Source organism: Homarus americanus, unplaced genomic scaffold, assembly GCF_018991925.1.
Source record: "Homarus americanus isolate GMGI-L3 unplaced genomic scaffold, GMGI_Hamer_2.0 scaffold39889, whole genome shotgun sequence".
Lineage (NCBI taxonomy): Eukaryota > Metazoa > Arthropoda > Malacostraca > Decapoda > Nephropidae > Homarus > Homarus americanus.
In genome coordinates this window covers 195001-305000 of record NW_024721858.1, presented here as the reverse complement: position 1 = coordinate 305000, position 110000 = coordinate 195001, and the positions used below count along the sequence as shown (strand labels likewise).

General features: G+C 46.7%; 1 long non-coding RNA gene across 1 annotated transcript; it reads left to right on the top strand.

The window, feature by feature from the left end:
• Window positions 1-14795: 14795 nt before the first annotated feature.
• On the top strand, window positions 14796-84249 carry LOC121861876. Its single transcript, XR_006088104.1, has 3 exons — window positions 14796-14848; window positions 69966-70010; window positions 84229-84249. It is a non-coding gene; the product is annotated as an uncharacterized LOC121861876 (long non-coding RNA).
• The last annotated feature ends 25751 nt before the right edge of the window (window positions 84250-110000 follow it).

Genomic DNA, 110000 nt, shown 5'->3' with positions numbered 1-110000 from the left:
ACGAGGAAAACAAAAGATCTCAGCTGATGCATCACTTGTGTGTGTGTGTGTGTGTGTGTGTGTGGGTCGCCTTAATTGTCACTCAACGTACAGGCTAAAACAATGTGACTATATCTATCTATCTATCTATCTATCTATCTGGTTACTTATGCTTCAGATTTGATTTCCTATTTATTTGTGCTTTATTTTGTTTGTTAGTTGTTATTGTTGTTGTTATTAGCAGTAGTAGTTGAAATAGTTGTAGTAAGTTCTCTCTCTCTCTCTCTCTCTCTCTCTCTCTCTCTCTCTCTCTCTCTCTCTCTCTCTCTCTCTCTCTCTCTCTGTGTCGACCAATTAGCAGGTGTATGCCCCACCGCCTGTGTGGGGGAGGGTAAGAAGGTTTACTATATACTGTATCCCCGTCACTACCTCCTCCTCCTCCTCCTCCTCTTCTTCCTCCTCCTCCTCTTCTTCCTCCTCCTCCTCCTCCCTCCTCCTCCTCCTCAGTCTAGCTCGTACGTTCACCTCTTCATCTCGTCCGTGGTCATGTTCTTCTCTGTACAGTTCGTGATACTGTCCTGCCCTAGCCGTCCGTGACACCTCCTCCTCTCCTCCTTCCTCCTCACCTCCTCCTCCTCCCTCCCCCTCCTCCTCCTCCTCCTCCTCCCCTGTTCCTCCTACTCCTCCCCCTCCCTCATCTCCCTCCCCTCTTCATCCCCCATCCTCCTCCCTCCTCCTCCTCCTCTGTGCTCCTAGTTTTTCCTGTTCATTTCCATCTTCTATTTATCATACTCGCTCCTCATTTTCCCTTCGTCTTATTTCTCATTTCTTCTTCTTCTTCTTCTTCTTCTTCTTCTTCTTCTTCTTCTTCTTCTTCTTCTTCTTCTTCTCCCCCCTTCTTCCCCTTTTCCTCTTATTATTCGTTCCCATCCTCTCCCATTCCCCATCTTCCACCTCTCCCTCTCCCCCCCTATTCCCCTCTTACCCCCCTCCTCGTCTTCCTCTCCTCCCCTTCTTCCTGCTCCGCTCCCCTTCTCCCCCACCCCTCTCCCCCCACCCCACCCCCTCCCCCACCCTCCCTTTACTCTCTCAACCGTACTGGGACCGTCCGTGAACCAGGAAGTGCGTGTTGCAGAGTGTGTCCTGGTCTTCTTAGTGTGGTAGTGTGGTGGGGGTGCGTGGTGGTGTGGTGTGGTTGTGGTTGTGGTGTGGTAGTGGTATGGTAGTGTGGTTGTGGTGTGGGTTGTGGTGTGGTAGTGGTATGGTAGTGGTGTGGTGTGGTGTGGTGTGGTGTGGTATGGGTAGTGTGGTTGTGGTGTGGTTGTGGTGTGGTAGTGGTATGGTAGTGTGGTTGTGGTATGGTAGTGTGGTTGTGGTATGGTAGTGTGGTGAGGGTGCGGTAGTGTGGTTGTGTGGTAGTGGTATGGTAGTGTGGTTGTGGTGTGGTAGTGGTATGGTAGTGTGGTTGTGGTGTGGTAGAAGGGATGAATTCTGCTTCTGTTGCTGACCTCTGTTACTCCCTGTTGCTGATAGTGTTTATGTTATTGATTACTGTTATTCCTGTTGCTTTGTTTTCTTGTCAACTGTTGCTGTGTTTTTATTTTGTTTTTGTTCACACACACACACACACACACACACACACACACACAGACTAGTACGGTTTTATGAAGTTCTATTTGCTAGGAGTTACGTTTTTAGTGGTTTAACTCCGGGTTTGGTTAAGTTCCGTTCACAAGGTTGGGTTAGGTTATGTTAGTGTATGTTAGATTAGGTTAAGTTTCCACAGTAACTAGTAATCTTAACAACAACAACAACGAAAGTAACAACATTTACAAGCACAACAACAACATTAGCACACAAAACAACAACAACAACAACAACAACATCCGTAATATCATGTACAACAACAAGTACATCATTAGTAACAAGTACATTAGTTACAACAAATACAAGTACAACATTAATGCAATATATACAACATACAGTGTAGACGATCATAATAATTCCCGCTACACCTGTTGAGGTAATTACACTACACCTGTTTATACACCTGCACACCACAGGGAGGGAGACACAGGTGTACAAGTGTGTTAGTGTGTGTGACAGTGTGTGTGTGTGTGTGTGTGTGTGTGTGAGAAAAATTCCTCTACACAGCTAGTCTTATAAATTTTAAATGGATCGACCTTGAACGAAACTTTCTGGTATTTGTCATCATCATCATCATCTTCATCATCATCGTCATCGTCATCATCATCATCATCATCATCATTCATCATATAGTCAGAGATGATCAAACATATATATATATATATGCTTTCCGGGGTCACAGAGTCAAAGGTCAAGGTCAGTTTACCTTCCCCTCCCCCCCAACAAAAACTGGCCAGGAGAGAGGGAGGGGGGAGGTGAGGGGCGGGGGAGTAGCGTGAGGTAGTCTTCGAATTTCGCCATTATAATTTTAGAGAGACTTGATATCCCATTTTACAAACACCTATAACATACACACATACACGCACACTTACATACATACATACATACATACATACATACACCTGAGCATCTATCACCAAACATACCTGTACACATACACCTGGTGACTTGAATACACAATGAGGGAGTGGGCAAGGGGAGGGGACATTCACATACGCTACACCGTGTTGTTCAGGCGGGCAATGCAAGAAGATCGAGGCCGTTTTCTCTCGTGTGGGCAGCAGCGTCTGGTAACTGCGATCAATACGTCTAGACACCTGCCTATGCTTTTAATAATCACTAGGCATTTGTCATGATCAATGTCCTGGCTATGGTGGCCTCCTATGAGGTCTTTATCACGTGAGGAAGGGGATATATATAGGCGTATAAACACAAGAGGAAAGGGTAATGGAAGCGTGGTGGTGGTGAGGCGGATGTGAACGGTCGGGTGTGAGGGTTATGCCAGGATGAACAGCGACGGCAGGGGTAGACATACGGTCGATGTGATTGAGTGATTCGTGTTTGTTTACATTGGTGACAGTGGGGGAGTTTATGTGTGTGTGTGTGTGTGGAAGGGAGTCCCCCCTTCTCTCTCTCTCTCTCTCTCTCTCTCTCTCTCTCTCTCTCTCTCTCAGAAAAAATATACAAATCACTTTTTTTTTATAAGGCAACAGACCCAACCTGACCTTGTATCTTGGCCTTAACCGACCCAGTTATGTTTCCCTTACGACTCCCAGACTGCATATTGACCCATTACGAGTCTCACAAGACCTTAAGAGTTATTTATTTATCTATTCCCCCGTATGGAGAGATGTGATTACTTAGGTAGTTAGTTAATTGATTACTTCGATAGGTAGTTAGTTAATTAGTGCTTGAGTGAGTGAGTTAGTTAGCTCGTACATTCCTTCGTTGATTAGTTAATTAGGGACAAATACTGAATTTCAACAGAGACTCATAAGAAGAAAAACACAAATGCCCTTATCAGTTAGCAGTAGATGGTATTATCAAAGATGTATACAACAGTGTCAAAGTAAAGGTATTACTCAGGGTACTAGACGCTTTATGTACCGTACACAGCTCCCCTAACATCTTCCAGGGTACAGTGATATATTGTAGCTGTAGTTCACCTTCATATAAGCCAGAGAATACAGTACTCACAATTACAAAAGTTGGGTGAGATATACCAGGAGCAATGATATATGTGATAAAACCCGTCCCCTCCTCACCCCACCTCACCTTACCTCACCTCACCTCACCTCACCCCACCCCACCCCACCCCAGACTTGATAGGTTTGGGGCTCTTCTCATCATTTACTTCATTCTATCATTAGCATCTAACATCTTAATCTACCATCTGTGCCATCTTAATCTACCCTCTGTACCATCTTAATCTACCCTCTGTACCATCTTAATCTACCCTCTGTACCATCTTAATCTACCCTCTGTACCATCTTAATCTACCCTCTGTACCATCTTAATCTACCATCTGTGCCATCTTAATCTACCCTCTGTACCATCTTAATCTACCCTCTGTACCATCTTAATCTACCCTCTGTACCATCTTAATCTACCCTCTGTACCATCTTAATCTACCCTCTGTACCATCTTAATCTACCCTCTGTACCATCTTAATTACTATGAACAATTTATCACGTATATACAAATTACCGCATGTGGGTTCCGTCTTTCTATCCGTCCATAATACACCATTGTCCACGCGATAACTTGACCAAATATATTCCTAACTTAACCAAACTTATACACAACCATAATAAACTTAAGCTCTTGGTTAAGTTCGCGTTTCATTTGTTTTTTGTTTATATTTGACGAAGTTACGGCTGTTTGAATGATGGAAATTGTTAATGTTTAAGCTAGAATGTTTACAGATATGAATTGTGAGATACTGATGGTTTTAACACTGGGACTTTTAAATGTTATGTAATTTTGTTAGGTATTTTAAGATAGAATGTTAAATTTGTCATGTTTTAACGTAGCAGTGTTAATATAGGAAGGTGTTTTAGCTTAGGAATTTAAAAGTTGTTTGGTATTTTTTTATAGAGATGTTAAATTATCATGTTTTAACCTAGCAATGTTAATATAGTCAGGTGTTTTAACTTAAAATGTTTAATAAAACCAGGAGTTTTGACTTAGTATTATTAATAAAGCCATGTGTTTTAACTTAGAAATGTAAAAGTTGTCAGGTATTTTTTGAGAGGGATGTTAAATTAGTCATATATTAACCTAGCAATGTTAAAAGAGTTAGGTGATTTAACCTACATGTGTTAATTTAGTCAGGTATATTAACTTTGGGGATGTTAATGGGTTTTTTTATATTAACTTAGAAATGTTAGTTTATTCATGTATCATAACCTGAGAATGTTAACTAGGGTTGGTGTTAACTTAGACATGTTAAAATTATAATGCATTTAACTTATACATGTTAATATAGTATCGTGTTACGTGTAAAGAATATTACCCATCTCTGGATTTAACAAGAGGATGTTAAATTACCCAAGAAATTACAAGATAGCAAGTGTTAATCTAATCAAGGAAGTTAACTTAATCAGAAGAGGTTAATCACAACACGGATCTTAACTCCACCAGATTAATTATATCAGCGATAATTAACATAATTAACACTTTTAACCCGTGAGACTAATTAACTCTTAAGAAACTCTCCCTTTAACCGCTTATTAACACATATCACTTAGACATGTCACTTAACCGAGGCCTCTCCCACTTAGATGGAACACATACTGGCATCACTTTATACTCATCGTGGTGGGGGGGGAGGGGGTTGGGGGGAGGGTGGGTGGGGGGGTTACTTAAGTGAAGCCCCTCTAAGGAACTTGTACTTAAACGTTGTGTATTGTAAATGTAGGTCGGATGTTACTGACTTACTGATCAGGTCTGTCTGTCTGTCTGTCTGTCTCTCTAATCTAGGTAGCGGGCGCCTGAAGGGAGTGACAGGTAAGGCCTTCACACACACACACACGTAATTAAGATAGGCAGGTAGACTAAGGCAGGTACAAGGAACAGAAGGTTGGGGTAGGTAGAATGTGTGTGTGTGTGTGTATGTGTGTGTGTGTGTGTGTGTGTGTGTGTGTGGGTGGGTGTGTGTGTGCGTAAGTGAGGTAGGAGAGAGGACCGCCCCTGAGTTAAAGTACTCAGTTTAGAAAGAGGATAAGATTATTGGATAAAGTTCTGAACCATGGATAAAAAAATGAATGAATGAAATTGAAGGAGAATTGATATTGATGTTTATTTATCCAGAACATCATGAGGATTAGGATTAGTGATTAGAATCCTGAGAGTAATCCTAATCTTGACTTTAATTGGCTAATCCTCATAGTGTGATTTGTAAGTTGACTCCCTAAAGGTTTAAGTTGGTTCCCTAAAAATTTTAAGTTTGTTTCTTGAAAATAAGTTGCCCTCCTAAATATTGAAGTTAGCTCTATAAAACTTGAAGTTGACCTCTTAAAATTAAAGTTGGCTCTGTAAAACTTGAGTTGGCTCCATAAAAATATAAGTTGGCTCCTTAAAAAATTGGAAGTTGACCTCCTTAAAAATACGAGTTGACCCTTCCTAAAAATTTTAAGTGGGACCCCTAAAGGCTTACGAGTTTCTGGGCCATTGAAAGCTGGGGAAAAAAATCTTGAAAATTGGGCCTTTGTACCCCTGTGTCCTCCTCCTCCTCCTCCTCCTCCTTCTTCTTCTTCTTCTTCTTCTTCTTCTTCTTCTTCTTCTTCTTCTTCGGTTTTTCCTCCTCTACTCTTTCTCTTCTTCCTCCTCCTCCTTCACCACCACCACCACGACCACCTCCACTACCACCTCCATCACCACCTTCCCCTCCACCACCACTACCTCCTTCTCTTCCTCTACCCATTCCTCCATCACCACCACAACCACCACCCACCTACACGCCCTCTTCCTCCTCCTTTTCCTCCTCCTCCTCCTCCTTCAGGTTAAAGAACTAGCCAGGGTGTGAAGACCTGACGAAGGTAAATTCTCCATCTGAAGGCCACAGGATAAGGTTTAATTCAGAGGTGAGGATGGTGCGGGGTGATATCGATTGGCCTCGTCCACTATCTGGCCACCCTCTGACGCCACGCTGGCCAGTTCCTGTGTGGGGTCATGATTATTGTGGCCTTGGTTAAGTGGCCCGTTCCGTCAATCTCTGGGTTAAGTGGCCAGTACCACTTAGTCTGGGTTAAATGGCTAGTTATTTGAATCTGGACTAAGTGGCAAGACTCATAAACGTCTCTGAGTTAGTGGCAAGACTCATAAACAACTCTGAGTTAGTGGCAAGACTCATAAACATCTCTGGGTTAGTGGCAAGACTCATAAACATCTCTGGGTTAGTGGCAAGACTCATAAACGTCTCTGAGTTAGTGGCAAGACTCATAAACGTCTCTGGGTTAGTGGCAAGACTCATAAACATCTCTGGGTTAGTGGCAAGACTCATAAACATCTCTGAGTTAGTGGCAAGACTCATAAAAATCTCTGGGTTGGTGGCAAGACTCATAAACATCTCTGGGTTAGTGGCAAGACTCATAAACGTCTCTCTTGAGTTGGTGGCAAGACTCATAAACATCTCTGAGTTAGTGGCAAGACTCATAAACATCTCTGGGTTAGTGGCAAGAGCTCATAAACATCTCTGGGTTGAGTGGCAAGACTCATAACCGTCTCTGAGTTAGTGGCAGACTCATAAGCATCTCTGGGTTAGTGCAGACTCATAAACATCTCTGGGTTGTGGCAAGACTCATAAACGTCTCTGAGTTTAGAGGCAAGACTCATAAACATCTGGGTTAGTGGCAAGACTCATAAACATCTCTGGGTTGGGCAAGACTCATAAACAACTCTGAGTTAGTGGCAAGACTCATAAACGTCTCTGAGTTAGAGGCAAGACTCATAAACATCTCTGGGTTAGTGGCAAGACTCATAAACATCTCTGGGTTAGTGGCAAGACTCATAAACAACTCTGAGTTAGTGGCAAGACTCATAAACGTCTCTGAGTTAGTGGCAAGACTCATAAACATCTCTGGGTTAGTGGCAAGACTCATAAACATCTCTGAGTTAGTGGCAAGACTCATAAACATCTCTGAGTTAGTGGCAAGACTCATAAACGTCTATGAGTTAGTGGCAAGACTCATAAACATCTCTGGGTTAGTGACAAGACTCATAAACGTCTCTGAGTTAGTGGCAAGACTCAAAAACATCTCTGGGTTAGTGGCAAGACTCATAAACGTCTCTGGGTTAAGTGGCAAACAGTAACCGCCACGAGACTTACCACTTACTTAGAGACGTTCAGCGATTGGCCACTTACTGGAATGTCTTATAGAGATTTGCCACTTAGTCTCAGTGCCAGTGCCGGCAGAGAGAGGGGACGGTCATTCGCTTGGCGTTACTTCCACTGTCGTTGTTGGTGTTATGAGAAATTGTACTGTAATTGATTTTTTTTTTGAGGTGAAGTTATTATTAATTTTATTATTATTATTGTTATTATTATTATTATTATTATTGTTATTATTATTATTTTTGTTATTATTGTTGTTATTATTATTATTATTATTATTATTATTATTATTATTATTATTATTATTATTATTATTATTATTGTTACTATTACTGCTATTATTATTATTATAAATACAATATCTACTAACGAGTCTAAATTTAACATAAACATTCATCTTTATAATTAACACAAAAACTAACATAATTAGATAATATAATAAAACAATTTTACCAGGACTGAACGAGGTTGTTAAGCAGTTGGGTCGTTTGAATTTATCTTAAGAGATGTTTTGAAGTACAAGTCGAAAACTAGTTAAATACGGTTATTGTTATTTGAGGAGATAGTTTATATATTTTGTTACTAGCATGATAAGGAGATTACTAGAGTATTATAATTAAGTACTCTGTTACTAGCACATAAAGAGATGACTTGAGTACGATATTGAAGTAGAGTTTGACCACTAGAGTACTATATTGAAGAAGAGTTTGACCGCTAGAGTACTATATTGAAGTAGAGTTTGACCACTAGAGTACTTATTTAGTTACACTGATCGATAGAGTACTATATTTAACTAGACTGACCACTAGAGTATTATATATAACTAGATTCTGACCACTAGAGTACTATATTTAACTAGACTCTGACAACAAGAGTACTATATTTAACTAGACTCTGACAACAAGAGTACTATGTTCAACTGGACTCTAGCCACTAGAGTACTTTAGGTAAATTAGTTGACTTAATTTATAAACTACGGTAGAAATAAGATGACTAATGTTGTTGAACGTGGTTGTGGTGTGGTGTGGTCGTGGTTGTGGTGTGGTTGTGGTGTGGTCGTGGTTGTGGTGTGGTCGTGGTTGTGGTGTGGTCGTGGTTGTGGTGTGGTCGTGGTTTGAGTATTAGTCGTGGTTGTGGTGTGTGGTCATTGGTTGTTGTGTGGTCGTGGATTTGGCAATTAGGTCGTGGTTGTGGTGTGGTCATTAGTTTGTGGGTGTGGTCGTGGTTGTGGTGTGGTCGTGTTTGTGAATTGTGGTCGTGGTTGTGGGTATTGGTCGTGTTGGTTTGTGTGGTGTGGTCGTGGTTGTGGTGGTCGTGGTTGTAGTGTGGTCGTGGTTGTGATGGTCGTGGTGGGTAGTCGTGGTTGTGGTGTGGTCGTGGTTGTGGTGTAGTCGTGGTTGTGGTGTGGTCGTGGTTGTGGTGTGGTCATTGGTCGTGGTTGTAGTGTGGTCGTGGTTGTGATGTGGTCGTGGTTGTGGTGGTCGTGGTTGGTCGTGGTTGTGGTGTGGTCGTGGTTGTGGTGGTCGTGGTTGTGGTGTGTGGTCGTGGTTGTTGTGTGGTCGTGGTTGTAGTGTGGTCGTGGTTGTGATGTGGTCATTAGTTTGTGGTGGTCGTGGTTGTGATGTGAATTAAACAGTTTGTGGTGTGGTCGTGGATTTGTGGTGTGTGGTCGTGGTTGTGGTGTGGTCGTGGTTGTGTGGTGTGGTCGTGGTTGTGGTGTGGTCGTGGTTGTGGTGTGGTGTGGTTGTGGTGTGTTGTGGTTGTGAATTGTGGTCGTGGTTTATTGGATGTGGTCGTGGTTGTGGTGTGGTCGTGGTTGTGGTGTGGTCGTGGTTGTGGTGTGGTCGTGGTCGTGGTTATGCGGGTAACATTGCTCTCTTCCTTGTGGTTGAATGTTGTTTAATTTCTCTTTATTATTGTTTTAAGTCATTGGTTTTGTTTACGTCTTGCATACATACATACATACATACATACATACATACATACATACATACATACAGCAGGTATACACCCCTCCATCACTCCCCGTTAAGTTAAGTAAAGGATGTTGGTGTAATTAATTATTATAAGTAATTAAGTGTTAAGTATCGACACGAATAATACTTGAAATATAAGTTGTGAATTTTATTAAGTAGTCATGCATTAAGTAGCCGCCGTAGGTACGTTATAAGTAGATGAAGTGATTATAAGTTACCAGGAGTGTTAAGTAGTGCCCGTAGGTAAATTATAAGTGGATGAAGTGACTTTAATTAATTATTCTGTAATAATTAATGTTAAGTAGTGTTAAGTATCAATATTAACACTTAAATGAATATAAGTAATGTAAGTAACGAACTTTAGTGATACTTTACACTTAACCAGGTCGTCCTCCCATGATTAATGCGTTTGGGTACGGTATGTATTTCTGACACACGGTGAATAATGATAAAAATTACCACAGAAAAGTTGTCATGGGTATAAAGCTCTGTTGTTTGTGTGTGTGTGTGTGTGTGTGTGTGTGTGTGTGTGTATGTATGTGTGTATGTGCTTAGGAAATAGCATACTGTGTTTATTATTCGTGGTTTTGTTGTATTATTCGTGGTTTTGTTGTATTATTCATGGTTTTGTTGTATTATTCGTGGTTTTGTTGTATTATTCGTGGTTTTGTTGTATTATTCGTGGTTTTGTTGTATTATTCGTGGTTTTGTTGTATTATTCGTGGTTTTGTTGTATTATTCGTGGTTTTGTTGTATTATTCGTGGTTTTGTTGTATTATTCGTGGTATTGTTGTATTATTCGTGGTTTTGTTGTATTATTCGTGGTTTTGTTGTATTATTCGTGGTTTTGTTGTATTATTCGTGGTTTTGTTGTATTATTCGTGGTTTTGTTGTATTATTCGTGGTTTTGTTGTATTATTCGTGGTTTTGTTGTATTATTCGTGGTTTTGTTTTATTATTCGTGGTTTTGTTGTATTATTCGTGGTTTTGTTTTATTATTCGTGGTTTTGTTGTATTATTCGTGGTTTTGTTGTATTATTCGTGGTTTTGACAACGTAAGTAACAGCATCTGCAGGAAACACAGCAACAGTGATGTAAGGAACAGCAGCAGCCTCAACAGTAACAAGAACAGCAGCTAAAGGTCCTTCTCCAACAGTAACAAGAACAGCAACTAAAGGTCCTCCTCCAACAGTAACAAGAACAACAACTAAAGATCCTTCTCCAACAGTAACAAGAGCAACAACTAAAGGTCCTTCTCCAACAGTAACAAGAACAACAACTAAAGGTCCTCCTCCAACAGTAACAAGAACAACAACTAAAGGTCCTCCTCCAACAGTAACAAGAACAACAACTAAAAAGATTAAACATAACAGTTACAAGAACAGCAACAAAAGGTCCTTCTACTCCAACAGTAACAGAACAACAACTAAAGGTCCTCCTCAGCTTGTGCCAGACAACTTGACTAAGATCCTTCTCAACAGTAACCAAGAACAACAGCTGAGGTCCTTCTCAACAGTAACAGGAGCAACCTTCAAAGGTCCTCCTCCAACAGTAACAAGAACAACAGCCCCAAAAGGTCCTCCTCAACAATGGCACAGGTAACAACTAAAGGTCCTCCTCCAACAGTAATAAGGAGACAACAACTAGGTCACTCCTCAACAGTAACAAGAACAGCAGCTAAAGGTCCTTCTCCAACAGTAACAAGAACAGCAACTAAAGGTCCTCCTCCAACAGTAACAAGAACAACAACTAAAGATCCTTCTCCAACAGTAACAAGAGCAACAACTAAAGGTCCTTCTCCAACAGTAACAAGAACAACAACTAAAGGTCCTCCTCCAACAGTAACAAGAACAACAACTAAAGGTCCTCCTCCAACAGTAACAAGAACAGCAACTAAAGGTCCTCCTCCAACAGTAACAAGAACCACAACTAAAGGTCCTCCTCCAACAGTAGGCGTCACAGCAGCCATAAGAAGTAACAGCATTTGAAGCAGGATTAGTCACAGCGGCAGCAGAAGAAGCAGAAGCAACAGCAGTACAACCAACAGCCTTGCACACGCAGCAAGAGCAGGCGGTACAGCAGCAGCAGAAGCAGTAGGCGTCACAGCAGCAGCAGCAGGAGCAGTAGGCGTCACAGCAGCAGCAGCAGGAGCAGTAGGCGTCACAGCAGCAGCAGGAGCAGTAGGCGTCACAGCAGCAGCAGGAGCAGTAGGCGTCACAGCAGGGCGTAGACGTCGCAGCAGGGCAAGACATTGGGCGTCACAGCAGCAGCAGGAGCAGTAGGCGTCACAGCAGCAGCAGGAGCAGTAGGCGTCACAGCAGCAGCAGGAGCAGTAGGCGTCACAGCAGGAGCAGGAGCAGTAGGCGTCACAGCAGCAGCAGGAGCAGTAGGCGTCACAGCAGCAGCAGAGGCGGAGGAGTGTGGAGGCGCAAGAGGTGGTCAGCTTGAACCCTCCCTCCCATGCAGGGACCCGGGGGGGCGCTACTCTTCCCTTCCCCTTCCCCCTGCCCTCTCTCTCTCTCTCCCTTCCCTCCCTCTCCCTTAACCTTCCCTCCCTCTCCCTTACCATTCCCTCCCTCTCCCTTACCCTTCCCTCCACACCATCCTTCACGGGGCCACACCAGACCACCCCTCACCACTCCTACCACATCAGCCTTCATCCTGGAAACACATCCCACCCCCTCTCCTTCCACCACTGGGGTCACTCATCCCCATCACATCACCCATCGTGGTGTGCAGAACTCTCTCCCCACCCCCTTCCCTACCCACCCCTTCTATCACACTTCTGGGGCACCAGGATTTCATGTGAAACATACAGGTACCAGAACTTCACCTTGCCCATAGCCTGCCCCGATCTCCCACCCCTCTGCCCTGCCCCCGCCCCGCCCCGCCTGTTTACCACCCCATACCGCCCCTTGCCCTTAGACCAGAAACCGCCTGAAGTGACCGCCAAAGAATTGAGAATTTTATCCACTGCTGAAACTACCACTAAGGAACAACCACCCATAAATGTTGAGAGATTGTGGTTGTTATGTAGGTAGTGGTTGTTGATAGATGGTGGTGGTCATGTAGATAGTGGTTGACGATGGGTAATAGTAGTGGTCGTGGTCGTGTAGATAGTTGTTGGAGAAGGATGGTGGTAGTGGTTATGTAGATAGTTGGTGTTGTTGAGGGATGCTGATGATGGTCATGTAGATAGTGGTTGACAATGAGTAGTAGTAGTAGTAGTAGTAGTAGTAGTAGTAGTAGTAGTAGTAGTAGTATGGCGAGATCTTCCAACACAGGACTTCAAACACATCTAACGAAGCCCGCGTGGACGTCACTGCTCGAGGATTCTGGACGCGGGGACAGCAAGCTTTCTTCGACATCAGGATTTTTGATCCCATGGCCGCATGTCACCGTAACCTAGCTCTCGATGCTGCACATAGGAGGAACGAGAACGACAAGAGAAGGGCATATGGGGAGAGAATTCAAAATGTTGATCAAGGCAGCTTCACTCCTCTAGTGTTCACAACCTCTGGTGGGATGGGCCCAAGTGCAAGATGTTTCTACGCCAGACTCGCGGAGATGATCTCCGAACAGAAGCAGCAGCCCAGAAGTTATGTTACAGCCTGGATGAGATGTCGACTGTCTTTCTCTCTCCTTCGGTCGGCTTTGCTGCAGATATTGACTATGAGGCTACAGTCACTGAATGCCGCATAGATCTGCGGCTCAACTAATTTAACACAGATAGGATAGCTTCTTATGTATTAGGATATTTAATATTAAGGTAAATAAATGGTGGCGAAGGTGTGGCTATTGGGGGAGGCTGGAGGCCACGTTTGCTTGGAAAAAAAAGTAGTAGTAGTAGTGGTAGTAGTCATACGGATTGTTGTTATTAACCAGACACTTTCACTTTACCCCAAAAAATCCTGACCTCAAAAATAACCCAAATTTCGCGAAATCTCTGAACGCTAAAAGGTCAACTGAAGGTCAAAGGTCAAATTCTGGTACGGAACATAATTCGTATATATCTTTTACGGGTTTAGACATCAATGTGTAATGAATTAATTAGTGGACGACCACCCAATTGAGGTCATCTCTCGTTGTGGTAAGGTCAAGGTCATCTGTTTGAAGGTCAGGTGGTGATTGGGTATGACTGAGTGAGTCTCTCTCTCTCTCTCTCTCTCCTCTCCTTCTACCGTGTCCTCAAATTGTCTCTTCCAGGATACCATCACTGCCATTACCATCACTTATTACCATCATTACCATCACCACCCATTACTGTTATTACCATCACTACCACCACTCACCACCATCACCGCTCACCACTACAACCATCACCACCACCACTAACCACTACCACACTCACCATCACCACTACCACCATCACCATCACCACCACCACCATCACCACTACCACCATCACCACTACCACCATCACCCATCATTCATCAAAGCCTAAATAAACATACCACTTATATAATTACCGTTCCTATATATAGATTGAGTTATATACTAAGAACTCTCTACAAAACTTAATTCATATATAATAGATACGTAATTAAATTGTGATTCTTATAATTAGGGTCTAGTGATTTTATAGTTGATATAATGAGATGTTTTTAAATTATATAAAGAATGGGATGATAAATATTGATTGGTGTTGTTATTTTTAGTGGTGAGTGGTGGTGAGTGGTGAGTGGTAGGTTGTGGTGGTGGTGAGTGTTGTGGTATGTGATGGTAGAGTGGTGATGGTGGTGAGTGGTGGTGGTGAGTGGTGGTGATGGTGGTGGTGGAGTGGTGGGTGGTTGGGGTGGGTGAGGAGGTGTGGTGAGTGGTGGTGGTGGTGGTTGTGGTGAGTGGTGGCGGAGTGGTGGTGAGTGGTGGGTGAGTGGTGGTGGTGGTGGTGGTGGTGGTGGTTGTGGGTGAGTGGTGGCGGTGAGTGGTGGCGGTGAGTGGTGGTGGTGAGTGGTGAGTGGAGTGATGGTAATAATAATAGTAGTCGTAATAATAGTAATAATAACAACAATAATAATAATAATAACAAAATATCATGAATGAAGCGAAAATAACAAGTTTCCTTCCTTCTTTCTTTCAGCACCATGAAAAACAAATGGGGACTTCAATCACACCTGCCCAGGGAATTAAGGTCGTTCTCTTTACCTGTAATTAAAACACAACAGGTGTGCCATAACAACAATAATACAACCGGTGTATTATAACAACATCAATTTACCTGTCTGTAAACATTGTGTGACGTCATGAAGGTATTGTAAACATTGTGTGACGTCATGAAGGTGTTGTAAACATTGTGTGACGTCATGAAGGTGTTGTAAACATTGTGTGACGTCATGAAGGTGTTGTAAACATTGTGTGACGTCATGAAGGTGTTTAGCATGGGTGTTAATATGTGTTAATATCCTCCCCCTTCTCCTCCCCCCTCTCCCCTCTCCTCCACTCCTTCTCCCCCCTCCCTCCACCTACCTTCCCCTTCTCTCTATTTCACCTTCCACCCTCTCCTTTCCCTCCTTCCCCCCTCTTCCCTCTCCCCCTCCCTTCCCTCACCCCACCCCTACCTACCTCCTCCCTCCTCCTCCTCCTCCTCCTCCTCCTCCTCCTCCCTCCTCCTGCTTCACCCTCCTCCCCCCCCACCTACCTCCTCCTGCTTCCACCCTCCTCCCCCCACCTCTCCTCCCCCCCTCTCTAATAACATAATCCCATATCAGCTAAAAAAAACAGGGTTAATAAGACCATTTTTTCTATAATTATAATTGTAAATTGAGCCACTACCTGTTGCTGTGTAAACATGTGTGTGTGTGTAAATATTGGGTTTCATTTACAGGTTTTTTTTTACAATATGGGGTGTAAATGTGCTGTGTTTGTTTGTTTTGTTTGTTTGGTATGGAGGTAATTTTTGTGTGTGTGTGTGTGTGTGTGTGTGTGTGTCAGGTTCTTTCTGTTTATCTGTGTGTGTCTGTCTGTCTGTCTGTCTGTCTGTCTGTTAATAAGACGAGAGGCTCCAGATTGACTACCGTATCAGGGGAGTCATTGAGGCCTGTACGTGCGTATGTGTCCTTAGGTACGTGGGTATGTGTCCTTAGGTATATAGTTATGTATCCATGTGTCCTTATCACCAAGATACATACACATTGAACAATCACGAATAGATGGCTGAGTGGAAAGCCCTAACCGCCTGCCTTAAGAATCAATGGTTCGAACCCAGGGAACACCACAGTCCACCCAGCTGTTAATAGGTACCTGACTTGACAGTTTGGGACGCGATGGCTGTTGAGTGCAGTGCCTCTCCGCCCGCCTCCTTGTGTACTGACATAGAGAGAGACAGATGGAGAGATGATAGACAGACAGAGTGAAAGAGAGTGGGGAGAGAGTGTGAGAGGAAGAGAGGGAAGAGTGTGATAGAGACAAGAATATAAGAGGAAAAGTGTTAGAATGCGAGTGTGTGTGAGAGAGTGAGAGAGTGTGTGAGTGTGTGTGTGAGAGTGTGTGAGTGTGTGAGGTGAGTGTGTGAGAGTGAGAGTGTGTGAGTGTGTGTGTGAGAGTGAGGTGTGTGTGAGTGTGTGTGAGTGAGAGCAACAACTCGGGAGGTGTGAGAGGAAGGAAGGTGGTGTATCCTGGTGAGCGTTTGAGGCGGAAAGTTATGATGTGGTGCTTGGCAAGGGAGAGGGACAGTGAGAGGGAGAGGGACACTGAGAGAGGGAGGAGGACAGTGAGATGGGAGAGGGGAGAGAGGACAGTTAGAGGGAGGAGGGAGAGGGACAGTGAGAGGGAGGGACAGTGAGAGGGAGGAGGGAGAGAGGGACAGTGAGAGGGAGGAGGGGAGAGAGGGACAGTAGAGAGGGAGGAGGGAGAGAGGGACAGTGAGGAGGGAGGGAGGGAGAGGGACAGTGAGGGAGGGAGGGAGAGGGACAGTGAGGGGGAGGAGGGTGGGAGGGAGAGGGACAGTGAGGGAGGAGGGAGAGGAGGGGTGGAAGAAGGACAGTGAGAGGGGTGGCAGTGATAGAGTTGGGAGGGAAGGAGAGGAGATATGGTAGGGAAGAAACAAGGAAGAGAGGGAAGGAGGGCTTAGAGAGGGAGACAAGGAGGGAGCTTAGAGAGGGAGACAAGGAGGGAGCTTAGAGAGGGAGACAAGGAGGGGCAGAGGGAGAGAAGGCCCTCTTGAGGTATGACTTCCCTCACGCTGTGGCTCCTCCTGGAGACTGTAGTGTCCCAGGCTATCGACTTCTCCACCAGACCACCACAGCCGCCCTCCCTCCCTTACCCCTCCTTCTCTCCCTCACCCCTCCTCCTCCCCCCCCCCTCCTACTATCCCTTACCTACCTGCTCTCTTCCTCCCTCTGTTGTCCTCCTCCTCCTCTGTTGTCCTCCTCCCTCCCTCCTCCTCCTCCTCCTCCTCCCTCCCGCCTTATCAGTACCTTCTATCATATTTATTTTTCGTGTTTTTCATTGCTGTTCCTTATTCTGTTTCTTGACGGGTGTCCTGCTGTTTCTTGACAGGGTGTCCTGCTGTTTCTTGACGGGTGTCCTGCTGTTTCTTCACGGGTGTCCTGCTGTTTCTTGACAGGTGTCCTGCTGTTTCTTGACAGGTGTCCTGCTGTTTCTTGACGGGTGTCCTGCTGTTCTTGACGGGTGTCCTGCTGTTTCTTGACGGGTGTCCTGCTGTTTCCTGACGGGTGTCCTGCTGTTTCTTGACGGGTGTCCTGCTGTTTCTTGACGGGTGTCCTGCTGTTTCCTGACGGGTGTCCTGCTGTTTCTTGACGGGTGTCCTGCTGTTTCTTGACGGGTGTCTTGCTGTTTCTTGACGGATGTCATGCTGTTTCCTGACGGGTGTCCTGCTGTTCCTGACAGGTTCCTGCTGTTTCCTGCTGTTCCTTGACGGGTGTCCTGCTGTTTCCTGCTGTTCCTGACGGGTTCCTGATGTTTCCTGCTGTTCCTGACCGGTTCCTGCTGTTCCTGACGGGTGTCCTGCTGTTTCTTTGAGATGTCATGCTGTTTCCTGACGGGTGTCCTGCTGTTCCTGACGGGTTCCTGCTGTTTCCTGCTGTTCCTTGACGGGTGTCCTGCTGTTTCCTGCTGTTCCTGACGGGTTCCTGATGTTTCCTGCTGTTCCTGACGGGTTCCTGCTGTTTCCTGACGGGTGTCCTGCTGTTCCTGCTGTTCCTGACGGGTGTCCTACTGTTCCTGACGGGTGTCCTGCTGTTTCCTGACGGGTGTCCTGCTTGCCTGCTAATTGTTATACCTTCTCTTGTGTTTCGTTTAAGTCTCCGAGGGGCAACAGGAGGCCATCTTGTTCTCCACCCTGTGTTGTTCTTCTTCTTCTTCTTCATTCTCCTTGTACTCTTCTTCTTCTTCTTCTTCTTCTTCTTCTTCTTCTTCTTCTTCTTCTTCTTCTTCTTCTTCTTCTTCTTCTTCTTCTTCTTCTTCTTCTTCTTCTTCTTCTTCTTCTTCTTCTTCCTTCTTCTTCTTCCTTCCTTCTTCCTTCCTTCTTCTTCTTCTTCTTCTTCTTCTTCTTCTTCTTCTTCTTCTTCTTCTTCTTCTTCTTCTTCTTCTTCTTCTTCTTCTTCTTCTTCTTCTTCTTCTTCTTCTTCTTCTTCTTCTTCTTCTTCTTCTTCTTCTTCTTCTTCTTCTTCTTCTTCTTCTTCCTTCTTCTTCTTCTTCTTCTTCTTCTTCTTCTTCTTCTTCTTCTTCTTCTTCTTCTTCTTCTTCTTCTTCTTCTTCTTCTTCTTCTTCTTCTTCTTCTTCTTCTTCTTCTTCTTCTTCTTCTTCTTCTTCTTCTTCTTCTTCTTCTTCTTCTTCTTCTTCTTCTTCTTCTTCTTCTTCTTCTTCTTCTTCTTCTTCTTCTTCTTCTTCTTCTTCTTCTTCTTCTTCTTCTTCTTCTTCCTTCTTCTTCTTCTTCTTCTTCTTCCTTCTTCTTCTTCTTCTTCTTCTTCTTCTTCTTCTTCTTCTTCTTCTTCTTCTTCTTCTTCTTCTTCTTCTTCTTCTTCTTCTTCTTCTTCCTTCTTCTTCTTCTTCTTCTTCTTCTTCTTCCTTCTTCTTCTTCTTCTTCTTCTTCTTCTTCTTCTTCTTCTTCTTCTTCTTCTTCTTCTTTCTTCTTCTTCTTCCTTCTTCTTCTTCTTCTTCTTCTTCTTCTTCTTCTTCTTCTTCTTCTTCTTCTTCTTCTTCTTCTTCTTCTTCTTCCTTCTCCTTCTCCTTCTTCTTCTTCTTCTTCTTCTTCTTCTTCTTCTCTCCTCCTCCTCCTCTTCTTCTTCCTCTTCCTCTTCCTCTTCTTCTTCTTCCTCTTCTTCTTCTTCTTCTTCTTCTTCTTCTTCTTCTTCTTCTTCTTCTTCTTGTCTGCTCAAGTTAACTAAAATAATGTCCCTTTATGCACCAGGCTCCTACCTTTCCATACCTGACATCAGCGTCTTGCTCTTGTCCCAGAATGATGTCACAAACAACCAGATGTCTGTAGACTCCCTGTAGTTCCTTGTGAGATGAAGTCACTTAACACCAAGGGCTAGAATCCTGATATCACACTTGATTCCTGACATCACTTCCCTTGACTCCTTACATCACTTCCCTTGACTCCTGACATCACTCCCCTTGATTCCTTACATCACCCTTGACTCCTGACATCACCTCCCTTGACTCCTGACATCCTCCCTTGACTCCTGACATCACACTTGACTCCTGGCATCACCCTTTGGCTCCTGACATCACCTTTGACATCGCTCTGAAAATTATGTCACAGGGATCAATTTATTTTCGGTTCTATGAGTTACTGGGATATTATTTTAAAAATTCATATTTGACCCACATAGGGCGGGGGGCTAGTTTATTGTGGTAGTAGTGGTGGTTGTGGTAGTAGTTGTGGTAGTAGTAGTGGTGCTGGTGGTGGTGGTAGTAGTAGTAGTGAAAAGTAGTAGTGGTGGTGGTGGTGGTGGTTGTAGTGGCAGTAGTGGTTGTGGTAGTAGTTGTGGTAGTAGTAGTGGTAGTAGTAGTGGTCGTAGTAGTGATAGTGGTTGTGGTAGTAGTATTGGTAGTCGTATTGTTGACAGATGGCCACGAGGGTTCATTATCGACCAATCGCTACGCCAACCCAATCCCTGTCTGCTGGTGGTAGTTTGGTGTTTCTAGTAGTTGTGGTAGTTGTGGTTCTTGTTTTGAATGCTAGTAGTAATAGTGGTTATTTAGCAGGTTATTTTTGTCTTGCTTATTACTCTCTCTCTCTCTCTCTCTCTCTCTCTCTCTCTCTCTCTCTCTCTCTCTCTCTCTCTCTCTCTCTCTCTCTCTCTCTCTCTCTCACACACCTCTCTCTCTCTCTCTCTCTCCATCTATTTAATACACACACACACACACACACCATCAACACACACACACACACACACACACACACACACACACACACACCATCAACACACACACACACACACCACCCATCACACACACACACACACACACATCAACAGGTCAGACTCGGTGGACGGGAAGAGATAGCCAAGCACCCTGCCTCCTTCACCGCCTTCTGCAGGGCAATTAATCAGTCTGTTTGAGGTGGCGGCAAGACAGTCTGTATATGTGTTTTGTCCAGTAGTTTTGTCCAGTTGATGTGTCCAGTTTAGTGGGCGTAGGACAGGTAAAGAATATATTCTGTCCAATTTTGTGATTTTTCCGTCTTATATCTGTCCCTCACTGTCTATCCTATCTCCTGTTTATCTGTCTATTGGCTAAATTTGTCCTCCTACCCCCCCTCACCTTCCCTCACCTTCCTCCCTCACCTCCACCCCACCCCTGCCAGGTATAGATCACACCCCCTCACCCCATCCCTCATTCCCCCTCACCCTACCAGGTATATAACACCCCCACCCCACCCCACCTTCACCCCTCACCCTACCAGGTATATAACACCCCCCCCCCACCCTCACCTACCAACTATACACCCCACCCCACCCCACCCCACCCCTCACCCCTACCAGCTATATAACACCCCCACCCCACCCCACCTTCACCCCCTCACCCTACCAGGTATATAACACCCCCACCCACCCCACCTTCACCCTCCCTACCAGGTATATAACACCCCCACCCCACCCTCACCCCTACCATTCACCCCACTTCCCACCCCTCACCCCTACCAGCTATATAACACCCCACCCTCACCCTTCACCCCTCACTCCCCTACCAGGTATATAACTCCCCACCCCACCCCACCTTCCTCACCCTTACCAGCTATACCCCCACCCAACCCTCACCCTTCCTTCACCCCTACCAGGTATATAACCCCCCACCCCACCCTCACCCTTCACCTTCACCCCTACAGATAGTCTCTTACCCCACCCACCCACCTTCACCCTTCTGCTACCAGCTATATAACACCCCCACCCACCCCTTCACCCCCTCACCCCTACCAGCTATATAACACCCCCACCCCACCCACCTTCACCCCTTCACCTACCAGCTATATAACACCCCACCCCACCTTCACCCTCACCCCTACCAGGTATATAACACCCCACCCCACCTTCACCCCTCACCCCTACCAGCTATATAACCCTCACCCCACCCCACCTTCACCCCTCACCCCTACCAGCTATATAACCCCCACCCCACCCTCACCCTTCACCCCTTCACCCTACCAGGTATATAACACCCCCACCCCACCTTCACCCTTCACCGCTACCAGCTATATAACACCCCACCCCCACCTTCACCCCTCACCCTACCAGCTATATAACACCCCCACCCACCCCACCTTCACCCTTCACCCCTACCAGCTATATAACACCCCACCCACCTTCACCCCTCCCCCTACGGTATATAACACCCCACCCACCCCACCTTCACCCCTCACCCCTACCAGCTATATCCCCACCCCACCCACCTTCACCCCCTCACCCCTACCAGGTATACAACGAACAAACCCCAAATTACCCTCACAAAATACCACAACAAACTCACAGCTAAACTAAAATACCTAAACTCATTAAGAAATACGATTAAGAATATAATTACAACAACAAAAGGTATTTAATTACGTAACAAAAACACCGATTAATGAGACTCCCTTACCTGTTCACTATCAAACCACAGGTAGATGAGTAAAACAATAGTTGGTTCATTAATAGTGTCTTTTGTTTAGCTGTTATTCTTAACATGGGAGATATTGTGTTATTATAAATTAAATCTATTTATTTTCTGCTTTTTTTGAGGGGGGGGGGAGGTGTTAATTTGGGGGGTGACGTGAATACCTGGGTTAATTAGGAAGTACAGGTGAGGTGGTGTTATGGATGGTGGGGGTGTTTCTGGTTAGTTTGGTTAGGTTTGGATGGGTTTGGTTAGGTCAGGTCAGGTCACATAATGTGCTTGTGTACATTTTCTCTTGGGTTGTAGCAGTAATGTTAGTTGTCTTGTAATGTCAGCCAGTTAAGTCGGCCAGTCAGTCAGTCATACAAATTAGTCGGCCATATAAGTCAGTTAGTCAGTCATACAAGTTAGTCAGACAAGTTAGTCAGTCGTATAAGTCAGTCAGTCTTCACGGCCAGGTGTGGACCCTGGTCGGCGTCTCACAGAATCAATATGTAAATTCCACCTTCTCGACACCTTACTGTGTGTGTGTGTGTGTGTGTGTGTGTGTGTGTGTGTGTGTGTGTGTGTGTGTGTGTGTGTGTGTGTTCTAGCTAGTTTTCTGCCTTGGTGTTTTTGGGTGATGGGGTTGAGTGGTGTTGATGAGGGTGGTGGTGTTTGGTGAGGGGGTGAGTGGTGTTAGGTGAGTGGTGTTGAATGAGGCGGTGGTGGTGTTTGGTGAGGTGAGAGTGGTGGGGGAATGAAGGAGGGAGTAAAAAGTAGTTGATGAGGAGTGTAAGGGTGAAGGATGGTGAAGATGGGGAGTGAGATGAGAGGGAATGGATTAATTAGGACCACATACTTTCTCCCTGTCTATCTATCTGTCTGTCTATCTATCTGTCTGTCTGTCTGTTTTTCTTACCTTTAATTTCTTAACCCAACCCAACCCCTCCCAGGTAGAGTTAGGTGTTTAATCAACAGGTGAAATAAGCCGGGGGGTGGCTAATCTTCAGGTGACACATCATCACTAATCAAGGTGTGGTAGAGACGTCACAACAAGATGTCAAGGTGTGGTAGAGACGTCACAACAAGATGTCAAGGTGTGGTAGAGACGTCACAACAAGATGTCAAGGTGTGGTAGAGACGTCACAACAAGATGTCAAGGTGTGGTAGAGACGTCACAACAAGATGTCAAGGTGTGGTAGAGACGTCACAACAAGATGTCAAGGTGTGGTAGAGACGTCACAACAAGATGTCAAGGTGTGGTGTAAGTCGATAATTATTATGCTATGGTGAAATTATGGCGCCTTAAGTATTGTTGTGGCGCAGTGGAGAGATTATTCTACCTACCTACCTACCTACCTACCTACCTACCTACCTACCTACCTACCTACCTACCTATTTTTATTTTTTTCATTCCCGTCATTGACTTGTTGAGACACGTTACACATTACGCGGGAAAACGTCAACACAACACCACGTGGCTTTGTTTACATTTCTGAGACGACCTCCGCTGCGGTGTATTCTCGTGAGATAAAGTCCGGTTATTATGTTTGGTGGGTTGTAGGCCGGTTATTTGAGTATTTTGTGGTTTAATCCGGTTATTTGAGTATTTTGTATGGTTTAATCCGGTTATTTGAGTATTTGTGTGTTTTAATCCGGTTATTTAGGTATTTTTGTGTGACCTCTTCCGGTTATTTAGATAGTTAGTGGGATAAAGTCCGGATATTTTATAAGCTTTAGTACTATTACATGTTCTTTTTAACTGAAATCCGGTTATATGGATATAATTATTAAGTGTAGTGTTATACGAATGTTTTGGATGGGTGTAAACCGGTTATAATGATTTATCAGTTGTTGTCCGGTTATTTGAATGCTTAAGCTATTTACGGTCCGGATATAATAATTTTGTGAGGTATTGTTCGGATACAAGGATGACTTTGTAAGGTACAGTACGGTTATTTAAATATTTTTGTGAGTTGTAGCCAGAAGTGAAGATGCGTGTCTAGGAGAAACTGTCCCATTTGACCCATTATTTGTCAATTGACCCATTAAAACTGCTCCATTCGACCCATTAATACCGCCCCATTCGACCCATTGACACCGCTCCATTCAACCTATTAAGAGTACCCCATTCGACCCATTACGACTACCCCATTCGACCCATTAAGACTACCCCATTCGACCCATTAAGACTACCCCATTCGACCCATTAAAGCCACCCCATTCGACCCATTAAAACCACCCCATTCGACCCATTAAAACCACCCCATTCGACCCATTAAAACCACCCCATTCGACCTATTACTTACCCATCGACCCCTTTAAAAACGAGAGCTAACCCATAAAGGGGAAATCACCCTCGGAACTATTAAAGGAAATTCCCTTCACGTATTAAAGACGACAACATTTGACCTATGACCTGTTTTAAAGGGGGATAGGTCGACCTGCCACGGGTGAGCTAATCGACCTCTTGGGTGATGAGGTTGTTGGGGGGTATTACTCGACCTCATAGGGGGAGGGTTATTACTCGACCTCATAGGGGAGAGGGAGGGAAGGAGGTGTTTTACTTGACCTTGTGGGGGAGGGAGGATGGAGGGAAGGGGGTATATAACTTAGCCTTGAAGGGGAAGGGAGGGAGGGAGGAGGGGGTAAGTTGTCATAGTGGAAAGGGGAAGGGGTGAGGTTCAGTATATGGAAAGGGGGGAGTGGGATAGATGGGGTTGTACTAAAAGGGAGGGACATATGTAATAGGGTATCTCCTCCTTTCCACCTCTGTACCGTTTATCTGTTAATGGTATTACGTTGTCGGGTCAGAGATACCAACGGGGGTACCTACTTGATCTGGCAAAGGTACCACTTGAGCTCCTAAAGGGTACCACTTACCCCTTGAAAGAAGCCACCATATCAAGTATAGCAGAGGGGTACCAAATGACTCCTTGATTGGTTAGGTTAGGTTAGGTTTAGGTTAGGTTAGGTTAGGTTAGGTTAGGTTAGGTTAGGTTAGGTTAGGTTAGGTTAGGTTAGGTTGGTTAGGTTAGGTTAGGTTAGGTTAGGTTAGGTTAGGTTAGGTTAGGTTAGGTTAGGTTTAGGTTAGGTTATGTTTAGGTTAGGTTAGGTTAGGGTCGGAGGTGTGGTGGAGGGAAGAGGTAAGTTCTCTCCAAAGCCGTGGTGTGGAACGGCTTGGGAGAGGAAGAGAGGAAGAACGATTGGGGAGACAGAGAGAGAGAGAGAGAGAGAGAGAGAGAGAGAGAGAGAGAGAGAGAAGGGATGTTTGGAGTGAAGGAAATGAAGATGAAGGAATGAAGAAGAGAGAGAGAGAGAGATTAAATAATTTAACACCTTTACTGACCAGATTAGTTTCACCCACCTAATCTGTGCTCAGTAGCCCAGTCAGGTGATATGAGAGAAAGGAGGCTGTCATTGTTTACTGACGGGTGGAACAGTGGTGGGAGGGTAGATGGGAGGGAGGAGGGGAGACAGGAGGAAGAATGGGGGAGATGAAGGGAAGGTAAAGAAGAGGAGGAAGGGTAGGGAAGTGGGAGGGAGGGAATGGGGTAGGGGAGATGGATATAGAGGAGGGAGAGATATATGAAGGTATGGGTAGAGGGAGGGAAGGAGACAGAGACGTAGGGGGAGGAGGAAGGAGGGAGACAGGGGAGGTAAGAAGGAGGGAGGGAGACGGGGGGTAGGAGGAAGGGTGGAAGACGGAGGGGAGAGACAGGGAGGAGAGGTTGTGTCTCCTTCCCTCCACCCTCCCTGACAAGGCCCTAATGTTGTTGTGGTGGGTGTGCTGTGGGGGGGGGGTAAGGGTGAGGGAGGGGAAGCCTGAACCATCAGCTTAGTGACTTCGCGTTCCAAGGGGGGGTCAACACCTGCTGGTCCCTGCCTCCTCTGTGACCTCTTGACTCTTCCTTTGAACCCACACTTGCACTCCTCTCTCTCTCTCTCTCTCTCTCTCTCTCTCTCTCTCTCTCTCTCTCTCTCTCTCTCCCTCTCTCTCTCTCTCTCTCTCCTCTCTCTCTCTCTCTCACCTGCCTACTCTCTCTCTCTCTCTCTCTCTCTCTCTCTCTCTCTCTCTCTCTCATACATATATACATTCATACTTGGATGTTTATATTACTAACCAGATGTTGACTTATACAGTATACTGATAAATAGATAGATGAATAGATGGATAGACACATACATACATTCATACATACATACATACATACATACATACATACATACATACATACATACATACATACATAAGTAGACAGAGAGAGAGGTAGGTTGAGACCCGCCAGCCGGTCTACCTGCCCTCTGAGTCATTAATTAACCACTCACTCCTTAAGTATTCAATCAGACTCACCTGTGACCTACTTGAGGGACATCTGCCTTACCTATGACCCAGAGAGTGACCTATGAATTACCTATGGCCCAGTGAGCGACTTATGAATTACCTATGGCCCAGAGAGTGATCTATGAATTACCTATAGCCCAGTGAACGACTTATGAATTACCTATGGCCCAGAGAGTGATCTATGAGTTACCTATAGCCCAGTGAGGGACTTATGACTTACCTATGATCTCAGCGAGTGACCTATGAGCAACTTATGACCCAGTGAGTGACCTATGAGCAACCTATGACCCAGTGAGTGACCTATGACTTACCTATGAGCAAGCTATGACCCAGTGAGTGACCTATGAGCTACCTATGACCCAGTAAGTGACCTATGAGTTCCCTAAGAGTGACCATTACCTAAGACCTGCTAAGTAACCACTACCTTACCTATAACTTACCTTACTTGACCTGATTTACCCCTAATTAAATATCCCTGACCTATTCCCCGGCCCCCCCCCGACCAGATTTTGTACCCTATTTTTCAGGTCTTCGGCCTAAGTTAATGAGTTGTTTACCTGCCTTAATTAGAGTGACTTACCTGGACATATTACCTGAACTGATGTGGTGGAGAGGGGAGGGACGGAGGGTCACTGCTGGCCCTCCCTCCCTCCCTCCCTCCCTCTCTCCCTCCCTCCCCCTCACCCTCCCTCCCCCTCACCCTCCCTCCCCCTCACCCTCCTTCTCTCCTTCCCTCTTTCCCTCCCTCCTTCCTCTCTCCCTCCCTCTTTCCTTCTCTCCCTTTGTTTATACCCATCTTCCTTCCCTCCCTTAATTCATCTCTACCTTTTCCTTATCGTCTTAGTTACCTCTCTCCCTCCCTTCCTTCCTTCCTTCCTTCCTTCCCTCCCTCCTTTCGTTCCTACCTCCCCTCCCTCCTTCGTTCATGCCTTCTTCCTTCACTCCTTCCCAACATCATTACCTCCCTCCCCTCCTTCCTTCCCTCCCCCCTACCACTTCCATCCATATCCTCATCTCCCCCTCCCCTTCCACTCCTTCCTCTCTCCTACCACTCTCCCTCCTTTCGTCTTTAACCTTTCCTTCACCCGTCCTACTTCACCTCCTCCCTACCTTTCCCTGCTCCTTCATCTCTCCCCCCCCCCTCCCCCTACTCTCCCATCACCCCTCTACTTACATACTCTCCCCTGGGGTGACTGGCGAAAAATTGGGGAGAGAATGGGAGACTCCACCTTCATTACAGGGACACTAAACCCCTCTATTGTGCGCCTTGGAGCTCACTTAACCTAACCTAACCTAACCTAACCTAACCTAACCTCATCTATATACTACTCAAGTCTCCCCTCTCTCTCTCCTCTTCCGTTTTCTGTTGCCTTTATGTATATTATTTTTCCCATCACCTTTGTTCATTACACAGGTTAATTAGCGTCATTAGAGGTGTAAATATCAGGTGTGTGGGTATCTAAGAGTCTTCTATGGTAATAATCACTGCTAAAATGACTATACAGGAGGTAATTAAGAACTGGGAGTTTTTTGACTTATGGCATCTTGGTCTGCCCAGTGCTCTTAAGGTTGTCTCTTGAAGGTTTATTTATTTATTTTCTATTTATTTATTTATTTATTTATTTATTTATTTATTTATTTATTGAGGTCCGACAACTCAAGTGTCATTACCATTATACCTCATCATATTAGATAATTTGTTTAGTGTAAAATTTTTATTTGGTGGTGGTAGGCCTATGGAAGTCTACCAGTTACAAGATGTGGTGGTGATAGGCCTATGGAACAGTCTCCAGTACAAGTTGTTTTGGTGGTGGTAGGCCTATGGAACAGTCTACCAGTAGTGGTGGTGGTGGTGGTAGACCTAAGGAACAGTCTACCAGTAGTGGTGGTGGTGGTGGTAGACCTGTGAAACAGTCTACCAGTACAAGCTGTGGTGTTGGTGATAGGCCTATGGAACAGTCTACCAGTACAAGCTGTGGTGGTGATAGGCCTATGGAACAGTCTACCAGTACAAGTTGTTTTGGTGGTGGTAGGCCTATGGAACAGTCTACCAGTAGTGGTGGTGGTGGTGGTAGACCTGTGGAACAGTCTACCAGTACAAGCTGTGGTGGTGATAGGCCTATGGAACAGTCTACCAGTACAAACTGTAGTGGTGGTGGTAGACCTATGGAACAGTCTACCAACACAAGTGAGAACAGTATAGGCCTACAATGGAGAGCTCCCATACAGGCCATCCCCCCCCCCCACCATCATGGCTGCCTTTACCTGGGATGACCGTTAGAGAAATTAAATAAATTGGACACCAAATTCGAAAGTGACCGTGAAACAGACAGTACAGAAAGGAAAGTTGTTGGAAAGTAACGAAGAAAGTATTTATTTACCTTCCTACCTGTTGTTTCTACATAATTTATTTTGGCAACCTTCGAAAGTTTCTTCTCTATAAAGTTGTTTCTCTTCAACTTTCCAACTTTCGCTTCTACATAATTTCTTTCGGCAACTTTGGAACTTTTTCTCGGGTCTACAAGAGAGAGTTCCGGTCTATTTATGTAACGTGTGTGTGTGTGTGTGTGTGTGTGTGTGTGTGTGTGTGTGTGTGTGTGTGTGTGTGTGTGGAGGGAGGGTAGTGAGTCTGGGGAGAATGTAGGAAGGCGTAGAGAGACTGTAGGTGGGCGTGTGGGAGGGCGTGGAAAGTGAGAGTAGGCGTGGGAGATGAGCGAGAGTGTCACGGAAGTATAGGGAAGTAAGTGAGAGAGAGAGAGTAAATGAGTGAAAGAGAGGGAGAGAGAGAGAGGGAGAGAGAGAGAGAGAGAGGGAGAGAGAAAGTGAGAGGGAGAGAGAAAGTGAGAGGGAGAGAACCTATATTAGGCTTGTGTCTTGGATATACTCATAGCATCACCCTCTCTCTCTCTCCCTCTCTTCTCTCCTTCCCCCTCTCATCTCTCCCACCCCCTCTCATCTCCCACTCCCTCACTCTCCCACTCCCTCACTCCCCCACTGAAGCCTGCCGGGTCTCGTGGCTTCCTTTCCTGTAGTAGAGGGAAGCCTGTCAACCAGTTTGGCTTCGGGGCAAGTCGATTCATTGATCAGTAGTATGAGTAGGAGTCCTCAACGCCTGCTGGGGGTTGAGGGGGGAGGAGGGAGGGACTGGGGAGTTATGTGGTGGGGAGGATATGGTAGGGAGGGGCTGGGAAGTATGTGGTGGGGAGGATATGGTTGTAAGGGGCTGGGGAGTATGTGGTGGGGAAGATATGGCTGGGGAGTATGTGGTGGGGAGGGACTGGGGAGGATATGGTAGGGAGAGGCTGGGGAGTTATGTGGTAGGGAGGAGATAGTAGGGAAGGCCTGGAGAGTTATGTGGTGGGGAGGGGCTACCGTCGGCGGAACTATCGACCCCCAGGCAAAGCTTTTTGATCCCCGTGTGGGCCCTGAGGCACTGAGGATCTCTTCCTCCTCCTCCCCACCACCATCATCCCCTCTCCCCCCTCCTCCTCCTCCTCCTCCTCCCCATCATCCTCTCCCCCTCTCCTCCCCACCATCCCATCCTCTCTCCCCTCCTCCTCCCACCACCATCATCCCCTCTCCCCCTCCTCCTCCCCACCACCATCCTCCCCCCCCCCATTAGGTGCCAGACGTGGCCCTCATGCTGGCACTAGGATGGTTGTGGGGATGGAGGTTGGGTCAAGGCTACTGGTGGTGGTGGCACTGTTAGAGGCGGTGTCATTAATAGTGGTGGTGGTGGCACTGTTAGAGGCGGTGTCATTAATAGTGGTGGTGGTGGCACTGTTAGGGCGTGTCGTGTGTAGTGGTGGTGGTGGCACTGTTAGGGCATGTCATTAATAGTGGTGGTGGTGGCACTGTTAGAGGCGGTGTCATTAATAGTGGTGGTGGTGGCACTGTTAGAGGCGGTGTCATTAATAGTGGTGGTGGTGGCACTGTTAGAGGCGGTGTCATTAATAGTGGTGGTGGTGGCACTGTTCTTACCCAGTCCCCTACTCTTCCCAATCTCCTCCCAAATCTTCCTCTACCCCAATCTTCCTCTTCCAACTTTCCCAATCCAGTATTTCCCTCCAATCCCATGCTATTCCCGAGTCATCTCTTTCCTAACCTAACCTAACCTAACCCCACCCCACCCTACACCTCACCCTACCCTCCCCTCCATCACTCCACCCCCTCCCTCCCCTCCATCACCCCCTCCCTCCCCTCCATCACCCCCTCCCTCCCCTCCATCACCCCCTCCCTCCCCTCCATCCCCTCCATCACCCCCTCATACTAGATCAGAGGAAAGTTCATTAGTTAAGTGGTGGAGGAGGGGGACTAAAGTGTACCCCATGACCCGTCGTTGTCAGAGGTCGAACCCTTGTACTGATGCTGCTATGATGAGGGATGGGGGTCGCTAGCCACTGTCTCTGTATTGTGGGGAGTGATAGGGGTGTGGGAGATGGGGAGATATACGTGTGTGGGGAGGAGGGGGAAGTGTGTGTAGGTGAGGGGATGTGTATGTGTGGGGAGGTGGGGTGAGTGGGGGAGGGGACGTGAGTGGGGTAGGGGACGTGAGTGGGGGAGGGGACGTGAGTGTGTTAGGAATTTCATTTTTTTTAATTTTGCCGTAGACAGCAGCTGGTTTAATGTGTACCTTTTACTCATCCTGGGAGCGGTAGGTCAAAGACGATTACAGAGCAGAGGTCACCAAGGGTGTTTATCAGGCACTGTGGTCATTGGCGTTGGTTACTAAAACTCATCTTGAAATATAAACCACCGTAAACTATGTACAGGCGGCCCGTGAGGACCTTGTCATCACCCCACTAGTTGGTAACCGTACACGCGGACCGTCGAATCAAAAGATAGGTAACAACACCATTGATTATGTCGCCTCTTTTACATGCAGTATCTCGGTGTGTCTACCCTGTACAGCACCTCACCTGCCACACAACAGCTGGCCCGGACACAAACCCCTGTAGCGGGGCACAACCCACACTATGGTGCTAATATTACAATTGTCAAAACAATGCACCAGCCCCTGATCCTTCGTGACGAAAAAGGCGTCGACAAACTCGAAAATGGGCAAAATAAAGCCCTCAGAATTATCCTAGGATGTCCCATGAGCACTAAAGTACTTAATATGAGGAAAGAACTAGGTATACCCAGTGTCAAAGATAGAATAATTGAAGTCAACCTCATGATAGCCCTGAGGCTTCTGCGTGGTGATCCTGATAACATTGTTTCCTTAAAATTGCTAGAATGTATGAACCATGGGACTACTGAGTCTAAATGGATCCAAACTACAGCTAAACATAATGAGGAAGTTTGGACTTGACCATTTGTACAAAGCTGAGACACAGTAGCGCTTCCTGCCACCCTGGCGGACGGTTCCCTTCGACATGACAACACCCACTTGCCCGCCTAAACGACTGACTACACACAGTGTCTTTTCTCCAACACACCACCAAAAGTGAGAACTCTTGACCACATGATTAACCTACACACTGAAAACAACATCACACAGACCACCTACACTGACGGCTCTCTTAACACTGTCTGTGGTCACTTAGCCTTACGGTAATATAATAAAGGAGCTACAATTAATAACAGGTCATCCACTCAACACACTGAACTATTTACCAAACTCAGCCCTGAAACTTGTTGAAGACACTGCTACTGACAGTCTCATCCTCACTACTTGCTCTTGATACCCTTTACTCAGATTGTCACCCGCTTGTCTCTGAAGTCACACAGAAAACAAGCGTCCCTTATTGACGAGGGTGTTAGGAGCATGGTGCTGTGTGTGTGTTAAAGGTGGGGGTGTGGGGGGGGGGGGGTGATATGGGTGTGCGACTGTGCATGGTGTGTGTATGTGTGTGTGTATGTGTGCGTGTGTGTGTGTTTGTGTGAGAGCCTCAAATCAACACCAGGGTCAATATTCCTTATAAATCATCAAAACGGCCAAATTATCAATACTCTCACCTATGGAATTATCTACATGGGGGTGTCTAAACTTCACGTGGTCCAAATTAATTAACACCTGCCAGTATAGAACAAGTTACCTGTCCACCATCATACCTGCATTCCTGACCCCTGTGTTGGTTCTTCTTAATAAACCATCGTGACAGGTTCTTGGCCCAGGTAATGTTTACACCTGGGGGTTGGTGGGGGGGGGCTAGGGTTCGTGTTGATGAAATGCCTTTTGTTGTTGTTGTAGTTGTTCTTGTTGCTATTGTTTTGGGAGGTTTTTTCTTGTAGCTTTTGTTGTTGTTGGTGGTGGTGGTATTATCATCATCATCATCATCATCATCATCATCATCATCATCATCATCATCATCATCATCATCATCATCAGCATCATCATTCCACCCATTTCTATTACCACCACCACCACCACCATCTTTCACCCACCCATGACCACCCACACCAACTTGGCACCAGAGGCATGACGTCAGTGCCACCACCACCCGCACCACCACCACCACCACCACCACTTGTAAATAAAGTAACATCATACGTGTGTCTGAGTGAAAGGTCATGCGATCAGGTGGCAGCAGAGCCTTGGTGAAGCTGCCCAGGTCACGGTCGACGAGGGGAAAAGGTCAACTAGGCAGAGGGAATATTAGGTCAAAAGGTGTAAGAGGTGTTAATTAGGATATAAGAGGTCAGGGTAGGGGTCAAAAGTCAGGATATGAGGGGTCAAAGGTCAGTATATTAGGGATCAAAAGTCAGGATATGAGGGGTCAAAGGTCAGTATATTAGGGGTCAGGTTAGCACTTCAAAAATAGGGCCACTGCAATTTGACCCGCAATTTTTTTTATTATTTGACCCTGATTATAATTTCTTGGTTTACCTTTGCGTTCAGGTCAGTGAGGTCAGGTCATCTCATGGGTCAAGGGGTCATTTGGGGCATCTGTGTCGTTATCAAGGTCAAATTTTCCACGTAACAGTAATTAAATACTTCTATAATAATTCTGTATCATTACATTTATATATTTTCTTATTATTATTATTATTATTATTATTATTATTATTATTATTATTATTATTATTATTATTAAAGTCTCTTATCATCACTTATTATATATTCTCAAAATTATTCGTTATTTTCATTATTACTCTTTATTCTCTTTCATTTACTTACAAGTTTAATTAGTAGTTCCATATTTACGTGTTATTTCTTATTCAGCGTTACCATTGGATTATTAATTATATGTGTTAAGTAGATTAGTGTAAGTGTGTATTGTGGTGTTAAGTAGATAAGTGTAAGTGTGTCTTGTAGTGTTAAGTAGATAAGTGTAAGTGTGTCTTGTAGTGTTAAGTAGATAAGTGTAAGTGTGTCTTGTGGTGTTAAGTAGATAAGTGTAAGTGTGTCTTGTGGTGTTAAGTAGATAAGTGTAAGTGTGTCTTGTGGTGTTAAGTAGATAAGTGTAAGTGTGTCTTGTGGTGTTAAGTAGATAAGTGTAAGTGTGTCTTGTGGTGTTAAGTAGATAAGTGTAAGTGTGTCTTGTGGTGTTAAGTAGATAAGTGTAAGTGTGTCTTGTGGTGTTAAGTAGATAAGTGTAAGTGTGTCTTGTGGTGTTAAGTAGATAAGTGTAAGTGTGTGTCTTGTCTCTGTTAAGTAGGTAAGTGTAAGTGTTTATTGTTAAGTGTGTAAGTGTAAGTGTGTGTCTTGTCTCTGTTAAGTGTGTAAGTGTAAGTATATCTTATGTAGTATTAAGTAGGTGGGTGTAGTGTAGGTGTAGGGGGAGAGAGGTTATGCAAGAGGGCTGGCCAGTGTGGCACTTGGCACCTGCCCGTCAGGCTCTCATGAGTGCCAAGGAGGTGCCAAGGGTAGACCACACCTGTCTTTATAGTCATGAAAGGTGAACCGCTATTATGGTGGGTAGATAGATAGATAGATAGATAGATAGATAGATAGATGAGTATGTGTGTCTGTTTTTTGTGTGTATCTGTATGTGTGTGTACAGTATGTGTGTATCGGTGTGTGTGTATGTATTTATGAGTGTGTGTATGTAGACCCGAGGGCCAGACTGAAGCCACAATATTGATCTCTTGTGTAATGTGTCGTGGGTCTCTCAGTGTGAGGGGTTACTCTCCTCCCCTCACCTTGGTAGTGTAGGGAAGAGTGATAGGCCTCTCTCTCTCTCTCCCCTCACCCTAGCAACGTGAGGGGAGTGTGGGTGTTATTTTCCCCTCACCCTAGCAACGTAGATTAAGGGGTGTGGGCCATTCTCCCCTCATCCTGGCAACGTAGGGAGTGAGAGGTGAGGGAAGAGTGGGCCACAAGTGAGGGGCGTGGGCCACAAGTGAGGGGTGTGGGCCATTCTTCCCTCACCCTGGCAACGCAGAGTGAGGGGAAACTAGGGCCCGGGTTTATCATATCTCCACCTCCAGGGTCAATAGTGGCCAAGGCTTCAGGTGAGGGGGAGAGGGAGTGAGGGGAAGAGAGAGGGAAAGAAAGAGAGAGGAGAGAGGGAGTGAGAGGAGAGAGGGAGTGAGGGGAGAGAGAGAGTGAGGGGAAGAAGAGAGAGGGAGAGAAAGAGAGAGGAGAGAGGGAGTGAGAGGAAAAGAGAGAGAGGGGGGTGAAGGGAAGTGGAGGTGAGAAGAGAATAGGAGAAGGAGAAGGTTGAGGGAGAGAGGTGAGGAGAGAGGGAGAGAGAAAAGAGTGAGAGATAAAGTGATATAGTTATTTAGTTGTTAATTTTGAATTTTCTTCTTCTTCTTCTTCTTGTTTTTCTTCTTTCTTCTTCTTCTTCTTCTTCTTCTTCTTCTTCTTCTTCTTCTTCTTTTTTTTCTTCTTTCTTCTTGTTGTTGTTGTTGTTGTTGTTGTTGTTGTTGTTGTTGTTGTTCTTCTTCTTCTTCTTCTTCTTCTTTCTTCTTTTTCTTTCTTCTTCTTCTTGTTTTTCTTCTTTCTTCTTTTTCTTTCTTCTTCTTCTTGTTTTTCTTCTTTCTTCTTCTTCTTCTTCTTCTTCCTTCTTCTTCTTCTTCTTTCTTCTTCTTCTTGTTTTTCTTCTTTCTTCTTCTTCTTGTTTTTTCTTCTTTCTTCTTCTTCTTCTTCTTCTTCTTCTTCTTTTTTCTTCTTTATTCTCTTATATTTATTACTTTATTACCATTGGCTAGTTTACCAATTATCGTCGTTTGTCTTTCACTTCATATTAACTCAAGTTTTAGTCTCCGAGGAACTACTTCAAGTGGGACTCGAGGCGGACTACTAGCCTGGTGGGTCTCTGTGAAGTGACAGCTGTTGATCTTGTGTACTGGAGGAGGAGGAGGAGGAAGATGATAAGAAGAGGGAAGAAGGAAGGAAGGAAGGAGTGGGAGGAGGAGAAGGAAGGGTAAGAGAGAAGGAAGAGGCAAGAAGGAAAGAAGGAGGGAAGGAGTGGGAGGAGGAGAAGGAAGGAAGGGTAAGAGAGAAGGAGGAGGAAGAGGGAAGAAGGAAAGAAGGAGTGGGAGGAGAAGAAGGAAGGAAGGAAGGGAATGAGGAGGGGAAGGAGAGCGGCGGAACACAATATAAACTGGCAGTAGTGTGGGTGAGGGAAGGAGACGTGTCTAGGATATTGATCTACGGCCAGTATTGAGATGCAGGATTACCCGGCCACCCTGTCCAACCACGGCCACCACTGACCACCCCCTGTCCAACCACGGCCACCACTGACCACCCCCTGTCCAACTACGGCCATCACTGACCACCCCTGTCCAACCACGGCCACCTGACCACCCCTGTCCAACCACGGCCACCACTGACCACTCCCTGTAACCACGGCCACCACTGACCACCCCCTGTCCAACCACGGCCACCACTGCCACCCCCCTGTCCAACCACGGCCACCACTGACCACCCCTGTCCAACTACGGCCATCACTGACCACCCCTGTCCAACCACGGCCACCACTGACCACCCCTGTCCAACCACGTACCACTGACCACTCTGTCCAACCACAGCCACTGACCACCCCTGTCCAACCATACCACTGACCACCCCTGTCCAACCACGGCCACCACTGCCACCCCTGTCCAACCGACCTGACCACCCCTGTCCAACCACGGCCACCACTGACCACCCCTGTCCAACCACGCACTGACCACCCCTGTCAACTACGGCCAACTGACCACCCCTGTCCAACACGGCCACCACTGACCACCCCTGTCCAACCAGCCACCACTGCACCCCTGTCCAACCACGCCACCACTGCCACCCCTGTCCAACCGGCCACCACTGACCACCCCTGTCCAACAGCCACCACTGACCACCCCTGTCCAACCACGGCCACCACTATCACCCCTGTCCAACCACGGCACCACTAGCCACCCTCTGTCCAACCAGCCACCACTGACCACCCCCTGTCCAACCACGGCCACCACTGACCACCTGTCCAACCACGGCCACCACTGACCACCCCTGTCCAACCACGGCCACCACTGACCACCCTCTGTCCAACCACGGCCACCACTGACCACCCCTGTCCAACTACGGCCACCACTGACCACCCTGTCCAACGGCCACCACTGACCCCTGTCCAACCACGGCCACCACTGACCACCCCTGTCCAACTACGGCCACCACTGACCACCCCTGTCCAACCACGGCCACCACTGACCACCCCTGTCCAACCACGGCCACCACTGACCACCCCTGTCCAACTACGGCCACCACTGACCACCCCCTGTCCAACCACGGCCACCACTGACCACCCTGTCCAACTACGGCCACCACTGACCACCCCTGTCCAACCACGGCCACCACTGACACCCCTGTCCAACCACGCCACCACTGACCACCCCTGTCCAACCACGGCCACCACTGACCACCCCCTGTCCAACCACGGCCACCACTGACCACCCCTGTCCAACCACAGGCCACCACTGACCACCCCTGTCCAACTACGGCCACCACTGACCATCCCCTGTCCAACCACGGCCACCACTGACCACCCCCTGTCCAACCACGGCCACCACTGACCACCCTCATCCAACCACGGCCACCACTGACCACCCTCTGTCCAACCACGGCCACCACTGACCACCCCTGTCCAACTACGGCCACCACTGACCACCCCTGTCCAACTACGGCCACCACTGACCACTCTGTCCAACCACGGCCACCACTGACCACCCCTGTCCAACTACGGCCACCACTGACCACCCCCTGTCCAACCACGGCCACCACTGACCACCCCCTGTCCAACCACGGCCACCACTGACCACCCCTGTCCAACCACGGCCACCACTGACCACCCCCTGTCCAACCACGGCCACCACTGACCACCCTGTCCAACCACGGCCACCACTGACCACCCCTGTCCAACCACGGCCACCACTGACCACCCCCTGTCCAACCACAGCCACCACTGACCACCCTGTCCAACCACGGCCACCACTGACCACCCCTGTCCAACCACGGCCACCACTGACCACCCCTGTCCAACCACGGCCACCACTGACCACCCCCTGTCCAACCACGGCCACCACTGACCACCCCCTGTCCAACCACGGCCACCACTGACCACCCCTGTCCAACCACGGCCACCACTGACCACCCCTGTCCAACCACGGCCACCACTGACCACCCCCTGTCCAACCACGGCCACCACTGACCACTCCTGTCCAACCACGGCCACCACTGACCACCCCCTGTCCAACCACGGCCACCACTGACCACCCCCTGTCCAACCACGTACCACTGACCACCCCCTGTCCAACCACGGCCACCACTGACCACCCCCTGTCCAACCACGGCCACCACTGACCACCCCTGTCCAATCACGGCCACAACTGACAAACCTTGTGTAAGTCTCATAGGTCCATATTTATCTTATTTACCTGTTGCCTTTTATTACATTTTCTCTCTATTCACCTCATTTATTCTTTCCTCTTTCAATTTATTTATGCCATGTGCCGTGTTTACAATTACTACAGTCTTATGTTGTGTTGTCCGCCATCTTGGTATAATGCTCAGAGTACCGTGTTTAATGTGTTTTTGTGGTGGTGACAAGATAGGTGGTTGGTTGAGGTTAGGAGGTTTGTGGTTTAGGTTGGAACAGGTTGAAATTTGTGTCAGCAGTTTAGGTCGCAGGTTTAGGTTAGGAGGTTAGGTTTGTGTTAAGGGTGGTTGGGTTTGGGGTGAGATGGTTGGGTTGGGTTAAAGTAGTGTGAGGTTTAGGTTAGGGGTGGGTTTAGGTTGGGGTAGGTTAGGTTGGGGTGTGTTAGGTTTAGGTTGGGGCTGGTTGTGGTTTAGGTTGGGGTTGGTTAGGTTTAGGTTGGGTCAGGTTAGGTTTAGGTTAGGTGGTGTTAGGTTTAGGTTGGGGGTAGTGTTAGGTTGGGGTAGGTTAGGTTTAGGTTGGGGCAGGTTAGGCTTAGTGTTGCTATGTTAGGTTGTGTCAAAGGGCTAGGCTTAGGGTTAGGCAGGTTAGGTTTGAGTTGTGGGCAGGTTAGGTTGGGTCAGGTTAGGTTTGGGGTTGTGCAGGTTGTGTTTAGGCTGGGGCTGGTTATAGGGTTTGTGTTGGGGTGCAGGTTAGGCCAAAGCAAAACACCACATCTGTGCCACTGTCTGTCATATCTGTCAAGTTGCTTGTGTCTGTGCTGTGCCATGCCTGTCGTGCTGTTTGTCTTGCTCAAAGTGTTGTATTGAGGTCAGGCCTTAGGCCAGGTCAAAGCAGGTCAGGGTTAGGTCAAAGCAGGCCAGGCTGGGTCAAAGTTGTGTCAGGGCCCAGGTCAGAAGTGGGGCTCAGGTCAAAGCAGCACAGGCTCAGGTCATGGCTTCAGGCTCAGTCAGCAGTGTCAGGGTCAGCAGGTCAGGCTTGTGTCAAAGTACAGGCTTGTGTCAAAATGGGCAGGCTCAGGTCAAAAGCAGTGTCAGGGCTTAGGTCAAAGGTGTTGTGTTTGTGTCAAAGTTGTGTCAGGCTCAGGTCAGTAGTGTCAGGTGTGTCAAAGGGTCAGCTGTGTCAGGCCCAGTGTCAAAGCAGTGTCAGGCTTGTGTCAGTACAGGCTTGAGGCTGTGCAGGGCAGGGCTCAGGTCGTGGCAGTGTCAGGCTTCAGGCCGGGTGCAGTGTCAGGCCTGGTGTCAGAGTGGTCAGGGTTCAGGCTGGGTCAGGTTGTGCTCTGTGTCGCTGTCAGGTTTGTGTTGGGGCAGGTTGGCCTTCAAGAGGCCAGGCCCAGGTCAAAGCAGTCAGGCCCAGTTGGCCTGTATTGCTCAGGTCAAAGGTCGGCCCAGGTCAGGCCCCAGGCCCAGGTCTGAGTGTCAGGCTCAGTGGTCAGGCAGCATCAGGGCTGAGTCAAAGCATGTCAGGCCCAGGTCAAAGGGCCTGGCTGAGGTCAAAGCACAGGTCAGGCCTGAGGTCAGCATCTGGCTCAGGTCTGTTCTGTCAGGCCTGAGTCAAAGGCGTCAGGGCCCAGTGTCGTGCCAGTGTCAGGCTCAGTCGTTAGGCCGTGCTTGAGGCCGTGCAGGCCTGTGCCTACAGGTCAGCAGTGTGGCTCAGGCCGGGAGGCGTCAGGGCTGGGTCTGTGCCAGGCCTGAGGTTGGGCTGGCCAGGCTTGTGTCAGTGCTATGTCAGGCCTAGGCCAGCAGTGCTCAGGGGGCAGGCCAGGCCAGGCCCAGGCCATGGTTGTGGCTGGTGTGTGGTTCTGTAGGTTTAGGTTGTGCAGGTTAGGCTTTGGGTTGGGGCAGGTTAGGCTAGGTTGCTGGTTAGTTTGTTGGGCAGGTTAGGTGATTAGATTATGATTATATTGTCATATTATCATTGTACTACATGATCGTAACTTTACTATTGTGTGTGTGTGTGTGTGTGTGTGTGTGTTGTGTGTGTGTGTGTGTGTTGTGTGTGTGTGTGTGTGTGTGTGTGTGTGTGTCGTGTGTGTGTGTGTGTGTTGTGTGTGTGTGTGTGTGTTCATTCATAGACTTGTAGAGCGGTGGTAATGTGTGTGTGTGTTGGTGGGAGGAGGAAGCTTACCACTGTTATTAAAATTATTTGTGGTTGAGGGTGTAGTGGTGAGTGACTCTCTGCTGTTGGTGTTTTTCTTCTATTTTCTCGTCTTCTTATTCCTTCTTCTTCTTCTTCTCCTTCTCGTCCTCCTCCTCCTTCTTCTTCTTCTTCTTCTTCTTCTTCTTCTTCTTCTTCTTCTTCTTGATTTACGTCCTGTTAAGTTTTTATCCTTTTTGATCTCATTCCTCCTCCTCCTCCTCCTCCTCCTCCTCCTCCTCCTCCTCACCTTCTTTCTCCTTCCCCTTACTATTCCCTATCACTCCTTTACCCATCTCAACTTTTCGCCCTTCCTCACCCTCTTCCCTCTCCCTTCCTCACTTCCTCCTCTTCTACCCCAATCCATACCCACTTCCCTCTCCATCCTTTTTCACTCCTTCCTCCTTCCTTCCCTTCCTTTCCTTTCCTTCCTCCTTCCCTTCCTCCCACCCACAACACCTCAATCTCTCCCTCCCTCCCTCTCACCCCCACAACCTCCCATCTCCCTCCCTCCCTCTCTCCCCTCTTTCCATCTAGGTAAGAGAGGGAAGTACATGCTCATATAGCTGCCTTGTGTGAGGTCGAGTCTCCCCTCACTGGACAGGTAATAATAGTAGATGAGGGAGAGTATACCTGAGTTTACCTGTCACAGTACACCTTGGTTTACCTGTCAGAGAGGATAGTATACCTTGGTTTACCTGTCAGAGGGGATAGTATACCTTGGTTTACCTGTCAGAGGGGATAGTATACCTTGGTTTACCTGTCAGAGAGGATAGTATACCTTGGTTTACCTGTCTAGTATACCTTAGTTTTCACTGTCAGAGGGGATAGTATACCTTGGTTTACCTGTCAGAAGGATAGTATACCTTGGTTTACCTGTCAGAAGGGATAGTATACCTTGGTTTACCTGTCAGAGGGGATAGTATACCTTGGTTTACCTGTCAGAAGGGATAGTATACCTTGGTTTACCTGTCAGAGAGGATAGTATACCTTAGTTTACCTGTCAGAGGGGATAGTATACCTTGGTTTACCTGTCAGAGAGGATAGTATACCTTAGTTTACCTGTCAGAGAGGATAGTATACCTTGGTTTACCTGTCAGAAGGGATAGTATACCTTAGTTTACCTGTCAGAGAGGATAGTATACCTTAGTTTACCTGTCAGAGAGGATAGTATACCTTGGGTTACCTGTCAGAGGGGATAGTATACCTTAGTTTACCTGTCAGAGAGGATAGTATACCTTAGTTTACCTGTCAGAGAGGATAGTATACCTTGGTTTACCTGTCAGAAGGGATAGTATACCTTGGGTTACCTGTCAGAAGGGATAGTATACCTTGGTTTACCTGTCAGAGGGGATAGTATACCTTGGTTTACCTGTCAGAAGGGATAGTATACCTTGGGTTACCTGTCAGAAGGGATAGTATACCTTAGTTTACCTGTCAGAGGGGATAGTATACCTTGGGTTACCTGTCAGAGGGGATAGTATACCTTGGTTTACCTGTCAGAAGGGATAGTATACCTTGGGTTACCTGTCAGAGGGGATAGTATACCTTAGTTTACCTGTCAGAGAGGATAGTATACCTTGGTTTACCTGTCAGAGAGGATAGTATACCTTAGTTTACCTGTCAGAGGATAGTATACCTAGTTTACTCTGTCAGAGGGGATAGTATACCTTGGCTTTACTCCTGCCAGAGGGTATACCTTGGTTTACCTGTCAGGAGGGATAGTATACCTTGGTTTCACTCTGTCAGAGATAGTATACCTTGGTTTACCTGTCAGAGGGATAGTATACCTTGGCTTAATTTGTCAGAGAGGATAGTATACCTGTTTACCTGTCAGAAGGATAGTACACCTTGGTTTACCTGTCAGAGGGATAGTATACCTTTTGGTTTACCTGTCAGAGGGGATATACCTTTGGTTTACCTGTCAGAGGGAAGTAGTATACCTTAGTTTTATCTGTCAGAGGGGATAGTATACCTTAGTTTACCTGTCAGAGAGGATAGTATACCTTGGTTTACCTGTCAGAGAGGATAGTATACCTTAGTTTACCTGTCAGAGAGGATAGTATACCTTGGTTTACCTGTCAGAGGGGATAGTATACCTTAGTTTACCTGTCAGAGGGGATAGTATACCTTGGTTTACCTGCCAGAGGGGATAGTATACCTTGGTTTACCTGTCAGAGGGGATAGTATACCTTGGTTTACCTGTCAGAGGGGATAGTATACCTTGGTTTACCTGTCAGAGGGGATAGTATACCTTGGTTTACCTGTCAGAAGGGATAGTATACCTTGGTTTACCTGTCAGAGGGGATAGTATACCTTGGTTTACCTGTCAGAGGGGATAGTATACCTTGGTTTACCTGTCAGAGGGGATAGTATACCTTGGTTTACCTGTCAGAGGGGATAGTATACCTTGGCTTACCTGTCAGAAGGGATAGTATACCTTAGTTTACCTGTCAGAGGGGATAGTATACCTTGGTTTACCTGTCAGAAGGGATAGTATACCTTAGTTTACCTGTCAGAGGGGATAGTATACCTTGGCTTACCTGTCAGAAGGGATAGTATACCTTAGTTTACCTGTCAGAGGGGATAGTATACCTTGGCTTACCTGTCAGAAGGGATAGTATACCTTAGTTTACCTGTTAGAGGGGATAGTATACCTTGGCTTACCTGTCAGAAGGGATAGTATACCTTAGTTTACCTGTCAGAGGGGATAGTATACCTTGGTTTACCTGTCAGAGGGAGAATATACCTGAAAATACCTGTTCGATGGTATACCTGGATTTACTACATCTTGTAATCTAGTGATCTTGTTACTTGCTCCATATACATGTTTCACTTGATACATCTCCTCATGGTAAACAATGGAGCGATTAGTACCTGTTTGCTCTTGTCTGCTTGCTACAAACTCACTAACAAGGTCTTTTCCTGTTTACAGTTTTAAGGGCTCTTTTGGACAGCCCCAGATTGTGTTCAGTAGTGTGTCTTTGTGTGACGTGAGTTTAGCTGAGGCATCAACTGTGTCGTCATGATTACTAGGCAGTGCTGGTGGTGGGTAGAAGCTAGTGGTGGGTAGGAGGGGTAGTGGTGGAGTGGTGATGTGGTGGGTTGGTGATACTGTGGTGGGTAGGAGCTAGTGGTGGGTAGGGGGTAGTGGTGGATAGGAGCTAGTGGTGGGTAGGCAGTGGTGGGGGTAGTGGGGTGGTGATGTGGTGGGTTGGTGATACTGTGGTGGGTAGGAGCTAGTGGTGGGTAGGGGGTAGTGGTGGATAGGAGCTAGTGGTGGGTTGTGGTAGTGGTTTGGTGAGTGTGGTGGTGTGGTGGGTGGGGGTGGTGGTGTGGTGGGTAGAAGCTGATTGAGGTGTGGTGAGAAGGAGTCACCGTGGGAGGAAGGCGCCACACACACACACACACACACACACACACACACACACACACACACACACACACACACACACACACACACACACACACACACACCCAGGCTGACTTACCACAACAGCCAAAAAAAAAAATTCAGACACACTACATCAACAAGTATTGTATCAGTTTCTCACCTGTCAGGGATGATCCATGTGTGGCAAGGGATCAGGGATTTACCGGTCAGGCTTAGACACCAGTAAGCTTTTTAGGTCGTATACTGGGGAAGCTTTGACCTGCCGACACTCTTATAAGGGGTAGAGGAGGGCCACTGAGAACCACACCCCTGAGAAAAATTTGATCTCTCTCTCTCTCTCTCTCTCTCTCTCAGTAAGGTTCCTTTCCCATCATCCAATGTCTTTCCCCTCCATCCCTTCCTGGTTGGTGACGCTATACCTTGACCACCTCAGCTTGACCGTCACACCACCACCACTACAGCTTGATCGCCACACCATCACTACAGCTTGATCGCCACACCACCACTACCTTAGCTTGACCGTCACACCACCACCACTGCAGCTTCCGTCACACCACCACCACTGCAGCTTGACCGTCACACCATCGTAATTTAATCGTCACACCACCACCACAGCTTGACTGCCACCATCGTAATTTAACCGTCACACCACCACCACCACCACAGCTTGACCGTCACACCACCACAGCTTGATCGTCACACCACCACTACCACAGCTTGATCGTCACACCACCTCCACCGCAGCTTGATCATCACACCACCACCGCCGCAGCTTGACGTTACCGTCTGCGGGCGTGAGGAGGGTAATGGGATTATATTTACCACTGTGGATATCCTGCAGGACTTTGGTAGGTCTCCTTTAGACTCCCAGGGGGTATCCTTATCCTCCCTCCCTCCCTCCCCTCCCTCCTCCCTCCTCCCTCCTTCCCTCCTCCCTCCCTCCCCTCCCTCCCTCCTCCTCCTCCCTCCTCCCTCCTCCTCCCTCCCCCTCCCTCCCTCCCTCCCTCCTCTCCTCCTCCTCCCTCCTCCCTCCCCCTCCCTCCCTCCCTCCCTCCCTCCCTCCCTCCCTCCCTCCCTCCCTCCTTCCTCCTCCTCCCCTCCTTCCCTCCTCCCTCCCTCCTCCCCTTCCCTCCCTCCCTCCCTCCCTCCCCTCCCCCTCCCTCCCTCCCTCCTCCTCCCTCCCTCCTCTCCCTCTTCCTCCCTCCGTCCTCTCTTCCCTCCTCCCTCCCTCCTCCCTCCCTCCCTCCTCCCTCCTCCCTCCCTCCCTCCCTCCTCTCTCCTCCCCTCCCTTCCTCTCCTCCTCCCTCCCTCCCTCCCTCCCTCCCTCCTCCCTCCCTCCCTCCAGTTTAGTGGTGGTGTGACAGTCTAGTGGTGTTGTGACAGTCTAGTGGTGGTGAGTCTAGTGGCAGTCTAGTGGTGGTGTGGCAGTCTAGTGGTGGTGTGGCAGCAGTGGTGGTGTGGCAGTGGTGGTGGTGCAGTGTGTGGTGTGCAGTCTAGTGGTGGTGTGGCAGTCTAGTGGTGGTGTGGCAGTCTAGTGGTGGTGGTGGCAGTCTAGTGGTGGTGTGGCAGTCTAGTGGTGGTGTGGCAGTCTAGTGGTGGTGTGGCAGTCTAGTGGTGGTGTGGCAGTCTAGTGGTGGTGAGTCTAGTGGTGGTGTGACAATCTAGTGGTGTTGTGACAGTCTAGTGGTGGTGTGACACTCTAGTGGTGGTGTGACAGTCTTAAACCATACCAGTCTATGTTATCATTTTCCTTCACTAAGACGCCCTCCCTTCCCTCTCTCTCATTCCTTCACTCATTCCTTCCCTCCTTCATTCTCTCTCTCTCTCTCTCATTCCTTCCCTCATTTCTTCCCTCCTTCATTCCCTCTCCCTCTCGCTCTCTCTCTCTCTACAATTATTCCATTTCCCTTTAATAACTCCCTAGTAAAAAACTCATTATTTCTCGTAAAATAGTTTGTGATGTATAAATTAATAATAATAAAAACTTCCACGTTCTAATGTGTTTTGTAAATGCATTCTTCATCGCCTTTAAAATTTACTCTACTCTCCATAACACAACACGACTTTACGTATCCTTATAATTATCGTCAAAGGTGAATTAACGTGACTTACCTTAACTAAAATTAATGAAAAAAAACTAATATAAAAATGTAATATAGATAAATACTAATATAAAAATGTGATACGGATAAAAACTAATAAAAAATAATATAGTTTAAAAAAAAATATATGTTGATTGTAATCCATATTTAAATAGCAAGTCCAAGTTTTGTTTATCAGTTTATGTAACCTTTTAAATATGGTGGTGGTGGTGAAGTGAAGATTTTCTCAGTAAATACTAAATTATCCGTCATTCACGCATAAATTATTATTCTTCGTTGTAGGTCAGTGAAAATATCAACACCTCATGGTTCTTCATAGTTAATAAGGTCAGTAAGTCATTCATGGTACTGAGTAATATTGATGATAGTTTAAAAATAATAAGTGACAAAATACTAGATACTGATGTTATATTTTCTTCTATGGCTCTAATTGGCTCTATTTATCACCAGTAGAGTCTTAAGTTTAATTTTGTTGTCATGGTTTTGTTTTATATTGTTTTAGATTAATATTATCTAGATATATATGCTTTTATACGTCTTGATATGATAAGAATTTGATACGACGTTTTTTGAGAAATTTGAAGCTTCCGGGACACGATGTACACGGTGAGGAGTGCCGCGGTTATGACTATTTTATATCCCCACGTGAATATAAGACAAGTGCCTGGGAGATGCTAATACAGGGATATTGTTACTGAAGGAGAAAGCACCATGTTGTAAAAGCATATTCAGGAAAGAGGTAAATTGAAGTATATAGCTGGGATGTGACCAAAAAAAAATGGATAAAACTCTAGCGGTGTTTGATAACTCTAGAGAGACGTCATTGATAGTTAACGTTGCCACATCATAATTAAACTTCACAGATGATTTTAATGATAGATATTTATTCATTTAAAATCATCATAGAAGTTCGCATTAACTAGGCTTATACGGAGACGATACATACAAACAATAGCGAATAATAGCCTATTTAACCAAAAAATAGCTTACTTTCATTTTTTCGAACTAAAAAACAAAAAAACATTACAAAATTTCAGTCATTTGTTTTCCATGAGACTTCCAATAGCGTCAAAATTTCCTTACCACTAAATAGATCGCTGGCGTCATTTGCAGGTGGTGGCCGAGGCTGGTGACAGGTGGTGTACTTAACAAGGTCCGCAACCATTTCGCTAATTGTTACCAACGCCGCGGAACTGTATATAAAATGTGGTGATGGTGATAAGTGACTTTCAGAGGTGGTGGTGGTGGGAATTGTTGCTCAGGTGCTGTATGTTGACGAGGTGGTGTGAAGACTTGGCTCAGGTGGTGTTAAGACTTGGCTCTGGTGTTAAGGCTTGGCTCAGGTGATTAGTGTTAAGGCTTGACTCAGGTGGCGTTAAGACTTGACTACTACTACTACTACTACCACCAAACATTATTCCAACATTGTAAACATCTTCCTCTCAACATCCACCAGACCCAAATCACTCACCCCACACAAATGCCGTTCAGTAAATCACTCCTCATCACACCTTGCCTTACCTGTTGGTGAAGACGTGAGGAGCTGGCTAGTCATTACCACTACACTTAGTAAAACATGTTTGATGGGAACTACACGACGGGATTAAGGTCTATAATGTCTATATTTGAGTGTGTGTGTGTGTGTGTGTGTGTGTGTGTGTGTGTGTGTGTTCCCTCTCTAATTTCTACCCCCACATCCACACACCCACAACTTCCCCTCCTCCTCCTCTCCCTGCCTGCCTTTAACCCCCACCACCCCCTCACCACCTCCTACATTCCTCCTCATACCTCAGTATACTTTTCCTACCCTTCTCATACCCTTCCATTCCCCCCACTCACCCTTCCCACTCCCCAAACATACCCCCTCCTATAGCCCACATCCCACAAAACCCACCACCTACACCTCCCTCCCCATTCCCTCACCCCATTCCCCCACTCTCCCTCATCACCCCCAACACCCCTCCCTCCCACCCCCCACCCCTCTCCCCCTCCCCCACCCCCCAACACCCCCAAGTCTCACCGTTGGAGGCTAAATTCGACAGCTGAAGGTTCGGTCAATTTAATTTTTTTTTGTCCACACATAATTTAGAAACTCTGGAACGATTCTTAAACTGTGTGTGTGTGTGTGTGTGTGTGTGTGTGTGTGTGTGTGTGTGTGTGTGTGTGTGTGTGTGACTTTGTGTCGAATCATCTGAAAATTGCCCTTCCCCTCCAAGATGGCGTCACAATTGCCCCGAGACTGTAACGTGGCGTCGACACGTTCTCTCATATTAACAGTTAGGAGAAGAAATCGAGGTACAGTAGAATGCTAGGAGGGGAGGAGGGGCAAGAACGTGTTATTCCCATTGGTTCATGATTTGAAAATTTGCCTCGTAAGTTATGGTCTAAAATGGGTTAGAAATTGTACTGGAGTTTGACCTTTATTGAGGTCATTTGGCTGATGGAATAAAACTTAGAAGAGATGGTTGATAATAATGCGTAACCTAACCTAACCTAACCTAACCTAACTTAACCTAATCTAACCAAAACTATCGTAATAAGGATTATGTTAAGTTTGATCAAGTTTGTTATGGTTTGATTTGCCTTGGTTAGGTAAGTTTGCTTTGGCTAGAATTGATTTGGCTACATTTGATTTGGTTTAAGTTACGATTGGTTTGATTTGGCTAGGTTTAGTTGTGTTAGTCTCGATTACGTTAGGCTAGTCTAGGTTAGGTTAGGTTATGTTAGGTTTGGTTACGTTAGATTTGGTTACGTTAGGTTGGGTTCATGACTCAACACACTGTTCATGGTACACTTCCCTAATGTGTGGTTGTAGTGGTAGTGATGGTAGTGGTAGTGATGGTAATGGTAGTGATGGTAGTGGTAGTGATCGTAGTGGTAGTGATGGTAGTGGTAGTGATGGTAATGGTAGTGGTAGTGATGGTAGTGGTAGTGATGGTAGTGGTAGTGATGGTAGTGGTAGTGATGGTAGTGGTAGTGATGGTAGTGGTAGTGATGGTAGTGGTAGTGATGGTGGTAGTGATGGTAGTGGTAGTGGTAGTACAACATTTCACAGGACGTGGTTTTGACGGAGGGGGGAAGGGGGGGATAGAAGGAAGGAAATGGAGAAGGAAGGAGGGAGGGGAGGAAATGAGGGAGAGAAAAGAGTTAGGAAAGGGAAAGGTAGGTGGGGGATAAAGGAGGGAATGAGGGAGAGAAAGGAGGTAGGAAAGGGAGGAGGGAGATAAGGAGGAAGGGAGATAGTGAGAAAGCTGGAGAAGGTAGGGAGGGAGATAGAGAGAGAGAGAGAGTGGAGAAGGAGGGAGATAAGGAAGAAAGGGAGGCAGGGAGATTAGAGGAGGGAGATAAGGAAGAAAGGGAGGTAGGGAGAAAGCTGGAGAAGGAGGTAGGGAGGGAAATAGAGAGAGAGAGAGAGAGTGGAGAAGGAGGGAGATAAGGAAGAAAGGGAGGCAGGGAGAAAGCTGGAGAAGGAGGTAGAGAGAGAGTGGAGAAGGAGGGAGGCTTCACAGGTGTGTCGGAACAGTGTCATTCGTCTCGCCCGACTGATGAACATGACACATCACTGTTATTTACGTGTTAAACCAGTGACAGTGATGTGGTGAAGTCTCAGAATACAGCGTTACAGTGACAGAATCCCCGTGACAGTGGGCCCTTCGTGACAGTGGGCCCTCCGTGACAGTGGGCCTCCGTGACTGTGGGCCCTCCGTGACAGTGGGCCCTCCGTGACAGTGGGCCCTCCGTGACAGTGGGCCCTCCGTGACAGTGGGCCCTCCGTGACTGTGGGCCCTCCGTGACAGTGGACCTCCGTGACAGTGGGCCCTCCGTGACAGTGGGCCCTCCGTGACAGTGGGGCCCCGTGACAGTGAATCCCCGTGACAGTGGGGCCCCGTGACAGTGAATCCCCGTGACAGTGGGCCCCCGTGACAGTAGCCCCCCATGACAGCATAATATGTAACTCTGGGTTGGGCGGTGACTCAGAAGCTGTCATTAATGTGTAAGTTTTGTGAACTGTGTAGCCATGACAACACCCCCATCCCTCCCTCTTGACCTTAGGTTAGGTTAGGTTAGGTTAGGTTAAGTTAAGTGTGGTTAGGTTAAGTATGTAGTTAAACCTGGGTAGATAAACTACATCTATGAGTTAATATATCGTACTCAAGGGGTTAAGGAAGACAATTTACTCCAGGGACTAATTCATTCATTGTACTCTAGGTTTTAGCTTCATACTCAACAACGTACTCAACTACGTACCTAATCCAAGGACTAATATTTTGTACTTAGTAATTGACTCAAACAACGCTTGCAATCTGGTAGTTTTCTCTGTAAATATTACCCTGTTGATCATTGTTGCAAATCGGCCTTCATGCCTGTATTCATATGTCAGTGTCTTAAAGTAATGTGAAATTCTAGCATTTTTGATTACTTATACAGAGTAAAAAAATAACAAAAACATTTCGATCTCCTAAAACCAAAACAAAAGAGAATCACAGATATCATGTTATTTATAGATATAGAGGATCTGGTACGTGTTTATAGTGGTTTGTGATGCTCTTTTATTTTTCGTTTTTAACACCAGTCAAGTTATCTATCGACGTAGAGAATCTGATACTTGCCTTGTTGGTTTGCGATGCTCTTTTGTTTTTCGTTTTTTACACAATTAAATGTCTATAAATGAAGAGGATCTGGCATTTGTTTATAGTGGTTTGTGATGTTCTTTTGTTTTCATTAGTCAAATATATGACATGATAAACAAAAGACTGCTACAGGAATGGCGTCGTCCATCAACTCGCATGACCGAAAATCCTGTTGAAATTTAGGCTCTGATATAAATACGCGCGTATATATATATGTTTTATTTGTAACTACGTGTTGTATTTTTTCATGTGTGTGTTTTTGTCAGTACATAAATCCACCTATTACTTTGTTGCATTTTTTTGGGGGGTTCGTTTGACTACGGATTTATTCAGATTTTGTCCCCCGAGGGTTCTAAAATGTCGACCGATTTCAGATTTTTGGAGGAATTTTTATGATACGATATTAAAAGATAGTTTATATGAGGAGATAAATGGTTGATACTAGTGAATGATCTAATGGTTTGAGATACACACACACACACACACACACACACACACACACACACACACACACACATACACACACATCTAATTCGTATATACTCATCTGGTGGTGATAGTGGTGGTGGTGGTGGTGGTGGTAGTGGTGGTGTGGTAGTAGTAGTAGTGATGTTAATAATGGTTGTGGTAGTGGTGGTGGTGGTGTAGATAGTGGAGGTGGTAATGGACGTAGTGTTGGTTGGTTGTCATGGTGATAGTGGTGGAGAGTGTGGTTGGTGGAGGTCGTGAGAGTGGTGGAGGGCGTGGTGGAGGGCGTGAGGGTGGCCTCCATAATGTGTCCCCCACACAGGCCGGCGCGTCAAGGTCTCGTCACTCTGGCATTGATCCGCAACTCACTGTTTTGGGTCTGGGTTAGTGTGGGGTTGAGGTGGCTTACTGTGGGGTTAAGGTGGCTTACTGTGGGGTTGAGATGGCTTAGTGTGGGGTTGAGATGGCTTACTGTGGGGTTGAGATGGCTTAGTATGGGGTTGAGGTGGCTTAGTGTGGGGTTGAGGTGGCTTAGTGTGGGGTTGAGGTGGCTTAGTGTGGGGTTGAGATGGCTTACTGTGGGGTTGAGATGGCTTGCTGTGGGGTTGAGGTGGCTTAGTGTGAGGTTGAGATGGCTTACTATGGGGTTGTGATGGCTGTGATGGCTTGCTGTGTGGTAAGGGTGGCTTAGTGTGGGTTGGGGTGGAGGGGTAGGGGATGGAGGTCGGGTCAGGAGGTGTGTGGGTAGGGGATGGAGGTGTGTGTGGTAGGGGTTGAAGGGGTGTGTGGGTGGGGGGATGGAGGTGGGGCAGGAGGTGTGTGGGTAGGGGAAGGGGTGTGTGGGTGGGGATGGAGTAGGGTCAGGAGGGTGTGTGGAGTGGGGTTGAAGGGTGTGTGGGTGGGGATGGAGGTCAGGTCAGGAGGTGTGTGGGTGGGGTGGAAGGGTGTATGGGTAGGTGGAGGGGAGTAGGGGATGGAGTCAGGTCAGGAGGTGTGTGGGGTTGAAGGGGTGTGTGGGTGGGGGGATGGAGGTGGGGTCAGGAGGGTGTGTGGGTAGGGGTGGAAGGGTGTATGGAGTGGGGGTGGAGGGGGGATGGAGGTCAGGTCAGGAGGTGTGTGGTGGGGGTTGAAGGGGGTGTGTGGGGGATGGAGTAGGGTCAGGAGGTGTGACAGGAGGTGTGAAGGGGTACAGGAGGTGTGTAACGGGTGGAAGGATTTTTTAATAATCGTGTTTGTTGTCTGGTTAGATAAGAGCTGCTTCTTCTTCTTCTTCTTCTTCTTTCTTCTTCTTCTTCTTCTTCTTCTTCTTCTTCTTGCTTCTTGTTGTTATATTATTGTTTTGTTCTTCTTCCCTTCATCCTTCTCTTCCTCTTCGCCTTTGTCCTTCTCATCCTCCTTCCTCCTCCTCCTCCTCCTCCTCCTCCTCCTCCTGTTCTCTTCCACCCTCCTCTCCTCCTCCTCCTCCTCCTCCTCCTCTTCCTCCTCCTCCACTAATTAGGCCCTCAGATAATCCTTGCTGGGACGAAACACATGATAGGTAAGGTGTTAATTACCAAACTACCTGTAATTACCGAGTCATGTTATTACCACTTAAGTGACTGGTCAGATGGGCCCCAGTTCTTGCAGATTGTCTAAATAAGCCCCATTTATATTAAGTACCAGTTCTAATTGGTCTATTCTAATAGGTTCCAGTTCTAATAGGTCTGTTCTAATAAGTTCCAGTTCTAATAGGTCTGTTCGAATAGGTTCCAGCTCTAATAGGTTCCAGTTCTAATAGGTCTGTTCTAATAGGTTCCAGTTCTAATAGGTTTGTTCTCATAGGTTCCAGTTCTAATAGGTCTGTTCTAATAGGTTCCAGTTCTAATAGGTCTGTTCTAATAGGTTCCAGTTCTAATAGGTCTGTTCTAATAGGTTCCAGTTCTAATAGGTCTGTCCGAATAGGCCCCATTGCGTTCATGCATCCCCGAATCAGCGTGGGCCAATCAGATGCGTTCTTACGTCCCTAAATCAGCGTGGACCAATCAGATACGTTCATACATCCCCGAATCAGCGTGGACCAATCAGGTACGTTTATACTGTACATCCCCGAATCAGCGTGGGCCAATCAAATGCGTTTATACGTCCCCGAATAAGCGTAGACCAATCAGATGAGTTCATACATCCCCGAATCAGCAGTGTGTGTGTGAGACTGAGCTTTGGTTGAGGTTGGTTAAGAATCTCCACTCAAGCTTATTTCACCTAAAGATTAACCACCATAACGTTAACCTAACCTAACCTAACATTAATCTAACCTAACCTAACCTAACATTAATCTAACCTAACCTAACATTAACCTAACCTCATCCCCCAAATAGTGTTAGGGTGGTTAATCTTCAGGTGAGATTAACTGGGGTGGATATTCTTCAGGTGATTACTCTAGCCCCGCTGTGTGTTGGGGTCGTGTAGTGTCTCACGGTTCCGCCAGGGGGAAGGGAGGGGTGAGGGAGAGAGAGGGAAGGGAGGGGTAAGGGAGAGAGAGAGGAAAGGAATGTGCTAGGGTAGAGGGAGTGGGAGGCAAGGCTGAGTCTGGGGAGAAGGGAGAGGGGGAAGGATGAGGTTGGTGGGGGAGGGGAGGAAGGAGAGAGTGGGGAATGAGGGCGGAAGGTGAGAGGGTGGGGAATGAGGGAGGAGGTAGGAAAGGGAAGGAAAGTGCAGAGGGAGGGGGAAAGAGTGAGAGTGGTAGAGATGATGAGAGAGAGGGGGGAGGAGGGGGAAAGGGTGAGAGTGGGCGTGAAGAGGGGAGGGGAGGAGGAAGGAAGGGGAACGGAGGGTAGGAGGGGGAAACACGTATACCTGTTCACTCCCGGCAGGCAGGTGGAGTGTATTAATGACAGGGAAAGCGAGGTCAAAGGTCACCACAGCGCCCACGGGTCACCCACCTCACACACACACACACACACACGCACTTAAAGGGGTCATGTCAGGGGTTCAAAATTGCCACGGTACTGTTTTAGGAAGCCTGTGTGTGCGTGTGTGTATGTGTGTGTGCGCGTGTGTGTGTACGTGTGTGTGTTTGTACGTGTGTGTGTGTGTGTGTGTGTGTACTAGAGGTAGAGATTAACAACATTTAACATGATGGACTTTGGCCTTTGTGTTAATTTTAGTTTAGCAGAATAGTTAAGATTTTGACAAGAGTTTACGTGTGTGACTGATGACTGTCATGGAAGGTAGTAGTAGTAGTAGTAGTAGGATAGCAAAAAGTAATAGTAGGAATAGTAGTAGTAGTAGTAGGAAGAGGAGGAGTAATAGTAGTAGTAGCAATAATAATAACGATAATATAAATAATGATAATGATAATCGTATTGTACTGATAATAATTACAACAAGATTAAATCACAATAATATAAACAAAATAACATCAATAGTATAAATAATAATAATAATAATAATAATAATAATAATAATAATAATAATAATAATAATAATATTTAAAATAATTCTACTCTCAGCACAATGGAGTTATCAATAATCACATAACTCAACCCAACATTATAAACACAATAACTCAAATCCCAGCAGAGAATGACCACCAATATGTGACGGGTCAGGTGGCGTAAAACTCCCTCCCCATGATTTTATACATAATTCCGTGTCACACAATGTACTGGTGTATATTTTTAAGCTGTATGAAAGGTGAGAGGGAACATATACAGAGGTACACTTGGTATACACAGGCATTTGTATCCTTCCTGTAGCCCGGGTACTTTTCTAGGTGTATTTTTCAGTCTTTTTAATATACGTTTCTCTTGTTGTTGTGAAGCCCAGTGTGACCTTCAGTGCCGTATGATAGTTTGGGACGGTTTGAGGCTCCCAGGTGTGGTCCTCTGGTGCACCCGTTGGCTTATCTGTGCTGCCAGGCGTATGATGTCTCTCTCTCTTTCTCTCTCGTCAGATCAGTCCTACCTCCTCCAGTGCTATCCTGGGGGGGGTGGAGATGGACAGACAAGCAGTGACAAGAGACAGAAATGTTGTGTTTGTGTGACCTGTGGTGCAATGGTCAGCATGCTCGCCTCGCAAGCGAGCGGACCTAGGTTCGATCCCTTGGCAGGGGAATCTGGATGTTAATCGATTTTTGGATCATATTCCGGGGTAATGGTTAGCCAGTGCAGTTAGTGAGTTGTCCGGTCTTCTCGGACTATTCCTTGACACTGGGTTATGCAGCTCGTTAACTCAGGGTGTGGTTGTTGTGTTGGCGACAGCTTCTACACCTTAAACAAATTCACGCCTAGGTGGCCCTTGGGCCGGCCATCCTCGTTACACGAGGGGCAACCATTATTATTATGTGTGTGTGTGTGTGTGATTTAGGTGTCCAGTCCAGGTATGTGTTAGGTATACAGACAGGTGTGGACAGATCCCAGGTAGGGGTGTGTCGGTGGAATGTGTTATCAGCAGCGGAACAAACTCTAGTGTACACAGGAGCGATAACCGAGGAATTGACCTGTTGACACAGCCTCTCCCTGGTGGTGTTACTTCATCTCCTGGTTCAATGGACCTCTTTCCTAACACACCCCAGTTATAATAGACCCCAGTCCTAATAGACCCCAGTTCTAATAGACCCCAGTCCTAACACACCCCAGTTATAATAGACCCCAGTCCTAATAGTCCCCAGTTCTAATAGGCACTCGTACTTATAATCCTTACTCCTAATAGGCCCCAGTTGCAATTAATTGAACTTTACCACCTACAGGGGCTAGTTTATTGTGCACCCCATAATCGTCCTGTGAGCGGTAGCGCAAAAGGATTATAGAGCAGAAGCCACAAAGGGTGTGTATAACAGACCCCGTGGTCAGGATATTATGGCATTCAATGTTAAAAGAGTGTTTTCAAATACATTATTTGTTCAGTTCTGTACATAAAGGGTAACTTATTCACAACTGCGTGAGTACAGGCGTGTGAGGCAGTATGTCTGGCCGTACACTTTGTTATTCACATTTGCGTGAGAAGTATTCAAGCACATTGTGTGTTTGGTTCTATACATGAGAACTGATATAGCTACTAAGTGCAAAAAAGTGGATACAATCTTAATATGTCGGCTATCTTGCCATTAGAGATGAAGTGTTGTGCCATTTCACACACAGTGTGCTTGGACCTGTCCCTAAAAGGTTCTATCTTCACACAGTCGAGGACGTAGTGTTCAAGTGTGTGGCCATATGTCTGGCCACACACTTTACATTTTGTTTTGTTCGGTTTTAATGGGCCCCAGTTTTAATAGGCCCCCAACTGTGCCGAGTACCAATCTTAATGGACCCCAGTTAGGAGAGAATGTGTAAATGAATGAGACAGATAGATAGATAGAGTGAATTAAATAGATACATACCCCGTAGACAGGTAAGAGTGTGACAGACAGACAGAGTTAACAGACGAGAACACGACGCGACAGAAAGACCACCCCTTTAAATGAGGTAGGTTAGGTCCCCCCCCAGGGTCAGGAAGAGGTCAGGGGTCACCAGGCAAATTACGCAATATTTTCTACACCATCACCATCTTCTTCTCTCATGCATACCTAAATTATTCCCTTTCTTCATGTCGCGTCATCATCAGTGTTGTTAATTACTTACTTTGTTAACCTGTGTTTCGTTGTATAAAGATTCCAAGGTTTTTTCACTCTCTCATAAACTTATACTGTACCTACATACACACGAGGATACATACAGACATAGACACACACACACAGACAGACACATACACACAGATACACACAACACAACAATGGTATACACACAAACATAGGCACATACACACAGACACATACAGACATAGATACACACACAAACGTACACACACACAGGTACATAATGGTTGCCCCTCGTGTAACGAGGATGGCCGGCCCAAGGGCCACCTAGGCGTGAATTTGTTTACGGTGTAGAAGCTGTCGCCAACACCACAACCACACCCTGAGTTAACGAGTTGCATGACCCAGTGTCAAGGAATAGTCCGAGAAGACCGGACAACTCACTAACTGCACTGGCTAACCATTACCCCGGATTATGATCCGCAAATCGATTAACATCCAGGTCCCCAATTACTGCTGGGTAGGCAGAGGCAAATGGCGTAAAGAAACTTGCCCATAGTTTCACCCTGCCCGGGGATCGAACCCGGGTCCGCTGGCTTGCGAAGCGAGCATGCTGACCAATACACCACAGGTCACACACACACACACATACGTATATAACCCCATACTCAGAGACATTCAACCTCGCCTGGTCAGTGATAACACAACAGGTGACCTCTAACTACTGTGACCTCAACTAACACATTACTTCGGCTTGGTCAGTCTCCCTCCACTGCCTGTATACTGTATGTGAGTTGATCTATTAATACAGTACCTCTTATACTGCATGAATACGGTGTGTTTATACAGTACATGAGATCTAACAACGTCATGTGGCCTACTGTATTATAAACTTGTATACTGTATAAATATAAGAGGTGTATTGTGTGGCCTTATGTTCTGAGAGAGAGAGAGAGGGAAGGAAGGAAGGATCTAAGGAGGGAGGAAGGTAAGGAGAGGTGAGAGGGATGGAAGGAGAGGTGAGAGGGATGGAAGAAGAGATGGCCAAGTACACACGGCTAGATGGAGGTCTGTGTACACAAAGGCTATATATACATGTGTGTGTGTGTGTGTGTGTGTGTGTGTGTGTACAGTAGACGTAAAGACACACACATACATACACACATACACACACACACAGATAAATCCAATATCGGGTGTGCTAGAGACGAGGTTAAGAGACAGGGAGAGATAACAGGTATTTAAGAGATAGTTAAAGTCTCTGGAAGTCTGTCAGGTATGCAGAGAGACGGGAGAGATGTCTGTGAGCCTTGACAGACGTACACATAGACAGATACAAAACTTAAGAGACAGGGAGTTGATAGCTCGTCTCTCGGGGCATTAGAGACGGTAGAAGTGACAGGTACAATTAGACAGATACACGAAGGTTAAAGTATAGACGGTGGTTTAATCGTCGGGAAATTATTTAAATTACCAAAATAGACAGATATGATGTCGACAGGTTAGATATCTAGTTTAGACAGAAACATGAAACACAGGGGCCCTAAGATAGACAGGGACAGAAAGGCTTTTGCGGAAACGAGAGACAGATCGAATTCCTATCCTGTCAATTGTAAGAGTTATCGTGTATTGACAGACAGATAGACAGACAGACTTGTGGGGGTTAAAGATCTAGGCTGCAAATCTATTTATAAACCGTTTATTATTATTATTATTATTATTGTAGTGATAAGGCATTATGAGGTAGCGGAGCATTATGAGGTAGTGGAGCATTATGAGGTAGTGGAGCATTATGAGGTCGTGGGGCATTATGAGGTAACGGAGCATTATGAGGTCGTGGGTCATTATGAGGTAATTGAGCATTTTGAGGTAGTGGAGCATTATGAGGTAACGGGGCATTATGAGGTCGTGGGCCATTATGAGGTAACGGGGCATTATGAGGTCGTGGGTCATTATGAGGTAATTGAGCATTTTGAGGTAGTGGAGCATTATGAGGTAGTGGGGCATTATGAGGTAGTGGGCCATTATGAGGTAACGGGGCATTATGAGGTAGTTATTGAAGCATCAGTGGGTATTATAAGGTGTTATGAGGCATTTTGAGGGCATTTGAGGGCATTTTCAGGTGTTATGAGGGGTTGTGATATGGCCACCCTGACCCGTGGGAGAGTGAGGGAGTGAGAGGGAGGAGTTAAGGTGAGGGAGTGAGAGGAGGAAGGTGGGGAGGGAAGGTGAAGAAGGAGAGGGATGGGGAGGAAGGTGAGGGAGGAGAGGTGGGGAAGAGGAGGGATGTGAGGGTTTCAGTGAGAGAATGTGGCAAAGAAGTGTGTGTGTGTGTGTGTGTGTGTAAGAAAGAAAGGGAGAGATGCGTGAGTTGGTGATGGAGAGAGAGAGAGAGAGAGAGAGTCAGTCATGGTCGTGGATCACCCGAGACGACCCTCTGCCAATACCTGGCTTAGGGCGTGGGGAGGCGTGGATAAGCAAGGCGTGGATGAGCAGGTCGTGGAAGGGAAGCGTGGATGAGCAGGTCGTGGAAGGGAGGCATGGATGAGCAGGGCATTGTTTTTGTTTTGTGTTTACCTGTTCTTGTTTGTGCTTGTTAGTGATGGCGTCTTAAGGTGATAAAAGGTACACAACCAATCATCTTCACTGCTGTATTTATACGGGTTGTAAAGCGAGCACAAGATCCAGTTTATACACGCGCGGTAGAACTGGTTTGAATACGGGAAAAGCCTGTTTTATACCCGGAAATAAAACTAATTCCTAATACGGGTAGAATGCCCAGGTTCGGGTACGACCAAGGTGTTAGTATGGAAAATACAGAGGAACTATGTTGTAGCGGGAAAAAACTACATTTTGACGGAAAAAACTACAATATGACGGAAAAACTACATTATGACGGGGATAAACTACATAATGACGGAAAAACTACATAATGACGGAAAAAACTACATTATGACGGGAAAAACTACATTGTGACGGGAAAAACTACATTGTGACGGAAAAACTACATTATGACGGGGATAAACTACATAATGACGGAAAAACTACATAATGACGGAAAAAACTACATTATGACGGGAAAAACTACATTGTGACGGGGATAAACTTCATAATGTCGGAAAAACTACATAATGACGGAAAAAACTACATTATGACGGAAAAAACTACACTATGACGGGAAAACTATATTATGACGGGGAAAACTACATAATGATGGAAAAAAACTACAATATGACGGGAAAAACTACATAATGACGGAAAAAACTACATTATGACGGGAAAAACTACATTATGACGAGAAAACTATATTATGACGGGGAAAACTACATAATGATGGAAAAAAACTACATTGTGACGGGAAAAACTACAATATGACGGAAAAAACTACATTATGACGGGGATAAACTTCATAATGTCGGAAAAACTACATAATGACGGAAAAAACTACATTATGACGGAAAAAACTACACTATGACGGGAAAAACTACATTATGACGAGAAAACTATATTATGACGGGGAAAACTACATAATGATGGAAAAAAACTACATTGTGACGGGAAAAACTACAATATGACGGAAAAAACTACATTATGACGGGGATAAACTTCATAATGTCGGAAAAACTACATAATGACGGAAAAAACTACATTATGACGGAAAAAACTACACTATGACGGGAAAAACTACATTATGACGAGAAAACTATATTATGACGGGGAAAACTACATAATGATGGAAAAAAACTACAATATGACGGGGAAAACTACATAATGACGGAAAAAACTACAATATGACGGGAAAAACTACATTATGATTGGAAAAAACTACATTATGACGGAAAAAAAACTACAATATGACGGGAAAAACTACATTATGACTGGAAAAAACTACATTATGACGGAAAAAACTACCTTATGGCGGAACAAGGGAAAATATGCAGTTATGAGTCCAACACTAGTGACTTCAGGTGAGGGGAAATCCACTTGTCTACTCCTGCTAGGGGCGAGTTACCTGCTGCTAGTGAAGCCGTTGACATGAAGCAGCGTGTAAGGTGCTAGTTACTAGTTGTTAACACGTGAGCCCTGGCGCCTAGTAACACGGTATATGGGACGATTGTATGAGAGAGAGAGAGAGAGAGAGAGAGGACAAAAGTGAGATAAAGAGAGAAGATAGGGAAAAAGAGGCCAAATGAAATAAAGAGAAAAATGAATAATAAGTAAAATGAGAGAGAGAGAGGTGTGTGTGTGTGTGTGTGTGTCTCATTTGGCCACCTACACTTCCGTTTATGGCGCGATGGAAAGGTTAAATTGTGCTATTGATGTTCCGTTGTGTGTGTGTGTGTGTGTGTGTGTGTGTGTGTGTGTGTGTGTGTGTGTGTTGTTTTATGTGTGGGCGTGTATGTGACAGCATATTGTGTGTGAGCGATTGCATGTGGGTATATACGTGTGTATTTACGTAATGTGTGTGTGTGTGTGTGTGTGTGTGTGGCTGGATAAGGGTGGGGGTAAAAAGTGTGGATGAGGGTGGATAAGGATATGAGTGGGTGTAGACACTAGAGAGTGGGCGGGCGTGGAGCAGGAACTGGGCGTGTAGGCGGTTGAGGGCATGGGAGGGGGGAGGTTGTGGACGTGTAGGAGGACGTGGGGGCGGGCGTGGACGTGGGCGTGTGGGCGGGGGCGCGGCAGTTCTGGGCGTTGTCCCACACGGGCGCCGCCTGGCTGTCACTCCACCTCCATTTTTGTACCGTCCATGACCGCTGCTGCTCCTGTTACTGTTACTGTTGTTGTTACTGTTACTGTTATCGTTGCTAATGTTATTCGTCACTGTACCTTAAAAGACACAGGACATATGCGTGATACCTGGAGGAGGTGAGAGACGTAAACGAGAGGACCCCCTCCCCCCCCCCGTGGAGATATAAACAATGCTCTGTGGTCATTTTAGCTGGTTTGTTAACACCCCTCGAACCTGTGTACTTGGAAACACTTTGAAACTTAAAATACAACACGTTCTCTCAAACTAGTGTATTTTGAGTACCTGATGTCGAAGAAGGCTCGCTGTCCCCGCGTCCAGAATCCTCGAGCAATGACTTCAACACGGGCTTTGTTGGATGTGTTTAAAGTCCTATGTTAGAAATTCTCACCGTCCAATGGAAGGAGGGTCGGTTCTACCCTGACATCATGACATATTTCCTTCATCATATTTGCAGTGAGATTCCTTACTTCGTCATGCCTCATACATATGAAGCCCCCTTTCTTGCACACCATGGCGTGATCGACGTCATAGGAAGAGCCACACACGCATTGGGAGGGTAAACCTTCTACTGGCCGACCGTACCTTAGAGCAATGGCATCTGTAAATTCTTGTTTATTAAGACTGAAACCATTTGCCCTTATCGGTAACGTAGTTAACCAGTTCGAGGTGCCCACCTCCTGTGCCATAGCTACTTTTTTTTCAAATTCTCTGGTACTTGCATCATTAGTTGCTGCACCTATCACTTTGGCTGTGCTGTCGTTCTGTCGTAATGGACTGTCGAATCTTGTTTACTTCGCTTGTATCCACCACGCCTGTCGCATTCTGAGCTATTATATGGTTGGTGAGGGCTGCTGTGAGTTTAACTGAGTTTTGGTGTTCGGTGGCAGCAATCTCCTCTGGATTAGACAATCCCATTCCTCCCAGTCTCGGTGGTAGTGCAAGGAGTGATCTTTCTGCTGGGGTTAAGTGAAGATGTTTCACTAATTTGGGAATGAAATTGATGCTGATAGCTTCGTCCAGAGGGTGGAGGAGGGGTCAGATATCAGGGATAGTGCGCATCAGGTAGTTCCAGTGATGCTTGACTCCGTGGGTGAATGCTGCAAAAGCCACATGTGGCTCTGTGTTAGCAATATCAGACATAGCTTGGATTTCCCTGACCCACTCATTCACCTTTCCCATTACGTACTCGGTCTTGAAGTCCGTCGTGCCGATTACTGCGCCTAGGTGTCTTTGGCCATCCATTGTTATTTTGACCTCACTTCCACCGAACACCTCCATTGCCCGTTCATAATGTTCTGGCTTCACACTGAGGAAAGACTTGCTGGCAATTGGCTACTACTACTACTACTACTACTACTACTACTACTACTACTACTACTACTACGTTTTTTTTTTACGTGGCCTCCAGCCTCCCCCAATAGCCACACCTTCGCCACCATTTTATTACCTTAACACTAAATATCCTAATACAAAAGTAACTATCCTAGCAGAGTTAGTTAAGCTGCAGATCTATGCATCGCTCAGTGACTGTTGCCTCATAGTCAGTATCTTCGACTGTTGTTGGCTTAGGGGCCGATGATCGTTCCCCTGAGGCAAAGCAATGCTGACCTAAGGTATAGAGGACAGTTGGCATCTTGACTTCTGGGCTTCTGTTCAGATAACACCTCGGCCAGTCTTGCTACTGTTACTAATGTTGCTGTTGCTACTACTACTACTACTACTACTACTACTACTACTACTACTATTAATAATAATAATAATAATAATAATAATAATTAATAATAATATTAAACTAAACTGGAGAAACCACATATAAGCTATTCACAGTAAAATCAATAAACAGGACGGTATCCTGTATCATAATCGTCAGTCACTCACTCTTTCAACAGTGAAAGAAATGTATGATGACCTTGTTTACCACTGTCACACACTATTGGGGCGGCCTCTGGCTCCACTAAACACAACCCTTGGTCACTGCCCAGAAGAAAGTTGTGCGGACAATGGACCTACGTGAAAAAACTGATCACACTAACGAACATTTTGCCGATTTGACCATTTTAAAATTTGAGGATATTAACACTTACTGCTGTGCCTTATTTGTTTATAAATCTGTTAATCACTTGTTTGAGGATAACTATATCCAGTTCCAGGATTACCAGAGATACAACTTAAGACACCCAGAGCTTCTAAATCCACCCTCCCATGTGTTCCTCTCAGTCCCAGACCTCCATAAAATATCATGGAGTGAAGGTGTGGAACAACTTATCCCCACCCATCCGAGCAAAGACTACGCTCCCTTCCTTTAAATCATCTCTTAAAAAAATATACATATTGTCTAAGTATTAATAATTTTGTAACACTTTTATACTTTTACTGTGCCTTTGGAAACCATTATATCACCTATTACCACATTGATTCACTCCAGCTTATGACGTATACCCACACCCTTCACCGACCGTAGAGTAACAGCACCCCATTGTACCCTGGAGAGCAAATTACAGGTGCATCTTCGTCTCTCTCTCTCTCTCTCTCTCTCTCTCTCTCTCTCTCTCTCTCTCTCTCTCTCTCTCTCTTGCGTTCTTTGGGCAAGCAGCATCAGCACAGGTCAAATCAAGTCTCCAGATAACAAGCAGCAGCATAGGTCAAGTCAGGTCACCAGATAACAAGTAGTATAGGTCAAGTCAGGTAAGATCTATAGGCGAGGTCAATATAGCTCAGCAACATCAGGTCAGGGATCTAGGCAGTCTACTCAGGTATTGGGATATACTTCATTATACTAAAATGACATACACTCTACCTCTGTCTACCTGAACTATGTGGATGTGTGATAGTCTGCATTCATTTTTCGTGGTGGTGGTGGTGGTGGTTGTTGTTGGATGAAATTGAATTGAATTGAAACAGTTTATTTAGCCAGAACAACACAGATACAGAGTGGATAATAATAACAATATTAACATGGCTGAGCCAGTTGAGAACCTGAGCTGCACCTGATATATACTATACATTTATCTCAAGGAAGTTGGATGATCTTTTTGTTGTGTGATGTTGTTACTTAGCAGTTACTAAGACCCAGGATGTGTAGCGATATATTTATAAACTTCTATTATCTCACCTTTGCCTTCTTCTTCCTCCATCTCTCTTCCTTCTCTCTCTCACCCACACTTCCCTCTTCCCCACCTCCTCCCTTCTGCTTATTCCCTTCCTACCTACTCCCCCTTTCCCTACCTCCTCCCCTCTTCTTTCCTTCCCCACCTTTTCCTAATTCCCCACCTTCTCCCCACTCCTCCTTCCCTACCTCCTCCCCTCTTCTTCCCTTCCCCACCTTCTCCCCACTCCCTTTTCCCTTCCTCCTACCCACTACCTCACCCCTCCCCCTTGCACCTCCACTACCCCTCCTATCACACCTCTGGCCTAATTGGGTCGTACAGACGAAATTCACGACCCAACAAGACGTTCCAGATTCACTAATTTAAGAGGTGGTCGTCCATCTGCAGGAGGAAAACGACCCCCAAATTCTGCTCTCCCTGGATACTTACTTCACCCCCCCATCACCCCCTCCTCGCCCTGTTAACGGTAGTCCTTTGGTAACAGTAGTAGTGATTTGTATTCCGTTGGTAATGCGAGATGGTACGACCTTTGAGTGTACTTTAGTGGTCGTCCTCTTCACTAGGGGTCGTGATGGGGGTACACTGGTCCTCTAGTTGGTATACATAAGAACATAAGAATGGAGGAAACTGCAGCGGGCCCATTGGCCCATACTGGGCAGTCCCGTTTACACCCAACCCGTATTGCTCATATAAGCATCCATCCTATGTTTGAAGCTATTCTGCGTATTCGAGTTAATGAAGATATTTGGTAACTTGTTCCATTCATCCACTACTCTGTTTCCAAACCAGTGTTTACCTATTTCACGCCGAAATCTAAATTTGTCTAATTTAAAACTATTGTTACGAGTTCGTTCCTGGTTGGATAGTTTGAGTACCTTTGTAATGTCCCTTTTGTTTAACCCTGACTTCCATTTATACACCTCTATCAGGTCGCCCCTCACTCTTCGTCTCTCGAGGGAGTGCAAATTAAGATGCTTTAACCTGTCTCTGTACTCAAGGTTCCCAATGCCCGGGATTAGTCTTGTCATTCTCCTCTGAATTCTTTCCAAGGATTCTATATCCATTCTGTAGTACGGTGACCAGAACTGAACTGCGTAATCCAGGTGTGGTCTCACAAGCGCAAGATATAGTTTTAGGAAGACCTCGCCAGTCTTGTAACTAACACTCCTTTGTATGAACCCAAGTACTTTATTAGCCTTGTTACGAGCAAAAACACATTGTTTACTTGGCTTAAGATTCCTACTTATCATTACTCCTAAATCTCGTAATTAGTAAGACCCACAAGTTGTACTTTATGGGTCGTGATTGGTTGATGGCTATTATTCTACGCTGGGGTACGTTAGAGGTCGTACCTAACCAACAGGGGAGGGGGGGTCTCCTCTAGTATGCGTTAGTTTGAGGTCGTACTTAGATATCTTATTGTGTGTTGGGTGTTCTGATATTACACTATGTGCATTAGAGTGTGTTGGAGGTTGTACCTTAGATATTACACTATGTGCATTAGAGTGTGTTGGTAGATTTACTTGTGTTGGGGTTGTACTTAGATATTACACTATGTGTTGAGTGTGTTGGTTAGTTTGTTTGTGTTGGTTGTTTGTGCATTATGTGTTGGTGTTTATTACACTATGTGCATTAGAGTGTGTGGGTTGTTGTTTGTGTGTGTTGGAGGTTGTATCTACGTAGAGTAGGGTCTGCGTTAGAGTGTGTTGGAGGTCGTACCCAGGTAGTATAATGTTCTGCCAGGGCCGCCGTGGAAGATTAGTGCTACTGAGAGCCTCTACCAAGAGCGCTGGGAGGGACGGGCACTCATGTTGTGCTGTTTGGCCAGGAGTGCTGTGGGAGGTGAGTAGTGCTGATGGTGTCCAGTCGAGGTATTGTGGGTACCTCCAGGAGTACTGTAGGTGACAACCAGTACTCCTACAGGCTGCCAGGAGTACTGTAGGTGACAACCAGTACTGCTACAGGCTGCCAGGAGTACTGTAGGTGACAACCAGTACTGCTACAGGCTGCCAGGAGTACTGTAGGTGACAGTCAGTACTCATCAGGCTGCCAGGAGTACTGTGAGTGACAACCAGTACTCCTACAGGCTTCAGGAGTACTGTAGGTGACAGTCAGTACTCATACAGGCTGCCAGTAGTACTGTGACAACAGTACTGCTCATCTACACCTGTAGTACTGCTGCAGGCGACAACCATCAGCCAGGGTGACAGCCAACACTCGTAAGCTTCGCTAGAGCTGCCGTAGATGACAGCCAGCCCACACAAGCTCCGCCAGGGTCGCCGGAGAACATCATGAAGGATGCGTGACACCTTGCTGCAGGCGCTTAATATTTTGGCGCGCTGGGGTAGGTGGGTGGGTCGGAGGGTGGGGTGGGTGATTCGTTGGGTGGTTGGCTGGTCCTAACCTCCTAGACCCGCCCGCCAGACAGACTGTACCCACGGTGGCGTCCGCTCTCCTTCCCCAACGATTATCGGGCTTCACAGAGGGCGCCTTCCACCACCACCATCTCCTGCCTCATCGTCTTCTACCTACTGCTACTACCTCCTACCTCCTCCTGTTTCTACATATCTTCTCTCTCTCTCTCTCTCTCACCTACTTTCTTTAAACTTACATAGCGTGTTGTAGTATGTAGTTGTGGGAGATGCTGGAAGGTGAAATTCTGTTCGCTGGCAAAAGTAGTCGTCATCGAGGAGGAGTGTTCGATACTGCCTGGCCTTTGCAACCCTCCTCCTCCTCCTCCTCCTCCTCCTCCTCCTCCTCCTCCTCTCCTCTTCCTCCCTCCTCCCCCCCCTTAGGATCATATTCCCATTTTCCCTGATTTTGTGCTCTTTAGCCCGGCCGTGCTCTCTCTTTCCTCCTCAGCTGCCTCTTTCCTCTCCTTTCCTTCTCTCCTCCTCCTCTTCTTCCTCCCTCTTTCTCTTCTTTTAGTTTCTCTCTCTCTCATCGTTGTCCCCTTCTTCCTTCCTCTCTTTAATGCGTTCCTTATTGATTTTTTTCTCGTCTCTCTCTCTCTCTCTCTCTCTCTCTCTCTCTCAGGTCAGGTTTATTCTCTCTCTTTCTCTCCTCGTTTTCTTTTTCAGGGTAATTTTTATTTTCTCTCTCTCTCTCTCTCTCTCTCTTTTCTCTCTCTCTCTCTCTCTCTCTCTCTCTCTCTAAGTGCCTTTATTGCTCTATTCCTTTAACCTTTCCATATTCATATTTTCTCGTCTCAATATTCCTCCTGACCCTTGAGTTATTTCTTTATTTATATCTTTCTTTCTTTCTATCTTTCTTTCTTTCCTCTCTCTCTCTCTCTCTCTCTCTCTCTCTCTCTCTCTCTCTCTCTCTCTCTCTCTCTCTCTCACCTTTTCACTAAACCATTTTATTCGTTTTATCTTATCTTGGTTCATTTTCTTTCATTAACTGTTTCCATTTTTCTTTCATTTACTGTTTTTCCATTTGTCTTTCCTTTTTCATTTCTTTCACTCTCTCTCTCTCTCTCTCTCTCTCTCTCTCTCTCTCTCTCTCTCCGTTTTCTCTCTCTCTCTCTCTCTCTCTCTCTCTCTCTCTCTCTCTCTATCCTCCTACATCCTTTCTGTGGCTTACCTCCCCCCTCCCCTCACCCACCCCTCCCCACCACCTTCCTGGACACTTAAACCATTAGTGCAAGTACAATGTGAGTGCCACTGTGGGCGAGCGGGCAATAAGCCAGGCGACTTCTATTTTTGTTCTTACGGTGAAGGGAGAGCCTGGCGTTGTTGTTGTTGTTGTTGTTGTTGTTGTTCTTTTTCTTGTTCTTTGTGTTGTTTTCCTTGTTTTTCTGTGTGTGTGTGTGTGTGTGTGTGTGTGTGTGTGTGTCTGGTTAATGAGTACAGGTATGGTTGCTGCCTTACACCATTCCTTCCTTCCTTCCTTCTTCCTTCCTTCCTTCATTCATTCCTTGATTCTTTCTTTTACCCTTCCTTCTTCATTCCTTCATTCCTTCATTCTTTCTTTTTACCCTTCTTCTTTCCTTCCTTCTTCCTTCCTTCACTCATTCATTCCTTCATTCTTTCTTTTTCCTTCCTTCCTTCCTTCCTTCCATTCCTTCATTCTTTCTTTTACCTTCCTTCCTTCCTTCCTTCTTCATTCCTTCATTCTTCCTTCCTTCCTTCCTTCCTTCCTTCCTTCATTCATTCATTTATTCTTTTTACCATTCTTTCCTTCCTTTTTGCCCCTCCTTCCCTCCTTTCTTTATTCCTTTCTTTCATCCCTTCATTCCTTCCTTTCTTTCTAACCTTCCTTCCCTTCATTTCTATCTCTCTCTTCCTTTTCTTCCCTTCTCTTTTCCTCCCTTCCACTTTCTCTCCCTTCCTCTTTCTCTCGATTTCAACCCAGTCTCCTCCTCTCTTCTCTTCTCTCTTTTCTCTTTCCCGTCATCTCCTCTTCTCTCCCACCCTCCCGTCCTTCAACCCATTTCTCCTCCCTCCCTCTTTCTCTCTTCCTTCTCTCCCTCCCTCCTCCCCTCACCTAGGTCTTCTCCCTCACCTGGCGCTAATGAGAATAGAACAAGGCGCCATGCTTCCCCCTCCTCCTTTATCATAATGTTTACCTCTCTCTCTACTTTCATCATCCTCTCTCTACCTCCCTCCCTCAATCATTCCCTCCTCTCATTCCCTCCTCTCTCATTCCCTCCTCCCTCCTCCTCTTATTCCCTCTCTCCATTCCTTCTCTCCCTCATTCCCCCTCCCTACCTCCCTCTCTTATCCCTTCTCCTCCTCTCATTCCCCTCCCCATTCCCTCCCTCCCATCCTCATTCCCCCCCTCTCTCTCTCTCTCTCTCTCTCTCACCTCCTCCTCAGGGTCCTTACCTGTACCTAATTAACCTGGAGGTGAGGCGCCCCAACCCACAGTCTGGGTACACTGAGGGACTACCTGGCCTCCACCCCTCTTCCTCCTCTTCCTCCTCTCTGCTTCTCTCTCTTTTCTCTTCTTCCTCTCTTCTTCCTCCTCCTCTTTCTTCAACCTCTTCAATTTTCTCCTATTTTTTTTCACATCCTCTTGCCTCCTTTACCACCCCTCCTTCTTTCCTCCTTCTCCTCCTCTCCTACTCTTCTTTTCCCTCTTCCTCCCCTCCTCTTCTTCGTCTTCCTTTACCCCCTCCAGTCTTCCTCTTCCTCTTCCTTCTCTTCTTTAATCTCTTCACATTTCTTCTTCTCTCTCTTCCTCCTATTCATCATCATCTCCTTTACCATTCCTCCTCCTTCTGCTCTTTCCCTTCTTCTTTACTACTCTTCTTCCTCCTTCACCTCTCCTCCTTCTCTACTGTCCTTCTCGTTACTCCTCGTCTTCTCTGTGAAAGTAACTCCTTTACTTTCTATAACTACCATAGGTGAGTAATTAGTACCTTGCCCTTGAATAATAATTGGTATGCAAATTAGGCGATTATCTTTATCAGTTTTGTTTATCTAATTACTGAACTGTTGTTTGGTGGAATTTGTTTATAGTCAAGGAAATGTGTTTTGTTTACATCTTTGTGGTTGTGGGTATTGTTTAGTTGTGTGTGTGTGTGTGTGTGTGTGTGTGTGTGTGTGTGTGTGTGTGTGTGTGTGTGAGTTTTTGTCTTTTTTATTGTTTCCCTGTTTTGTTTACCATGGTGTTTACATCCATTATATCTCATTGTCTGTTTGTCTCCTTGTTTACACCTGTTTCTCTCACTCATCTCTCCTTGTTTACACCTGTTTACACCTGTATCTCTCACCCATTATCTCTCCTTGTTTACACCTGTATCTCTATTATCTCCTTGTTTACACCTGTTTACACCTGTTTCTCTCACTCATCTCTCCTTGTTTACACCTGTTTGCACCTGTATCTCTCACTCGTTGTCTCTCCTTGTTTACACCTGTATCTCTATTATCTCCTTGTTTTACCTGTTTACAAATATCTCTCTCTGTTTACAGGTGTGTCTCAAGATGTCGATGAACGGCTCCTAAAAATATATCCAGGTATGTTATATATTTTTGGTGGGTGTTAATTTTAGCTGTTTGCATTTTGTTAATATTTTTTGGTGGGTGTTAATGTTAGTTTAGTTAATTTCGTTAATGTACCGAATGTTAGTAATGGTGGTTCTCAGTGTTAGATGTTTTAATGTGTTTATATCATATGTTGAATTATATTGGGGGTTTTAATGTTAGCTGGGGTTGTTTTAATGTTAGATGTTAATAAATGTTTATGGCGAATGTTAAATGTTTTGGTGGGTGTTAATGTTGTGAGGTAATGAATGTTTAAATGTGTGTTAAATATATTGCGTTATTTTTAATGTTGAATGTTAATGTTTTAAGTTTTATGTTACATGTTTGATTAATATGTATTTAGCAAATGTTTAGGGTTTTTTTTTCATTTATTCGGATGTTACAGTATATGTATTTGTCACCAGAAAGTTTAAAAAATGGGAAAATATTTATTGCTGAAAATTATACTTTCTTTACAGTATATAGAGGTACTTTGTCTACTTTCTATAGATACTTTCTTTAATTTAATTCACATAGTACGTACTTTGAGGAGATACAGATAGAAAGTACTTGAGACCACACACACATACACACACACACACACACACACACACACACACACACACACACACACACACAGACACACACACACACACACACAGGTTATGGCATTGTTTGTATGTAAATTGACGACAAAGTGTTTTTGTATTATCATGGTATGTGGGGGGAGGGTGCACCTGTCCTCATGGTACACCTGTCCTCCACGGTACACCTGTCCTTATGGTACACCTGTCCTCATGGTACACCTGTCCTCATGGTACACCTGTCCTTGCGGTACACCTATCCTCATGGTACACCTGTCCTCAGGTACACCTGTCCTCACGGTACAACTGTCCTCACGGTACACCTGTCCTCATGGTACACCTTTCCTCATGGTACACCTGTCCTCACGGTAGCACTGTCCTCATGGTGGGGAGGCAGTAGTGAGGGTTCACTAGGAAGGGAGGGAGATGGACACTATAGGTAGAGAGGGATAGATGTACCTTCACCAATGAGAGGGAACTCGTTTAGGTAAGGATGGCTGTATCCCCCTCACAAGAGACGGGGAGAGGGGGGGGGGGTTATAGCAGTGGATGGCTCCCTGTAGTGCTGTGTTCTCCCTGTTGTGCTGTGTTCTCCCTGTTGTGATGTGTCTCTCCCTGTTGTGCTGTGTTCTCCCTCTTGTGATGTGTTCTCCCTTTGATGCCTCTACCCTCCCTGTTCCCTTTACTGGTCTCCCTTTGATGCTTCTACTTTCCTTGTCTACACTTATCCACCCTGTTGCTGCCACTACTCTCCCTGGCTACACAATTATTCTCCTAACTTCTCTCCTGGCTACACTTATCCTCCCTGCTGGTACCCACTACTCTCCCTGGCTACACTGCTGGGATACAGGACTGGAAACACTCATGGACGCACTCATGGACGCAAAGACGGCTTAAAGTCTGAGGGCTAAGAGCTAAGGAAGAAGCGGAAGACAGAGAGGAAAGAGAGAGCAGTACACAACGATAAAGATAAGACATGGGAGAAATTCTGTGAAGAGGACGACTGTTAAAGGTGAAGTGGCGAGGAGGTGGTGGTGGTGGTGAGGGGTAGTGGTGGTGAGGGGTGGTGGTGGTGAGGGTAGTGGTGGTGAGGGTGGTGGTGGTGGTGGTGAGGGGTAGTGGTGGTGAGGTGGTGGTGGTGGTAGTGGTGGGTGAGGGTGAGTGGTGGTGAGGTAGTGGTGGTGGTGGTGGTGGTGAGGTAGTGGTGAGGTGGTGGTGTGGTGGTGGTGAGGGGTAGTGGTGGTGAGGTGAGTGGTGGTGAGGGGTGGTGGTGGTGGTGGTGGTGGTGGTGGTGGTGGTGGTGGTGGTGGTGTGTGAGGTGGTGGTGGTGGTGGTGGTGGTGAGGGGTGTGGTGGTGGTGGTGGTGGTGGTGGTGGTGGTGGTGAGGGTGGTGGTGGTGGTGGGGGTGTGGTGGTGTGTGGTGAGTGGTGGTGGGTGGTGGTGGTGAGGTAGTGGTGGTGGTGGTGGTGGTGGTGGTGGGGTAGTGGTGGTGAGGGTGGTGGTGGTGAGGTGGTGGTGGTGGTGGTGAGGTGGTGGTGGTGGTAGTGGTGGTGGTGGTGGTGGTGGTGGTGGTGGTGGGGTGGTGGTGGTGGTGGTGGTGTGGTGGTGGGGTAGTGGTGGTGTGGTGTGGGGTGAGGTGGTGGTGGGGGTGGTGTGGTGGTGGTGGGGGGTAGTGGTGGTGGTGAGGTGAGTGGTGGTGAGGTAGTGGTGGTGAGGGTGAGTGGTGGTGGTGTGGTGAGGGTGGTGGTGGTGGTGGTGAGGGTAGTGGTGTGGTGGTGGTGGTGGTGGTGAGGTAGTGGTGGTGGGTGGTGGTGGTGGTGGTGGTGTGGTGGTGGTGAGGTGGTGGTGGTTCACGATCATCAACAACCACCACCAGCCAACAACCACCACAATCAACAACAACATCAATCAGCAACCAGGATAATAATCACCCCCCCCCTTTAGGCGTCTCTACCACAGGTGATCAATCCTTATTATTTGGTTGGGTCGACCACACTACCATTATCACCATCAGCACACTACCATTAGCACCATCACCACTCTACCATTTCTGCCATCACCACACTGTACACACCATTATCACCTCACCTCACTACCATCACCACCCCCACCACCACCAACCACTACACACCACCACCATTACCATCTTCACAACCAACACCACCACCACCCATCACCAACAACTACCACCACCACCCATCACCAACAACTACCACCACCACCACCCACCCTACTACCACCACCACCCACCACCACCACCACACCACCCACCACCACCAACTACCACCACCAACCACCACCAACCACTGCCACAACCACCACCACCCATCACCAACAACTACCACCACCACCCACCACCACTACCAACTACCACCAGCCACTACCACCAACCACCCAACACACCCACCACCTACCACCACCATATCAACACCACCACCACCAACCACTACCCCACCACCACAACACAACCACAGTAAACTTAGTATTACATAAGAAAGGTTTTTAATGGTTAATATAAGATAAAAGTCACATAATAAAAAATTGTCCCAAACGTTATAAAATTAGTTTAGCTTGTGATGAGGTTGTGTGTGTGTGTGTGTGTGTGTGTGTGTGTGTGTGTGTGTGTGTGTGTGTGTGTGTGTGTGTGTGTGTGACTGTATATATAGAATGTGGCAGTGTGTGTGTGTAGCATAACAAGCACACACACACACACACACACACACACACATCCCAACAAGAAACTGACAGTACAGGTAATTTCAGTAACTACAGGTAACTAATTAACGCCATTATATCTCACCTGTCGATAACTGATGCTAATGGTGGTGGTGTCAGGTGTCACTCTTGTTGACCTGACACTCAGCTGGTGTCACCTTCAGCGTCGCCGTCACGGGTGTCAGTCAGGGGGCCAGGGGGCCAGTAATACAGTAGCTGTAACCTGTAATTACCTGGGTATGTGTTGACGGTGCCAGAGCTACTACCATTACTACTACCACTACTACCACAATTACTTGTACTTGTCATTACTATCACTATTTTTACTTGTCATTACTACCACTACTACCACTACTTATACCTGTTGCTACTACCACTACTACCATTCTTAATCGCTACTACTACCACCACCACCACCATTGTTACCACAGGCATTACCCACACCACTACTATTACACTCCTAAAGACACTACCACGACTACCACCACTATCAACATCACTACCACTACCACCATTTCACTCTTATCATGATTATCACCACCATTACCACAACCATAATCACAACCACAATCACTACAACTACTACAATTATCAACGCAGCTACTACCACAATCGTAAACACTACTATCACCACTACCACAACTACCACCACTACCAGCATCACCTCACCATCACTTACCAACATGTACCATAATAACAATCCTCCCATGACATGCTAGTGTACGATTAAATAAATAAAAAAACGCTAATTCTCTACCTTAAGATTAATTACCATAAAGGAGAAATTGAAGATTAATAAGAGAATTAATTATATACGAAAAGAAATAATGAAATATGATCAAAAACAAAATATTGAAATTTTGGTGATATGTGGCAACCCTTCGTGACGTCATTATGGCTACCTGCACCTCCTCATTTTGTTGTCATATTTTGAGTCGTTATTTTTTTATATACATTAAGTTTATTAATTTTGTAATCTTGTAAAACGAAAAATAAAATAATATATTAGAATTTGTATTAATAATTACCAAAAAATAAAAAAAGATGATTTTAGTTACCTTGACACTTTCCCGTTCTTCTCCCCGACCCCTGTCTTCTGTACGTACGTCTGTGTGTCCGTCTGTCTGTGTTGTCCCGACGTTAACTTGGACAAATGATGGTGGATTGTGACCAGATGTCGTATGTGGGTGTGTGACTGTTAGACCTCAGAGGAGTTCGGTAATTGGTATATTATGATGGATGTGTGTAACAAGTATGTGTGTGAGTATATGGTAGGTGTATATGAATATGTGTGATAAATAACTTCCTCATACATAACAGGTATACACAAATAAGTACAGATTAAAGTATACAGTATACAACAGGTATACATAAACTAGTATATTTATCTGGTATACATAAATATAAATGACAGTTTTACACAAAATAGTTATACATAGCTTATATACACATCATTTATACATAAATATTACACACACACACACACACACACATACACACATACACACACACACACACAAATACACTACAGGTCTACAAAAAAAATAGTTTAGGTAGAATATTATACACTGTACATACAAAAAAACTATACATGAAATATTACAGACATACACACAACAGGTATGTATATACTGTATACACACACATAATGAGAACGTCAAGCTTGAGTGTATGTCAGCGAGCTCACCTCCCTCCCTCCCTCCTTCCCTCCCCTTAATCCCTCCCTCCCTCCTTCCCTCAGTCCATCACTTCTCCCTCCCCCCTCCTCGCGAATGGCCCCGCCCACGCCCACCATCTATTTTTTGCCTCCGTGTGGGCGTGTGAGCTGGGTCAGGAACAAAGGGGGTGCCATCATTGGTGCCACGGAGAGGGCCAGCCGACAGGGGCGTGGCACTCTCTGGACACGCACCTGTTTCCTAGCTCACGTTGGTACATGGCGGCGTTAAGGTTAAGGGTCATAGTGGTGGGGTGGTAGTATGGGGCCGACGCTCTTCTGGGTTGGTGTGGGATAGCACTGTTTCGACCCGAGTATGGTGATTTAAAGCCCACAGGAGTTGAGAGAGCCCGAGTGTGGTGTGGAGTGAGGATGTGTGGTGGTGTGGGGAGTGGGAGGAGGAATGTGGTGGTGTGGGGATGTGGTGTGTGGAGGAGGGGTGGTGTGGGGATGTGTGGTGTGGAGGTGGGGAGGAGGGGTGTGTGGTGGGTGTGGGATGTGTGGTGGGATGTGTGGTGGTGTGGAGGAGGGTGTGTGGTGGTGGGATGTGGTGTGGTGTGGTGGGAGGAGGGGTGTGTGGTGGTGTGGGGATGTGTGTAGGGAGGATGATGTGGTGTGGTGTGTGGAGTGAGGGATGTGTGGTGGTGTGGGGATGTGTGGTGTGGAGTGTGGAGTGAGGGTGTGTGGTTTGGTGAAATGATATGTGGTGTATGGTGGTGTGAGGATGTGAGGTGTTATGTAGTGGTGTGGGGATGTGGTGGTGTTGTGTGGTAGGGAGTGACGGTGTGTGGTGTGGGGATGTGGTGGTTTTGTGTGGTAGGGAGTGACGGTGTGTGGTGTGGGGATGTGGTGGTGTTGTGTGGTAGGGAGTGACGGTGTGTGGTGTGGTGTGATGGTGTGGGGATGTGATGGTGTGGGGATTCAGCCACACCTCCACCATCCATCCAGCTTAGCGGTACTACCCACCCTAATGTTACCCACTTTAGGTATCTGGGCTCCCACCTGTTTACTACCGCAGACATCGATGAAGAGGTTCAGCATTGGATCAGATGTGCATCTCAAGGCTTTGGCAGACTCCGAAACCGTGTCTTCATCTGTAGGTAGCTGAAAATTATCTACAAAGTTACAAGTATATCGAGCAGTGGTCCTCCCCACCCTGCTATATGACAGCGAGACATGGGTCACATACAGGAGGCACCTCAAGGCACTTGAAAACTTTCACCAACGTAGTCTACGTTCCATCCTCCGAGTTCGGTGGGAAGACAAAAGAACAAGTGACAGCATACTCGCTGACACCAACTGTAGGAACATCGAGGCTACCATTATCCATGAACAACTATGTTGGACTGATCATGTTACCCGCATGGACGACAGTAGACTGCCAAAGCAGCTACTTTACAGTCACCTAACGAATAGTAAACGTAACGCTGGCGGACAACTGAAAAGGTATAAGGTTAGTCTTAAGACAAACCTGAAAAAGTGTCATATCGGCCCCTCACCTGGGAGACGATTACTCCACACCGTAACGCCTGGAGGAGCACCACACAAGAAGGTGTGAATACTTTCGAGTTAGCCCGACTGTATACCGAGGCAGACAAGCGCCAACGCCGGAAAGATGCTGCCGCCGCCCCTCCCGCACTAGATGTAACCCTCCACCTGTGCAACATCTGTGAAAGACCCTGCTGGTCCCGTATCGGCTTCTTTAGTCACCTCAAAACTCACCAATGAAGGTGACATCCCTTAAAAATTCATATCATTGTATCATAAGCTCGATGATCGTCATACTCGATTCCGAGTGACAGTAAAGTAGTAGTGCTGTGGAGATGTGTTATGGTAGTGTGAGGATGTGTGTTCTGATGATGATGCAGGGATGTGCGGTGTCTGATAGTGTGTGTGTGATGGTGTGGGAATTTGGTAATGCGTTGATGTGGGATTATGTGGTGGTGTGGATGGGGATATGTGGGGGTGTGATATGAGGATGTGTAGTGATTTATGGTGGTATAGAGTGCGCGGTTGTCTGGCTGAAGATGGTGTAGGGTTGTGGTACACGTGTGGTGTTGTGGTCATTGTGGTATAGGTGTGGTTATGGTAGATTCTGTAGTTACTGTGAGTTGTGGGTAGCAGTAGTGTGTTGTGGAAGGTAGTAATGTGGTAGTGGTGTGACGTTGTGGAATATTTGTGGTGTGGTGGTGTGGTTCGGTGGTGGTACAGGTATGAGGTGTGGTGGTGTGATGTGATACAGGTATGAGGTGATATAATTTTATCAAGTATGTGTTAACGGTTCAGTGTGTGTGTGTGTGTGGTGTGTGTGTGTGTGTGTGTGTCCAAGTGTTCTTAAATACAAATAACATTCTTGAATCGGTTTCTTACAAGCCAGTAGAAATTCGACCTACCACAAGTATCTCAGCTTGAGGGCCTCACCACACACTTGGCCCACACACACACACACACACACACACACACACACACACACACACACCAGCTTCCCACTGTCACCACAGAAGCCCTCACCTTGACTCTCTCACACGGCACGCCACCTTAGCGGGCCACGCGTAGTATCTCTCTCTCTCTCTCTCACACACACACACACACACACACACACACACACACACACACACACACACACACACACACACACACAGTACTGTTAGTTGCGTTTGTCTCTCCTATACAACACTTGGGGAACGATCTGTTGATTTGTAGTGTTACTTGTGTCCACAGATGTCGCCTTTCCACAACACCAGCGAAGGAATCACATATTGACATCTCCACTTCCTCCCCAGAGCACCAGTGAGCCACCACACATGTCCCCCTCCCTCCCACAGCACCAGTGAGCCACCCACACATGTCCCCCTCCCCCCATGGCACCAGTCCCCCTCCCTCCCACAGCACCAGTGAGCCACCCACATGTCCTCCTTCCTCCCCACAGCACCAGAGCCACCACACATGCCCCCTCCACAGCACCAGTGAGCCACCCACACACCCCTCCCACAGCACCAGTCAGCCACCCACACATGTCCCCCTCCCTCCCCACAGCACCAGTCAGCCACCCACACATGTCCCCTCCCTCCCCACAGCACCAGCCACACCCACATGTCCCTCTCCTCCCCAGCACCATTGAGCCACCCACATGTCCCTCTCCTCCAACAGCACCAGTCAGCCACCCACACATGTCCCTCTCCTCCCACAGCACCAGTGAGCCACCCCACATGTCCCCCCCTCCCCACAGCACCAGTGAGCCACCCACACATGTCCCCCCTCCCACAGCACCAGTGAGCCACCCACACATGTCCCCTCCCTCCCACAGTCAGCCACCCACACATGTCCCTCTCCCTCCAACAGCACCAGTCAGCCACCCACATGTCCCTCCCCCCAGCACCAGTGAGCCACCCACACTTGTCCCCTCCCCTCCCACAGCACCAGTCAGCCACCCACACATGTCCCCTCCCTCCACAGCACCAGTGAGCCACCCCACATGTCCTCCCCCTCCCCACAGCACCAGTGAGCCACCCACACATGTCCCCCTCCCTCCCACAGCACCAGTGAGCCACCCCACACATGTCCTCCTCCCTCCCACAGCACCAATGAGCCACCCACACCCTCTCCTCCCACAGCACCAATGAGCCACCCACAAATGCCCCCTCCCACAGCACCAATGAGCCACCCACACATGTCCCCCTCCCTCCCACAGCACCAGTGAGCCACCCACAAATGTCCCCCAGCTGGGCCGTGCCGCAGTAATGCCCAACAACCTGCTAGCCGAGAAAATCATTAGCCCGTGGCACGGTAGAGCAGATCACACGACCAGATCAAGACGCCGCTACAGTGAGAGGAGCTTGGCCACTGAGCCCCGCAGATCCCCTCACCAGAGCGCGAGTGTGGTCGTCTCAAGCCCATCAGGTCAACACCAAAAGACCCGCCCGGACATAAAACCCGTCAGCGACACCGATTGAACACGATCTCGGCTCCCCGGGTCGAGGCTTCGGGTTGCCTTCGACATGTGTGTAGGAGAGGGGCCACCGCCAGAGGGAGGGAAGGTCGGGGCGGCGTCCAGACATGTATTTTCCTCCCTGTGGTGAAGACGATCAGGAGTTTCAAGAAGAAGAAAAAAAACCTTATCGGTGGAAATTCCCCAAAACACAGTGGGTGGAAGGCGCGTGGGAAGTGTTGGGGTGAGATGGGGGACTCAGGTGGCCTTGTGAGGGAGATAAACAGAGCCCAGAATGTTCCCCCGGAGTTGAGAAACACGGCCGACGTGGCCATTAAGTGAGACCAAGTGTCGTCGACCACGGGCACCTCCCTCACACGCACGCACCACTTTCTTCCTAATAAGGTCTTCGAGTATCACAGAATGATCCATTCCCCACAGTTTGGTCGGGAAAGCGATCGTTTACAACTGTTATCTGGGGAAGGTGTCGTTGGTGGGGCTTTAGGAGGTGTAGAGTGCAGTAGGGGGCCTGAAGGAGTGGCAGCTGTAGCCCACCAAGTACCTGCCATACACCATGCTAGCCAGCCAACGCCCACACCCCTCCCGGCCACACAGTACACCCTACACCCACCCCAATCTCCTATACCCCTACCTCCTATACCCCTACCTACTCCACCCCCACCTTCTACGCCCCCTCCTACTTTAACCTCACCTACTCCACCCTCACCTACTCCACCCTCACCTACTCCACCCTCCGTCAATTTGTTGCTCCCATCCTCCCTGTACCACTACAACCACAGGTACCACCACTGCTAACCCACACCCACCACCACCAAACTCTACCACCACCGCCACCATACTCCTCCACTAACACCACATACCATCACCACACTTGACCACCACCACTACCACCACCACCACAAACACCACAAGGGCAAACAGACACACAAACAGGTGAGAACTGGACGATACATCAACACAGGACAGATCAACAGAGGGATGAGTTCTTGGAGGCAGATGTTGTTCTCAGTAACCCAGCGACAGACTCATGGGATCACCTGTAGATTAGACACCCCAGCTTATTTCACCTGATGATTGAATACCTTAACACTACCTGGGGGTATAATAGGGTATTTAATCCTCAGGTAATCTAACATTTTTATATCTGAGGTGTATGTATGTACAGTATGTATGTACAGTATGTATGTATGTATGTATGTATGTATGTATGTATGTATGTATGTATGTTCGGGGCGACGCAGGACACACCAGGAACCGTAACTCAAGTAGTGTGATAGTTAAGAGAGATTTTGCCTTAGGTCTGAAAACAGGTGCTGACACAGGTAAGTTTTGGTCCAGGTGTGTTAATTAATTGGCCATGATGCTTGTACTAACACAGGTAAGTTTTGGTTCAGGTGTGTTCATATGTTAATTGATTGGGCATTAAGGTACACAGGTGAAGCGACGTGTGGCAGGTGAGGAGGAGTGCCACACGGTGCTTCAAGAGCAGTGCCACGGTGCCACATTAGCGAGGGAGGCACTGTAGGGCGTAACATTACACCTGGAGATGACTGTTTATACTCTCTCTCTCTCTCTCTCTCTCTCTCTCTCTCTCTTGCCTGGCTAAGCTAAATTATCCAATCTGGCTAAATAATCTCTTCTTTTTTAACCTGTCCTTGTTGTGTTGCCAAAGGCGTTCGCAATTTATCCCTGAGGTAAAAGAACAGCAACAACAAGGTCTCCTCTGTTGTGACAGGCGACGTTAGCACACACACACACAGACACTCGTTTTCCCGCCAATACAATGTAAACATGCGCGGTGGAGGTGCGCAGAGGACCCATAAGCGAGCCACGTAAACTCACCGACTCACTGTAAATCCCACGTAAACTCACCAACTCATTGTAAATCCCACGTAAACTCACCAACTCATTGTAAATCCACGTAAACTCACCGACTCATTGTAAATCCCACGTAAACTCACCAACTCACTGTAAATCCCACGTAAACTCACCAACTCACTGTAAATGCCGCACTGTAAACTCCCACGTGTAAACTCACCAACTCGGACGCAAAGGTAAACTCCCACGTAAACTCACCAACTCACTGTAAACTCTCCACGTAAACTCACCGTAAACTCACTGTAAATCCCACGTAAACTCACCAACTCACCACGTTCAAACTCCCACACTCAACTCACTGTAAATCTCACACGTAACTCACACAACTCAACTCTGTAAATCCCACGTGAAACCCACGTAAACTCACCAACTCACTGTAAATCCACGTAAACTCACCAACTCACTGTAAATCCCACGTAAACTCACCAACTCACTGTAAATCCCACGTAAACTCACCAACTCACTGTAAATCCACGTAAACTCACCGACTCATTGTAAATCCCACGTAAACTCACCAACTCACTGTAAATCCCACGTAAACTCACCAACTCACTGTAAATCCCACGTAAACTCACCAACTCACTGTAAATCCCACGTAAACTCACCAACTCACTGTAAATCCCACGTAAACTCACCAACTCACTGTAAGTCCCACGTAAACATAAACAATACAAAGAAGGAAAAAAGAAAAGGGAAAAAGGAAAAAAAGGGAAATAAGTCATTGAACAGGTGAGCATCAAGCCGCCATCAGGAGGGAATGAACTAAATAAGGTGTTAGTCTCGGTAAATCGTCAGGTGTTGGTGCTGACAGACGGTGTGTAGCAGCCGTCAGCCCCATGCTGCTAATGAATATGATGTATTTCCTTCTTTGTGTACGAACCTCTGTCCTGTATGGCAGTGAACAGTGGCATTACCCACATGAATCTGACCTATACATAGTATCAATGAATATGATGCATTCTTTGTGTACGAACCTCTGTCCTGTATGGCAGTGAAGAGTGACATTACCCACACGAATCTGACCGACGCATATGTATGTATGTATGTGTGTATGTGTGCATATGTATATATATATATATATATATATATATATATATATATATATATATATATATATATATATATATATATATATATATATATATATATATATATATATATATATATATATATATATGTATGTATATGTGTATGTATATGTGTATGTATGTATGTGTATGTGTGTGTGTACATATATGTATATGTACTGTCAATGAATATGATGCATCTCTTTGTGTACGAACCTCTGTCCTGCATGGCAGTGAACAGTGACATTACCCATATGAATCTGACCTCTATACATTTATAGCTGTTAATGAATATGATGTATTTCTTTGTGTATGAACCTCTGTCCTGCGTGGCAGTGAGAAGTGATACCACCCTCAGTGTCAAGACCTGACTGAATTACTCAGAATAGGCAAACTGTACTACAAGCTCTGCCAATAAATTTATTAAACTAAAAAATGCGTCAGTCCTGATATCTTGAGGGTAAGGGAGGTGTCTTATACTCCCCTCATCTCCCCTCACACCGTGCATGAAGGTGAGGGAGGTGCCTTATGCCCCCCCTCATCTCCCCTCACACCGTGGATGAGGGAGGTGCCTTATACTCCCCTCATCTCCCCTCACACCGCGCATTATGTGGTGTCTGTGTTAATATCGTAAGAGAGAGAAACGGACTTATTCTCCCCAGGTTCTCAAGGCATCGTACGTAACATAAGGACACATTTACGTACAGTACGTTATTTTAGAAGGTATTATCATGACGTAACTAGGAACTAAAGGACACTTAAACATTGGTATCTCCTGAAGATTAGGTATCCCGGTTTATTTTACCCGAAGAGGAACTATTTAGGGCAAGGTAGGTTAGGTTAGGTTAAGTTAGGTTAGGTTGAGTTGAGTTGAGTTAGGTTAAGTTAGGTTAGGATAGAGCAGGTGCAGGGAAGTGTTAGGTAAGATAAGGTAAGGTTAGTGTAAGTCAAGGTAAGTTAAAGTTAGGTTAGGTTAGGTTAGGTTAGCGTTTGGGCGGTTAATCTCCAGGTGAAATAAACTGGGGTGTCTTAAGCTTCAGGTAAGCTAAACATAGTCCGTCATTGTAGATGCTATTTCCGTGTACGAGGCTCAAAGTGAGGCAATTAAATACGCCATCACACTCCCCAGCAGTCAGGAGAGAGAATTTGCCTCGTGAATTCTTTAAAAAATTCCGAGGCAGAGGAAAATGTGTAGTTTGGGAGCAGATGGCTGAGGTGAGGAGTGAATTACCTTCCTGACAGTGCGTGTTAGTGTCTGTACGTGTGGGGTGGGGGTGTATTTAAAGTTGGTATGTACTATAGTATTGGTGGTACCTCTGTGTGTGTGTGTGTGTGTGTGTGTGTGAGAGGGGGCTACAAAGTTCTTCTCAACTTGTGTTACTTGTCCAACACCTGTACAGTACAATACAGTCTTCTGGCCGGTCACCACTCGTTAATGTAACACACCGTCATTCATTCTGCAGTAACTGATGCAACACAGGCGATTTAATGCAACAATCACTGCAATACCGTTTGTACAACACACTCAGGTCGGTAGGTCTGTGCAACACAGGATAAAAGTATTTCGTTGATCAACACTCCTGTAACACTCAGTCAACCATGATGCAATAAATGATGCAACACAGGCGATTTAACATAGCAATCGATGCAACACAGTGCAATTCAGCCTTATACTACCTCACTCACGATGTAACACACAACACTACACGTTGCAACATCCTCACATCCACACACACACAATAGGCCCTAATACACGCTGCAACATCCACACACACAATAGGCCCTACTACACGCTGCAAAATCCTCACTACACCACACATGTATCCTCTGCAGGTAAGGATGCATATGTGTATGTGTCTGTGTGAAGCATTAAGGGGCGGCATCAGAGGTGAACATCATCCTCTTAAACACTGGGATAATATTAGTTCTATATAAGGGAATATATTGAGTATTGGGGGAGATCTTTTTATCTTTGGTCTACCTGAGAGAAATTCCTGTAGACATATCCTTTTCTCCCTTCTTCCCTGTCTCCCTGTCTCCCTGTCTCCCTGCCTCCCTGCCTCCCTGTCTCCCTTCCTCCCTTTCCCCCTAGCTGTAGTAATCACTGAAGGTCTTTGGTACCTGAAGAATGGATGTTAAATAATCAGCGGCATTAAACATCAGTGGAATTTTAACATTATTTTAACATTTTGGATGGAATAATAGATTTTAATTCCTGATTTCTTTATGGATTTAATCTCAGAATAAATATTCATTAAACCTGTTAAATAAAACCTTGTATCTAACACTGGTTTATGTTTTACAGGTTGAGGCGTCAGTAGAAGGTAAGTACACAGTGTTAGTTTTACACACTAGATATTAGGTTAGGTTAGGTTGGCTTGGCTTGGCTTGGCTTGGCTTGGCTTGGCTTGGCTTGGCTTGGCTTGGCTTGGCTTGGCTTGTCTTGGGTTAGGTTAGGTTAGGTTATGTTAGGTTAGGTTAGGTTAGGTTAGGTTAGGTAAGGTAAGGTAAGGTAAGGTAAGGTAAGGTAAGGTAAGGTAAGGTAAGGTAAGGTAAGGTAAGGTAAGGTAAGGTAAGGTAAGGTAAGGTTAGGTTAGGTTAGGTTAGGTTAGGTTAGGTTAGGTTAGGTTAGGTTAAGTGTTTTAGTACAATACACAAACAAATTTCCAGGTGATTTAATGTCCATACAATGTATATATTTCAGTGCACCACATGTCAACTTTTCTCTCCCAGATGATATATTGTATAGATGTATTTTTATCTTGGTTTAGTTTCGATTCTAAATGATAAATTCTAACCTGAATTTGTGTCACTATTCTGAAGTCCTGAGGAAAGTACTGGTGCCTCCTTTTATTAATAATTCTACGCTAGGTTAGGTTAGGTTTTGTTAACATTTTGGGGGGCAGGTCTTTTTTATTTATTATTTATTTATTTATTTTATTTTATTTATTTTATTTATTTATTTATTTATTTATTTATTTATTTATTTATTTATTTTGTTTGCATACAGGTTGTCTACCCTAATTGTACACTAAAAGAGTTAAACGTATTGTAAGTGTTGTAGTTTGCTCCAAGTTGATTGTTTACTTTTGTTTGTAACGTAACAAGCAGAAAGAGGTAGGGAGGAGGAGGAGGACAAGCAGGCAAGAGGGATTGAAGCAGGGAGGAGGAGGAGGAGGACAAGCAGGCAAGAGGGAGGGGGGCTGGGAGGAGGAGGGAGGGGGGTTCAAGCAGGTAGGAGGGGGGATAGAGAGGGGGAAGTAGGTGGTCAGTTAAGATGATCCTTCTCAAGCGCTACCAAGAGGGAAGAACAGCCTTTGGCCCTCACCATCTCGCCCTCCCTTCCTCTCCCTCCCCCTTTCCCTCCCTACTTTTGACCCCATTTCCCTTCATTCCCCTTTCCTATCCTATCAATCCCTTCCACTCTATACCACTCCCTCCCTCACTCCCTCCCCCCTCCCTTCCTCCCCTCCCTCCTCCCTTCCCTCCTTCCTCCCCCCCTCCTTCCTTCTCTGTCCGTCTCTCCTCTATTTTTCCTCCTCCAACTCCTCCTTTCTCTTCTTTCTTTCTTCCTTTCTTTACTCCTCTCCCCGCCTCCTTTCTTACTACCTTCCCTCTCATTACCCTTCACCCTACTCTGCTTGATCCAATCCAGCCCTCTCTGGCCCACTCCACTAGCTCTCGACCACTACCTACCATTACTCAACCCTCTTCATCCCCTCTCCACCACTACCCAGCCCCCTCCATCACTACCCAGCCCTCCCCACACTACCCAGGCCTCTCCATCACTATCCAGCTCTCTCCACCACTATCCAGCCCCCTCCATCACTACCCAGCCCTCTCCACCACTACCCACACTTACCCCTCTGTATCCCTCCACCATTACTCAGCCCCTCACCAGGCACCTCTCCAGCCCCCACCACCATTACCTAGCCCTCTCCATTCCCTCTCCATGTATCAGGCAGCATTAATGACTACATCTCTTCAGCTGCTACAGGACATACTGGAGTTTTTTTTTCCCAGGGCAGCCTCCGACGCGGCTGGCACTGCAAGACCTTAGGCCACACCGCCTTCAAGAACCACCTGGGAGAAACACGATATTTTTCTGCCTTTTTTTTAATTGATTTCTAGTGTTTGTGAGTGTTCGAGGGTGTGTTTGTTTAAGGGGCGTTGTTTGTGCCTAGAAAGGAGGATTATTTGTGGGTGTGGAGGCTTGTTTATAAGGGATATTGTTTGTGTTTGTATGGAATGGTTGTTTGTGTGAGGTAAGGGGGCTTTTGTTTTTAAGGTGTCGTTTGTCTATTGATAGTGTTGTTTGTGTATATGGAGAAGTGTTTGTGAGTTATGGTTTTTGTTCAGGGAGAGAAGGAATGTTTGTGAGTGAGAGGTGTTTGTTCAGGGAGAGAAGTGTTTGTGAATAAGAGGTGTTTGTTCAGGGAGAGGAGTGTTTGTGTGGTTAGGGAAGTGTTTGTGAGTGAGAGGTGTTTGTTCAGGGAGAGAAGGAGTGTTTGTGTGGTTAGGGAAGTGTTTGTGAGTGAGAGGTGTTTATTCAGGGAGAGAAGGAATGTTTGTGAGTGAGAGGTGTTTGTTCAGGGAGAGAAGTGTTTGTGAATAAGAGGTGTTTGTTCAGGGAGAAGAGGAGTGTTTGTGTGGTTAGGAAGTGTTTGTGAGTGAGAGGTGTTTGTTCAGGGAGAGAAGGAGTGTTTGTGTGGTTAGGGAAGTGTTTGTGAGTGAGAGGTGTTTGTTCAGGGAGAGAAGGAGTGTTTGTGTGGTTAGGGAAGTGTTTGTGAGTGAGAGGTGTTTGTTCAGGGAGAGGAGGGGTGTTTGTGTGGGGATGAGTTGGTGTTTGTGGGTGTCAGTCATTGTTAGGGGGAGGGGGGGTGCGGGAGGGAGGGGTTGTTGGTATGGAAGAAGGGGAATAAAAATAAGATGAGGAAGAAGAAAAAATAGGAGTAAAGTGAGGAAGAAGAAGAAGAAGAAGAATAAAAAGAGGAAGAAAGGGAAGTAAAATAAAGAGGGAAAAGAAGAAGAAGAAGAAGAATAAAAAGAGGAAGAAAGGGGAGTAAAATAAAGAAGGAGAACAAAGTAAAAAGAAGAAGAAGAAGAAACAAGAGGTTGAAAAGGAAGACCACGAAGAAGAAAAAGATGATAGGAAGAAGAAGAATCCTCATCATTATCATTATCATCATCATCATCATCATCATCATCATCATCATCACCATCAAAGGAACACCAAATATCCTGTAGGGGTGAGAGCAGGACACTACACCAGGACCCCCACAGGACAGCTAAGGATACTGCTGTTGCTGCTTCTTCACTTCGTAGGATATTAAGTCCTACTGGGTGTGTCGAGTACCTGTAGGATGTCTTGTATAGCTGTAGGATGTCTCGTGTACCTGTAGGGTGTCTCGTGTGCCTGTAGGATGTCTCGTGTACCTGTAGGAGGTCTCGTGTACCTGTAGGATGTCTCGAGTACCTGTAGGGTGTCTAAAGTACCTGTAGGATGTCTCGAGTACCTGTAGGATGTCTCGGGTACCTGTAGGATGTCTCGGGTACCTGTAGGGTGTCTCGTGTGCCTGTAGGATGTCTCGTGTACCTGTAGGGTGTCTCGTGTGCCTGTAGGATGTCTCATGTACCTGTAGGAGGTCTCGTGTACCTGTAGGATGTCTCGAGTACCTGTAGGATGTCTCGGGTACCTGTAGGATGTCTCGGGTACCTGTAGGATGTCTCGGGTACCTGTAGGATGTCTCGAGTACCTGTAGGATGTCTCGGGTACCTGTAGGATGTCTCCATTGCCTGTAGGGTGTCTCGTGTGCCTGTAGGGTCTCTCAGGGCACCTGTGAGATCTCAGCCTGTGCTGTGGATGTCTCTCGTGCCCTTGGGATGTCTCAGGTGCCTGTGGGATGTCTCGTGGCCTGTGGGATGTATCAGGTACCTGTAGGATGTCTCGGGTACCTGTAGGATGTCTCGGGTACCAGGATGTCTCGAGTACCTGTAGGATGTCTCGAGTACCTGTAGGATGTCTCGTCTCAGTACCTGTAGGATGTCTCGGGTACCTGTAGGATGTCTCGTGTACCTGTAGGGTGTCTCGTGTGCCTGTAGGATGTCTCGTGTACCTGTAGGATGTCTCGTGTACCTGTAGGATGTCTCGTGTACCTGTAGGATGTCTCGAGTACCTGTAAAGGGTGTCGAGTACCTGTAGGATGTCTCAGTACCTGTAGGATCTCGGGTACCTGTGGGATGTCAGTACCTGTAGGATGTCTCTCGTGTACCTGTAGGGTGTCTCGTGTGCCTGTAGGGTGTCTCGTGTAGGATGTCTCGTGTACCTGTAGGGTGTCTGTGTGCCTGTAGGGTGTCTCGTGTACCTGTAGGAGGTCTCGTGTACCTGTAGGATGTCTCTCAGTACCTGTAGGGTGTCTAAAGTACCTGTAGGATGTCTCGAGTACCTGTAGGATGTCTCGTGTACCTGTAGGGTGTCTAAAGTACCTGTAGGATGTCTCGAGTACCTGTAGGATGTCTCGAGTACCTGTAGGATGTCTCGTGTACCTGTAGGGTGTCTCGGGTACCTTTTCTGTGATTGGTGGATTGGATTGCCGTTCCATAATTGGTGGATTTTGGTAGCTGTTCTCTGATTGGTTGATTTAGGTATTTGTTCTATGATTGGTGAATTTCCGTAACTGTTCCGGGATTGGTGGACTTGTTACCTCTTCTGTGATTGGTCTGTCTGCTGAGTGTTATCCGTAATGATCTATTCTGGATAAAGATAGACAAATAGAGGACTTTCTATCCATCATCCATCCACCTCTCTCCCTCCGCCGTTGGGGGGGGGTAGGAAGCCATGAAGTGTGGTATAAATTTACATATATAATTTTATAGCAAGGGATGAACAGGTAGTATAATCTGACTTAGTATAACCTTGTATAACATAATATATCCTCTCTATAACTCGTAGTATAGCGTATCTATAACTGCTCCTACTATAACCTAACCTAACCTAACCTAACTTCTTCCAACACCTAAGCAGCTAATATATTTATCGTATAACAGAGAGAGAGAGAGAGCGTGAGAGAATCTTGGGAGTAAGAGAGAGAGAGAGAGATAAAAGAGAAGGAGTGAAGGAGAGAGAGAGATAAAAGAAAGGGAGTGAAGGAGAGAGAGAGAGAAAAGAAAGGGAGTGAAGGAGAGACAGAGAGAAAAGAAAGGGAGTGAAGGAGAGAGAGACAGATAAAAGAAAGGGGGTGAAGCAATGAGAGAGAGAGAGAGAGAGAGATAGGCGCTGAACTAAGGATGTCAGTACCCGTAGACTTGTTCACCGGGACACACGTTCGAGACCCAGATTATTCGTCTGGTGGTGTGGTGTAGAGTATCTTGTGTTGTTGGGACGCCATATTGGTTGTTGGGACGCCATATTGGTTGTTAAGGCGCCATATTGGTTGTTAAGGCGCCATATTGGTTGTTAAGGCGCCATATTTGTTGTAGCTGACATTATCTGTGAGCGTCATTTATAACCACATCTATAAGGGAAGTTGTACCATAACAGCATCAACAGTAAGAACAGCATCAACAGTAAGAACAGCAACAACAGTTAAATAATGTATTACAACAACAACAACAACAGTACGAACATTAACAGGAGGAGGAATAACAGCAGCAGTAACAGGAATAACAGCAGCAGTAACAGGAACAGCAGCAATAACAGGGATAACAGCAGCAGTAACAGGAGCAGCAGCTGTAACAGCACTAACAGCAGCAGTAACAGGAGTAACAGCAGCAGTAACAAGAATAACAGCAGCAGTAACAAGAACAGCAGCAATAACAGGGATAACAGCAGCAGTAACAGGAGCAGCAGCTGTAACAGCACTAACAGCAGCAGTAACAGGAGTAACAGCAGCAGTAACAAGAATAACAGCAGCAGTAACAAGAACAGCAGCAATAACAGGAATAACAGCAGCAGTAACAGGAGCAGCAGCTGTAACAGCACTAACAGCAGCAGTAACAGGAGTAACAGCAGCAGTAACAAGAATAACAGCAGCAGTAACAGGAATAACAGCAGCAGTAACAGGAGCAGCAGCAGTAACAGGAGTAACAGCAGCAGTAACAAGAGCAGCAGGTGGTAAGGGCCGGCATACCAAGTAGATGCTGGGTGGCGGGAACATCTCGAGGCGTCGCTAATGACCAGCCGTCACCACTACTCCTTCAGCCTGACGTCACCTGCTGCCTGCTTACTGCTGTTCGTCCTGCTGGTGGTGGTGGTGTCCCTACTGCCTGCTTTACTAGTCTTGCTGTCTGGTTAGTGCCGCTTCTCCTGCTTGTGATCTTAATGTTCCTACTCCTGCTGTCGCTTACTTACTGCTTGTGGACTCGCCGCTTGTGCTACAGATATTTCTTTGCTTCCTGCTGTCTACTTATCCTGTCGGGTCCTATCCTGTCGGGTCCTATTCTGTCGGGTGTTCATATTATTCAACCTTTCTGTCGGGTCTTGTGCCTAATATTCCTACTGGCACACACCCACACACTGACTTATACACCCACACACTGACCCATACACCCACACACTGACCCATACACCCACACACCCCCACACCACCAACTACCACCTACCCACATACTGTACACTGTCCATCCTACCCCACCCAACCACTCACTCACCCACACACCTAACCCACCTACCCACCCCTTACCCACCCATTCACCCCACCCACCCCTAACTTACCCACTCACCCCACCCCATCCCACCCATCCCAACTTACCCACACATCACACCCATCCCGCCCACAATAAAGGATAGGTGACTATTTTGAGGATAGATCAACAGGGTAGTGTCAGGATATTATCACCCCAGGACAGTGTCAGGTAGTGTCAGGTGTACCAGGGTAGTGTCAGGACATTATCACCCAGGACAGTCAGGGCAGTGTCAGGATATCACCCCAGGACAGTGTCAGGGTAGTGTCTGGGCATTATCACCCAGGACAGTACCAGGGTTGTGTCAGAACATTATCACCCAGGACAGTGTCAGGACATTATCGCCCAGGACAGTACCAGGGTTGTGTCAGGACATTATCACCCAGGACAGTGTCAGGACATTATCACCCAGGACAGTACCAGGGTTGTGTCAGGACATTATCACCCAGGACAGTGTCAGGACATTATCGCCCAGGACAGTGTCAGGAGAGTACCAAGACAGTGTCAACGGGTGTGAGTTAATGAAGTGTAGGATATTGAATTAGTGAACAAAGGAGTGAGGCGTCTTCCTCCTCCTCCTCCTCTAGGTCCCCTCCACTCTTCGTCTCCTCCTCCCTCATCTCCACCTCTTCCTCCTCTTTATCATCGTTCATGTCCCCATTCATCCTCCTCCCAAATCTCCCCCTATTCCTCCACCCTCATCTCCCCCTATTCCTCCTCATCCTACCCCTCCCCCCCCTCCCTCAGCTCCCCGCAGTACAGCCACCACCACAACAGAAGAGGGGGGGAGGGGGAGGCACACACACACACACACACACACTCGCTCTTGTAACGGTTATCCGACTTGAAAGTTTCCCCAAAAGTTAACCAAACGTGAATGAAACTGCCTTCAAAAACACTCTAAGTATCATTATTAAGTAGTTATAGAGTGTATGTGTGTGTGCCTGTCATAGGTGTGTGTTAAGGGGTACTTGTGTTGGCAATTATGTAGTTAGCGTTTTCGATTGGAGTTGGTTTAAGGAACACGTTTAAAGTTAGGTGTGTTAGAGAGATGATTTTTCTAGAGGTGTGTGATGAGAGAGAGAGAGAGGGGTGGGGAGGAGGGGGTGGGGGGAAGAACAGTAGGGAGGAAGGAGGTACCGTGTAGGAGAGCGGTGGTGCTGTAGAAGTATAGTAGGTGGCGCTTGGGTGGTCAGGGAACGCAGCCACATCGTCTACCCCGGCCGCTACTCCCTGCCAACCCGACACTTCCAGCCGCTTTGATGCTTACCTCCTCCTCCTCCTCCGCTTAGCGTCTCTTACGTTACATCCCTTATTCGGGGGAGGGTTAGCTGGCCCCTAGAGCCCCTGTGAGACGTGGGGGGGGTAAAGACATGGGGGGGTTAAATCATCACTGGTGGTGGGGGATGGGGTGGGGAAGGTGTTATAATTATGAACATCACGCGTGCGCACCCCCAATTGGTGAAACTGTGACAACAAAGACTCAACAAGCCTATAACTGGACAGTGTTCTCCAGGGTGGTACAGGGTTGGGGGTCACGGTACTAATTTCAATTCTTTCCTTTTACCCTTGCCCCTGTCCGTGTTTTTATACCGTGGTGTCGAATTTCCCCGCAAAGTATAGAGAGGAGGTGGTGTATCGCCTGGATTCCGCCTTGACCAGCAACACGGGAGAGACATAAAAGAAACGAGAGGAAATAATAGTGTTGGTAGCAGCTGCATCTGGCGCGAGTTGTATCGGGGAGTCTTGTCTGACCTTGAGATCGAGCTAGCTGTCCACTGCCGGTCACATTAGCCTCTTGATTGGTGATCATATTTACTCCTTTCTGGACACCTTCCTTGGTGACTGTGAGACTCTAGCTCCTCCTGAGTGTATCTACAGGTTGGGCTAGAGTTAAGTAAGCTGGCTAAACTATGCACGAGGCGGTGTTCGAGTATATCTGCCAAATACAGTAACAACTAGACCAAGTTCTATCCCACCTCCGTCAACGCGCCCTGCCGACTCCACGATGCCATACTCGCCTCAACTTTTTTTTAACATTCTCTAATATTTTTGGTAGCGACAGTTCCTTTGAGGATTATATTCATACGGCTTAGTGAAGAATTATGATCCGATGATTGTCTGTGAAACACTATTTCCTTTGTAATGTTGATGCGAAAAAGAGAGAAAAAGTTTGTAAATTAGCGGTCGGCATCGTTCACATAACACAGCTGTGCGGGCGAGTGCAGACCGAGAGACGAAACCTTGAGGTGCCAGCGAGTCGAATCTCCTCCAGTTTTGTTGTTTTACGGTCTACAGCTTATAGTTCTGGTCCCAATAGTAATACCCATGGAGAATATAACAAACCAGAGTCAGTTATCCCCAGAAAGTTATAAGTAAGAGGTAATGTCTCTGTTAAGTGGTGAAAATCTAAAAATGTTGTGTGAGGAAGGCGTTGGTCAGGCCGGCCCCAGCCCCATCTAACCCTAACACCCAACCTTACGCTGCCTCTCCAGCCAAAATTCTGCCAAAAGGTAGCGCGGTGTGGGGGCTGTGGGGGAGTGAAGCCCCAGTGTAGGCAGCGAGAAAAGCATCACCTAATTTAGTCAGGCTTCTGGTGTGCTCCAACAGATGCTCACTGTTCCATCTATCGCGTGTAACAACAACAACAACAACAAATAAACACTAAACTGAAGGACTCACCTCAAGCGACATATTTGACATGCTTGATAAAACTAGGCTGGCGATGCGCAACGAGTGAGACACAACACAACGCTTTCCTCACCAGTTGTTTCCCACCATACACTAGGTCTGTCTCATCTACCAGACCAAAGTTGTGTGTGTGTGTACAGTTTCTTAGGACCCACTAGCTGTTAGCCTTATTGTCAACACGGTGCAGGATGAAGGTAGGATGAGCTTGGAGTATTGGAGAATGGAGGGGAGAGGAGGAGGTGGAGAAGGGAGGGAGGGATGGGGTAGGGGGTTAGGGGAGGAGAAGGAGGACCCCGGGCCGGCAGCGTGGGTGCTTGTTGGTGGTGGTGGCGGCGGTGGTGGTAGTGGTGGTGTGTGGAGAGGGTGTGTGGAGAGGATGGGGTGCTGATGGCTCTCCCTGCTATTGATCTGATGCTGGCCTCCCCCTCCCCCCTCCGTCATCATGGTGGAAAAGGGAGGGGGTGTGGTGGGGTGTGTGTGTGTGTGTATGTGTGTGTGTGTATATGTGTGTGTGTGTGTCAGTTGGCAACACAAAGTATGAGTGTGCATGGCGACTTGGCTGTCAGGAAATCGAAGCGTGGTGGGGACTGTGTGGTGGTGGTGGTGGAAGAGTGGATTACTACTAACCATGTGGGCGCCCGTAACAGTTAGCACACACTATGGGGAGGCGTCAGTTCACCCTATGTTGTGTGTCACGGAAATAGACTTCATCAAGCACCTACTGTCTGTCAACGTGGGAACTTATCTCCAGAGAGCGATACACCTAACCTGACCTAACCTAACCTGACCCACCCTAACCTGACCCACCCTAACCTGACCCAACCTAACCTAACCCAACCTAACCTAACCTGACCCACCCTAACCTGACCCAACCTAACCTGACCCAACCTAACCTAACTCAACCTAACCTAACCTAACCTAACCTGTCCCACCCCACCATATGTTACCTGTCCTAATTCACCTACCTGAACACTAACCTAACCTAGATCATTAACATATGTCTTTTTAAGGCCACACACACACACACACACACACACACACACACACACACACACACACACACACACACACACACACACTGGTACCAAGACGTGTGCACATTACATACTGGGATTATCATTACAGTCTCCCGCGGGTGTAATGATCTCACAAATTACTTGAGACAGCTATGTGTTTAACACCCTTCTCTCAGCCCCTGTGGTGATAACTATATCTTGCACCGAGGACAACCAGGCGTCTATCACCTCTGGGTTTATCACCTAACCTAACTTGACCTAACCAAACTTGACCTAACCTAACTTGACCTAACTTGACCTAACCGAACCTGAACTAACCTAGGGAGGACCACCAAGCAACTCTCCTGTTTTTTTATCACTTAACCTAACCTGACCTAACCTAACCCACCATATCTTAACCTAACCACAACCTATCTAGCCTATCCTAACCCACCTACGTTAACATCAACCTAACCTAACCAAACCAATTCTTCAGTGTCCAGTTTATCTAGCCAACGCATCGGTCTGTGATTAGCAGCTACGCGACCCCACCTTCCCCCCAAAAAACTGTGGTGGTGTGGTGAAGAAAACGGTGTGTGTGTGTGTGTGTGTGTGTGTGTGTGTGTGTGTGTGTGTGTGTGTGTGTGTGTGTGTGTGTGTGTGTGTGTGTTCCCCTCCCTCCGTGTCCACCATCTGTTGCAGGTGGTGAGGGTGGAGGAGGAGGAGGAGAGAGAATTCAGGACAGAGGCCGACCGACCCTCCCACAACTACCCACCACCTCCCATCTACCTCCTCCTTCACCTCCCATCTACCTCCTCCTTCACCTCCCATCTACCTCCTCCTTCACCTCCCATCTATCTCCTCCTCCACCTTCTCCATCTTCTCCTCCTCCACTACCCACCTTCTCCCTTACCCTCGTACACCACAACCACCCAACCTCACCACCAACCTCCTCCTCCTCCTCCTCCTCCTCCTCCACCTTGGCCAATGTACTGTATACGTTACCTGACCTGGTGTGTTGGCAATATTTTATTAACTATCCAATTTACACCAACACTTCCCATCAACACCCATCACCAACACCACCCACCAACACCCATCACCACCAACACCCATCACCACCAACACCCACCAACACCCATCACCACCAACACCCATCACCACCAACACCCATCACCGCCAACACCCATCACACCAACACCCATCACCACCAACACCCATCACCACCAACACCCATCACCACCAACACCCATCACCACCAACACCCATCACCACCAACACCCATCACCACCAACACCCATCACCACCAACACCCATCACCACCAACACCTCCATCTACCAACACCCATCACCAACACCCATCATCACCACCTCCAACACCCATCATCACACCAACACCCATCATCACCATCAACACCCATCACCACCAACACCCATCATCACCATCAACACCCATCACCACCAACACCCATCACCACCAACACCCATCACCACCAACACCCATCATCATCATCAACACCCATCACCACCAACACCCACCACCAACACTCCTCACCACCAACACCACTCACCAACACCCATCACCACCAACACCCATCACCACCAACACCCATCACCATCAACACCCATCACCACCAACACCCATCACCACCAATACCCATCACCTCTGTTCCGTAGTTTTTAAGTAAGTACCTGTGTTCCGTGGTAAAGTATCTCTGTTCCGAAGCTTAGTACTTCTGTTCCGTAGCCTATAAGTACCTGTGTTCCGCAGCTAAGTACATCTGTTCCGTAACCTTTAAGTACCTGTGTTCCGTAGCTAAGTATCTGTGTTCCATAGCTAAATACCTGTGTTCCGTATCCAAGTACATCTGTTCCGTAGCTAAGTATCTATGTTCCTTAGCTAAGTATCTGTGTTCCGTAGCTAAGTATCTATGTTCCTTAGCTAAGTATCTGTGTTCCGTAGCTAAGTATCTGTGTTCCGTAGCTAAATACCTGTGTTCCGTAGCTAAGTATCTGTGTTCCGTAGCTAAATACCTGTGTTCCGTAGCTAAATATCTGTGTTCCGTCGCTAAGTACCTGTGTTCCGTAGCTAAATACCTGTGTTCCGTAGCTAACTACCTGTGTTTCGTAGTTAAGTATCTGTGTTCCGTAGCTAAGTATCTGTGTTCCGTAGCTAAGTATCTGTGTTCCGTAGCTAAGTATCTGTGTTCCGTGCTCCGTAAAATATTAATCTCTCTCTCCCTACCAACTCCCCCAAACTCTTCCTGTCTGACATTCTCAAATTTACCTCCTGACCTTTCCTGCCCCTGTCTATAACACACACACACACACACTATGGTACAGGTGGGTGGTGTGGGGAATTGTGGGTGTGGGTGGGAGGATGGGTGATAGATGGGGGATAGTAGTGTGGGGGAGTGTGGGTGTGGTGTGGGGGAGTGTGGTGTGGTGTGGGTGTGGTGGTGGGGAGGGTGTGGTGGGTGGTGGGGGAGTGGGGTAGGGGGAGGGTGGGAGGATGGGGATAGTGGTGTGTGGGTGGGAAAGTGTTGGGTGTGGGTGGGTGTGGTGTGGGTGGGTGTGGTGTGTGTGGGTAGAGGATAGTGGTGTGGGTAGCGTGGAATGGGTCGGGGAGTGGTTAAGTTAGTTTTAGTTTTGACTTAAAGTTAGTTTAAGTTAGGTTAGATTACTGAAGTTAGGTGAGGTTAAGTTAAATAATGTTAAATTACGTTAAGTTAGGTTAAATTCGGTTAGGTTAGGTTAAATTAGGTTGTTATATTAAATTCGGTTTGGTTAAAAAGATTCGATTAGAACTGAGATCCATTTTAACTGTCAACACCCCCCTATCATACTCTCTTAGTCAAACAACACAGTATTGTTTACCGCGGTACATAAGGAGGTTAAAATGTAAACACACCCACTTACACACACACACACACACACACACACTCTCTCTCGCTTGTGTATGTGTTTTTAATTCATTCCTAATCATTATTTTACTATTTATATAATTTTTATCAATTTCTTCAATCCATTTTATTATATTATTATTATTATTATTATTATTATTATTATTATTATTATTATTATTATTATTATTATTATTATTATTATTATTATTATTATTATTATTATTATTATTATTATTATTATAGGGTTTGTGTCTGTCTGTCTGGTACTGGTCAAGAGAGGGATACCATTGTCATCAGGTAACAAAGTAGAGTGAACCAGTGTTAGGTACCAGTGTAGTCAGTGGGAATGTATTTTTTGTGTGGTACCATTTTGTGGTAACTTAATTGTGAGATGCTATTGTGAGGTAGCAATACTTTTGGGTACCATTGTGAGATAGGATCACTGGGCTACCATTGTGAGGTACCAACTATTACAGTGGGATGCATTTTTAGGTACCATTGCAGTGTGATACCATTGTGAGGTACCATCAGTCTAATACCATTGTGAGGTGTGTGAGGTGTCAACCATTCAAGTGAGATACCAATCTTAAGTACCAATGTATGATGCCACTGCAAGGTATCATCACTGGGGTACCACTGTGAGGTACCTGTACCATCACTGGGGTACCATTGTGAGGTACCTGTACCATCACTGGGGTACCACTGTGAGGTACCTGTACCATCACCGGGGTACCACTGTGAGGTACCTGTACCATCACTGGGGTACCACTGTGAGGTACCTGTACCATCACTGGGGTACCACTGTGAGGTACCTGTACCATCACCGGGGTACCATTGTCAGGTAGCAACAGACCAGGTGAGAAGGTTGCAGCGCACCTGACACCTGGTGTGGCAGAAAGGTGACTTATTCACGCCGTGTGTGTTGCAAGTTGCAGCCTTATGCAATGAGAAAACTTTGTGTGTGTGTGTGTTCCTACATCATTGAACAACCACCACCGCCTATTGTGTATGAAGCACATAGTCTGTATGGAACACTTGTATGAAGCAACTAGTGTGTATAGGAGCACCTAGTGTGTATAGAATCACCTAGTGTGTATAGAAGCAACGCTTGCAACATTAACAACAGCAATAAAGTTATGCAATATGTACAGTAGAAACCTGCAACACACCTCACCGGGAGTGTTTGGTCTGATTGTTTGTTTACTTCACCTGTTTGTTCTGTGTTTGTTGTGTGTGTTAAGTGTTTGTTGTTGTTTGTTTATTGTTCATTGTTTACTTACAAAGACACTTATTCTATATTTACTTATAAAACCAGATACACAATATTTACTTACACACCGTACTTACCCCCCCTCCCCACCTACACCTCCCCCCACCCTCCCCCACCTCCCCCACCCTCCCCACCCACACACTCCCCACCCTCCCCACCACCTCCCCCCACCCCACCTCCCCACCCTCCCCCACCACCTCCCCCCACCCACACACCTCCCCCACCCCTCCCCCCCACCCTCCCCACCCTCCCCCCACCCTCCCACCCACCCACACATCCCCCACCCCACCTCCCCCACCCACCTCCCCCCACCCCTCCCTCCCCACCCCCTCCCCCCACCCCCCACCCCCCTCCCCCCACCCACACCTCCCCCCCCCACACCTCCCCCCCACCCCCCCCCACCCCACCTCCCCCCCACCCCCCCACCCCACCCCCCCCACCCACCTCCCCCCACCTACCTCCCCACCTCCCCACCTCCCCCCACCCACACACTCCCCCCACCCTCCCCACCCACCTCCCCCACCCACCTCCCCACCACACTCCCCCACCTCCCCACCCCACACCCCCCACCTCTCCCCCACCCACACCTCCCCCACCCACCTCCCCCACCCACACACTCCCCACCCCTCCCCACCCTCCCCCCACCACCTCCCCCACCCTCCCCCACCCTCCCCACCCTCCCCCACCCACACTCCCCTCCCCCCCCTCCCCCACCCTACCCTCCCCACCCTCCCCCCACCTCCCCACCCACACTCCCCACCCCCCCACCAACACCCCCCCACCCTCCCCCCCACCCCACACTCCCCCACCCCACACCTCCCCCACCCACACCTCCCCCACCCCTCCCCCCACCCCACCTCCCCCCACCCACACACTCCCCACCTCCCCCCCACCCCCCCACATCCCCCACCCCCTCCCCCCACCCACACACCTGGCCTTCAACCCTTTCCTACCAAGAACCTCAACATCCAGGTGTGTGTGTCTGTCTGTCTGTCTCTTCACACCTGTAAGTGATTATTTCTTCTTCTCGTCTTTGTTTATTCTTTTATCTCTTAGTTATTATTTATTCTATTTTTGTTTTCCTGTTTCGTTTTATCTTTTATATTTCTGTAATTTCTTTTGTTTTTATTCTTGTCAATATTGTTATTATTTTTTGGTCTCTGCAGTGTATATTGTCTTCTTTCTTCTTTCTTTCTTTCTTCTTCTTCTTCTTTCTTCTTCTTCTTTCTTCTTCTTCTTCTTCTTCTTCTCTTTCTTCTTCTAGCTTTACTTCATTCTCCTCCTTTCACCCAACCCCCTTTCATCTTTTCTTCCTCCTCCTTCTTCCTCCTCCTTCTTCTTCCTCCTCCTCCTTCTTCCTCCTCCTCCTTCTTCCTCCTCCTCCTCCTCCTCCTCCTCCTCCTCCTCCCAAGAGTGACGTAGATGCGGTGATGCTTGTTGATATAATTTGGGAGTCCTGACGACTTTGTACCCAGAGCTTCCTTGACCTCCACTCCTTCCTCCTGGCCTCCACCCCTTCCTCCTGATCTCCACCCCTTTCCTCCTGACCTCCACCCTTCCTCCTGATCTCCACCCTTTCCTCCTGACATCCATCCCTTTCTCCTGACCTCCACCCCTTCCTCCTGACCTCCACCCCTTTCCCTGACCTCCACCCCTTCCTCCTGACCTCCACCCTTCCTCCTGACCTCCACCCTTCCTCCTGACCTCCACCCTTCCTCCTGACCTATCTGTTCCTCTCCACCAACACCCACTACCTCCACTCTACCTGCACCCAACACCTTCACTACTCCAATCATCACACCCCACACCTCCACCCACATCCACCCACCAACCACCAACCACAAGAACCCTTAAAACTGTAAACAGGAAAGAACTTTTTAATAAATTTGACGCAAGCAGACAAGAGCAAACAAGCACTAGTCGATCCATAGGTTACCATGATGAGATGTATCAAGTGAAACATGTATATGGAGCAAGTAACAAGATCACAAGATTACAAGATGTTGTAACCGCTAGATTAAGGTTAGGATATAAGTACCTCTGGCAGTATGTTCCTCAAGCAGATGTAAACAAAACTAAATGTAAAGTGTGTGGCCAGACATATGGCCACACACTTGAACACTACGTCCTCGACTGTGTGAAGATAGAACCTTTAGGACAGGTCCAAGCACACTGTGTGTGAAATGGCACAACACTTCATCTCTAATGGCAAGATAGCCGACTTTTTGTACTTAGTAGCTATATCAGCTCCCATGTATAGAACCAAACACTTGTGCTTGAATACTTCTTACTCAGTATGTCTCTCACACAGGTGTTAATAAGTCAACTCCTGTGAACAGAACTAAACAATATATTGGAAATTCAATGCCACAATATCCTGACCACTGGGGTTAGTTATACACACCCTTTGTGACCTCTACTCTGTAATCCTTTTGCGCCGCCGTTCACTCATTGGTGTAATGAGTGATTCAACCATTTAGAAGGAGAGTTGTTTATGTTTTTTTTTTTTTTTTTTACGGGGATTAGCCCACCCAGGCACAGGTCACTGACCCACACCAGGCCAGGGCGAAATGTAAAAATAATAATAAAATAAATAATAATAATAATAATAATTCATAGTAAATTAAATTTATAATAAAATATAAAACAAAATTAAAAATAAAATAAGATAATAATAATAATAATAATAATAATAAAGAGCCATAAAGAAATACAAAAATGAAAAAAAAAGATCAAAAGTGAGAAACAATATATGTATGTTGTGTTGTCAATAGTAAGAGAAACAATTGAGACCCTACAATTGTGTGTAAATGAGGCAGAAAGTCAGATCAGCAACCTGGGACTTGGTCACATATGGCAGCAGGGTCTACCATAGACAACACATTATGCTTCCAATATCTTCCCAGGCGGTAGTACCTCCCTGTTTGGTAGCTGCCTACTAGTTGAGTGGTTCTGAGCTCCGTCAATTCTCTCTTGTTTTGCTGTCACCGGAAACGTCACTTCATTATTGATGTCATAATTAAATCACTGTGTCAAGTTGGAGATAAGATGAGGCCTCAGGATTAAACCATCAACCGTCATTATCAAAGGATATTGTCAAGTTGGTGCCAAGACAGTGTGTCCAGTGCCAGGAAAGTGTCAAGACGGTGCCAAGAGAGTGTTAAAAGTGCCATAAGCGTGTCAAGACAGTGCCAGTAGAATTTCCAGGAGTGTCAAGGCGGTGCCAAGATAGTGTCAAAACGGTGCCAAGTTAAGTGCCTACAGTGTCAAGAGAGTATCAAGACAGTGCCAGTAGTTTCCAGGAGTGTCGAAGCGGTGCCAAGACAGTGCCAGGAGTGTCGAAGCGGTGCCAGGAGAGTGCCAGACATCCGGTCGAGGAAAGAGTTTTAAGGGGAAACTCAAACGATATTTATACAATTGTTGATTACCCGCATGTGGGCGACGCTGTGGGGGAGACTGTCTCTGGTGGGGAGATAATATCTCTATCTCACATGCAGGTTTCGGGGTAGGAGGAAGAGACAGAAGGAGGAAGAGAAAGAGACAGAAGGAAGATGAAAAGAGGAAGAGGCAGTGGTGATGATGGTGGTGTTGTAGTGGTGGTGGTGATGGTGGTGGTAGTGGTGGTGGTGGTGGTGGTGGTGTTGTAGTGGTGGTGATGGTGTGTAGTGGTGGATGATGGTGTGTTGTAGTGGTGGTGGTGATAGGGTGTTGTAGTGGTGGTGGTGATGGTGGTGTTGTAGTGGTGGTGGTGGTGGTGTTGTGGTGGTGGGTGATGGTGGTGTTGTGTGGTGATGATGGTAGTGTTGTAGTGGTGGTGGTGATGGTGGTGTTGTAGTGGTGGTGGTGGTGTGTTATAGTGGTGGTGATGGTGGTGTTGGTGTAGTGGTGGTGGTGATGGTGGTAGTGATGGTGAGTGGTGATCTAGTGGTGGTGATGGTGGTGGTGGTGTTGTAGTGGTGATGGTGGTGTTGTAATGGTGATGATGGTGGTTGACTGGGGAAGTGATAGACTAGTTTAGGCTAGTTAAGGCTAGGTTAGGTTAGGTTAGGTTAGGTTAGGTTAGGTTAGGTTGAAGTTGTGATTAGATTAGTTTAGTCTTATAAAAAAATATCCTTTAGGTGAAATAAACGAGGAAACCTAAATCTTAATTAATTTACAAACTTCTGAGAATTGAGAACTCTTACCTGGAGACGTCAATGACTAATTAGTGAAACATGCAGGTAAGGTCGGTGTCCTCCACGCCTCGGTAAACACATCTTATTTACCTGACCTCCTGCCGCCACGTGTATTTGTTTACCTGACTCACGACATGTCAGAACACGTTAGACAAATTGGTCACTTGTCAACACTAGCGGCAAGTAATATGGGAGGTGTGTGTGTGTGTGTGTGTGTGTGTGTGTGTGTGTGTGTGTGTGTGTGTGTGTGTTTTCTCAAGTATCTCTTTATATACCGTACACCATAGGACATGCCATCAACCCCTCGTTAACATACATACATACATACATACACACACACACACACACATACATACATACATACATACATACATACATACATACGCACATACAGTAACTTCCCGGTACTGCATTATGTGTCTTTGCAACATAAGCTTTTAGACCCCTCAACTTTACACAAGCAACTTTGCAACATATCCCAACGCTCCTAGTTTTTTATATGCAACATTGATTCAACACAGGCAGGATAGCAACACAAATTCCACACACTAAGGCCCTTCAAATCCAACACTGCAACATACACTCAGTACCTACAACACATTCCTATCCCAGACACCACACACACACACGCACACTCAAGCAACACACCTGACCAACACACTTCCCCACACACTTCACAACCTCACTCACAGCAGTAACTCCCACTCACTATACACTCATACCCCACTCACTCACACACACACACACACACACACACACACTCACTCCAGAGCCACCACACTCACACGCACTCAATAATGAGATTTTACCCAGTACGCAAAAAAAATTCCTGGAAAATTATGTTGAGTGAGTTGGTGAATAAGAGATTGATGAATAAAGATGAATTAGAAGAGAATTGCAATGAATGAGTGATAAAGATGGGAACAGGAGAAAGCGGGAAGAAAGATGCGTGAAGAGAATTATGTGATGAAAATGTGCATAGAAAATTTGATGATAAAAGTGTATAAAGAAGAATTAGCAATCAAAAGAGTGTCCACTGACCCTACCAGCTGTTACAAAGATGTTACTGCGCATTACACATTACAAGGCGTTACAGCACATTACAGAACACTAACCCTGAAATGTCAGAATTTTACAGTAACTTACATATTACAAGACGTTACAGTACATTACAGATCACTTCCTTGCTGTTACAAGGCATTAAGCCACGTTACAGATCACTTCCTACTGTTACAAGACACTACAGCACGTTACAGATCACTTCCCTACTGTTACAAGACACTACAGCACGTTACAGATCACTTCCCTACTGTTACAAGACACTACAGCACGTTACAGATCACTTCCCTACTGTTACAAGACACTACAGCACGTTACAGATCACTTCCCTACTGTTACAAGACACTACAGCACGTTACAGATCACTTCCCTACTGTTACAAGACACTACAGCACGTTACAGATCACTTCCCTACTGTTACAAGACACTACAGCACGTTACAGATCACTCCCTCTCTGTTACAAGACATTACAACAATCATATACCTAGCTGTTACAAAGAAGTTACAGCAGGTTACAGATCTGACACAGCACAAAGGAGACCGGATACTCCACCAGTAGTGTTGTTATTGCTGGTAGACAAAACTGGTGATACATACCGGATATACGAGATGGCCAGTGTTGGAAACCTACCACGACACTAAACCATTATTATTATTTTATTTTTTATTTTTAGTGTAATTTTTTGGGGGTTATTTAATTTGTAGGTTTTATATATTTTTTTCTAAGTTGGGTTTTTTGATCGTGGTTTTTTGTCGAACATTGGTTGTTTTGTGGACCGGATGGCTAATGTTGATTTGAGTTCTGGTGGCGGCCTTGGTCCAAAAAATTCTATTTGGTTACTTTCGTACTTGGCCATGATTCATACCTGGCCATCCGTCATACCTGGCCATCCGTCATACCTGGCCATCCGTCATACCTGGCCATGAATCTTAATTAGTCATGAATCATACCTGGCCATGAAACTTAAATTGGCCATGATTCATACCTGGCCATAAATCATACTTGGCCAAGACCTCTAATAACGTACACCCAAAACCTTTAATAACGGACACCCAAGACCTCCAGTAACGGACACCCAAGACCTCTAATAACGGACACCCAAAACCCTGACTCGAAAGTTCAATGTCCACTTCCGCCAACCAGCACCCCCACTCCCTCTCCTCCTCTCCCTCACCTCCCCCTCCACCTCCCCCTCCACCTCCCTCACCTCCCCCCTCACCTCTTCACACTTCACCTCACCCCGAAGCACCATCAGGTAACAAAGAACTATTACCTAAAAGTGGCCCAAGACTATGCTAAACTACTGGCTGGGGGCTAGGGAGTGGGGCCTGAGGGGCTAGGGAAGAGGGTGTGGGTGACGGAGGGGCTAGGAAGAGGTGTGGGGTGAGGAGGAGGTTAGGAGAGGATGTGGGTGACTGGGGGCTAGGAAGAGGGTGTAAGACGGACGGCCAGGGAAAAGTGACCTGGGGGTTTTGGGGGCCAGGAAGAAGGGTCTGGCTGGATTTGGGGACTGAAGGAGAAAACTCTGATTAACTCCCTCCTCACCCTCCTCCCTCTCTCCCTCTCCCCCCCCCTTATACTTCAAGCAACATGTCATTAACTCTTAAAAATGTCAGACACCTCCTGACTTCTCCTCCTCACCCATCCCCCTGCACCCTCACCCCACTTCACTCCCTCCCTTACCCCCTCTCCTCCCTCTTCTTGGGATTTTGGAATTCTGATCTCTCGCTACCGGTGATTAAGTTAGTAGGATCAGCTGGAATCCTTGACTTAAAAACAAAAACAAAAGAGAATCGAAACTGTTTATTCATATCCTTATTAAATTACTTATAGTTTTAGATCCGTTATGCTTTTGTTTTTGTTTTCCTACTGGAGATGCAGGCGTTTATAGATCTTACTTCAAGCTAAGGGTCCGTATGGTTAGATAAGCTAGAAGAGTTGTTGACTGGATTAAAATTGGTGTTAGATTACCTAGAATTGTTGACTGGATTAAAATTGGTGTTAGATTAGCTAGTGGTGTTATCATGGGCTACAGGTGAAGAGAAATTGCTTCAATCTGTACGAATCTGTGGAGAAATAGACTCGTATTATTGTCTTCTATGCCCAGCACGAAGGTATAAATAAACGTGGTGATAATTTGGGTGTGAGGAAAGAGAGGAGGAAGAGGAAGGAGTGGAGGAAGAGGAAGGGGGAGAGGTTAGTGTAATACAGTTCCAGATATTGAATCAAAATAATGCATGAAAAAAAAACTATAAAAAAAATTGTCACAAGACCTCCTCCTTTCCCTCCTCTCCTCCCTCCCCTCCCTCCCCGTCCCTCCTTCACTGCGTCCCTCCTTCCCCCTCCCTCCCCTTCCCTCCTTCACTGTGCCCTCAGAAAAAGCACAACCAAGGTCAGACGTTCCCCGCAGGACCCACAAGGACACATCCTAGTGCTCAGTAATAATACCTCACACCTTCAGGAAAAACCGGCTGCAAACATTTTAGGTGGTGGGCCTCGTCAGCAGACTCGACCCCTTGGAGGAGGAGGGAGAGGTCTTTAGCGGAGGGAGGACCTGAGGTGTTTAGGGAAGCTCTTCTCTCATATGGCCCGTGTGACCATCTGGAAGAGGAGGAGGAGGCCAAGTGTATCTGTGGGAGGAAGAGGAGGAGGCCAGGTGTATCTGTGGGAGGAGGAGAAGGCCAGGTGTATCTGTGGGAGGAAGAGGAGGAGGAGGAGGCCAGGTGTATCTGTGGGAGGAGGAGAGCCAGGTGTATCTGTGGGAGGAGGAGGAGGAGGAGGAGGCCAGGTGTATCTGTGGGAGGAGGGGAGGGAGGCCAGGTGTGTCTGTGGGGAGGAGGAGGAGGAGGAGGCCAGGTGTGTCTGTGGGGAGGAGGAGGAGGAGGCCAAGTGTGTGTGTGGGAGGAGGGAGGAGGCCAGGTGTATCTGTGGGAGGAGGAGGAGGCCAGGTGTATCTGTGGGAGGAGGGAGGAGGAGGAGGAGGCCAGGTGTGTCTGTGGGAGGGAAAGAGGAGGAGGAGGCCAAGTGTATCTGTGGGAGAAGAGGAGGAGGAGGCCAAGTGTATCTGTGGGAGGAAGAGGAGGAGGAGGCCAGGTGTATCTGTGGGAGGAGGAGGAGGCCAGGTGTATCTGTGGGAGGAGGAGGAGGACCTTAGTTGTTTAGGTGGGAGGTCTTCTCTCATATGCCACTTGTGACCATCTGTGTGGAGGAGGGGGAGGGAGAAGAGACGTCCAGGTGTGTGTGTGTGTGTGTGTGTTGTGTATGTTAAGTATGTGTATTTCTATGTATATAGAACAGTATGTTGATCTTTTCCTTGTACGTACAGGAAGGGGAATACGTACAGGAAGGGGAGTACGTACAGGAAGGGGAGTACGTACAGGAAGGAAAGAGAGAGAGAGAGAGAGTCATGAATATTCACTTGCATTAATCATGAGTGTGTATGCATGTATGTATGTATGTATGTATGTATGCAGACCAACGCGCATGCATATATTGGCAGTAGCGTATGGTGTGTGTGTGTGTGTGTGTGTGTGTGTGTGTGTGTGTGTGGTAAGTTCTTAATTGCTTACATATGACATATGGACCTCTCCTCCCTTCAGGTTGTCCTTCGTCAGGCAGTTCATGGGTCTCTCTCTCTCTCTCTCTCTCTCTCTCTCTCTCTCTCTCTCTCTCTCTCTCTCTCTCTCTGTGTTATCACTCAATTCCCTCTCCCATATTCTCCCTCCCCCACCCCACCTCCCACTGGGCCAGGGGCAGTGAGGGTGGGGCAGCACAGCACAGGTGCATGATGAGCCAAGATAGAGGCCGACACTGCCCTGCCCCAGCCCGTCTTCCCGGCCCCACTCTCTTCTAGCCCCCCAGCACCATCCCCCCATCACTCCCTAGCCCCCAGTACCACCCCACCCACCCCACCCCTCCCTAGTTCCCCCCTTTCCCCCCTCTGCAGCACCACACCTCCCCCTTGCCCCAAACCCTCCCTCCCCTTGCCCCCAAACCACTCCCTCCCCCTGTTCCACCCCCTCCCTGTGCACCTCCCCTGCTTCACCCCCCCTCCGCCATCCCACCCCCTCCCCCAGGTGTAAATAAGGAGTTAGCAAAATGACTGTAATAACAATATGATCTCAATGTTTACCTTTGGCTAGCGTTGACCACGGGCTGGGACTGTCTCTGGATATGTGCGTCTGTACGTCCGTCTGTAGTGCTGTCTGAACGTCTTGTGTGTTTCTGTCTGCCTGTCTGTCTGTGTCTGTCATCTGAAACTCGTCAATGAAATCAGCCGTATAATTTTTTGGGGGGTCAATCTCAAACTTAGTATCTCCATTACCTCGCCAAGGTCAAAGGTCAAGATCAATGTTATATTTGACCTCAACCGCCTAAATAATACACGCATTTGGTCTGTCTGTCTGTCTGTCTGTCTGTCTGTCTGTCTGTCTGTCTGTGCATGTGTTCGTCTGTCTGTCTGGGAGTTGTGAATACGATACCTTGAACAGGTAAGATCGTATTTCAACAAGATTTCGGATGAGTTCAACAATGAAACTCGTTACGTTTTAAGGAGCAGTGGTGGTGGCACTAGCGTTTGTTATAGTAGTAGTAGTGGAAGTGGTAGTTGTGGTGGTACTCACAGATGCCATTGCTCTAAGGTACGGTTGGCCAGTAGAAGGTTTATCCTCCGAATGCCTGTGTGGTTTATCATACGACACTGACCACGCCATGGTGTGTAAGAAAGGGGGCTTCGTATACATGAGGTATAACGAAGTAAGGGATCTCCCAGCGAATATGCTGAAGGAAATCTACCACGACGTCACGGTGGCACTGACCCTCCTTCCATTGGACGGCGAGAATCTCCATCACAGGACTTCCAACACATCCAACGAAGCCCGTGTGGACGTCAATGCTCGAAGATTCTGGACGCGGGGTCAACAAGCCTTCTTTGACATCAGGTTGGATATTCGACCCCATGGCCGCATGTCACCGTGACCTGTCTCTCGAGGCTGTACACAAGAGGAACTAGAAGGGCAAGAACAGGGGGTAAGGGGAGAGAATTCAGAATGTGGATCAAGGCAACTTCACTCCTCTGGTGTTCACAACTAGTAGTCTCTCGTTAATAATAGATGACTATCACAACCTGTGTGCGGTACGTGCAACCAGGGTCACATGACAGACGGGGTTAAATACAGGTCACATTTAAAAAACTAAAATAAACAGCAATAAACAACAACAGAAGACCACAACAAGAGAGGGCGTTGCAGCAATCTATAATCACAGCAGTTCTATAGGTGATAATGGCGATAATGACAGAGTCTTTATCGTGAGGAAAGTCTGTAATGACACAGTGTGTGAGGTAACGGCAGCAGTAAGAACAGTAACAGTGAGAACATTAACAGCAACAGTGAGAACAGTAACAGCAACAGTGAGAACAGTAACAGCAACAGTGAGAACAGTAACAGTGAGAACAGTAACAGCAACAGTGAGAACAGTAACAGCAGCAGTAACAGTGAGAACAGTAACAGCAGCAGTGAGAACAGTAACAGTAACAGTGAGAACATTAACAGCAACAGTGAGAACAGTAACAGCAACAGTGAGAACAGTAACGGCAGCAGTGAGAACAGTAACAGCAACAGTGAGAACAGTAACAGCAGCAGTAACAGTGAGAAACAATAACAGCAACAGTGAACAATGTAGTAACGAACGAAGACAGTAACAACAACTTAGTGAGAACAGTAAACAGTAACAGTGAGAACAGTAACAGCAACAGTGAGAACAATAACAGCAACAGTGAGGAACAGTAACAACAACGGTGAGAACAGTAACCAGTGAGAACAGTAACGGCAACAGTGAGAACAGTAACAGCAATGACAGTGAGAACAGTAACGAAGCAACAGTGAGAACAGTAACAGCAGTAAGAACAGCAACAGTGAGAACAGTAACAGTAACAGTGAGAACAGTAACAGCAACAGTGAGAACAGTAACAGCAACAGTGAGAACAGTAACAGCAGCAGTAAGAACAGTAACAGCAACAGTGAGAACAGTAACAGTAACAGTGAGAACAGTAACAGCAACAGTGAGAACAGTAACAGTAACAATGAGAACAGTAACAGTAACAGTGAGAACAGTAACAGCAACAGTGAGAACAGTAACAGCAACAGTGAGAACAGTAACAGCAACAGTAAGAACAGCAGCAGTAACAGTGAGAACAGTAACAGCAGTAGTGAGAACAGCAGCAACAGTGAGAGCAGTAACAGCAGCAGTAACAGCAGCAGTAAGAACAGCAGCAACAGTGAGAGCAGTAACAGCAGC